The following is a 144,179-nucleotide window of genomic DNA, read 5'->3' as shown; positions in this document are numbered from 1 at the left end:
GTCCTTTTGGATACATTCCCCTTTTATTTTTTTAGAAGTCACTATTAATAAAAATTAATTTTAACCATGAAATTTTATATTTTAATATTTTATGATGTATTTAAATGAGTAGTTATTTTTGCAAACTCCATTAGAAATTTGAATTGAGATCATTTTTGGAATAAGGGAAAGGGGGAGATGCGAAAAAATTGGGGTTGTTCAATTTTTCAAATTTCAGAAATAAAAAGAAAATTTCTTCAAACTTTTTTTTTTTTGAGAGGATTAATATTCAACAGCGAAGTGAATTGCTCAACAGCAAAAAAAATATGTTTAAATTCATTAGACTTCATTCAATCTGTGTCAGAAACCTATGCAGTGTAAACAATTTAATCACAATTTAATCACAATTTATAAATTCAAAGCTGAATCCAGCTTGAATGTTGTGTCCATAATTGCCCAAAGCGTTCAGGGTTCAACCTCTGCGGTCCTATAAAGCTGCGTTCTGCGGAGCATCTGGTTATATTTTATACCCGACTTTTAATCTCATGTTTTCCTGAACATGCATGAAATACTTGCCACTTGGCGTTAAAAATTAGCATCAATTCAAACTTGTATTAAATAATAGAAAGCCATTTGATATTTATTAATTGGTTGGGTGGTTGACAGGATTCGTATATGAATGTGGTTGCTGGGTTAGAGTTGAGAAAAGGGATGATATGCGACAAATTAAAATGAATAATAATTAAAGGCCTCTTTCCTTCTTCATCAGTGTTTTAAACATTTTTATGGTAAGCCAGCCTTAGTAGGAAATCTCTGTAGGACAATAAGCTGGGTGAACTTAAGAACTACACGGACAATAAAAGTTAAGGGACAACTATTTGAAATTCTAGGGAAGGGGTTTTGGTTCATTGGAATTTAATAAAATTGAGAATTGAAATGGGGAATGTGTCAAAGAGACAACAACCCGACCAAATTAAAAACAACAGCAGAGGGTCACCAACAGGTCTTCAATGTAGCGAGAAATTCTCGCACCCGGAGGCGTCCTTCAGCTAGCCCCTAAACAAATATATACTAGTCCAGTGATAATGAACGCCATACTAATTTCCAAATTGTACACAAGAAACTAAAATTAAAATAATACAAGACTAACAAAGGCCAGAGGCTCCTGACTTGGGACAGGCGCAAAAATGCGGCGGGGTTTAACATGTTTGTGAGATCTCAACCCCCCCCCCCCCCTATACCTCTAACCAATGTAGAAAAGTAAACGCATAACAATACGCACATTAAAAGTCAGTTCAAGAGAAGTCCGAGTCTGATGTCAGAAGATGTAACCAAAGAAAATAAACAAAATGACAATAATACATAAATAACAACAGACTACTAGCAGTTAACTGACATGCCAGCCCCAGACTTCAATTAAACTGACTGAAAGATTATGATTTCATCATATGAACATCAGGCACAATCCTTCCCGTTAGGGGTTTAGTATCATACCATCATAACATATATAAGAAGAACATAACCCGTGTCATGCCAACAACTGTTTATAGAATACAAGTCTTTAGGTACGATGCAAAGATCTTATCAGTGACTCAATATTAACGCCAAAATATGCAATCTTTAATGACTTGACAACAGTATCGTAATTATATCCCTTCTTAATAAGTCTATTCAAAGGTTTTGTAAGTTTCTGAGGTGAATACTGACACCTTTGTGCTTTATAAAAAATATTTCCATAAAAAATTGGATGTGAAATACCTGAACGTATTAGAAGTCTGGATGTTTAGCTATATTTACGAATGATGTCTTTATACCGATGATAAAATTTAGTAAATGTTGTGATATCGAAAACCCTGGTGTAATAAATTTTCAGTAATACATAAATTTCTTTCGTTAAAATCTAAAACGAGCGAATCGTATAAGTTGAGATATATAAACACCGTAAGATGGTGACAAGGGAACGTCACCATCTAAAAACGGATAATTAACGATAGGAAATGAAAAATCATCCCTTTTATCATACATTTTAGTATTCAGCTTTCCATTAGTGATATAGATATCAAGATCGAGAAAAGGGCAGTGGTCATTGTTAGTATTAGCTTTATTTAAAGTAAGTTCAACAGGATAAGTTTCATTAATATACATACTGAAGTCGTCATTATTGAGAGCCAAAATATCATCCAAATATCTAAAAGTATTATGAAATTTGTTTATCAGATGTTGTTTCGATGGGTCTTTGCTTATTTTTGTCATAAATTGTAACTCATAACAATACAAAAACAGGTCCGCAATGAGTGGTGCACAGTTAGTCCCCATTGGAATTCCGATAATCTGACGATATACGGAATCCCCAAAGCGAACAAAAATGTTATCTAGTAAAATTTCAAGGGAATATATAGTATCAAAGCATGTCTAATTAACATAGTTTTTTTTGGTTATTGCTACTAAAACATGACCTAAAAGAGTTTGAACATATATATTCACATTCTGATTTTTTGAATGCCCATTTAATTAGGTGTGTGAATTTTTTTTAATGAGAATGTGAGGCAATGTGGTATACAGGGTAGAAAAATCAAAACTTTGAACAGATTCAAAATCACCAATATAAGCATGCAATTTATCAAGTACTTCCAACGAGTTCTTGACACTCCAAAAGTAATTTATTCCACAATTTTCGAAGGCCTTATTTGAACAATTTATTATCAGGTTTTTAATTGTACCAAGTGTGCTGGTAAGAAGAATAGACAATTTAGTAGTTGAACAATGGCTTGAAGACGAAATAAATCTATATTTGTAAGGGGTTTTGTGTAGCTTCGGAAGCCAATACATAGTTGGGACTTTCATTGTATTTGGCTCTGCTTGTAAAGCGGTGGCCAAAAGTTAATGTTTGTTACAGATTTCGTTTTCTGAAAATGGAGTCAGTTGGAATGTTGGTGAATTGGTGATTTCCTTTTTCAGAACCTCAATGTAAAATTTACGTCAGACAATAATAATATTATTAGCAGCTTTATCGGCCGGGACAAAAACAAATTCCTTGGTTAGTTCTTTTAGTTTATGTTTGATACGAGAAATAGGTTTATTGTGGTTATTGTTAATAGTACATGTAAAATGTTCTTTAAAATGTTGAATACGTATATCAACTATCTTCATTACTGAATTAAAAAAAGAGTCCAAAGATTTTTTGTCAGCTTTTTCCCGTTTTATCCATGTGTTGGTAAATGATACTTTTGAATTTATTGGGTCTTTTAAAACGATACAGATGTTCTTGAGTGCGTTTAAATAAATATCGTCCAGTTTCTCCTACGTACTGAATACCACACCCCGGTTTGTTTCATGTGAGTAAATAAATAATACTGTTTGTTTTTCAAGTTATATCAGTTTCAAAATTTAAAGAAAATGTGCGACCATTAAACGTGGACCTTACCGTATTGTTGGTGGAAAGACGGGGACATGTAAGTCAATTTTTGGCATGACACTTATCGATAGAAGGGTAACCGCGATTTTTATTGTTAATAATGATAGCGATGGTAGTATTTTTAGATAACCGATTTTGAAGATTGAGACGTGTAGATACCCTTTGAACAAGTTTAGTATTTAGTAATTTTCCATTTCTAAGCTTCATAATTGTTTTGTTAGTGAGTTATATAATAAAGGAGCAAAGATTGGCGTCCAGAATATGAACCAGCATACAATAAGTGATATAGATACAATGGATAAGCGTTGATTCTTGAAAAAGAAACCATGAGCCCGGAGGTAATGTCTTGTAAAAATTAACGCCTATTCTTAATTAGAAGGTATTGTAAGTGAGTTTAAATGACCATGTTATCGTGTCAAACAATTCATTACAGTAAATTGAATATCACAATTAAATGGTTAAAACAAAAACAAAAATATATTATAACACAACACGTCTGTCCTTAAAGATTTTCATACTATCAGGCATCTGAATATTGTCTGTTCTTTACAAAATAAGAGATATTAGAAGTTATTTCTATTAAAATTGAAAATGGAAATGGAGAATGTGTCAAAGGGAATACAACCCGACAACGAACATTCTAATTCTAGGAACATCACGATTTTCTAGCATAAGAATTTACGAACTAACAGTTGTAAAATTGTGTAGTAAAACAGATGAAATCATATTAAATAAATTTATAAAACAAAAGTTGACAAATCATGAGAATGTAATTAGTTTTGTTTTAAACATGTGGAATAGCCAACAACATGAACAATGATCCAAAAATAAACGACCAAACTCGCTTTATTTACACAAATTATTCACAATAACATACAAAACAAGAACAAAAACTTGAAAAGTAGAGAATAGGGACAACAAAGATAATACAGGGATTCGAACCTAAAAATACAAGTCCGTACCTTAAACTCATTTATCTTAACCATGAAACCTCGTGGCTACCAATTCATACTTTTCGTTTGCCTATTATGTAGAAGCCCTGTGTGTCTTTTGTACCGATGTATTTCGTAGTCATTTATATAAATAAAATAGACATTTAAATCGTAACCGATTGTTAGCACAGAGGTTTAGTCGATATATTGATGTCAGTAACACGTATCAGAATTTATGAACGGGTTCGAATCCCAGGGAAAGCATATAGAAATCACAAAAATGGAAGGTAAGTTTTTAAAACAATTCCATTAGTGAACAGAAATCAGTTAATTAGTCAATTCAAACTTAATGAAATTAGGCACACAAAGGAAACAAAAGAATCTAATATGTTGAGCCCATTTCAGCGACAGATTTAGGAAGCGTTGATTCTAGAAAAAGAATCCACGGTTAATGAATAGGCTGACGTCACCACAATGGTTTAATTTAAGTTATATAAAATGGATAAATTTGTTCGGCTAAAAATGTCAAACGCTATCAGTATTAATTACCCGATAAAGATAGGGTATATCAGGGTAGGACTGATGGCTGACTGAATAGTAGAATGGGGCTGAATATTGAAATACTACTTTTTGATAAATATTACTTTCAACACTTATGATTGGGCTAGTGATCAGTTTAAATCAATAGATGAGGTATAAGAAGAAGGAAAGAGGCCTTTATTATTTATTTAATTTGTCGCTTATCATGCCTATTTTTCAATTTTAACCAGGCAACCGCATTCATATACGAAACCCTCCTGTCCACCATCAAACCAATTAATAAATATCAATTGTTTTCTATTATATAAAAGTTTAAATTGATGCTAATTTTTAAAGCAAGTGTTTCATGCATGTTCAGGAAAACACGAGATTAAAAGTCGGGTATAAAATATAAAAACGAAGAGATGTGATATGCATGATTGCTACATCATACATGTAATGAGGCAACTATCAAAATAACAAAGTGAATGTAAAGAGTTATAAACAACCTTACGGCCTTCAATAATGACAAAATAATTCAAAGCCGTTTATAAAACATGAAAAGTATGAAACTATTCAAACGAAAAAAACTAACGGCCTTATTTTACAAAACAAAACGATTTACAAAATATCAAATATAAGTTGAGACATGAATAACGACAACCATGGAACTACAGGCTCCTTAATTGGGACAGGTTCATAAAGAATGTAGCAGGGATTGATATAAATACGAACATGCGGTATGATTGCCAATGTGACAACTCTTCGCAAGAGACCAAATAACACAGAAATTAACAGCCTTTATGATAGGTTAACATACGGTCTTCAACAATAAGCAAAGCCAATACCACATAGTCGGCTATAATAGGCCCCGAAATCACAAATGTTAAACAAATCAAACGAGAAAACTAACGGCCTTATTTAAAATATACAAAATAAAATGAACGAAAAAAAAAATGAGTAACACAGCAACAAACGACAATCACTGACTAACATACACCAGACCTTGGATAGGCACATACATACAGAATGTGGTGGGGTTAAATATGTTAGCGGGTTCCAAACTATCCCCTAACCCGGGACAGTAGTAAAATCAGTACAACAACTTGGTTGTTTGCGCTCAATGCTTCCCGAAACTGAAACAGCAGTGTATCAGTTCTGTACAATATAAGAACAACCTGCACAAAAGACTCAAAACATCCAACAAAGATTATTTGCAATTACTGGGAGTTTGTTCAAAGCTAGTTGTTACTAATAATGAAATAATTATTGTTATCCCAAACCATGCAAACTGAAGTATTAATCAGTACACCAAATGATTTATTAAAAAAAAAGTCTCAGAAACGTCTGGTATATGCTGTTTACTTACATATAGATCCTTATACAATGAACAGTTTTGAAAAGTGGTGGTCCGATGGTTTTGACCATCGAAATTTTGCATTCGAAAAAATAGTTAGGACCAGAAGATTTTCTCAAAGGATTTTGAGAACTTTCTGATACAATTTGCTTTACACAAAAGTAATTCACATGATTCAGTTCGGTTACTTAAAAAAAAAAATGGATAGACTAATATGTCCCTTTTCATCAGTCATATACATTGAAGAATTCTTTTGCAGTTTAAGATTATTCTTAAAAATCAAATAGTGGGGGATTAAGTCTGGTTTGTTTAGCAAAACTGAGTTAAAAGGAAAGAACAATTAAATAATCGTTTGTATGTAAATGTCAATTTGTGTATATTATATTTAACTTGAAATTGTAACTAATAAAATAAAGTATGTTTACGATATAAAGCATGTTGTATCAAGCGCGGAGGCGCTACATTCTAAAAATAAGCACACGGTCAACGCTTTTACAGCCCTATCAAGTTACAACTAATTAGAAATACAGATGTTTGATTTGATTTGATAATATATATAAACATTATATACCTATTGCAACTGTTTTTAGACACTGACATGACTGAGTAATAAACTTTTTTTTTGTAAATTTATAATAAAAAAGATATGCAGCATTTATTCCACAAAATTGAAGGTTTGAAAATGAGACTAAAAAAGTATAATATATAGTGTTGCGTTTTTGACCACCGTCCGTATAATTATATCCTTAGGCTGATTTATCATTTAAACACGTAAAATAGAAGTGTCCGTGACCGATTCAAATTTTACCGCAGTTCATTAATTAGAACAATGGAAAGGTGGGCAGGTCGAGTTGCTCTTGTAACCGGTGCCTCTGTTGGCATTGGTGCCGCTATTGTGCGACAGCTTGTACAAAATGGCATGAAGGTTGTAGGCTGTTCAAGAAATATCGATAAAATTGAGGTATCGTATGAACATCTTTTATTTACACACATAATGTAAAATATTGCACCTGTACACGAATTGTGTTACAGTAAGCTTATATATGTGGGTGTATTATCATACATGTAGATCTCGTGCTGGAAACTCCTACAAATAATCAATTATTTCGATAATGTATAGGCACGCACCAATGCTTTAAAAGCTACATGTGTACATGTATGTGATATTTATACATCTATAGTCCTGATAGTATACAGATGTAAGAAGATCTGGTATTATAATTACTGCTACTGTCCGCAAGTCATCATTTGTAAAAGTATGTATAGTCGTGTGAGTGAGGTGATTAAGATACATACCATTATAATGTTTGCCATTTTATCCCACTTTGATATATTAATAATATTATTATCTTATAGCCATCATTATGGTAAAAGAAAGTTTATGTAATTTGTAACCATGGAAACATCATGATAGACGGGTTTTAAAAATTACTGCAATTGTGTTAAATTTGATATTGACGACAGAGAACATATATATATGTAGGATACATTAAACTTCAATTGACATAGCTACAGAAATACAATAACTGAGAAAAGAAGGATAGTTGTCTATTCAGAACAACGTTATATTGTATAAGAAAAAAAAATCTTAAAAAAGGTGTCTATTTAAAGAAACAAATTGCTTTATACCAGTAACTATAAAAATATCTGTTATTTTAGGACGGACTAGTTTTTGTAGGATAACAAACATAGCTTGACCAAGTTACGCGATAACTAAATAAATTATCTCTTTAAACCCTACGTGACCTATATAAACGGGATGAAGTGCAAATAATTTTTATTTTTTTCTAATTTTTAAATCTTCAACAGTTACTGTTCTTTACATGTAAATTGTTTGCATCAATAATATAAAAAGGGATACCAGAATATGATTCTCAAACAGACACACCACTGCTCGTAAAATATGAGTTTTACCTCATAAATGTAGTAGTTTATTTAGCATACTTTTGTAGATCGTACTAAGTAAGGTCAGGCTTCGTCAATTTTATTTGTGATACTAGGCTCGTGTCTGTAGGTCAATTATGTACATACAATATTGCCTTATGGAGTTTTCCAATCGGCTGTCAAACCTACAATTAACAAATGATTACATATAAATGGCTGTGCTGGGTGTATAAATACATAGCCACGACCAGTCCCAATGTATTCGTATAAAATCTCGCAACAAATCTCTGAGGGGTCCGAAATGACCCTTTTGCGGGCCATTATTTCTGTACCTATCGAAAACACAGTTTTTTCTTTTTTCTTTCTTTTTATTGTTGATACATGTATGTACACGTCACAGAGTCTCCACCTCTTTTTCTCTGTCAATGGATAAATGAAAAATACAAAGCGCCATCATTAAAGAACATGAAATAAATATCGAAATAAAAATAAGATAAATGAATAATCAATGACATGATTGTGCCCTCATGGTATATACTCTATCCTTATAACGAAACCGCAAGTACAAACAACATTTTACAATAATTATATAAAACAGACAACTACTGAAAGCAAGCTCTGAAACCCCCAATCGGCCATAATTTGACAGTACAGGAATGATCGAATTTTTATAGCATATAATTTTAGAAGGAGATGTTTAATGATTGCCAATGAAACACCAGGGTTTAAATGAACTGGATATTAGCAATAATAGGCAACCGCACGACCTTCAACAAATGAGAAAAACCCATACTGTATAGGCGGCTAGAAAAGGCCCTGTGATGAAAAATGTTGAACAGTGCAATAACTAACATATATATATATATATATATAACGGCAGTGCAATATACATGCTATAACAGAAGGAGTGAGTCATTTAACTATAAATAACATGTTTGTTTTCTATTCAGGCTCTTAAAACGGAATTATCATCTGCCAAAGGCCAGGTAATACCTGTGAGATGTGACCTTAAAAATGAACAAGACATTATGGATATGTTCACCATGATCAAACGTGATCTAGGTGGCGTAGATGTTTGTGTTAACAATGCTGGATTAGCACATGCAGCTCCGTTACTGAGTGGGGAAACAAAAGATTGGAGAGAAATGGTTGATGTAAGTTCTCAAATAAACTAGTTTGAAATCGTTTAATGTGGGATAAAATAAATAATGGCATTATTGAAGATCTTTCTTATTCGAGTTTTGTCTCTCACTAATATATAAATTTTCTAATACTACTGTTGTTAAAAGAAGTTCCAGAGCTTATACTACAATAATATTAGGTTCACTGTCAAAAATAATGAAAGATTGTCATTGTCATTTTCAATTGTAGATATGTCTATACAACGGTAATCGAAAATACTAAAAGATCTTAGTGTTAGCTGTATCTTGCATAATAAATAATCCGTGTTTTAAAAAACTATGAATTCAATTGGCAATCCTTTTCTACTTTTATTCTTTTTGTATGTTTTTAGAAGTTAAAAATTAAATAACGAAAGTTCTGGCATTTAAGGCAAAATAAAAAGCTAAAACGAATGGAAAACAACTGTCATATCCGTGTCTTTGTACAGGCATTTTCTCCTGTTAAACATTGTGGATTAAACCTCTAACTTGTATAACAGTCATTATAACATATAAAATAGAATGAAATTCAAAACAGTGTGGCTGTGGCCATTGATTGACACATTAAATTCATCCATTGACTGGGACAATTTACGTGAACGTTTGTCTGTAACGACCACTGTTCACGACGTACCTACGATAGACATTTAAACTGTGGGGTCACCAAAGGTTTCTTAACGCCTTTAATTATAAAATAATTCAAAAAATTAATCAGGAATAACCTTTATGTTTTGATTTATATAATTGATATAAATCAAAACATCGTGTTATTTCTGATTAGTTTTTCGAATTACTTTATTAAGGTGTTGAGAACCTTTGGTGACCCCATAGTTTAGGTGTCTTTAAAAAGTACATAGTGAGCAGTAGTTGTTACATACAAACGTTCACTAAATTGTCCCAGTCAATGGATGAATTTAATATGTCAATCAATGGCCACAGCCACACTGTTTTGAATTTCATTCTACTTTCTTTTGGGATTCTTCTTTGATTCCTTTGTAACAATAAGTTTTATTGGTCGGTCAAGTTAATGCATGGCTATTATTTACATGTATTTTGAATTTATTGAACGAGAAAATAAATTTTTGACTCTTCATATGGAATAATCCGCGAAGCGAATGATGTAAAACGTGAAGAGTCAAAAATAATTTTATGGTTCAATAAATTCAAAATAAATTATTGACATTCATTATAAATTAATTTCTATCAAAAATAAGGCTCAAAAAACTTTTTATATTATTTATATTAACAATAACAACGGACACACATGTTGGCGTATGCAAAATAAAAAAAGTAGTTCCGGTAAAAGCGGGCGTGTCGCCATAAAAATTGACAACATTGAAAATAAAAGTAATACTTTTAACCAATCAGAAGACAGTAAATACACCAAATTTATTTATTATTACTTGATGTATAAAATCAAAGGAGTTCTTGCAATCATGAATGAAGCGTTGTTTGTCTACCAGAACAATGTAACGCTCCTCATTCAACGGGCACGTATTTATAACAGTTGTGATGAATGAAGGTACACTTTACATCGTAATATATTATGATACTGTCAATATGATATTTTACACTCTCAAATTATTTTTTACCAATTATCGAAATGACATTTATAACAGAATATTCTTAATTGAGATTTTATAAAATTTCAGGTAAATATCATAGGATTGACAATTTGTACAAGAGAAGCTGTCAAACAAATGAGGGAAAAAGGTGCAAATGATGGACATGTATTTCTGCTGAACAGGTTGGTCATAAAATATGTATATCTCACTATTTCGTTAGAAACATTCACACAGCAGCAATTTTAATACATGAACCTATAATAGCTAAATTGAAACGATCGTATTGTTGATAAATATTTATCAGAAATAATTATAATGTTATCTTTGAAACATCCGAAAAATAAAAGTAAAAATAATATGTTAGTAGATTCTCTTTCATATCTCTCGATCTTTCTCTTGAACACCGTTGTCAGACGTATTGGATTTTGCTAAAGTTTCAAAACGAAGTGTTATATGCATATGTCGCTATTACGTTCAGTGGCGGATCCAAGATTGTGGGGAGGGCGTTTTGAGAGTTGGAACCCCTGTTTTGACGATCAATGATTTTGAATGGAGGCATATAGTCGGAAACTTAAGCCCCCTTTTAATAATTAGATATAGGAAGATGTGGTATGAGTGCCAATGAGACAACTCTCCATCCAAATAACAATTTATAAAAGTAAACCATTATAGGTCAAGGTATGGCCTTCAACACGGAGCCTTGGCTCACACCGAACAGCAAGCTATAAAGGGCCTCAAATATTAGTAATGTAAAACCATTCAAATGGAAAAACCAACGGTCTAATCTATTTAAAAGTAATGTCTGGATCCGCACCTGACGTTGCAGTAAGCAGATACATTTTCTATAGAAAAGTGAATTATACTAATTAGAAAATGTACTATTCTCTTTTTTTAGTATTTCTGGTCATCGAGTTATCCCTTCCGCTAATGGACATTTTTATTCAGCTACCAAACATGCTGTGACTGCTCTCGGAGAAGGTATCAGACACGAACTTCGAGAAATGAAATCACAAATAAGAATCACGGTAATTAAAATAAATAAATGGTTTCTCTTACATAAATACATAAATGTTAAAATAAGAAGATGTGGTATGATTGCCAGTCTGGCATTTGGATTTGGGTATTTTATTCGTTTTTAATTTTAAGTATATAATATAATTATATAGTATTGTGCTACTGATTTCAGTATACTTGTAGGTACTTTTAACTTACTCTTCTTGTTTATATATATAAAAAAAATGTTTTAAGTTATGTTTGTCAATATGTTGTTGGTATTTTTTTCTACCTTTTTTCGAATGCAATATTAGTAATATAAGATCATGGTTTCATAAAAGTCGAGATTAGAAATGTTGTCATAGATTATAACTGCAACTATGAACACTTCAAAACACATACAATCAATTCCAGGCTGTGTACTTATTCTGGTAAATTGGGTAACTCCATTATAATCATTCAAGTATATACCTTGTCTACCCTTCGCTACAAGGACAGTCAGAAACATATTAAAGACTGGAAGTAGACGGGTCTTATTAAACACGTGCTCTGCACTATTCAACCTTTACTAAATTGGTTACATACACTGTTATACCAAGAAACATCTCACTTCCGGTTGTATTGTTTCTTTATGATGGGTATCCTGAAAGACGGGATATTTTGGCCCCTATACAGGTCAATAAGTCTTTATTCTTATTTTGTAAACTGCTAGACAGTTTGAAAGTCATGCAATCTGCTACAAGGGTGACCATGGTTCTGAACCTTGTGCTCTTCAACTTCCAAATCATGAACTTGGTATTTGTAATGAGATTGTACACACTCTTTTTTTCTTGTCCGAAACTCAGTGTATTCTTAGATATGAATTATCAAGTCTTGACACTGGAGTTGTGCATCCATGTGTATGATGTTTAAATAAATGGATGATTTAGGTACTATTTACTGAACTGGCATCAAAAGAAAATTTAACAATATGAATAATGATAACGTAAGGTTGTCCCTTTGCATTTTGCTTGTGCTTAAATTTAAATATTATTTATTACAGTCGATCAGTCCTGGTCTAGTTGAAACAGAGTTTGCACAAAGGATGCAGAAAAGTGAGGAAAAAGCTAAGGCGTTATATTCAAGTATAAAGGTATGATTATAACGTTATAAAGTATAACACTTAAAAGGATACGTGTTTCATACAATATGGATACATTTTGTGTTATTGCAAACCATACTACATCCCCCTCCCATTTTCATCTTTCGGCTACCTAAAGTACATAGGCTCTGTCATAATGACCGTATTTTGACCGACAATTAATAACTTTTGATACATTGTGACTTCGATGGAGAAATGTCTCATTGGCATAAAAGTTCAACATCTTCTTATTTTTATTAAACAAAGTTATTGTTTCATGTTTTCGAAACTTGGTCCATTGACTTTCGGATTGTCAATCTGTTGCATAGTGGAAACGCTTTCATCCTTCATCGGATACTGTGATCTGACACCATGGAATTAATTATTGCAACAACAGAAGACGTGCTTTACCGGAACAAACCTGAAATGACCGTAAATTCCTACTTGATTTATTTATGGAATCCTGTTAAAGAATAATCCATTTTATGACAGTAAACACAGTCATCAGTACTTATATCCTGTCTTTTTTATACATTGTTTGTCAGGTATATTATGTAAACTGTCAAATACCTTCATCATGTTCATTTACATGAAATACATTCTATTATTTAGACCATGAATTTCAGAGTATTTTATTTATTTACTGGCCATTAATCAACGAAAAACTAATTAAAAATATTTAAAAAAACCTAGTTTCATTTCACATCTAAAAATCTTTGCTTTTTCAATTTTACTGTTGTTTCAAAGATTTTTATTAAATACTTGTAACTGACTGAAATTAAATTTTGATGTTTTAACAGGAAAAAAGGTTTGAATTACAAGTACATATACTCATTATATATGCATACATAGTATATGTATACTTGGACCTCATACTCTTTTCAGTGTCTCCAAGCCGATGATATAGCAGATGCTTTAGTATATGCCCTAAGTGCTCCAGCACATGCTCAGGTTAGTAGACTATGCCTTAAGTGCTCCATCACATGCTCAGCTTTAGTGGTCTATGTCTGAAATGCTCCATCACATGCCCAGGATGGTAGTCTATGCCTTAAGTACTCCAGTACATGCTCAGCGTTAGTAGTCTATGCCTGAAGTGCTCCATCACATGCCCAGGTTAGTAGTCTATGTCTGAAATGCTCCATCACATGCCCAGGTTGGTAGTCTATGACTTAAGTGCTCCAGCAAATGCCCAGGTTGGAAGTCTATGCCTTAAGTGCTCCAGCAAATGCCAAGGTTAGTAGTCTATGTCTAAAGTGATTAATCACATGCCCAGGTTGTTAGTCTATGCCTTAAGTGCTCCAGCAAATGCCAAGGATGGTAGTATATGGCTTAAGTGCTCCAGCAAATTCCCAGGTTGGTAGTCTATGTCTTAAGTGCTCCATCACATGCCCAGGATGGTAGTCTATGCCTTAAGTACTCCAGCAAATGCCCAGGTTAGTAGTATATGCCTTAAGTGCTCAATCACATGCTTAGGTTAGTAGTCTATGCCTTAAGTGCTCCAACACGAACTCAGGTTAGTAGTCTTTGTCTTAAATGCTCCATCAAATGTTCAGCTTAGAAGTCTATGCCTTAAGTGCTCCAGCACATGCTCATTTTAGTAGTATATGCCTAAAATGCTCATCACATGCCCAGGCTAGTAGAATATGCCTTAAGTGCTCCATGACATCTTCAGATTATTAGACTATGCGATAAGTGCTCATCACTTGCTCAGGCTAGTTGTCTATGTCATAAGTGCTATATGACATGCTCAGCTTATAGTATACGCCTTAAGTGCTCCATCACATACTCAGGTTAGTAGTCTATGTCTTAAGTGCTCCATGACTTCCTCAGATTATTAGTCTATGCCTTAAGTGCTCCATCACATGCTCAGGTTAGTAGTCTTTGCCTTTAGTGCTCCAGCACATGCTCAGCTTAGTAGTCGATGCCTCAAGTGCTCTATCTCATGCTCAGGTTAGTAGAATAATTATGCCTGAAGTGCTCCAGCACAGGCTCAAGTTAGTAGTATATGTCTGAAGTGCTCCATAACTTCCTCAGATTATAAGTCTATGTATTTAGTGCTCATCACATGCTCAGGCTAGTTGTCTATGTCTTAGACATGCTCATGTTAGTAGTCTATGCTTTAAATGCTCCAGCACATGAAGGTTTCTATATATCCATTAAACCAGGTTCAACCCATCATTTTTTCTTAAAATTTCCTGTAAGTCAGAAATATGACAGTTGTTATGATATCGAAAAGTTCCTCTCTATGTCAGATGTCTTTTTTCTTCACTTCAGAGTTCCTGTTGTTCGTTAGTTTTCCTCTTATAGTTATGTGTTTTTATCGGGTTTTTTAATTTTGTAAACTGGATTTGTTTACTCGCGATTGATTTATGACCTTAGAACACTGAACAATATAATTGTATTATCTGGGCAAATCTAGTTAACTGATGTTTAAATATCATAAACTAATTCGGAAGATGCAAATGAGTACAAAGGAAAAAGGATGGAATCACATGAAATCAAAATTAAGTGAGACCAGGTGTGACATCAGCGTAAGCGTCTCATGCGCTTCAAGAATTATCAAATGGGGGATAGCGGTGGCGTGCGATCTATGACAAAGTGTTTTGTAAATTTAGACACCTGGGTTAAAGATCAACCAATTTGTGATGGCAGCCAAATAACGCGCGGATTTCAGTCGCTCGTTAAAAGAAAATGTTTTTGGATTTGCCTCAAAGTTCGGAGCTTTCGTTTGATATTCGATTTTGCAATTATTTTTCAGAGTTAAATTCTCATCTTAACATGAATAGTTGTTGTTATTTCAGAGTTAGTACTCCGTTTATATCCATAGTCTATATAAGATTTTTTATGTTTTCTTTTAATGCTTTTGTAATATCTTTCCTTTCATAATAACATTTTATAATTATTAACTTTTGCGTTTATAACAATGACAACAACGTGTTTATGGATATAACATTTTTATGGGTATGTTTTTTTTAATAACGCTCGCTCAAATGAATCAACAACAAATGGAAGCTTTTAACGACCTTGACTGGCTATACAACCCTAGCACGGTCGGTATGAATGATAAATTTTACAAAGCTGTTTAGTAATAAGCAACCTGAGCTAGTAAATTATAACGATTCGTTACTTTTTTTCAAGTTCATTGTTTATACTGGCGATAAAACTAATATTCATTATCTAATACACAAATGAATAAACTCTGTCAATGATTCCAGTCTCGCATCTTTTTGAGATCTTGATATCCCCTTGTTTTAGTTTGTGATATTGATGTGTATTCTCCGTAACTATTCATTATATTTGAGTGTTTGTAAACTAATGTTTCATTGAATATAGAAGTACCACTGAGCAGTTTGATACACATTAGTGTTTAAATTTACTATTTGTTTAAGTTTACCTGTTTGATGTTGATGTTGAATGAGGTAAAACACGAGGCACAATCAAAACTTAAAATCACGATACATTTGTTAATTTGTATATAATGTTATATTTTCTTGATTTTTTACAGATACACGACATTTTGTTACGTCCAACAGACCAAGTGAGCTAATCTGTGTCTACAACTTTTAAATTTATAATAATACAATTTCCACATTTATTGTTATTTTCATTATTTTACATGTGGAGCAGGATCTGCTTACCCTTCCGGAGCACCTGATATCACCCCTAGTTTTTGGTGGGGTTCGTGTTGTTTATTCTTTATTTTTCTATGTTGTGTCATGTGTACTATTGTTTGTCTGTTTGTCTTTTTCATTTTTAGCCATGGCGTTTTCAGTTTATTTTCGATTTATGAGTTTGACTGTCCCTTTGGTATCTCTCGTTTCTCTTTTCTTGCTATTGCTTTTTTATTTTATTTATATGCTAACATTTAAACAGCTTAGTACAATGAACAGAATTAATAACGAATAAACATTTATATTTAATATCAAAGCAGTTATTTTTACATTTTTAAAGAAACAGAATATTAGGGCGTTGCTAATATATTAACTATTAACAAGCACATTTCATAAATTAACTGTTCTTTATTAATTAAGGTCTTCCTCTCATTGAGGAAAAACCTTATTGTTTTTCTAATGTTTTTTCCTACGTGAGGAAAGACCTTTTTATTTTTATAATGTTTCCTTTTCTTCTTTTTTCTTTTTTATTTACTTCCAGCATTTTTTTGGCTTGCCCGCCTACCGCTTCTTTTGAAGTTATCAATGCCAAATTTGAACCATCGATAGACCTCATCATGAACTGTTACCTGATGAACGTTTGTAGGATTTCATAATCCCCTTTAGAAGTTATCTTCCTTTTATTGATTTTTTTCAACACGGCTCCCTCGTTTTTTAAGATATCATGTCCTTTTTTTGGACAAACGGTAAATATTATCATGATGTATTACCATATAAGGCTGAATAGGATTTCATCGTCCCCTAAGAGAGTTATATCCCCTTGAAACATTTTTTTTTCCTTCGCAGTTTTCTCAAAAAGTATACTAGATAGAATCGATTTGACAACAGCAACATGTACAGGAACAGATGGCAATGTTAATGAACATATACAATCATTTTGTTTTTATCCTTATAAGGAGTTAAACAGAAAAAAATATACACAATTTTAGAAAAATTGTATTTCGAGAACCGGAAGTCATAGAGACTTGGGACCTTCAACAATAATCTTTAATTCGTGTGACATTTAATATGCACCAATGTCAAAAGTTACCGAGTGCAAAAAAAAAAATAACGCTGCAATTTCAAGCTTACATATTAGGAAAACGACAAGACTTCGCTGCATACATACAGCATATAAAATGTTCCTCTCGACGAGCTCTACATTTTATATAATAAGCACAAAAATGTCCGACCGTCTGTTCAAAAGTTACAACAGGATGATTCTTAAAAGTATAGAATTTTGTGTATATCTTTTTAAAGGTAACAGATATCAACCTACTATAAATTGCAGAGATAATCAGTAATTCAAGACCTTCAATTGGAGGTCAATGTCAGGTCATGATGAAATTTCACCTTGACCTTCACAGTATACTATGACCTTGACCTTGTGATATATAAAAAGGTTAAGTGGTCCCGAGTTGAATGGTGATAGTGCCACGTCTCTACGACTTCCGGTTCTCAAGTTTGGTATAGCATCATATATTTGATGATTTATTGTGACCTTGGTGAACTTTGAAATTGTCCCAATTCTTTTTCTATAATATTGTCCTTCAACTGTAGATCATTTATCATTTAATAGATGTGAGATATCTATTGTCGTTTTAGAGATAATGCAGTTTAAAATTTTGCGAGTGGCGGCATGTATTTCTGAATCAACAACAGCTTATCACTTAAAATGTTTAAGAAATTGAAGAAGTTAACATAGTAATATGTTTGACCAAATACCAAAATCATTCCATGAAAAAAAACCACCAAAATATCAATTTGAAATTTTCATTTTTTGCATTGACGTTGTAAAACTTCTATTTATATAGTTGATATTGCATCATTTTTGGCACTTTGTTAAATGGGGTCATCTGATATATGAAATTGAAGGTCTTAAACTTTGTACTAGTTTGGGTTTATAAATATTTTTGATTTGAGCGTCACTGATGAGTCTTATGTAGACGAAACGCGCGTCTGGCGTACTAAATTTTAATCCTGGTACCTTTGATAACTAATTAGTAAACTCTGCTCAAAATGAAAATTTTCAACCTACTTTTCATCCCAGGGGGAAGGGTGGGGTCATTTAGTGCAAAACTTCAAATTTCTCCGATGGTAATGTTGTCGCATACCAAATGAAGGAACATAAAGCGTACATTTCAAATTTCAAATTGACGTCCTCCAAACATTGGTTGGATGGGGTCATTGAGTGCAAAAAACAAATCTTCTTTTACGATAGGGTTGTTGTATATCAAATGAAAGGTCAAGATGTGTATATTTGAATTTTCAAATTCCCGACCTCTAAAAATGAGTTTGATAGGGTTGTTTTTTAAAGTACAAAAATAAAACTTTCTAGAACATGGCGTTGTCGCATATCAAATGAAATCTCATCTACTCTATGTTACATATAGCATACTTCCGATCTAAAAAAATGTAGGCGGATGAGGTCATTAAGTGTAAAAATCGAAAAGTTTCAAAAGGTATGCTTGTCGTATATCAAACGAAAGGTCGTACAAAGTACATAACGAAAACATCACTTTATATAAGAAAAATACGGAACTCCAAGTAAAATTCAAATCGTAAAGCCACTTATCAAATGACAAAATCAAAAGCACAAATACAAATACATCAAAAATATTAAAAACACCTGTCATATTCCTGAAATGGTAAAGACATTTTTCTTATGTAGAAAATGGTGGTTTAAACCTGGTTTTATAGCTACCTAAATATCTCACGTGTATGGCAGTCACATACAACTATGTAAATATAAAAACAAGCCAAATATAACCGAGTAGTGGTTTCAAAGAAAATATTTTTTGTGGATTTTGTACAAAATTGATTTGATTAACCTGTATATGTGTTTTCATTAGACAACAATAACCTTAGCAACATAGTTCGGTCATTGTGGCCACAGATGTCTAGATCATGACGATGTGAAGGGAGATTTTAGCTGGTGATCTAGATATTGGATTAATGTATTTTTTTTTAGATATATTTGATTTGATAAATTTCTTGTTTACGCATAGATATAGACAATAACTGTTTAGTGTCTTTAAATATCAGCTGTATTTGTACGAGGCTAGGAAACAAGGTGTATGCGAGCTTTTAGCGAGCTACTACACCTGTTTCGAGCCGAGTACAAATACAGCTGATATTTAAAGACACTAAACAGTTATTGTCTTTATCCTGCACTTCATTCTGTATATTGTTTGTGTTTTGAAAGTCACAAAATTCAGCATTTATTTTCGATTTGTAATCCCTTGAGGCCCGCGAGGTAATATCAAAATCACACAATACTCGATAGACGGGTTCGCCAAAAAAGAATCTCGAATGGTCAACAATAATACATCGCTCAATAATACTTAGCCGTATTTGACACAACCTTTTTCAACTTCAGTGCTGTACAACTTTGTACTTTTTTTTTCGCTTTCGATCTTTTATATCTGGGCGTCACTGGTGAGTCTTGTGTGGACGAGGCGCGTTTTTGGCGTATTAAATTTTAAACCTGATGCTTTTTGTTATTCATTAATCATGTGTTTCTTTGTCTAATACGTTTTCCTATTTTTTTGTATTGTAGTCCTGTAATATTATGTTGTCATTTCTATGTTATATTTAACATTGCCATTAAAGTGCGAGGTTTGGCATGCCACAAAACCAGGTTCAACCCACCATTTTTTCCTTTAAAAATGTCCTGTACCAAGTCAGGAATATGGCCATTGTTATATAATTATAGTTCGTTTCTATGTGTGTTACAGTTTAACGTTGCGTCGTTTGTTTTCTCTTATTTTTGAGTGTAAATTGACATTGCGATAAGACGTGTCACGGTACTTGTCTATCCCAAATTCATGTATTTGGTTTTCATGTTATATTTGTTATTTTTGTGGGATTTTGTCTGATGCATGGTCCGTTTCTGTGTGTGTTAGTTACATTGTAGTGTTGTGTCGTTGTTCTCCTCTTATATTTATGCGTTTCCGTCAGTTTTAGTTTGTTACCCCGATTTTGTTTTTTGTCCATGGATTTATGAGTTTGAACAGCGGTATACTACTGTTGCCTTTATTATTCAAGGTGAATAATTATCTATTTTAACATACCAACTAATGTCAACAGTAAAAACAAATAACAAAACATTGTCAAATTTGAAACAGAAGTGTACGAGTTGTCCTACGCTTCAGACTTGACTTTCACTAAACATGCATGCTGAAATTGACATGGTTGATTTTGTAACAAATCATGCACATTCATGTTTTGAAATCGACAATTGTCATCGTCATTGGAATGCAAATTGAATACACATTCTGAAATTGACATGGTTGATTTTGTAACACAATCATACACATTTATGTTTTGAAATCGACAATTGTCATCGTCATTTGAAAGCAACTGGAATACATATTCTGAAGTCACACAGGTTTAAACAATACTCAGTCCGGCAGTGGGCGGAGCTTTAATGCGATATCTGTATAGTATACAGATACAGCATAACGGTATATGTAGGGCTGTATCTGTATAGTAGGACACCCAATTGCAGGATAAAAAACTGTAATGGTTCTATTTCAAAGATTGTTGATACAGAGGCAAATAATGATTTCTTTGATTAGTTTTGTTGACAAAGTTTAGTATTATGACATCAGCATAAACAGCATCAATTATATTCAATTGCTGGTCTTAAGTTTTTAATCATATCGTTTATTCCAACAATCCTTATTATAATGACTCCTTAGCTTACATCTTATATATCCCGTTGAACTTGTCAGATTAAGAATATACCGAAAGGTCGAATATATCGGGTTTAAAGTTAAAGTTTCGTCTGAACAAGACTCCACAGTAGCGCTCAAATGAACAGTTTAAAAGTCAAATTAGCTCAGACGTTTACCAGCGTTAGAATAGAAATGTCAAATAAGGATTACGCAGACTATACGTGTGTGTAGATACCCCTACACAAATTTCAAGAATTTAAAAGTTAATTTACCAAAAATAGACATGTCATTAATATTTCATGTCAACACAAAAGTGCTGACTACGCTATTTATACCATCAGGGACATCACGTATACTAGCAGTGGCATGATCCAGTGGTTGTTATAGTCAAACTCTTTGGGATGGCACGTATACCAGCAGTGGCACGATTCAATGGTTGTATAGTTTAACTCTTGGGGACAGAACTTGTACCAGCAGTGGCAATATCAAGTGGTTGTAAAAGTTATAACCTTAGGAACTGAACGTGTACCAACACTGGAGTAATAGAACTTGCTCTAATTTATTGAGGGTGGGGTATATTTTACACCTGAATAGATAACAATCTGATTTGCGAAATTGCTATAAGTTTGCGAAATTAGCAATCTGATTTAGACTAAAAACTATTAGTTAAAAAAAAATTAAACGACTAATTTTTTGAATTAAAATTTATTTATGAAAATATTTGACCAATCATAGTAATTTTGTATATCCTAGATCCCCCTTTTTTATTTCAAACTTAAATTTCAGTTTAAAAAACAACAGATTTCAAACAAATGTAAAATGTTTGAGAATAGTATAATTTCAAGTATACCATACAAATAAACTCATCATAGATACCAGGATTAAAAATTTATATTTACGCCAGACGCGCGCCTTGTCTCAAAAAGACACACCAGTGACGCTCGAATCAACAAATGTTTATAGGGCAAAATAGAGTACGAAGTTGAAGAGCACAGAGAACCAAAAATTCCAAAAAGGTTTGCCAAACACAGCCAAGGTAATTTTCCTATGTATTCTGCACTCGCATGTAATATATTGAAATACCTCTTTCCTCGACAGGAAACATACGTGTTAGATATTTCCTACAAGTTATGTTGTTCTATTTATTTTTTAGCCATGTCAGGTTATTTTTTAGCCATGTCGGGTTATTTTTCATTAGTTTGAATGTTCCTTTGATACATTTTGCTCTCTTTAACCAATTGATAAATATGAATAACCATACATTGTCTCGAAATATCAATGTTATTTGTACAAGGCTTTGAAACAGGTAGAAAGCGAGGCTGTGCCGAGCATTTCTTCCTTTTTCGAGCCGAGTACAAATAACAGATATATATTTCGAGACAATGTATGGTTATTCCTCAATACTGCAACTCTTATAACTGTTCAAAATGAAGTATTTAGGGTAAAAACCGTTATTCTTTAATTGTGAGCGGACAACGTAAAATTGCCGCAAACCTGTATGTTTTATTGACGTCATAAATAAAACTCTACGGAAACACATTGTCAACGTCATAAACAAGGTGATATACGGTCAGTGACTGTATATCACATATGAATATACGGTCAATGCAATTTGACTGCTCAAATAGCACAGCTGCAGTATATAACTAAATAAAGTGCAATGTCGAAGATTATAACTGACATATACTTTGGTACATCAGAAGCACGTGTCACAATAGACTCATTAGTGGTGAGTGATTCAAACAGATTGATAGCCATACCAAATACAAAGTTGAACAGAATGAATAACTAAAAATTACGAAAGGTTTTGTCGAATACTGCAACGACAATGTATACCTGAGGTAGTAGACAAACTTTGTTTTAGGTATTTCAAAATAATAATAAAGTAAATTTGCAGAAAAAGAATACATACTAAATGATAATTCATGTCGGCACAAAGTTCATCAACAGTGCTTACTGCAGAGATTACGATACCCTCGGGAAATTATAAATTTACGAATCACTTCATTTGTGTGTTTACTATTTCAGATGTTTTTTTTAAGTAGGTGATTTTTAGGCAGGTAAGCTGCCTTATGCGAGCATCCTAGATTTGTGTTCTACCCAATAAATGCTGTAATACTTCCAAGTGTTATTTTATAGCTGGATATTATGTTATTTATAACTAATTGAACAGTTTGTTTGTACTTTTAATGATGGATTACAAAAAATATGACCAGAAACCCTTAAATGATCGTCGAATCACCCAAAAATTTTGAAGTTGCACAAGGAAGTAGAGCACATTATGAATCCTTATGTAGTTTATTATCCCCTGAGCTTTTGGCTAAGATGTCAAAGAACAAATGTATGAAATAATTAAAAACCAATTGTTCAGAGAACAATTGAAGGCCTTTCCACCAGTAAATATCTATTTTGATATTAAAATATTAAAAATCAGTCTAAAATGTCAGTTCATAAAGCTTTATGGTGTATAGATATGAATTTAAAGCAAAGGTCAAAATCTAGAACGTCAAATTAACCCATGACCTTGACCTCAATTTCAAGGTCACACACTGAGGATCTCAAATCAAAAGACCCTAGGTCTCTAATATGTATGTTTAATAAGTTATATCCCTTTACACATAATTTTAGATATGATAGGGGTGAAAACTCCCATTCATTGTCTACGCATCCTTTTAGCTAAAATTATTAAGTTACGACATGTCGCAGCTAACAATTTAGTCAAAATAATTTGTCGATATCTTATATGGTTTCTGGAATTGAGTGGTAATAATCCTAATTCAAAAATTAGAATATGACCTTGACCTTTGATCTTGACCCCTAATTTTCATTTTTTGGACCAAGGACCTCAAATCAAAGGATCCTAGGTCTCTATCACTTATGTTGTTCCTGTTTAAAATACATTTCAAAATTTCAAATACAAAAGGGGAAATAACTCTCATATGCAGCGTTCATATTGCTTCGGTCGAAATTGGACAAAGCATGCGAAGGATATAACGAGCAATTTTATAAAATAAATTTGTCTTAATCTTTTACGGTTGCGAAGGAGTCGTGGACACAAGGAAAACAGTGTCTGGGGAGATAACTCCTACAAAGAAAAGTATTCGGTTACACAGGGTAAATTTCAAAAGCGCATAAACTGTTCGATATCATATACCAAATATCTAAGCGACATAATGAGAAACAAATATTTATCGCAAAAACAAAATTAGGCGGAAGAAACAAAAAAATAAGGCAGCAACCATTTGATTTTCTAGAGGGGCTATGGTTTTTTTTTCTGGACAATTTTTTCGCGACAAGTCAAAATATTTTTTTCTTTCAATTTAAGCATTACATATAGTGGCAGCTGAGGGTGAAACAAACAATTTTTTTTTCTTAGAATCAAAAACAAATTATTTTTTTCTCCAAAAACTGGAAAAAAAAACATAGCTGACTGACAAAAACAACTTTGAAAACAAAATGGATGCCGTTAGAATACAATTATTATATCGGATCCGATTCCTGAAGCGGATAAGGGTAATATCGGGTTTTGGCGATCAACTTAATAAAAATCCACACAGGTGACAAAATACATCTATGCATGGTAAATATATGGTAAATAAATATAAACACTAGAATTGAAAACCAAAAGATATATGTCATAGAAAGAAAAGCCGAAAATATTTTGTACAGAAACTAAAAATTTCTTTTTGACAAATTTTAATGTCAAAATCCAATACAATAGGACAGCTGGGAACAATTATCTAACAATATTTATGTTCTTGGTGACATTATATATGTTCTTTATCAGCTATAATGCATGTTAGATGCTTTTAAAGTGTAAACATATTTCTATAATTTCAATGGGTAATTTTTTCAGTTAAAAAAGCTGGAAGTTTCTGACTTTATTTTCAAAAATAGTGCAACTAGATTATATGATACCTGAATGTAATTAAATCATATGATATATATATAGGTGAAGTCCTTGGGCCGCTCTTCTCCCTCCTGTTTGATAACTTTGAAACGGATGAGATCCCCTACCTCAACCGTATGCATTCATGTATGGGACTATATAACTGGGTACAGATGCGCATTAGTTTTTCCATAGACCGTAATGGTAACGTTTTCTTCTATTGCTCAGTCCATATCGTTAACTTGGATATGTGTGATGGCTCGTTTCGAAGCTGAGACATTTTGACATATGTGGTTAAATTTTCGGGGTACGAAGTGAGATTACTTTTTCCGTAAATTAGCAAACCCCGAGTATCCTTTTGTGATGCGGCTCCTCATGGTAAATAATCCCATTTTTAACACAAAAAGTTCTTTGAAAATTTAATACTTTGAACACATTTAATAGCTCCATATATTTTACACATTTATTCTGTGTTCCCCTACTTTCTAAATTAAGTCAAATGGTTAAGCTCAGTCACTTGTTTATCATAGAAAAGTGTCAAATATCACTACACAGAGAATTTTTGTTTACACGTGACTTTTGAGTTCCTCATTTCAAGGCGCATTAGGGATCTTGTCCCATATTGAAATCCATACTTCTGATTTTTCCAAATATTTTTATGTGATCTTCATCGGTATAACATTCTGAATAAATCTGTGTATTTTTGTCCATTTCTGAAAAAAAATAAAGTTGTTTTAGCACTATAAGGCAATGACACTTTCGTCGCTATATTCATTTATTTTGAATACAATGAGTATGTATAAGTAATTTCTTCCAGAATACCTTCACTAGTCAAAACAAGGACAAAACTTCTGATTATAACCTCTTATTACAATACACAGACCCTGTTAAAGCATTCTACAAAATTTTCTTGTGCCTTAAAGTGCATTTTGACAGAGAAATTATGCAAAAATGAAGGTTGTATAAAAAAAACAACACCAAAATAATTATTCTTACTAGTGGAAATCTGGTATTTAATACTGTTAAAACCACTCTAAACTACTTGGAAATCATCCATATCATATAATTAGAGTACAATATAGTGCAAATTTTCAAAACTTGTCCTTTCACATAATTCTATTTGAGAAAAAAATGTTTTTTACATGTATTTCAGTGAAAACCTTTTATCAGTGAGAAATCCACAAGAGGTCTTAACGGAAACATTGTGACATCACATGTATAATGGCGTCATTAAATAACGACAGATCAAAGTAGTGCTAAATATAGTTTGCAGTGTTACATGAGAAACAGTTGCCGCAAGATTTAACTCGAAATATTGAGTCGTAACGATCTGTAACTAAGCCTTTTCATTTAATACAGAGACCATAGCAACAGTTTTCATATTAGCATATTTTTAACATACCGACTGTAATTTCAATTGCATAAATATCATAAAAAACAATTTAGAGCTTGCCTAATAAAACAAAATGCTTACCAGTTATTCAGGACTTTTTAAAACCTCTAGTTTGCCATCTCAGGTTGAAAATAATGATACGTCTGGAACTGAAATAAGACCAAAAAAATACTCAGGCTTTGTTATCATTTGATTTAAATACATAAGTATTATTGAGAGAAAAAAATCTTATTCTTGAAAGTTTAATCACAAAGAAAGACAAATGCTTCTCCCTTGTGGCTTAGCCACCTTCATTTAAACCTTTTGTATTAGAAGCAATGGGTAGTAGCTAACTAGCTAAATAATTGAATAGGTGCAGAAACATTGTTTTCAAAAAAGTTTGACCCTCCCCCTTTTTCAGTGCTGAGAAATGACAATATCTTTTGTTTTGCTCATGTGCATTAAAAATAATAATTCATGATTTTCTTAAAGCATGTAAATGTTTTTTTCTGTTTTTTATGCATATGATATCTACTGACCAGGGGTCAAATCATTGGTTAAAAGCACATGCGATGATGTATCTCACTTTACTCGTATGAAGTGTGTTATCTCCCTTGATTATCAGGTATTCCTGTAGACCAGAGTGATAATTACATAACAAAGACTATATTGTGTCATGTTTACTTACAATTTAATAATATTTAAAAGTTATTTCTTGCCTTTTCAATGTAGCAAACAAATTCCTTTCGGATCTCTCGGAAGTAAACAAAGTTATGATTGTGCCTAAAAAAAGTGTTCAGCCCCGTGCCAGTAATGTATTTTAAAAGCGAAAATTTCCTTGAGGTTTTGCTGATCTTTATCAATAATATTTATTTTAAACCATTTATGATAACTAGGTATAAATAAAAAAAAACTAACCATCATTTTCGGTGGTGTACAGGTGAAATTATCCATAAATCAACTTCTGGAATTGAGCTTCTAAATTGGGTACAGATGCGCATTAGTTTTTCCATAGGCCGTAATGGTAACATTTTCTTCTGTTGCTCAGTCCATATCGTTAACCTGGATATGTGTGATGGCTCGTTTCGAAGCTGAGACATTTTGACATATGTGGTTAAATTTTCGGGGTACGAAGTGAGATTACTTTTTCCGTAAATTAGCAAACCCCGAGTATCCTTTTGTGATGCGGCTCCTCATGGTAAATAATCCCATTTTTAACACAAAAAGTTCTTTGAAAATTTAATACTTTGAACACATTTAATAGCTCCACTACACAGAGAATTTTTGTTTACACGTGACTTTTGAGTTCCTCATTTCAAGGCGCATTAGGGATCTTGTCCCAACTAATCAAATGAAATATAGGGGAAGTCCCTTGGTTCACCCCACCCCCTCCTATTTTAGGACTTGGAAACAATCGAGATCCCCCCATAAACAATATTTATTCATGTATGGGACAATATAACCAATCAAATGAAATACGGGGGAATCCCTGTGGTCAACCCAGCCCTCCTGTTTGGGAACTTTGAAACAGTCGAAATTCCCACCCCTAAACCATATATATTCATGTATGGGACAATATAATAAATCAAATGAAATAAGGAGAGTCCCTGCAGTCACCCCAACCCTCCTGTTTTAGAACTTGGAAAAGGTCAAGATCCCCACCCATAAACCATATATATTAATGTATGTGACAATATAACAAATCAAATGAAATATATGGGGAGTCCCTGGGGGTCAGCTCACCCCTCCTGTTTGACAACTTAGAAACGGTCGAGATCCCTAACCCTAAACCATATATATTCATGTATGGGACAATACAAGAAATCATATGAAATATAGGTGGAGTTCGTGAGGCCACTCTAACCCTTTCTCTTTGAGAATTTGGAAACAGTCGAGATCCCCACCCTTTAACAATACATACACCTGGGAAAAAGTATTGCATCACCTTGATTTTTTAAAACTTGAAAAATCAATCTCTTATTTTGGTTGGAATATGATAAAATATTTGTAAATAATATTTAAACATAGTTGAGGATAACATTGGCATTAAAACGAAAAAAAAATGTATGAATTTTTGTTTTTATCTAATCACAATTTTGAGAACAAAATGAAGTGTTTTGTACCAAAACAATGCATTTTACACATTTTACTGTAGTCGAACTTTACAATGTCAGACATTTCAAAATTAATCTTAAGATGATTCTTCACATCATGGTTTAGCGTTATACGCCAAAGAATTAGTACTTTGTGCACAGACTCCATTTAATAGTTATCAAAGCTTTTAAGGTACCCGGATTATAATTTAGTACGCCAGACGCGCGTTCCATCTATATAACACTCATCAGTGACGCTCATATCAAAATATTTATAAAGCCAAACAAGTACAAAGTTGAAGAGCATTGAAGATCCATAATTCCAAAAAGTTGTGCCAAATACGGCGAAGGTATTTTATGCCTGGGATAAGAAAATCCGCAGTTTTACGAAAAATTCAAAGTTTTGTAAACAGGAAATTCATAAAAATGACCACATTTTATTGATATTCATGTCATCACCAAAGTGTTGACTACTGGGCTGGTGATACCCTCGGGAACGATACGTCCACCAACAGTAGCATCGACCCAGTGGTGTAAATAGTTATCAAAGGTACCAGGATTATAATTTAGTACGCCAGACGCGCGTTTCGTCTACATAAGACTCACCAGTGACGCTCATATCAAAATATTTATAAAGCCAAACAAGTACAAAGTTGAAGAGCATTGAGGATCCATAATTCCAAAAAGTTGTGCCAAATACGGCTAAGGTAATCTATGCCTGGGATAAGAAAATCCTTAGTTTTTCGAAAAATTCAAAGTTTTGTTAACAGGAAATTTATAAAAATGACCACATTATTGATAATTACGGATAAATAAAGGCAACAGTAGTATACCGCTGTTCAAAACTCATAAATCTATGGACAAAAAACGAAATCGGGGTAACAAACTAAAACTGAGGGAAACGCATTAAATATTAGAGGAGAACAACGACACAACATTAAAATGTAACACACACAGCAACGGACTAAGCATTAGGCAACATCCGATGAGAATAACCAATATAACATCAAAACCAAATACATGAATTTGGGATAGAAAAGTACCGTGACACGTCTAATAGTAATGTGAATTCACACTCACAAATAGGAGAAAACAAACGACACAACGGAAACACAACGTAAAAATGTTACACACACAGAAACGAACTATGATATAACAATGGCCATTTTCCTGACTTGGTACAGGACATTTTTAAAGAAAAAAATGGTTGGTTAAACCTGGTTTTGTGGCATGCCAAACCTCGCACTTTGATAACATAATAATACAGGACTACAATACAAATAAATAGCAGAACGTATTAGGCATAGAAACACATGAATAATAGATAACAAAAGGCATCAGGTTTAAAATTCATTATGTCAAAAACGCGCCTCGTCCAAACAAGACTTACCAGTGACGCCCAGATATAAAAGGTCAAAAAAGGGGGACAAAGTTGTACAGCTCTGAGGATCAAAAAGGTTGTGCAAAATACGGCTAAGATTTTTTGCTTGTGATAAGAACATCCTTATTATATAGAACAATTTATGCTATTGCAAACAGTAAATGTTATCAAATGAATATTAAAGATTTACATGATCAAACTGACGTTAACTAATTACAGAAAACAAAACCATAATACATAATGCATTGAAGACCAACACAGAAAATAGACACACCCGACTCAGTGACAAACCAGGCCTGAACGCAAAAAGTCATAACCATGACGTCACATATATACGAAGTGTTGAAAAGGTACAATATTACGTTATGCAGACATTTGAATTTCTGAAACAGCACAAATATGACGTCATATTTGAAAAATCATTTCTAAAAAATAAGATTGAATTAAGATTATAATAGAACTAAATACTGATATTACATTTGAACACAATGCACATTGCAATACTAATCAATAGCAATTAACTATATGATATATATGTCCGGTTTGTTTTGAATCTAACTTCAAACATAAAAATCGTACAGATTACGTTGAACAAAATCAAAACTAATAAATGAAGGCGGTGATTAATTTTCTTTACCATAACACATAAATTTAATAGAAAAGACGTCAACCAATTTTACAAAATCCGATGAAAATTACTAGTATAACATCAAACTAGATACATGAATTTGGGATAGATAAGTATCGTCACACGTCTAATAGTAATGCGAATTCCCACTTAGCAAAACAGTCACAATCGGGAATAAGTCACGTTCGGTATTAAAAGATTAGACGACGTAATGACAAACCACTATCTACCATGTGGTAAAAATGTCCTTAGCTAGTTTGGTCAAAGACACATCATATGGATCAACTAATTCGTGATGGTGTCCATAAAAGTTACGGAGTGTCAATTTTAATCTGTCCTCCTCATAATTTTGTTGAAGCAGTTTCTGTGTAAGGAGCACACTTCTGTATATGAAGTCCGTATAGTGTGAACATGCACGAGAATAACGTATCAATTGTGATATGTAAACACCATACGAAGGGGCAGAGGGTATGTTACTGCTGAGAAATGGGAAATTGATAATTGGGAAGTTGAAATCGTCCCGTTTATCATAGATTTTCGTGTGGAGTCGTCCATCTGCGTCAATATTGAGGAAAAGATCAAGGTATGAAGCAGTCCTTCTAGTATCAGTAGTATCCTTAATTTCAAGTTCGCTGGGATATATGAGATGTAAGTATTGGGTGAAATATGAGTTATTCAATAATAGAACATCATCAATATATCGGAAAGTAAAATTAAAGAATTTCGCAAGGTGTTTTTTTTTATAACCGCATCTTAACGTCTTCTGATTCCTGCCATAAGTCGACTAATGTGTTGCTAAGGTAGCAGCAACCATTCCTGACGGAGGGCATTGTTTAATTCATGACGTGTTTGAACTTGAGTGTACTTTTGCTCACTTTACGCCCAATAGTGTCCCATATATGCTCGATATGGTTCAAATCCGGGCTACGATAGGGCCAAGGAAGATAAACCAAATTCCATTGGAACAATGGATCTTCCTCCACGATTCTAATTTCCAACTTTGGCGAGCTCTGCACCTCATTGGATAGGGGCAATTGTGTGTCTGATCGTAAGCAAAGGTCCCTAAAATGATAACCAGTACCGATGCGTCGATCTCGAACAGTTATTGTTAAAAGGCTCATGTATGGCCACCCTCTCTTTTTAGGATTAATTTGTTTGCAATGGGTTTCCTTCTGACCAACCTTCATTATGCTTGATTTTCCCTAGCAGATGTTATAGGGGGTCTTCTTGATCTCGGAAGGTCTTTAACATCGTTTGTTGCCTGATTTTTAATCACAAAACGACTTATTGTGGAATGGTAATGACCAACTGACCAAAAATACGTGCATTTGTCACAGCGACATACCTGCTTCTCTCATGCTGATAATCTACCATCTTGCTGCAGTTCAGAGTTGTGGATGACCAATTACAAGGTGTCAATCACATAACTTTATAAACGTGATTATTTGAAGTGTTGAAAACAATGAGGATAACAACATATGTTTTATGTTTACAAGTACAGCTGCTGCATGTGCAGATAAGAACTTATCGGGTCGATATTTATTGATAAAACTCAGGTGAGATTTAAATAATGTGTAACTAGTTCTATTTCAACAAATTATATCACAAACAAATAAAGAGTTTTTTTAATTTAAATTTCAATTTGGTGTTGCAATACTTTTTTCCATGTATATATTCATGTATGGAACAATATAACAAATCGAATGAATTATAGGAGGAGTCCCTAGGGTCACTGAACACCCTCCTGTTTGTCCACAGATCCTCACCCCTTAACCATATATACTCATGGAACTCTTAACTGAACCATGTCAATCGCTTAACCAAGCCATACCAATTTGGATATCTTGGTTATCCTGCGTTAATTTCTTAAAAACAACAATTTCAATTTAGATAGTTTGACTTACAAAATAGATTCAAACATTTAATTTACTTTGTATCTGCTCATTTGAAAATAACTGAGGCAATCGTTTTGGGAAGTATCCTTGACCAACTTAACCAAATTATGACAAAATTACTGTACTCAACTTCTTCGATATGACGACCTTACTACCCGTGACATTCAATATTTTTAATTGAGTGCACCAGAACCAGATTTTTTTGTCTAATTAAGACTAATCAGTGATGCTCAAATCAAGTACGGATAAAGCAATCCTGACCCGGGTAAGAAAAACTTTGAAGAAAAAAATCCCACTTCAAATGGTTTTTCACGTCAACACAAAAGTGCTGATTGCTGTGCTGATGATACTTTCGTGGAGACTGTCCTCACTCAGTGATATTGGTACATTGTGCTGACTGCTGTGCTGGTGATACTTTTGATATTGTCCTTTCTCAGTGGTATTTGTACATTGTGCTGACTGCTGTGCTGGTGATACTTTCGATACTGTCCTCACTCAGTGATATTGGTACATTGTGCTGACTGCTGTGCTGGTGATACTTTTGATATTGTCCTTACTCAGTGGTATTTGTACATTGTGCTGACTGCTGTGCTGGTGATACTTTCGATACTGTCCTCACTCAGTGGTATTAGAACATTGTGCTGCCTGCTCTGTTGGTGATACTTTCGATACTGTCCTAACTCAGTGGAATTGGTACATTGTCCTGACTGCTGTGCTAGTGATACTTTCGATACTGTCCTCACTCAGTGATATTGGTACATTGTGCTGACTGCTGTGCTGGTGATACTTTTGATATTGTCCTTACTCAGTGGTATTTGTACATTGTGCTGACTGCTGTGCTGGTGATACTTTTGATAGTGTCCTCACTCAGTGGTATTGGAACATTGTGCTGACTGCTGTGCTGGTGATACTTTCGATACTGTCCTAACTCAGTGGAATTGGTACATTGTGCTGACTGCTGTGCTGGTGATACTTTCGATACTGTCCTTACTCAGTGGAATTGGTACATTGTGCTGAATGCTGTGCTGGTGATACTTTCGATACTGTCCTAACTCAGTGGAATTGGTACATTGTGCTGAATGCTGTGCTAGTGAAACTTTCGATACTGTCCTCACTCAGTGGTATTGGTACATTGTGCTGACTGCTGTGCTGGTGATACTTTCGATACTGTCCTAACTCAGTGGAATTAGTACATTGTGCTGAATGCTGTGCTAGTGATACTTTCGATACTGTCCTCACTCAGTGGTATTGGTACATTGTTCTGACTGCTGTGCTGGTGATACTTTCGATACTGTCCTCACTCAGTGGTATTGGAACATTGTGTTGACTGCTGTGCTGGTGATACTTTCGATACTGTCCTTACTCAGTGGAATTGGTACATCGTACTGACGGCTGTGCTAACGATACTTACGATACTGTTCTCACTCAGTGGTATTGGTACATTGATTGTTGTACGTAAGATTCATGTTTCGTCTGCATAAGATATTTCATGTAATTATAAGTGACATGTGAAGCCATTTGATCACACTTTCTTTAAACTGTCTAATAAATAAACTCTACTGAAAAGGTTATTGTCAATAGCTATCAAAATAATGATGTTTTTTTTCTCTTTTTTTCATAAGTTGATTATCGGTTTCTCTGTAAAAGTAAAAACGTGTAGGTAGTTAATGGAGTCAGAACCCGGTATATGATTAATGAAATAATATAGTTTCCACACAGTAGCTCATTTAATCAGAAGTACTGAAAGTTAATTTTTTTCGTCGATAAATACGATATTTTTTTTTGCTTTGACCTCTCTAAGTTTTTAATTTATAAACAGAAAAAAAAAGACAATTGTTACAGTATTGAAATCTTAATACGTTTTTTCTATTACATTTCTATATTAATAACAATAAAATTTTATTAGGTCAAGATTAAATTGACTCAAAGACCAACTACAAATAAATATGTCATTAAAAGTCATTAATTAACGACTGAATGATACATTTACATATTGGTCTTTGACTTTATTTCATACTGAGTGAATTGCATTGTTGTTTTGGGTTTTTGTTGCACTTCAGTGTTTCTGTTGTTTTGTTGTTTTCCTCTTATAGTCTAGTCAAAATAGCATTTGACCTCAAAAAAATTGCAACAGAATTTGTTTTGGTATTTTTCTATTCTAAAAGGCATTCTTTGTAACATACTGAAAGTCTACCAAGATATTTGAGTGGGAAAATGGATTTTTTGGGGTGAAAAATAGCCAAAAAAATCTAAAATAGTGGAAAACTGGGAAAAAAATTATTTTAAAAGATAATCATTTCAAACCAAAAGTTTTACAACAGTTTATACATTGTTTATGAAATGATATAAATAAAAAAAGGTTTTTATTCTATAAACATGAAATTTTAGGTGAAAACATCATTTTTTTGTTGGAATTTGAGAATCACAAAGCGTGAGTTGATTACAAAAACAGACAGAAAAAATACAAAAAATGTAAATAGAAGTTCATTTGATATTTTAAAAAAGACACAAAACTTTGTTTCAGTCATTTCAAAACTTAACAGCAATTTTAAATTGAGTAAAAGATGATTTTGAGTAAAATATAGCAAAATCATTCAAAAATCGCTAAAAACTGGAGAAACACCCATGTGGAGTTTAAACTGTTTTTTAATCAGTCCAAAATAGTAAAATGCAAATCTTGATATACTGATAATCAGATCAAACGAAATTCAATGTAAAACAAATCTAAAAATAGCTGATTTTGGGTGAAAAAAAAGCTGGATTTGTTAAAAAAAAATCGTCAAAACTGCAAAAAACTGATTAAATTCATATTTTGTCAGAAAATCATTCAAGATATCAGTGAAAATCAATTTATATTCTTTAAATGAAAAAGTGCAATGCTTGAATTCATACTATTTTAACCATTAAGATATTTTAAGCGAAAATCAAAGATGTGTTGACCATGCATTAGGTAAAAAGTCTAATTGACCAAACGGATGATGATAAAAAGTAAATGACAAAAAACATTGTAACATTTTTGTTAAATAATATTTTTAAATCGTTTTTTGTATACAACAAATATCTATTCATCCGTAAAGTCAGATTAAGCAATAAGATCAGAATTGAAACAATTCAAACCACGGCATTCATCGCCTCCTACCAAACCCTGAAGACCATTTTTTCTACAGACACATCGTTTGGTGTCGCAGTTTTGCTGAAAGTTGTACCTAATAATGTTAAGAAATTTATCAGGTACAGGAAGAAGTTCCATCAAATTTGAACAAAGATATATATCAACTTATTCTGACATCCGTTTTTTGGCACTGATATTAACTCTGAGACTATATGGTATTGCCCTGAATCTAATGTTGATGGTAAACTGTTCATCTGAAAAGATGTGATTCCAGTAATTACGCTGGATGTGAATTTTCTCTCGGAAGAATGTTGAATCCTTAGACCTTCAAGAGGATAGTAAAACAAATGTAGTTTTTTTTAAATGCAAGTCCTTTGCCTATTCCAAAAAGCCTTGATGTTGTGTCACAATCTGTTATAGAATGCAAAAAAGGCAACAATTCACGAAAATTCGTCCCAAGAAATCCTTTAGTTTTGTATTTTCAATATTTTCGGTTTTTTGTTTATTGCCATTTTATCTGGTTTAAAAAAAAACCTTTTGTACTGCTGATAAACATGATGAATAAGTATCACTAAAAAATCTGCATAGCTATTAGCGCAATTCAAAGATCTACATCATCAGTTGCATTCTTACATCTAATGTCATTATCCTAAGCTTATCACAAAGCATGTTAATAAGAGCTTGTTTGTTATGACTGGCAACATGAAAGTTCCTTTTTAGCTATGGATAATAGATTGTTTTTCTTCATCAATACTACATACTTAGGAGGACAGACTGATTTTGGAGTGGTCTTTCTACACATCTGACTGTAGAACAGATATTGATGAGAAGTGTCAAATCTTCTGGAGGTATAACCAAGGGCAGAGAAATGGGCGAATCCCATTGATCACAATGGATACTATCTTTGCAAGCTTTAGCAGACTATAACAGTGCCATGCAAGACCTCACTGATGTTGGATACTGTACTAGTGTTCAGCGCAAAGAAGCTACTGGTGCAAGAAAAGGAGGAGACACTCTTGCTATTCTTGACTACCTTAGGCTTTTTTTGAATAGACAAAGGACATTTAAAAAAAACAAACCAAGAATATATGAAAATGCAAGGTCAAGTTTTCATTAAAGCAGATATCATTAAAGCAGATGATAAAGCGCTCATATGTTTACATGGAGGATTTCCTCTTGAAGGACTTCAAATTCTTCTCTGGAGAAAATTCACATCCAGAGTTATTACTGGAATCACATCGGTTCAGTTGAAAAGTTTACCACTAACAACAGATTCAGGGCAATTTCATAGTCTCAACGAGTGTAATATCTGTGCCAAAAAAAGGATGTCAGAATAAGTTGATAAACTTCTTAACATTATTTGATACAACTGTCCGCAAAACTGCGACCCCAACATACATGTACAACTGTCAGAAAAACTGCGACACCAACATACAACTGTCAGCAAAAAAAATTGATAATTTTCCTGTATGCAATGTACCTCCCCAGAATCCACCACCTGTAAGATTGTTGTACATTTCAATAAATAAGCACCTGAAATATATTTAATACAGTTATAAACCAGAGTTAGAATAGGTGTGCCGGTAAAGTTAGATTTTGTGTTTACGTTTTATCCTGCTTTATGACTCTTCAGAAAACTATTTTTACTTAGTCTTAGGGAAACTGACAATTTGCGAACTTTTAAAATGAAAGGCCCCTCCTCTGAAGTTGAGCATTTTTTGTGTGGTTCATCCTGCTTTTTTAGCTGTCCAAATATCGAGCTATTTTAACTTCGTTTCACAGACACAATTTCAAAACCTTAAAATGAAAATGCATACTGAAACTTTTATCGGTTAAGCTTTATCAAATGCTAAGACGACCTTTCTGTGCACGGATGAATCCCACCTCTTAAGCACTTCTAAACATTCAACATTGCCAACATTGTCATTTCGATGTATGTGTAGCATAGTCAGACCACACAATCTGCTTTTTCGTCATTGTTGACCTGTTCCATGTTTTAAGGCGCCGTAGCGCAGAAAACGACCTCTCACAACTTCAAGACCCAACTGGCAAAGCTAACAAAAGCAATATTTGGGTATAACTGCGTGTGTTTGATTGCTTGCTCTATTGTACATTTTGACCTAATCTTCATAATAGACTTAAGGTAGATCACAAGTATATATTTTTTGAGACAGAATTTTTTTATAATTAGCCAAAATGAAGATTTTACTATGCTCTTTTTAAATATTTAATAAAAAGTATAGGTCACCGTACTATTTTACAAGCTATGAGGCGTTGAAAATTGCCAAAATTTGGTTAGTCTGTTCATGAAAAAACACATAAGTGTGACTAAAAACAATTCTATGAGATAGAATTTTGAAATAAATTGTGAGAAGAAAGGTTTTATAATATGTTTTAAGAAAATAGAAAGAAAACAAGGTGTCACCGCACTTGTTTTCTTGCTACAAATAAAAATAAAAAATTCCCCTATTAGCCCAGTATAAATTTTGTACTAAAAGAGTTATCTCCCCTTAAATGGCTCATTTGAAAATAATGATTTTAAAACCAAAAAAAATTATATTTGTTAAAATATTTTGAATAATACGATTAATTAACAAGTTTTCTCTAAATAGAGAAAACAGTCTTACCATTGAATTGCAAATCTGTCTCCAAATTTGCAGATTTAGGCAAATAACTAGACCGATTTTGTACTGTGATTGTACAATCCAAGATGTCGGTATACCATGAATCTACCTTAAAAGTTTTCTATCTCTGAACTTTTTGTGGCAAGTCACCAGGTTATGGGATATCATTTATATACTAGTACTCATTGGCAATATAGCCTATATATTCTTCCATCAAGTTACAAAAATACTGTGTAAGCAGGCAAAATCCATAAAGCATCAGCTTAAATTGTTTGTGTGCAATGGAGTTGGTCACTGTTCAAAGATATTAACATAATCTAAATATTATAATTACACTGCCATCATGATTTATCACCTTGTTGGTTAAAGTAACAACCAGTGCTATGAAAATAATGCATGATTTTAACCAATTTTTTTTATTTTCCTTTGTCAGCCCGCAATAGGAAGCAGCTATCTACATGCCTCCATGTAATTTACAGCCCTGCTGATAATAGATATTTGTTGTATACAGAAAACTATGGAATATACTTTAAAAAAAATGTTTCCATGTATTTTGTCATTTACCGGTACTTCGATCATTCAGTTTTTAACGATTTTTGGATGATTTTGCTATATTTTACTCAAAAACATCATTCACCCAATTAAGAATTGCTGAAAAGTTTTGGCATGATTAAAACAAAGGTTTGTGTCTTTTTTTAAATATCAAATGAACTTTCTATTACTTTTTTTGTATTTTTCCAGTCTGATTTATGTAATCAACTCACGCTTTGTGATTCTCAAATTCCAACAAAAATCTGATGTTTTCACCTAATATTTCATGTTTTGAAAATAAAAAACATTTTTTTAATTACGTCATTTCATAAACACTAAATGAACTGTTGTAAAACTTTTGGTTTGAAATGATTATCTTTAAAAATAAATTTTTAACAAGCTTTTCCCAGTTTTTCACTATTTTTGACAAATTTTGCTATTTTTCACCCCAAAAATCCATTTTCCCACTGAGATATCTTGGTAGACTTTTAGTATGTTACAAAGAAAGCCTTTTAGAATTGAAAAATACCAAAACAAATTCTGTTGCAATTTTTTTGAGGTTGGCCACATTTTTCATCTATTTTGACTAGACTATTATAGTTAAAGCGTTTACCTCAGCTTTAGTTTGTAACCTGGATCTGTTTTTTTCTAAATTACTGATATAGTTGAAAATCAGGTTTATAAGTATGGTATTTGATGTATAATACAACAATTACATTTAGTTGTTATTGAATTGTGTTAGTAATTAGATAATTAATTGTATTATCTAGCTACGTCGGTATTTCTACTAAATCAAACTATAAAACAAATAAATCGTATACGTTTAGTTGCCCCAAACTAAAATCTTATAAAGGAACTGGGTGATTAATTATAATTTCTTTAACATACAAATAGAATATCAAAAAATAGAATTACAACTACAAACGACAATATATCTAACAAATTGAATATCAAATCATAATTACAAATACAACATCATGACAAAATACATTAATTTTAAGTACCCTGACACGTCTTATAGTAATGCGAAATCACACTCAGCAAAGCAGTCAAATTCGGGAATAGGTCATGTTCGGTACTAAAAGACAAGACGACATAAACTGCAAACAACAATCTAAGACGTGGTAAAAATGTCCCTAGTTAGTTAAGACAGAGACACATCGCATTGATCAATCAATTCGTGATGGTGTCCTTAAAATTTACGTAGTGTCATTTCTCATCGTTCTTCCTCGTTACTTTGTGGAGGCAGTTTCTTCTCTGAACACTCTCCTGTATATGAATTCCGTATAGTGTGAATATGCACGAGCATAACGTATCAACTGAGATATATAAATACCATACAATGGGGCAGAGGGTATGTTGCTGCTGAGAAATGGAAAATTGATAATTGGGAAGTTGAAATTGTCCTGTTTGTCATATATTTTAGTGTGAATAGTGGAGTTACAAATAGGAAAAAGTCGCTTATTTAAAGAGTTTAATAGACCATAATACATCACGGCTGAAAATTCGCATAAAGATAGAGGAAACATTAGACTTTCATTTTAGCCTTGTCGAAGAGTTTTCCCACGTTTTTTTTTTTTTTTTTGTAAAATCGCGTTAAAGTGTGATTCTTGTTATTTTTTAATTTTAATTTTCAAACACTGGAACGCTTATTATAAATTCCCGAATGAAGATATCAGATAAAGATTGGTATCAGATAAAATAGTGGTGTATCAGCTTTTTTTTTTACATTAAACTTTAATATCATATCATCATATAAATTGAGTGAATTGGACGATTTTCAAATGTGTGTAACATTTTTCAATCTTACCGTCTGCCAAAATATATTATATTTCTTATATATATATCACAAACACTAAATTTTCACATAAAAAAGTGGAACAACCAATTGTTATGCGTTTACTTTTCTACATTGGCTAGAGGTATAGGGGGAGGGTTGAGATCTCACAAACATGTTTAATCCCGCCGCTTGTTTGCGCCTGTCCTTAGTCAGGAGGCTGTGGCCTTTGTTAGTCTTGTATTATTTTAACTTTTAGTTTCTTGTGTACAATTTGGAGTTTAGTATGGCGTTCATTATCACTGAACTAGTATATATTTGTTTAGGGCCAGCTGAAAGACGCCTCCGGGTGCGAGAATTTCTCGTTGCATTGAAGAACTGTTGGTGACATTCTGCTGTTGTCTGCTCTATGGTCGGGAATTGTTGTCTCTTTGGCACATTCCCCATTTCCATTCTCAATTGTACTTAAAAAGTTTTAATAGATAAAAGTTAGATAGAACTTACAAATAAACTTTTACAAGCATTTTTATAAACCTCATCTCATAGCAATATTACTAAGGTTTAATAACTTTTGAGATGATTTTATCTTGTTTTTCGAAAAGACTAATTTTAAACCACATTGGAACAACTCCGAAAAAATTCCGGAAAGTCATAGTCGGTGCTAATTCAATTTAATAGGAACGAGTAAAATGTTTGATCGTTCGAAATTTCAAATTATTTCTATCTTTAAAATAGATTCCAAACTCTCTGATGAATATTTTGCCTGGTTAGTAGACAACGGTATTTTCAAATGGATAAGGATTACAATGCAATCTCATTTGATACTGAATGGAAATATATACTTAAGCTGGGTGTGTGATATTCCCTTATCAAAAATCAGTACACTCCTGATCATATAGATGATATTGGTGATGTCCAAAGTATTTATGTAAAATGGTACAACAGTAACTGAGATTTGGCCATTGACTGCTTTAAACCCATAATAAAAAAGTATGTAGTATGATGAAACAAATCTTTACTAAAGACCAAATAGTATACATACATTTACAACTATAGGTAACCGTACGGCCTTTAACATTAAGCAAAGTCCTTATTGCATAGTCAGCTATTAAGGGCCCGAGTTGAATAACTGAATAACAGGCTCCAGACTTGTGGCAGCCACATGCAGAATGTGGCGAGGTTAAAGATGTCAGCGGGCGCCCAACCCTACCCGTACATCGGATATTAGTGTATATAAAAAGAAGATGTGATATGATTGCCAATGGAACAACTCTTCACAAGAGACCAAATAACACAGATATTTATAACTATAAGTTACCGCAAGACCTTCATAAATGAGCAAATCCCATACCACTTAGTCAGTTATTAAAGGCGTCAAAGGGACAATAAGGTTTATTTGAAATGGTGGTAGATCCAAATTGTTCTTCAAGTCATTGAATGTAGAGCAATTAGAGATAATAAGAAATGTCTTTGTGCACCTGAAAATAAACATGGACTGATAAAATTTGTAGGCACTTTATTTGTAACTATGCATTCTTGCACTACAGTGATTTTGATTTGCAAGAACATAACGAAATATTTCTAGCGGGATCTTTTCAAAATCTATAGACTGTGAAGTAATTTTGTGTAAGATCTGTAGGTGACTTAAGAGACAAATATACTATTTTTGCCGCCTCTTTTTGCCAATCAGCAGTTTTTGAAAAGTTATCCCAAGGGTTGCATCATGAAAATCATGACAGTTAAGTTATATTTCTAATAAGATCTTTTCCTCGGATCTAATAAGATCTTTTCCTCAGATGTCAACTATGATGAATTATGATTTAGGCTGGAGGCGTTTCTTCAACCAAAGCCACAAGACAGTTTTTACCGGTTCACGACATATGCAACTTTTTAGTTATTGGACCCCTGATGTCTGGCACACCAACAGCAGCTCGCGCTCTTACAGGATGCGACACGTCATCTCTAGTCGAAATTGGCCAAGGACAACAGTTAGAAGGGGTCGGGGGAAACATACATGTATCAAAATTTGTCATTCTAGCTGGTTCTTATATTCACACATATGTTACAGTGAAAATCAATTGACCGCGGATCAAAATTACCTCTGAAGCAATGGTCAATCAGTACATGGTGGTCTGGACAAACTTTTGAGTATTGTCGGCGCCAAACGATGACATCCAACTTTTTTTGCTAGTATTCCGATAACTTTTCAAATTACTAGTATTCGGTTAACTTTTCAAATTGATGTCCATATTGATGTTTGGTGTTAGTATATTATGATTATACATAGACCTTAGATGTGTATTATTCCTGTGAATCTCTGTTTGTAGTTCACATATATATCGGACTTTCAAGTTTGCTATTTATTCCATTGTTTATAGATATTCAATTAGAAGATGTGGTATGGGTTCCAATGAGCCAACTCTCCATCTAGGTAATAATTGTAAAATTTAAACATCATAGGTCAAAGTACAGTGTTTAAAGTGGAGTCTTGTTTCATATTGAGCAATAAGGGCTTCAAAACTTATTAGTTTAAAACCATTTCAACGGTATTTTCAATATAAAAAACCAGAAACGAAAAACTTTTATGAACCACATCACCAAACGACAACCATGTCTGTCGTGGTTTTATAAAAAAGGGGGACATATGTTCTCAAGGTGATATTGGTCTAGTACTGATTACTTTATCAATATAACTAGAGGCTCTAAAGAGCCTGTGTCGCTCACCTTGGTTTAATGAATATTAAACAAAAGAAGCAGATAGATTCATGACAAAATTGTGTTTTGGTGATGGTGATGTGTTTGTACATCTTACTTTACTGAACATTCTTGCTGCTTACAATTATCTCTATCTATAATGAACTTGGCCCAGTAGTTTCAGTGGAAAATGTTAGTAAAAATTTACAAATTTTATGAAAATTGTTAAAAATTGACTATAAAGGACAAAAATTCCTTAGGGGGTCAATTGACCATTTCAGTCATGTTGACTTATTTGTGAATCTTACTTTTCTGAACATTATTGCTGTTTACAGGTTATCTCTATCTATAATAGAATTCAAGATAATAACCAAAAACAGCAAAATTTCCTTAAACTTACCAATTTAGGGGTAGCAACTAAACAACGGGTTGTCCGATTCATCTGAAAAATTTAAGGTCAGATAGATCTTGACCTGATAAACAATTTTACCCCAGTCAGATTTGCTCTAAATGCTTTGGTTTTTGAGTTATAAGCCAAAAACTGCATTTTACCCCTATGTTCTATTTTAGCCATGGCGGCCATCTTGGTTAGTTGACCGGGTCAACCGACACAGTTTTTAAACTAAATACCCCAATAATGATTGTGGCCAAGTTTAGATTAATTTGGCCCAGTAGTTTCAGAGGAGAGATTTTTTGTAAAAGATTATTAAGATTTACGAAAAATGGTTAAAAATTGACTATAAAGGGCAATAACTCCTAAAGGGGTCAACTGACCATTTTGGTCATGTTGACTTATTTGTAAATCTTACTTTGCTGAACATTATTGCAGTTTACAGTTTATCTCTATCTATAATAATATTCAAGATAATAATCCAAAACAGTAAAATTTCCATAAAATTACCAATTCAGGGGCAGCAACCCAACAACGGGTTGTCCGATATATCTGAAAATTTAAGGGCAAATAGATCTTAACCTGATAAACAATTTTACCCATGTTAGATTTGCTCTAAATGCTTTGTTTTTGAGTTATAAGCCAAAAACTGCATTTTACCCCTTTGTTCTATTTTTAGCCATGGCGGCCATCTTGGTTGGTTGACCGGGTCACCGGACATATTTTTCAAATTAGATACCCCAATGATGATTGTGGCCAAGTTTGGATTAATTTGGCCCAGTAGTTGCAGAGGAGAAGATTTTTGTAAAAGATTACTAAGATTTACGAAAAATGGTTAAAAATTGACTATAAAGGGCAATAACTCCTAAAGGGGTCAACTGACCATTTTGGTCATGTTGACTTATTTGTAAATCTTACTTTGCTGAACATTGTTGCTGTTTACAGTTTATCTCTATCTATAATAATATTCAAGATAATAAACCAAAACAGTAAAATTTCCATAAAATTACCAATTCAGGGTCAGCAACCCAACAACGGTTTGTCCGATTCATCTGAAAATTGCAGGGCAGATAGATCTTGACCTGATAAACAATTTTACCCCCCATGTCAGATTTGCTTTAAATGCTTTGGTTTTTGAGTTATAAGCCAAAAACCGCATTTTACCCCTATGTTCTATTTTTAGCCATGGCGGTCATGTTTTGTGATGAAATGGGAATTAAAACACAAACTTTATTTTAGATACCCTAGGTATCAATCAGATGAAGTTTGGTTTGAATTGGTTCAGTAGTTTCAGAGGAGAAGATCTTTGAAATAGTTTACGACGACGACGACGACGGACGGACGACGACGACGGACGACGACGACGGACGGACGATGACGACGGACGACGACGGACGCCAAGTGATGGCAAAAGCTCACATTTCCTTTAAGAAAGGTGAGCTAAAAACGAACTTCATATACTATAGTGTCATGAACATGAAGACGATTTTTTATAGTTCTAGTATCATTTTAAGTTTAAATAATCAGCCAAGAATTTTCATCATTTTTTTCATTCCATCATGGACTGAGTGTTAACTTTACAGTTCTTATTTTTCCTCTGTTCTTTATTGCATTTTAACAAAACTTTCCCAAAAATATCTTTCTAGGTGGTGATATACTATTGCATAGTTTAATCTTAATTATGAATATTTTTGTCGATAATTTTGGTAGATAAGGATATTTGTTTCATTTTCTTACATGTTGCAAGTGAGGGTTTGTAATAAATATATCTGGTAATCAAACATAAATATGACTAGCTGTATTTGTGGAGCATGCTTCCATTGAAAACAAATCTTATTTAACATTAGAGACTATCTAGAAATCGTCCAAAATGTAAAAAAAAATCGATTATTTAGAATCCCCCTTTTTGACCTGTAACCGCAGTTTCCAAAAATCTGCACAACTTTGACACTCTACGACATGTCTTAATCATAAGATATTATATTTTTCTTCAAAATAAGACCAAAATCAGCTGTGAGGTATTTCGCTCCATTAAATTTTCAAATTTACCTGATTTGTCACCGTACCAGAAGTATGTGTCAAAATTAAGAAAAAGATCAAAGGTACGAAGCAGTCCTTCTAGTATCAGTTGTATCCTTAATGTCAAGTTTACTGGGATATATGAGATGTAAGTTTTGGCTGAAATATGGGTTATTCGGTGACTGGACATCATTAATATATCTGAAGTAAAAATAGGAATTTCGCAAAGTGATGTTTCTAAAATATTTTGACTCATTAGTTATTATTATTATTATATGCTTCAAATATATGTGGATTTGAAAATGAAGATAGCATTGAGCAAATACACCTTCAATTTTGCACAAACAAAAAATGAAATTAAGAAGCAATACACCAAATTACATATGGTGTATGAGGAACACGGCAGGTTCCATTTGGAGACTAATGTTCAACGTAAAAAGGTATTGTTTTTTTATAGTTAATTATTGGAGAGTAACAAGTCATCTGCCATTATGTATAAATTAAGGCTCAAATTAAATGTTCAATACCCCACAAAATTTAAATAGATAAAGTACGTTAAATCTCTAAACCTCTGCCAGTTACAGTAAAAGTTCCTTACGTCACTTTCTGTCGATTATATTTATAAAGATAATTGCTTCTGAAAATTTAATGATAATTTATCATCTCATAATTGCAAGAATTGTCCATTTCAATAGATGAAGCTCCTTGGCGTATTTTAATGATAAAACCTTTAGAAATTTTGTAATCTTCAGCGTCCGTGTACATTTACGCCAAACATTTTTCATTCTAAAATGAAAAATAAATTTTCAAATTGCTCTGAAAATTTTTAATGTAGTTGGTTAGAAAAATGTAACAAAAATCTATTCAAATCACTTTCGAAAAACCATTTTCTCTAAAAGATTTGAAATTTGTTATTCTCATGAAATTACATTTCTGATTTTACGAAGATATTAAATCAAATAACAATAAGTTTGTGTTAAAAATGATTTTATTCTGTCAAAAGTTTAAATATATTTAAACATTTGCAATTGCTTGCTTTAGAAAACAAAACATATTTCAATCTCATTCTTAAAAGCAAATATTGAAAATACTGACCTTTAGTATTTTTCAATTTAGTTTACAATATTGAAAAATGAAAAATACTCTAACGTGGAGCATTTTTCAATTTGACATACAATATTGAAAAATGAAAAAATGCTCTAGCGTGGAGCATTTTTCAATTTGACTTAAAATATTGAAAAATGAAAAATGCTCCAACGTGGAGCATTTTTCAATTTGACGTTTGAAAATGAAAAATGAAAAATTGTTGAATTTTTCATTTTTCATTTTACTGTGCAATATTCAAATTTTGAAAATGTTCATTAACTAAATGTTTAATAATGAGAACGAAATGTAATTTGTTTCAATGTAGGCGTTTCGAATGTTTCAATTGTTGACACTTTTTATTAAATATTTTACTATTTCCGTTCTCGTCTTTCTTGTTAAAGTGCATTATATCTTGCAGATCTTTTTAAGGTGTGTGTCACTGTGTGTGTGTTAACTATGCGTGGTATCAACAAATTCCGAACAAGAATGGTACACTGACAAGTACGATAATGACAATAAAAAATCATTCTTTCTTTTATATTTATATACCTAGTCGTCTTTGTAGCTACATGTTCATATATATCTTTCGATCTATCAATATGTCATTTATTGTATATATCTATCTATCTGAATTTTGTTTTTGTTTGTCTTTTTTTTTTTTTCTTTGAATTGTCGGGGTCGAAATCTTTAATTCAGTCCTCTCAAGTGAAAAAAGTGCCTTGCTCACATACATGTACATGTTGTAAGAATGGTATATAACTTTTAGACCATTAATGTTTGATTCAACAAATGATACTTGACGGAAGAACACACCAAGACATTTCTCAACACTTGACTTCTTTAGAAATCAAGCATGCATCAGCACGAACAATAAGTCATTTTTTGTTCAGAAAACGGAATTACTAGGCGATGCGGAGTAGACGAAGGAGCATTAAACCATAGTTAAAGATAGTCCGAAAGAAGGGGACGATAAATGGCTGACCCGTGTTAAGAGAGAGCCATATCTCTTGCACGTAAAAGACACCCTTGTAGATTTCGAAAAAGAGTAGGCTAATGCCGCTACAAGGCAGAACTCACACCCGCAAAGTGGAAAGGGATTTATATAACTTGCAAAACTTGTTTCCCAATCCACTATAAATAAATATGTTTAAACTTATTAAACCATATCGTGGCTGAATGTGTCAAACATGTTAGGAAAGAAGGGAAAATATAAGAATAGTTGAAAGTGTCCATGTCACTTTCTGTACATGCTAAAGGAACAGGGTTTGCGGGTGGAGTGGGTGGGGATGGATGGGTGTAGATGTTATATTATTCTGATCATTGCGCTAGTATTTGTCTTCAAATTTGTATTTTTTCTGCATTGTACAGCATTTTCTAATTTTGAATCTGTTTGATACAAACTTGTTTTTCCAAGCTTATCATCTTCACAATTCTCTGTCGCAGAGTATCAAATAAGCAGTATCTTATAAAAGAAAATATGAAATTAACTTGCATGCTTGAAGGTGTGGTAAATGTATATTTCGAAGGATGAATGACTTCTTATATTTGCTTTTCAGTCTATGGAAGGTGCGATACGATAAAATCTTTTCTTATATCAATGAGCGATATTGTCTTATATCAACGAGTTGCATTGTGGGAAATCTCAGACGAATGTTTACATTTTTATGAAGGAACGAAGATTTCTCGGTATAAAGTAATGATTCTTTTCTTAAAACAGGCTGACATTTAACAAGACATACGTCTGCTGTATAATTTCTATGAATTATTTTAAGTTATACCAAGCAAGGTGTATTTAAACGAGAAAATTGAATTGTTGAATAAATGAGACATAAATGCACGATTTATCATTTGTAGATGTACAAATTCAATGAATGTCATGTAGCAAATTATGTAGAATGCCAATGAGATGAATTCAATTGTTGGATAAGCCAAAATCGCCTATAAGTCAAAGATACTGCTATATTTTAAAATATCAATGCGATGTTTGTCTTAATATATCATAGCGATATTTTTTTAATATCAAAAATTTATGAATGCGATTCTTTTCTAATATAACTGCTATAGTTTTCTAATATAAAGTTAATACGATGACACATCACAATGCATGTCAAAAGAACCGCAAACATAATTCACAAACTTAGTTCATGACCGGCTTAATGTTTGAGGATCAATATCACTAAAATTTCGTATCTGTAACAAAATTAACGCTTACACGATCTTATCATTTTAAAAATGTTGCTTGACCCTATTGATATTTGAAAGTGTTAACAACCTGTTCAGTCTATTGTTTTCAATCACATGGTTTAACCGACTAATTCTGATTGAAGTGATGATGCAATGGTGGAATTTAAATGCGGTTGTAAATAGACTACCAACCTATTAGATTCTAATATAGGTCCAGTGGCCGATCAATGCTCTTTATAGCTTGTTGTTCGGTGTGAGCCAAGGCTCCGTGTTGAAGGCCGTACTTTAACCTATAATGGTTTACTTTTTAAATTGTTACTTGGATGGAGAGTTGTCTCATTGGCACTCACACCACATCTTCCTATATCTATTTGAATTGGGACATATGGTTGGACCCCACCCCCTTATCCTAGGTTTGGAACCCCTTTTGAAAACGGCTGGATCTGCCTCTGAGGTCACACTGCTATAGCCTATCCACATGGGTAATATCGAAACAGACAAAAACTAGATATGTCAAAACGACACGAATTGTCCCGTCTTAAAATGTTGAAAAATCTGCAATTTCAATAACAAATGTGGACACAAACATGATGGTAGTCTCACATGTCATAAATCAGCTCAAAATCTAGAGGTGTATAGAAAAAGAGTCAGTATAACTGTGCTTTTCAACAATTTTCGAAGTTGTTAACCCTTAATTTTGGTCAAAATTAGCGGAGCAAAACAATTTTAAATTTCATCTGCAAATCATCATAGTTAGCTCACATACAAAAAAAAATCAGTCCAATATCTGAAAGCATTTGGAAAAAAGTCTGTATAACTGAGATTTTCAACAATTTATCAAAGTCCATAGCCCGTAATTTCAGCAAAAATTAGCCAAGCAGAACAAAACTTAAACTTGATCTGTAACTCAACATGGTCAACTCACATAACAAAAGTCAGCCCAATATATGAAGGCGTTTAAAAAAAAAACTCCGTATAATGGTTTGTTACGGAATGACGGAATTTCGAAATTACGGAATTTCAGAATGACGGAATTTCAGAATGACGGAATTTCTAACAAGGATAAAGCTATATGGCACCGACAACTTCGTTGTGGACCATACATATCATTACTTAAAAAACATTCTTTCAAACAGTCCAATCCAATACAGCTCCAAATAACAATAAATATTCAAATAGTAAAATAAATATTCCAAACAAATTAAAATGTACAAATGCTGATGTTTCGAACTTTGAAGATACCAACTGAGTAGCCTCAGACTATAAATTGAACAACTTCAGATACAACGAAAATCAAAAATCTTGTCAAACAGAAAATGTATTTATTATTAACATAGAAAAAATATTGAGAAGGAAAACTTTTACATCGCGATGACCGTGAGGGCATTCCGTTGCTTTGTTACCACAGAGATCTGACTTGCGTTTTTGACTATTAATCGATCGTATAAATAACAATCCGTATCGCTTGTTATAAATTCATTTCTTCAATGAATACTAAAAAAAAATGTTTAGAAAACAAATGAATAAGATGTAAATGTCTGTTTACGTAAGAAATGTGTATATATTTTTTCTATATTCAACTCGTCTAAACATCAACCCAACAATGTTAGATCTGTAAATTTGCTTTCGCAAATTTTTGGTTCTTCCCTCGCCGGGATTCGAACCCATGCTACTGTGATATCGTGACACCAAATCGCCTGCACTGCAGCCGTCCCGCTAGACCACACGACCACCTGGGCTCTCAAAAAAAGAGCTTTCGCTGGCCGTGTGTTACCTTTCACGTATTTTTTCTATATTTATACATTTAGATCGTTCAGTGCTGTTTATTTGGTATTTTTATTGACGTAATTGTTCTTGTACCATCATAACTGTCGTTGCCTTTAAAGCTTTAGAAGTGTGCACTTAACAAAAGATTCAGCACCCAAATGACGTTTTGAAGGACAGGAAAGCAGTTATTTATAAGGGGTTTATTTGATATAAGATTTATAGATATATTAAGAAGATGGTGCATGAGTTCGAATAAGAGAACTTTCCATCAAAGTAATAGTTTGTTTTAAGTAAACCATTATAGATCAAAGTAGGGCCTTAAACACGGAGCCTTGACTCTCAGCGAACACCACGCTATATAGGAACCAAAAAATAACTAGTGTTAAACCACTCAAACAGGAAAACCAACAGTCTAATTTGTATACAAAAAGGAGATTCAAAAAAGCACAGGCCAAATTTTGTCGAATCAATCTGAACGAGTACAGTATGATTCATCTTTGTCAAAAGTTAGTTTCATTGTTTTCAATAAAGAAAGTCTTCCATGCATGCGTTACGAGCATATCTGATATATATTATTTGGGTGCGTTCATTAGAAATTTGCTAAATGTTATATATATGTGAACAATGATTTTGATACTTAGCTATTTGATTACGACATTGTTTATTAAACCCCATCGGTACTGGCGTTTTCAAATTTTGAAAATGGTGGATTGAACCTGGTTATATTGCGCTAAACCTGTCACGTGTATGACAGTATCATCAAATTCTGTCATATTTACAACGATGCATGAACAAAACAGACATAAGAGGTAAAATTGTCAAAATTTGGAGAAAGCAGTCAAATATTAATACTAATAATTACTATTATAGATATTACAAAAACACCGCTATGATATTTTAAAAGTATTGCATTGATATTTTAAAAGTATCGCATTGATATTTTAAAAGTACCGCATTGTTTATTTATGTATATAAGAAAAACACAGTACTTCAAATTTTTCACGGACATAAACTTTAGCTTCTAACTAACTTCTGAATGTATATTTAGACTCAATTGTTGTTTATATTTGAACAATAAGTTTTAAAGTTAGTATTTTCATAATTTTTCGTTGCCGAAAACAACATTTTCCGCTGGGAATGTCTGCATATTTACAATTGATATTAGACAATATCGCTCATTGATATAAGAAAAGTTTTTATCGATACGCTTCTTCCATAGACTGCTTTTACCGAAACAAAATTTAGCAAAGACTATATCATAATTATGTGAATAGTATTTCAGCAAACATAAAACAGTTCCTATGAGGTTCTGTTTTATGTACATTCTATTTTCTTTTATTCAATATGATTTTACATCTTTAATATGTGAAAGCAAAACAAGTACTAGTATTATAGGACAAATATGTCGACACAAAAAATGGGTCGCAGTCAGTAACAATATTCTTTTGAAATAAAAGAAAGTAAAAAAAAAAAAAAAACCAGATCGACACGTGCACTGATCGACACAAACGTATTCAAAGCCATATGCATTATGTACATGGAACATATACTAGTAAATTGTAGTTACATTTAAAACATGATGTGCGCACAGTGTGTGTTATTTTCAGGCTGGACCCACATACGGTCGGAAAATGATGACAGGCCATTTTTCAAGCAAAGGAATCAACGTGTCTGAGGTTAGAGTTGGTAAAGCATTAGCGAGAGCTAATAGCAGTGGCGGGTCAAGAACTTTTCAAAGGGGGGGGGGGGGCACTGACTGACCTACAGGGGGAGGGAGGACTCCAGTCATGCTTTAGTGATTCCCTATATAATCAACCAAATTTTCCCCACAAAAGGGGGGGGGGGCACCAACGGAAATACATAGTGTTTCAACTTCTGCAATGATGATAGCGTATAATGCACATGGTCGACGCTTCTACAAAGAAAAGAAGTAAGAGACGATATCAAAAGTTCAATGTAGGAAAAAAAACTTGATTCTCATAGTTTTTTAACTGACACCCCTATTTTTCTAAACTGAACTTGAGAAAAATTGATTGTAAAAAATGGACATATGTAACATCAATTTTGGATAAACAAAACTCGCAGTGATTTTACAACCCCTCCCCCTCTCCCACCCCAAACTATTTGATTGAAGTTTTTCATCCTACATTCCTTCTGGTCTCGTGACTGTTACCATGATCGGTCATGGATTTTGCGTTTTATTCGGAACATAAATCATCTCTTTTGAATAGCCTTAATTTTTGTTTGCTAGTCAAAAGAAAGGTAAATAAAAAGTTAATATTTAATAGATAAATCTTTTGTCAATGCAGGGGCGGATCCAGCCATTTTAAAAAGGGGGGTTCCTAACCCAGGACAAAGGGGGGGGTTCCAATTACATGTCCCCATTCAAATGCATTGATCGTCCAAAAAAAAGGGGGTTCCAACCCCCGGAACCCCCCCCCTCTGGATCCGCGCCTGCAATGTACAAGTTTTGTGTGTGTGTAAAAATCGTCCTCTATCGAGTCATGTCACTTTTTTCTTATATATCATTATCTTGGTAGCGTTTTGTACGACTCCCAAATGGCATGACAGAGACTTGAACCCGACTAATATTTTAAAACTGTAACTTTCTTTTTCTGTATCTGCCTACTACATCCCAAGCTATTAATTTGTATATTTGTATGAATGTATTACAGTTGTGGTCCTTTTTCAATTTGCAGTCGGCTATAACTTATTTTTTCATCGTTTTATTAAAATCTTGACCGTGTTTTTTTCCGTTTCTTTTATTGTTTCAATTTTTGGGTTTGTTCGTGCTAATATAATTTTCTATAATAATGATGATAATAAACTAAAAGTTATAATCAGTTTATTTCTCTTCGTCTATCTATTACTTGTTTAGCAACCAACAGTCAATCAATCCAGCGCTTAACTATTTGTTACAGACGTATATAATGGTCCTTTCATATTTTTTATAATTATCATTTCTCTGCAGGGAACGATGTTTTGAGAAATTGTTTCATATCATTTTGTGATACGCTTACGGAAACATGATTGTGCAGGGTTAAACTTAATGTAAATGACAGAGAGTGGATAAACTTGGTAGCATAGCTTTCATTTCTCTCCTTTTTATGTAACAATATATAAAAGTTATTGAACTTTAACCACTGAAGGGTAAAATCAACTGTTTCATACTTTTTACATTCCCCTGAATTATAAATTATAATAGGATCGAGAATTTGACAAAGAGACAGCAACTCGACCAAAAAGCAAAACCAGCCCAAACCCATTAGTGGGTCTTCAATAAAGCGAGAAAATCGGTAACACGGTTGGACCCTTTACACAAATGTGTACTATTTCATCGTCATTTACGTCACATTAAATTGCGAAACATATGAATAAACGTAAATAAATATATATTAACCTTGTTTATGAATAGTTTGTGCAAGCGAATGCACTTTCAGTGTGACTTTCAAAAATAACTTGATAGTTTTCCAGTGTGACTTTCAAAAATAACTTGATAGTTTTCCAGTGTGACTTTCAAAAATAACTTGATAGTTGCTTTAGGTATATCATACATTTTAAACGATTCGGAAGTTGACATATGATGGTTTATAGGTTGGTATTCGCTTTGAATTTGATTGTGCACATAAAACGATTTAATCCCTAAGAGTTCTATAAATGCACCGTAAAGTTATTTTTTCTCGAATCAATTAAATTGTTTTAAATTTTTCATTTTGGAATCTTTTGTAGCTTGCTGTGCGGTATTGGTTTTCCTCAATGTTGAAGACTGTACTATGAATTAAACTTGCTTACTTCATCATCATTTAATGTCTTGTGAAAAAACATGTTTCTGTTGCAATCATACCATATCTTTTATTTTTATGAAATTATGAATAAAACAAACCTAGTATTCACGAATAGAGTAAATGAATAAACGGAGAGCGCGCGGCAGCTTTATATATTTTCATATGCTATACGTATATGAATTTTTATAAATGTACATGTATCAATTGGTTATGCTTGTTGTACTTGCTATAGGGGGAAACTCAGAAAAAATAAGATTGCAACGTTTCTTCGGTATTGATTATTTTTATTGATCGATAACTCATATAAGAAGTCATTTGACCTTTTTGACGTGGATGGACATTAGGTAGAAATCAGCATTCTAATAAAATTGAGAATGAAAACGGGAAATATGTCAAAGAGACAACAACTCGAACAAAGAGCAAACAATATCCAAAGGCCACCAATGGGTCTTCAACGCACGAGAAAATCACACACCCGGAGGTGTATCAGCTGGCCCCTAAATATAATTGTGTACTAATTCAGGTAAAATGGGCGTCACACTTAACTCCAAAACATATAAATCAGATTAAATTAAAAATATATATATATACAAGACTAGCCAGAGGGTCCTGGCTTGAGACAGACGCAAAAATGGGGCGAGGTTAGATATGTTTTGTGAGACCAAACCCTCCCCTATACCTATAGTAAATGTAGAAACACATTTGAAGAAATACACATAGTAAAACTCAAGTTAAAAGAAGTCCGAGTCCGATGTCAGATTAGGCATGTTTTTTACATAAGGTTTTCGTTATTCCAAGCGTTTTTCAATAGACAGCACTATCATTTTATCCCTATGTTTAAATTTTAGCCATGTCGGCCTACTTGGATGGCAGGCAGGGTTATTCAACACAGTTTTTAAACTAGATACACCAATGATAAAAGTTTAACCAAAACTATCAGGGGACTCCCTAAAAGACATATTTTCAATAACATTTGGTCCAGTACAATGTAGTTTCAGAGACCGAGAAATTTTGTAAAAGTTAACAAAGGCGAAATCGGACGACGAACATAAAGTGATGGTGACCAATAGTTGTTAATTTCTGTGCCTTTTTTGGTCTGTTGTGGAGAGTTGTCTCATTGGCAATCATACCACATCTTCTTTTTTATATAGTCTCATCATCTCTTGGTATTATTTCAATACTTTATGCTGAAAAATCTTTTATTTTAAATTATTTCTCTGTTATCAAGTGTCTTTCTTATGAACATGTGTAAAACTATATAAAACATGCCTATGTAGATGAATAACCAAAAAGAAAAATGTTAATTCTTTCTGTTTCCGTTTTCAGTTTCCGTTCCGTATTCCTTTCCGTTTCCGCCGCTTAGCAACACCCCTCAACATCATATCAATGATTGGTAAAGAAGGCGAGAGATTTCAGCGTATGCACTCTTGTCGTAATTTGAAAATTTAAAAATTATTTAAACATTTATCGATATTGCCTCATTGTTGATACTATTATTTTTTGTGTAGCTCGTCCGCTCCCATTTTATTTTCGTTATGTAAACAGAAAGTCACAACTGTTTTGTTTTTTTACAGGGATCACGAAATTTTAATCGTGTTCCATATCAGGCTGATAATTTTGGGCATAAAATCCATCTTGATCAAAATGAATCTTGCAAGTAGCCCTCGAAGTGGAATATATAGAGGGATGATGTTGAGGTTACAAAAAGTGGGTGTTGGATAAAGGATTATAAAAATTGGGGTTGTGAAATCAAGGGGACAAGAAAGGTGGGATCTAGAGAACAAAAAAAAAGGAATTTAGGAAAAGGCGCACACCGAGTCACTCCGACCTCAATCATGTGAATGACATAAAATGCTCCTGGCTTGTGACAGGCGAAAAAAAAAATGTAGGGTTAAACATGTTTTTGAGATCTCAACCCTCCCCCTATACCTCTGGCCAATGTAGAAGAGTAAACGCATAACTATATGCACAGTAAAATTCAGTTCAAGAGAAGTCCGAGTCAGATCTCAGAAGAGGTAAAAAAAAAATTTAAAAAAATGACAACAATACATAAATAACAACAGACTACATTACTGGCATGCCAGCTCCAGACCTCAATTAAACTGATTGAACGATTATGTCTTCATTATAGGAATATCAGGCAACTACTTTAGGGGTTCAGTATTATACACATACAATATTTAAGAGAAGAACATAACCCGTGTCATGCCAACAAATGGTTTTTAAATAAATGTGTTTAATTCCGATGTAAAGACCCTATACGTGAATCAATATTAAAGCCAAAATATGCAAATTTTAATGACCTCATTCTGACAGTATTGTAACTATATCCTTTCTTAATAAGTCTGTTAGAAGGCTTTGTTATCTTCTAATGTTCCTTGTTGTCGTTTGTTGATGTCAGTCATAAGTGTTTCTCGTTCTGTATATAGATTAGACCGTTGGTTTTCCTGTTTGAATATTTTTACATTAGTCATTTTTGGGACACTTTATAGCTTACTGTTTGGTCTGAAGCAAGACTCTGTGTTAAAGACCGTACTTTGACCTATAATGGTTTTTATTTTAAAAATTGTGACTTAGAAGGCAAGCTGTCTCATTGGCACTCATACCACATCTTCTTATATCTAGAGAAACGTAAACAAGCTTCAGATTTGAAGTTCATTTTCAACTGAAATGCCACCTTACGTTCATTCCAATAATGGAAAGTCTGACTCAAAATGAACAAAGTGATCAGCAATATCAGTCTCAAATCTATTTTGACTATACATTTACCAAATAAACCATACAATAAAAATAAAAGACCACAGGAACAATTAAACACCGAAAGTTGTCTCATAGAGACAGTCGTATCTTATTCCACCAAGCACTGACTCAAATGTCTGCTTCATTCCTGATAAGTTTTTCCAAAATAATGTATTTCAGTTAAAACAGAAAAAATGTTGTAAAATTCAACATCAACCTCGCGGGACCGAAATTTAGCATGAGTAATTCTGATTGAGATTCAGAGATGTAGACCACAGCTTGTTATAGTTGTAAACAGAGACGATAGATGCCAAATGTTAAAGCACTATTGGTACATTGTATCTGGGAGAAGACTTTATAAGTTTGATTAACTTGTGTCTCATCCCTTTTGCACATTTACGCAAATAAAATATGTTTAAACTAAACTAAACTACATTGTATCTATTAGTAAATAGCTAAGTAAATAAAAAAACAAATAATGAAAAAAATATATAATTCATTTTATCTAGTTAAGGAATGGAGGGAGCATTCAATGACTTCCAAAATAAGCCGTATTTGAAGGATTATGGCATATTCATCAACCTTAATTATACAGGGAGATTGGAAAAGGAACAGCTTTCCCAAGTGTTGTTGTTATCTTTACTCCTTTTCTAGGTTGTCAAGGAGGGTATTACCAAACCCGTAGCCAGTGCATGCAAGTACGAAATTTTATGTTTATATAATTTCCTGTTGCAATATTTTTTTATTTACTTTACATTTGGGAATAACTTTCTCGGCTTCAGTAGAATTTCTCTCTCGTTGAGGGCTTTTTAAAGCTCATGGTTAACGCCTAAACACAAACGTAATTTTTAGCATGATGATGCTTTGATCAACATAGATGCTGTTCAGATCTTATATTAAAAGTACATTAACTTTTTAAAGAAGTTTATAAATGTTTAAGCAACGATGCAAATACTAAACTTGGGAGTAAAAATAAAAATCTTTATCAAAGAATTCAACATACCAATATCTATTTAAATTAATATATATAGAGAGGGAATATTTAGTAAACCTGAATGTTAATAACAAAATAGGGAAATATAAAATTCATGGTTTTAAACAAGGGAAATACCAATTCCATAATAATCCTGCGCCACGTCACAAACTTTTGCTGGTGCGTTGTTGTTCTCTTATCTTTTCGGGGTAAGGTAATAAATGTGTATATACGGGTTCTAACATCACATTATTATATTTAAAGCATAAAAACTAAATTTCTATAGTGTAAACAATGAATGAAAAAATAATTTGATAATCTTTTTTCCAATATCTTTGTTTGAAAAAAATTGAAAAATGTTCCACACAAAAACATTTTCATATTTGAGAAAACTTTCTAAAAATGAAAATTCAACTAATTTTCATTTTTCAATATTTCAAGGCAATTGAAAAATGCTCCGCGTTGGAGCATTTTTCATTTTTCAATTTTTATAGACAAATTGAAAAATGCTCCACGTTGGAGCATTTTTCATTTTTCAATTTTTTAAGGCAAATTGAAAAATGATTAAGGTAATCAATTTCAATATTTTATTCTTAAGAAGGAGATTGAAATTTGTTTTTGTTCTAAAACAATCAAACTCAAATGTTTTTATTTATTCAAAATGTTGATAAGATAAAGTGTTTTTAACACAAACTTATCATTTCTTTTTATATTATCCTCTTGGAATCAAATAATGTAATATCATGAAAATTACAAATTTCAAATCTCATAACGAATGTGAATTTTAAGAACGACTTCAACAAATTTGTGTTACATTTATCAAACAAATTAACTTAAAAAAATTGTAGAGTATTTTGCAAAATCTATATTTCAGTTTAAAATGAAAAATGTTTGGCGTAAATATACACGGTCTCTTCAGCAAGAAAAAGTTGTTTTTGTATATTTCATATTTATATACATAAATGTTAGGATATAGAAATGAGTTCTAACAATCTATTGTTTTAAAAAGATATAGTTCAATTTAACCATGCAAAAATTGATTTTAAAATTGTATGCTTACTTTTGTAACTTTCTTGTTGCAATGCCCTCAATTTCATTTCATGCGTTAACAGCATTTTTATGAAATCAATAACATACATTTCTTGTCAGAGGGAATGTTTAACTACGAACAAAACATTGACATATTCTTGGTAATTCAAACATTCATACTTACTAGCAATAGATTTGTCATATGATTACAATTGTCACATGATTATAAACATCTTGTTTAACAAATTTGGTAGATTTGATTTTGGATCAACGAAATTAACAATATATATTTGGTTTGCAGTTTGATCAGAAGAAAAACCCACAAAACTAGGTAATACAATTAATTATCTAATTACTACTACAATTAGATATTAATTAGTATTGTAATTTTCACTGTTATTCAAGTTAGATAAGTCATACAAATATAATCTTGCATTTCATTCAAATTCTTTCTTAATTTTCGGAAAACACGTGTTAGAAATTTAAATGTGACGTCACTTTGGACATTGCATTGACTATGGCTAACAGGGTTGTGATTTTGTAATGTATTCGTTTTTATTCTATAGCTAGTCATCACTTCAGTTTAATCATGTATATCTAGTATATAGTCATTTAAAAAAAATACTGTTTGCAAAACTATGTATTATTCTTGATAATAAGGATGTTTTTGTACTAGGCGAATAACCCTGGCCTCACAATTTTTTGGATCTTTTGGTCTTCGGCAATCTTCAACTTTGTAGTAGTTATGGCTTTCAAACTTTTTACATCTGAACATAGATTTGTGTGGACGTAACGCGCGTCTGGCGTATACAAGTATTTTGTAACATGTTACCTTTTGATGGCTATTATTCGTTTGTTTCTCTGTGCTATATGTTGTCCCATATATACTATGTATTGTAACCCTGTCGTGTAATAATGTCATTTTAATGTTATAAAAGCGGGAGGTTTGGCATGCCACAAAACCAGATGCAACCCAGCATTTTTGTCATAAAATGCCCTGTACCAAGTCAGGAAAATGGCCATTGTTACATTATAGTTCGTTTCTCTGTGTGTGACGTTTCAGTGTTGTGTCTAGGTTGTGTCGTAGTTCTCTTATATTTGATAAGTTTCCCTCAGTTTTAGTTTGTAACCCGAATTTGTTTTGTTTCTATCGATTTATGAATTTTGAACAGCGGTATACTACTGTAGTCTTTATTCATGATCTGGGCGTCCAGTCTTATGTAGATGAAACGCGCGTCTGGCGTATCAAATAATAAGCCTGGTAACTTAGATAACTAATATATGTATATCTATAATTCTGTCCGTTCAGAAACATGCACTTTATCATTGTATTCCCAATGTATCAAAAAAAAAAATCTCTTTCATTTGTTGTTTGTTTTCCATCTACATGATCTAATGTAACATTTTTTTTGTTAAATTCTACTCCTTGGGTATTACAATATAATATGTTCTTATTCGAATTAGGAGATGGATTAATATATTATGTTAATAGCTTGTTTCCAGATTCTGTTAATTAATCGCTGGTGTGTAAATGTCTATTTGAGTACTTTATTTAACCTAAATTTAATTAATAAAATATGTTTACACTAAAGGCGTTGACCGAAGTTCATTTTAAAATTATGCACACGGTCAACGCTTTAACAATCACTAGGTTATAAAATACAGTTACCTTTAATCAGGAATACAGATATTTGATTTAATTTGATTGTACCTATTGCAACTGTTAACTTTTTTAAACATTGAGCAATGATTGTTCTGTTTTTATGGTTTTTGTGAATTGATGATAAAACAATATGAAGCATTTTTTACACAAAAATTGCAGTTTTGAAATGAAAATTAAAAGTATAATGATCAAATGTTGCGTTTATATGAATATTATCTTTAAACGCGTTGAAATAGAAGTGTCCGTGACCGACTTACATTTTACCGCCGTTCAATAACTAGAACAATGGAACGGTGGGCAGGACGAGTTGCTCTTGTAACCGGTGCATCTGTTGGCATTGGTGCCGCTATTGTGCAACAGCTTGTTCAAAATGGCATGAAAGTTGTAGGCTGTTCAAGAAATATCGATAACATTCAGGTATCATATTTATATCTTTTATCATCTTTTATTTTATACACACAACATGTACACGCAGATGTAAGTACAACAGACTTATATGTGTGGACGTGCTATTTAACATGTCGATCTCGTGCTGAAAACATATTTCGGTAACGCACAGGCAACAACCAATGTTTTAAATAATACATTTATATGCGATTATTGTACATCTATAATATTCTAATATATAGTCGTGTGAGTGAGGTGTAAAAGTACACACAATTTTAATATTTGCCATTTTTAACCCCCCTTTAATATATTATAAATGAAATATTAAATTTATAGCCAACATCATAGTATGAGAAAGTTTATGTTAATTGTAACCATGGTAACATCATTATAGACGCATTTTAAAATTTATGCAATTGTATTAATAATTGATATTCGGACGATAGAGAACGGATATATAGTTATTAGAAGATATGGTCTAAGTACCAATGAGACATTTCTCCATCCAAGTCACAATTTGTAAAAAGTAAACCATTATAAGTAGAATACATTAAGCATCAATTGCCAATAGCTACAACAGTACAATAACAGAGACAAGAATGATAGGTTGTGCATTTAAAGCAACATTATTTTAGATAGCAAACAAAAACATCTTTAAAATAGATTTCTATATAAAGAAGTAACTTGCTTTATACCTGTTACTATTACAAATATATGTTATTTTAAGACGGACTAGCTTTTGTAAGATAACAAATAAAGCTTGATCTAGTTATATGGTACCTAATTATTATCTCATTAAACCCTATATTAAGTGCAAATGATGTTTATTTTTTTCTAATTTTTATTTCTTCAACTGTCCTTTATATATGTTTTTCCTTGTTTGCACTCATAAAATAAAAGCATATCAAAATATGATTCTCAAACAGACACCGCTACACTACAATATAATTTTATTATTGAAAATATTAAATGACATAAACATGCAGGTTTTTTTTTGCATTCTGTTGTCTAAGTAATGTTAGACTGCGTTAGTTTTATATGTGATACAAGGTTTGCGTCTGTCTGTCAATCATGTACACACACGTTGTTACATTGTATGTGTATCCATTCAAGTTTAATAGTCCTAAGATATTTTCATCTCGATTTTACAATCGGAGGTAAAAACCGACACTAAACAAATACATGTAATTGCATAAATTTTGCTGAGCCGAATGTATAAATACACAGCCAAGTACGGTGTCAATGTGTTCGTTAAATGCGATATTACATTGTATGCATATTCATTTAGCTGTAACAGTCACACGGGGTTCACTCGGTAAAAACACACTGTCATCTGAACTTTTCTAATCGGCTGTAAAACTTTAAACCTACTCCTGTACACTAAAAACTGACAATTCAAATCCACATGCAGCCAAGTCCGGTCCGAATGTGTTTGTTAAACATGTAAAATGCGATTATGTGAGTACCACCCTCAAGTCATTATTCCTGTATTGTAATCCTTTAAGGATGTTTGCTCCTATACTTTTCTAGTTTGTGTCAGATTTTCGGAATCCTCTGGTTTGATCCATGTATTGCCATTAACAAATTTTGCCCACTAACCCCTATTTTTTTCATAATCTTATTACATATTGTGTAAAAAGACAATTTTCAAAATCTTATCAAATACTTGTTATTTTTTCATAGTTTTTGAAACCAAAAAAGTTCAAATGTTAAATATATAAAAAATCTAGAGAGAATCATTTCTCGCCAAATTTTCAATGGCTTATATCTCGAAAACAAGCACACGGACGCACAATTTGCTTCTGCTCTTTTAGTTTTTTTATTTATATACTATCAATTCATAACAGTCCATTAAAACGCTTGTTATTTTTAAACAGAGTAGCGAACATCCTTAAATGAACATTAACTGTCCATCACCACGGGTCAGTGTAGTACTATGCAAACCCTTTCTATTCCACAGTGTCTACACTTTTTTCTCTCTGTCAAGTTACAAATAAAAGACACAAAACGGCATAAAAGAACATAAAATAAATATCAAAAAAGGAATTAAAAATAGAAAAATAAATCTATGACATAAATGAGTGCTCATGATATATCTATATTCCTTTAACGAATCCACAAATTAAAACAAAATTTTACAAGCAGACAACTACTGAAATCAAGATCTGAAAAGCCTACCCAGCTGATAATAGGAAATTGTATCTTCGAATGCTCTAATATTGGTGGTTTTACTTCGAATTCAAATTATATCAACAATAACGTCATAATCAGTACAGTAATTCATATTCTTGTACAGCAATAAAAACGGGATGTTTTATGATTGCCAATGAAACAACAATCACCACGTCAGAGTTCACATAATACGGATATTAATAGGAGTTATAGGCAACTGCAAGACCTCCAACAACTGAGAAATATCTGAAAAATGTTCCATTACTAACATATATAAATGACAATGCAATAGTACAGAAGGATCATTGAGTCTTCTAACTACATGTATAAATATAATAACATGTTTGTTTTCTATTCAGGCTCTTAAAACGGAATTATCATCTGCCAAAGGCCAGGTAATACCTGTGAGATGTGACCTTAAAAATGAACAAGACATTATGGATATGTTCACCATGATCAAACGAGATCTAGGAGGCGTAGATGTTTGTGTCAACAATGCTGGATTAGCACATGCAGCTCCATTACTCAGTGGCGAAACCAAAGATTGGAAAGAAATGGTGGATGTAAGTTGTAAAGGGAAAATAATTAAGAAACATTCAATGTTGGTTTAAAGACTTAATGGCGGTGTTGAAGAACTTTCATATTGAAAAAATTGAAAACAACACGTTTAATAATTTCTTGCGTTCGAAGCGCTTTCCTGGATTTACCCTTCATCAGTAACTCTCAAAGCCAAACATTTGAAATCCGAATATGTATAAGTACCGAAACCGTTTAAGAGTTATATGTCAAAAATACCAAAAATAAAAAGCCAAGTTCAGCTAAAGCCAACTTTGCCTGATGGAGTTGGAACCTTAGTTTCTTAATAATTTCAAAATTTATAAAGGGACAATTTAAGTAAAGTTTGTTAAATCATGCCAGTACCAAAGTACTGACTACTGAGCTGATGATACCCTCAGGGACTGATAAAATTTAAGGATTTTTTTGCAGTCAAAGATGACGTTTTATTTCTCTTCGTGTATCTTCATTATTAAATGAGCACGTGTTAGTAATTATCATACATGAAGGTACACTTCTAATTGTAATGCATTTTTAAACTTTCTGACGTCAATCTGATACTTTACACTCTCAATTTTTGATTACCAATTATTGAAATATCATTTATAACATAGAGTTGAGGGTTTATAAAATTTCAGGTAAATATCATTGGGTTGACAATTTGTACAAGAGAGGCTGTGAAACAAATGAGGGAAAAGGGCGCGAATGATGGACATGTATTTCTGCTAAACAGGTTTGTCTGAAAATATCAAACTTACTTAATAGAAACATTCACCTAGCCGACATTTGATAACATGAACATATATAGATAATTTGAAACGATTGTAGTTAAATATTCATCAGAAATAATAAAATAATCTTTGCAACATCCGAAAAATAAAAAATAAATTTTTTTAGTATTCACTAGATTCTTTTTCGTATCCCTCTCGATCTTTCTCTTGAACACCGTAGTCAGCTGTATTGGATTTTGCTGAAGTTTCATAACGAGGTTATATAAGAATAGGTTCGTATTACATTCAGTAGCGGATCCAAGAGCTTGGAAGGAGGGGTTTTGAGGGTTTAAACTCCATTTTTGATAATCAATGGTTTTGAATAGGGACAAACAGTTAAACAGCAAGCCCCCTTTAAATAAATAATATCTGGATCCTTCCTTGACGTTGCACAAAACAAATAAATTGTCTATAGAAAAGTTACTCATAATAACTAGAAAATGTATTTTATTTTTAGTATATCTGGTCATCAAGTAATTACTTACGCTATTGGACATTTTTATTCAGCTACCAAACATGCTGTGACTGCTCTCGGAGAAGGAATCAGACACGAACTGCGAGAAATGAAATCACAAATAAAAATCACGGTAATTCAACTGATAAGATAGAGTTTCTTTAACAAAAAAATATTAAAGTAAAAATAAGAACACGTGGTATGACTGCTTTCAGTTAATGAGACAACAAAATGACACAGAAATTAAGAACTATAGATCACCTTTAAGTTATAAACAAATTTTTCTGTAAACACTAATTTTAAAAGATGGTTATAAATCTATGAATACAGTATGAGTGTTAGTAACTAAACGTTGTTATGTATAAACACCGTTTAGTATTTGCCGGAAAGCGGTAAGTGAACATTGTTTTTGTGTGTTAGTATTTTTGTGTTTTGTAGACAGTCTCATTAAAAACGTGATCTGCACTATTCATCTTATATTAGATTGGTTACTTACACTTTTATACTATGAGACATTGCACTTCCGGTCGTCCCCCAAGTGTGACTAGGGTATAGAAATATGGTCACTTGGTCTTCTCCCGACCGGCAGTAAAACGCTTGCCGAAGTGAGGCGTCCGTTTGGCTGTGCGGGATGTATCAAGTTCGCAGTCACGTCCGGTCAGAAGGGGGACGTTAAATCCGATGCCTCGTATAAAGAGAGTGCCACGCTATTTGCACGTTAAGAAACCCTTGCAACAACTCTTTTGAGGGGTCCTTAGGTGGCCTGTTGCAAGGCAAAATGTCTGTCCCTATCCAAAATACCCCCATTTTCCAGTGGTAGTCCAAATTTCCCCGACCATCATCCCGGATGGCCTCTATCGTATCAACCTACCTAATGTATTTATTGTGAACTAGTTCTCGTCCTGAATATGCATGAAAAATTTGCCACTGGACGTTAAGCAACCAACAATCAATCAATCAATCACTTCCGGTCGTTCTATTTCTTTTTTATGTGGGTCTCATTGGGTCTAAGCGTGACGCGATATGGCCGATTTTTTGTAAGCGTGACACGTGAAAGTCAAATTATTCTGCAATGAAAACGGGAAAATTAAGTCTAGCGGGACACGGAAAATTACAAAAAAAATGAGAGTTGTTAACGTGTATTATTTCTATTTAAACAATACATCAAATGCAGCGGTTCAAGAAACAAAATACGTTAATAATTATATACAATAATTAATACGGCAAGGTGCATTCATTACACCAAGTTCAATAAAACAATTGCTCGGTGCAAGACAATCTACTTTGGTGCACGGTATTCAAATACTCAGCGTACTCGGTGCAGCAAATCTACTTGGTACACTGCATTCAACTTGAATACTCAGCGTACTCCGTGCCTGCAATTCTACTTGGTGCACTGCTTCTAAAAACACTCATACTTGGTGCATGAAAATCTACTTGGTGCACTGCATTACTTGGTGCAGGAATCTACTTGGTACTGCATTTAAATACTTTCACCAAGCAACTTTACTTGGTGCAGCAAATCTACTTGGTGCACTGCATTTAAGAGAGACTGCTATCTGCATTGAGGTTGTTGGACTGAATCTCAACGTAGGAACATGCGTTCCTTATTTTATACAACGTGTGACGTAATGCACAAGTTCTTCATAAACAAGAACACGTAACGTTTCATTTGGCGCGTTATACTGAAACTAAGTATAAACAAATACAAAAAGAAAAATTACACATATAAATAAAGCAGATATATAGATTTAAAGAAGTCAGTATATACATGTAAAACAATGTCAAAGTCAGCTATTTCTTCTGTAAAATACGAATCCGAACTCAACAACGGACATCTGCGTATATCAAGTGAGGAACGTAGAACACAGTAAAAATATCAGCTTTCAAATCACCGGGGCATAACAATATTATATATAGATCAATAAATCTTTATACTTATTTTTTTAATATTAAGAGAGTTTAAAAGTCAGGCAATCTGGTATAAGTGTTAATATGTTGGAAACGGAACGTGTATACGACTAATCTTTATCTATTGATGATGTTTCAAAAGTTATCAAAGGTACCAGGATAATAATTTAGAACGCCAGACGCGCGTTTCGTCTACATAAGACTCATTAGTGACGCTCATATCAAAATATTTATAAAGCCAAACAAGTACAAAGTTGAAGAGCATTGAGGATCCAAAATTCTAAAATGTTGTGCCAAATACGGTTAAGGTAATCTATGCCTGGGGTAAGAAACTCCTCAGTTTTCGAAAATTTCAAAGTTTTGTAAACAGGAAATTATAAAAATGACCACATAATTGATATTCATGTCAACACCGAAGTGTTGAATACTGGGCTGGTGATACCCTCGGAGACGAAACGTCCAACAGCAGTGGCATCGACCCAGTGGTGTAAAAAGCGAGAAACTACTGTTTATTTTCCAAATCATACATATTTTTTTTGTCTGAAACTCAGTGTATTCTTAGATATGATTTATCAAGTATTGACACTGGCGTAGTGCATCTATGTGAATGAAATTGAAATAAATAGATGAATTAGTATAGGTACTATTTACTGCACTGACATCGAAATAAAATTTAACAAATTGAATATGAATAAAGGCATTGTTAGGTTGTTGTCCCTTTGACTTTTGCTTGTGCTTCAATTTAATATTGTTTATTACAGTCAATCAGTCCAGGTCTAGTTGAAACAGAGTTTGCACAAAAGTTGCATAAAAGTGAGGGAAAAGCTAAGGCATTATACGCAAGTATAAAGGTATGATTATAACGTTATCAAGTAATAACACTTTAAAGGATACGTGTTTCATACAGTATGGATACATGTTGTCTTATTGCAAAGCATCCCTCTTAAACTACATTAGGCTCTGTGTTGAAGACAATTCTTTGACCGATAATTGTTAACTTTTAATACATTGTGACTTAGACGGTGAGTTGTCTTATTGACACTCATACAACATCTTCTTATTTATATTAATCAAAGGTAGTGTTGCATGTTTTTCAAACTCAGTCCATTAACTTTCGGATTATCAATCTGTTGCATAGCAACCATCCACCATCTAATACTGTACCTGATGCCATGGAATTAATTATTTCAACAACAGATGTAGAAGACGTGCTTTACCGAAACACAGCTGAAATCACCATAAACTTCTACTTAAGAATATAACATTTATTGTAAATAAAAGATTTTTTGGCTGGAATTTCCGATAATATTGATTTTATTAATGCCATGTGTGTAGAAGGCATTTCTTTGTTTCAGTATATCAACATGAGGTCAAGGACTACATCATGTTCAATGCATGATCATCTAATTACATTATCTGATTGGTCAGTTCTTAAAATCGGTAATTAATATCAAATTTCTACATGTGCTTGGACATGCGGTCATTCGCCTTTGTTTTGGGAGAAAGAAAAGATCGTTTTGAATTTATCTGAAAAACCGAATAAACTGTAGAAAGGCATTCATCGAAGAATCCACAGATTAGAAGGTAAAAGCGAACCTTAACTATTATTTTATATATTTTTAATAACTTAATTTTTAATTTATTATTATTTATTTTTGAATTGTTTGTTGCTTTTGAACCATGGTCCGGCGTGCCTTAATTTTTGGTAATTCTTATATTCGTCGTTTAGAAACTTTTACTCATGAAAACTGTGATCGAGGTTGGTTAAATTTAGGTTTAGACGGAACCGACATCCAGGTGGAATTTTTTGGTTTGGGGGGAGGGACTCTTCGCCCCGGTAATAAATGTGTTCAAAAGCAACAATATATGCATATAATTGAAGAATATATGCCACATTCGGTTTTTCTTCAGGTTGGAGGCAACGATTTGTCCTCTGAAAATGAGCCCGTGAAAATAGCAAGAGATATCAGTGTTTTTGCCGATTACATAATAAATTGCTATCATGTTAACCACGTGGTTATTGGTCAACTTCTCCCGAGGTATTCCGAAAGACCGGAAGCTTAATATAGCAACAAGGTTTACATTGTAAACAACGAACTTAGTCATTTAGTAAAAGAAAGAGACAATGCGACTTTCTGGCATCATAGGGGGTTGTGGAAGAACACCCCAGATTTATTATTAAAAGACAAAGTTCATCTTAATGATGAAGGTATGGAAATATACGCTAGAAGTGTCCGTGCTGCTGTCGGTAGCCTTTCACGAACATGTAATGTCGATCAAACATTCGTTGCAAATTACCGTTTATGATTGTTATAAACTTATTGTCCCTATTTGGACATATGAAGAAAAGAAGCATACACTACAATTATGTAGTTATCTATGAATTATTTGCATATTATTACTCCATCACCTTTTGTAACGATTTATAATCTAAATTATCTCTGAGTGGTTGTGCTTAGTATGCACGTGGTTGTGCTTATATGCACGTGGTTGTGCTTATATGCACATGGTTGTGCTTATACGCACATGGTTGTGACACTGGTGACATGAAAGATGTCTTATTTGTAAATAATTATGGTTGGTTACATCATTTATATCAGAGTTATATAATATAATATGTCTCTTTTTATATTTAAATATTGATTATCCATAATCATGGTTTATATACTTTTATTTTAGTATATTATTAGGTTAATTATTTAATCAGAGAATAAATCATGTCTTTCCCTATAATGGTTGTGTCACAATAGGGATCGATTTTGGTACTATTAAAGAATTTTATTCATATTGGTTGGTTTTATAAAATTGGTTTTGGAGTAATAATTAGCATACATGTATCATAGTCAAACTTAACTTTTAACATGAGTACATTTTGCTAGATATATCATCATATCAACTATGTTAATTTTATTGACAAGCATCTTGGTTTAAAAATTATACTTATTTACATTTGAAGTAACATTCTTAAAGTTCTGTGATATACAGGATTTCTATTTTTATTATTTTTTTTGTTTTTTTGTTTTATGTTTTTATAGCAAAATGCCAAAGCAGAAGAGCCGAACAAGAAGAAAGGCTGCTCCTCAAAGCATCGAAGAAGATGTTCCAAATTTAGTGGAGGAACAAAGTGAGATACCACCACTATACAGGCCACCAGTGCGGAGACGCAAGACCAGACAAGCTGTTCCTGAAACAATTACTGAACAGCCGTCTGTTCCAACAGCAAATGACATTGCTGATGCTTTATTCCGAAAGTTTGAAAGTTCCGACGTGCAACTGGTAAAAGACAATACAGCAGTTCCAATTAATGACTTAACTGGTATGTTGTCGTCATCATCCACACAACCAGAAAATTCATCAAATAATGACTCTCAGGGACAAATGTTAGCTGTCTTCCAACCGCCATTGTCTTCAGATCCTAATATTAACACGTCTTCTGATGGTGAGCTGTTAAACTCTAACTCGGTTGCCGAGAATCCTTATGCTTGTGACATGTTGAGACATTCTATACCTTTAGACTATCATGTCAGCAGTAAGGTTAAATCTGATGTTTGGTGTGATAATTATGTAAATTTTGCTTTATTATTACCTTCTAACATTGATGATACATGTAATGAATCAACATTATTTGAGAATTTGAATATAACAATTTCAAATAGGAAGTCTAAGCTTTTGACATATTTATGTCTATATATCTTGAAAAGAATTTGAGGTCGGCTAGAGCATTGATTAAATATGGTTTTAATGTACGGTCATTATGCAAGTCCTTGGGTTTCCAAGCCGCTAAAGTATATGATGAGAAATTTAGAAAGATAAGAAAAATTTTATGGTTACAATGGGATCAAATCAATGATGAACTTTGGCGATCTGCTGCTTTATATGAAAGACAATCTGATTTTTCAGGTCAAAATAAGAAGTCGTATGCTAAAACGTAATTTTCAATAAAACTGTACCATAACTTTAGATCTAATCTTGCATCAGAATTCAGATTGATTCTATAATGAGGAGATGTATGACCTATAGTCAGATCAAAAAGCCTACGTAAAAAGGCTCTCCCAGGTATGATAACTCCACATGCAAAATTTAAAAGACCCAATAAGGATTGCAATTCTCTGAGTGAGATACTGCGTTTACATTTGTATTTACTTAATAATTGCAAATTTTTTTTTCTTTCTATTTTCTCCATAGGTAATCGAGCTACCATCTGAGTAGAATCAATTTCAATACCGTAGATAGTAATGCAAGAAGTAGGGAGTTGTGTTTTTTCTGATTTGATGGGTACCCCCAATTTATCAGCAAGACAAAGAAAAGTTTGTAATGCACTATAACATTCATTTGAGCCAGCTTTTCCGACAAAGAAAAAATCATCTAACAGGTGTGATACCCCATATATTTGAAATTTAGCATTTAAATTGGTTAAGGCTTTACCAAAAGTAATAGTAGGCATTTATAATCAAGTTTTGTTAAAAGCTATGATGTCTACAGCTTATATTTGTTTCTTAAGGATTGGAGAAATTGCAGTTAAAACTGAGTCTGAAATCTATAGAGTAATTCAAAGGGAAGATATAAAGTTTGAAAGAGTAAATGGTCATGTGAGCAATATGACAATTACTATGAAGTTCTACAAACATAGTAATCTACAGAGTAAGACATTATCAATAGCTAGACGTCCTGAAAATTATTTATGTCCTGTTAAAGCTATTGAGGAATATCTAAGGTTACAAAATTGTCCACATGGTCCTTTATTTCGATTTAAATGTGGAAAACCTGTTTCGGGTTTTTATTTCAATTCTTCACTAAAAAGTTTGCTTAATTTCGTAGGATTAGACACTAATTTTTATAAAGGCCACAGTTTCCGAATTGGAGCTGCGACATCTGCAGCTGCCAGAGGTGTGCCGTTAGCCTTGATCCAAAGCATGGGTAGATGGAAGTCGAACGCTTTTCAACATTTTATTCGACTTGATAATTTTCACACTTAGATTTAATATAATCTCAGTCGCTTATTAAGTACTTTGGTAGAAGTCAACATGGCTTGCTTTACCTTATTGTGATTTTTTGTATTTACTTTTAGAGAGGTCAACATGGTTTGCTCTGCAAATTTAAGTTTTTTTTTATTTCAGTCATTTACTATATGTAATGGTATTTATTGGGTTGGTAGAGGTCAACATGGCTTGCTTTACCTTTCCTTACAAGTTTAATTATCAATGATTATTTTGTATACTTATATATCATTTCTTTTTTGTTTTGTTTTGTTTATAATATGTGTTATTATTTTTGTAGAGGTCAACATGGTTTGCTCTACACTTTTACTGAAATGCTAAAGTTAAAAAGAGTATATTTTATTCAATTTTGGGTGTTTTTTATTGAGGTCAACATGGCTTGCTCAATTTTCTAATTCTGGAGTTCCTAAGTTGAATACAGAGTCCTCGGTTGGGGATCCCTCTTGGGATTTGTGGCACTTTTTCAACCCCACCTTTGCTTATTAAAGTCATTGTCATTTATGCAGTACTATTATAATTGTTAAGATGTAAGTTGCATTTTAAATTAATTTCTGAATAAATGACATTTTACTCAACTTGTATTTTATTAACAGCAAACATAGCTCAGACTCTTTGATCTTGGTCATTTATACAAGGTTTTCTCGTTGTTATCTGTGTCAAGGAACATTAGCTGACAAAATAACATTTATTGTAAATAAAAGATTTTTTGGCTGGAATTTCCGATAATATTGATTTTATTAATGCCATGTGTGTAGAAGGCATTTCTTTGTTTCAGTATATCAACATGAGGTCAAGGACTACATCATGTTCAATGCATGATCATCTAATTACATTATCTGATTGGTCAGTTCTTAAAATCGGTAATTAATATCAAATTTCTACATGTGCTTGGACATGCGGTCATTCGCCTTTGTTTTGGGAGAAAGAAAAGATTGTTTTGAATTTATCTGAAAACCCTCCCATTTCCCTCCCTTTTTAGTGTTATTATATAATATAGGATATTTATTTTTTTCTTTAAACATGAATTAATTACAATATTCATGTATACTTGTTTATATAATTTGTATTTACATATGTTGGTGAGTTAATTTTTCAACTCACTTTTATTTTTGTCATTTTTATGATGTTTATTTTGTTACGGTGTGGCACTTTTTCAACCCCACCTTTGCTTATTAAAGTCATTGTCATTTATGCAGTACTATTATAATTGTTAAGATGTAAGTTGCATTTTAAATTAATTTCTGAATAAATGACATTTTACTCAACTTGTATTTTATTAACAGCAAACATAGCTCAGACTCTTTGATCTTGGTCATTTATACAAGGTTTTCTCGTTGTTATCTGTGTCAAGGAACATTAGCTGACAAAAATCCATTTTATGACACTAAACCCATCAGTACTTATATGGTATCCTTTTTCATACATTGTTTGTCATGTATATTATGTAAACTGTCAAATACCTTCATTTGCATGAAATACATACTATTATTAAGACCATGAATTTCGGAGTAACGTACTTTGTCATTAATCAACAAAAAACTAATGGAAATTTGAGAAAAAAGGCTTGACATCATTTGAAAAAATATTTTTATTTTAGAGTTACTGTTTTTAATATTTTTAATTTACTGTTTCAATTTGTTTTTAAATACAAGTAACTGATTCAAATTGGATATATACTCATTATAGACGCAAACATAGGATATGTATACTTGGACCTCATACTTTTTTTCAGTGTCTCCAAGCCGATGATATAGCAGATGCTTTAGTATACGCATTAAGTGCTCCACCACATGTCCAGGTTAGTATTCTATGCCTTTAAGTGCTCAAGCACTATTCAGGTTAGTAGTTTATGCCTTCAGTTCTCCAGCCCATGCTCATGTTAGTAGTCTATGCCTTAAGTGTTCATCACATGTTGAGGTTAGTAGTCTATGCCTTAAGTGTTCATCACAGTACCGGGTTAGAAGTCTATGCATTAAGTGCTCCAGCAAATGCCCAGGTTAGTAGTCTATGCCTTAAGTGCTCCATCACATGCCCGAGTTAGTAGTCTATGTCTTAAGTGCTCCAGCACATGCTCAGGTTAGTCGGCTATGTTTAAAATAGGGAGAAAGATACCAGATGGACAGTCAAACTCAGCTCCAGCACATGATCAGGTTAGAATGCTATGTTTTAAGTGCACTATCACATGCTCAGATTAGTAGTCTATGCCTTACGTGTTCCAGCACATGTTCAGGTTAGTAGTCTATGTCTTACGTTCTCCAGTCAATGCTCAGGTTGGTAGTTTATGTATTAGGTGCTCCAGCATATTCCCGGATTAGCAGTCTTTACCTAAAGTGATTTATCACATCCACAGATTAATAGTCTATGCCTTAAGTGCTCTCTTACATGCTCAGGTTAGCAGCCTTTCTGAATTGCTCCAGCACAAGCTCAGGTTAGTAGTCTATGCCTTATGTGCTCTAGCACATGTTCAGATTAGTTGGCTGCGCCGTAAGTACTCCAGCACATGCTCAGGTTAGTAGGCCATGTATAAAATGCTCACGCACATATTCCGTCTAGCAGTCTATGCATTAAGTGCTCTCGCACATACCGAGGTTAGTAGTCTATGTCTTAAGTACTTCATTAAATGCTCGTGCGATATTAGTCTATGCATTGAATGCTCTAGCACATGCTCAGGTTATCAGTCTATGCATAAAGTGCTCCAGCGCAGGCTCAAGTTAGTAGTCTATGTTGTTAGTGCTTAAACATATGCTCAGGTTAGTAGGCTATGCCGTATGTGCTCCAGCACATGTTCAGATAGGTAGTCTATGTCTTAAGTACTTCATTAAATGCTCGTGCGATATTAGTCTATGCATTGAATGCTCTAGCACATGCTCAGGTTATCAGTCTATGCATAAAGTGCTCCAGCGCAGGCTCAAGTTAGTAGTCTATGTTGTTAGTGCTTAAACACATGCCCAGGTTAGTAGTCTATGCCTTAAATGCTCCAGCACATGAAGGTTTGTAAAGCCATCAAACCAGGTTCAACCCATAATTTTTTCTAAAAATTTCATGTCAAAAATATGACAGCTGTTATCGAAAAGTGTCTTTCTAAGGGTCTTTTTTCTTTACTTCAGTTTTCCTGTTTTTCGTTTGTTTTTTCTCTTATAGTTGATGTATTTTACGGGTTTTTTTTTAAATTTTGTAACCCGGCTTGGTTTTCTCTCAATTGATTTATGACCTTCAAACAGTGAATGATGTAATTCTATTATCTATGCAACTCTAGTTAAATTATGTTCAAATGTCATAAACTAATTCACAATATGCTAATCGGGCCACGGAACAAAAGAATGGAATCGCATTAACTCCAAATTGAGCGATAATGGCTGCGTCGTTAGCGAAAGCTTATCATGCGCTTCAGGTTATATCGAATTGATGATAGTGGTGACATGCAATAAATGACAAAGTGTCTTGTAGGTTTCGACACATGGTTTAAGGATCAAGCAATTTCTGATGGCAACAAAAAACGTGAGGATTTCAGTCGTTCGTCAATGGAATTTGTATTTAGTATGCCTGCATGTTGGGAGATTTCGTTTGATATTCGGTTTTGCACTTTTTTTTCAAAGTTAAATTCTCATCTAAAAATGTATATGGGTTTATTTTAGATGTAGTACTCTGTGTACATCCATAGTCTATAAATGTTTGATGTGTTATCTATGTTTCCTTTCAATATTAACTTTTGTGCTCTAACGATGACAACAATGTTTTCATAGATATACCATTTGTTTTATGTGTAAATGTTTCTAAGAACACTCGGCCAAATGAATGATAAATCGTATAATGATGTTTTGTTATACACGAACACAGCTAGTAAATCATAACCATTCCTCACTCTTTTCTAGGTCATTGTTTATACCGGCGATAAAACAAATAATCATTATATACGAACACATTGTATTCTAATGTTTAGTTAGTAAATGCTACTGTTAGTTTACATTGTATATCGCTCATTTAAATAAACAAATCTAGAATAAACAGCTATATTTAACATTGCAGTTCTATTTAGTTTTTGTTATACATTTTAAGAAGCAGAATAAGGCGTAAGTCATCAAATGGCAAAATCTAAAGCACAGGGCCTGAAGTCCTTGCTCAGTGATTGGAGCACAAAAATCATGCTCGAAACATGAAATCCAACGTTTTGATTGGTAGGTTTTGGAGTACGAGTTAAAAAAAACCGACTCGATAGTGTTATGACTTCAAGGCCAGACATATCAAACGAATGGAAATCAACTGTCATTATCCTGATGTTTTTGCTAGCCAACCTCTCACTTGTATAACAGTCCCAATAAGTTATGTAAATATCGCTGTATTACATGATATGACTTTTTTAAAAACAGAAGTAGCAAATAGCAAATACTTTGCAAGTATAAAAAGGGCAAACAAGGAAAATATTAAACGAATTATTTAAGAAATGGTGTCGATGAAATCTTCTTTTGTTTACGTAACATGTACAAATTTGATTTGATTGACTTGGTTTTAACAATGACAGTGGACACAGATTAGTCTTAGAAATATTATTCAATCAATGAGGCAACATATTCCTAGATTTTTAATGGGGTTTCAACTGGAGATGATAAAAGAATGTATTTCAATAAACGCATGCGAGCTCACCCATGAGCATGATAGATCCGGTATTTATGCCGTGTTTGGGGAAAATCCATGAGTTCGGTTTCACCAGTGGTCGACTCAATAAGTTGTATATTGGCGTGTTATTTATGCTTATTTAATTTATTTCTTATGTTATATTGGACAATACACCGGTTGTCTTTGGATAAAATAGTAGTTGATTATATTTATTTTGCGAACTGAGTACTAGTATCATATTGTGTTTTGAAAAATCGAGAAGACTTTACCCGCTAATTCTTTGATAACAGTCCTTGTAAAATTTTAAGTATTTTATAAGCTATAATCAGGGTTTATTGAGATAAAAGAGGGACGAAAGTTACCAAAGGGACAGTCAAACTCATTAAATCTAAAACAAACTGACAACGTCATGGCTAAAAATGAAAAAGACAAACAGAAAAAACAATAGTACACATGACACAACATAGAAAACTAAAGAATAAACAACACGAACCCCACAAAAAACTAGGGGTGATCTCATAAGGTTTAATTATCATATTTTCTAGTTTCTATATAGATTGGTTGGGTTTTGTTAATGTAACTAACGGTTGCTCCCGTTTCGTTGGGCCTTGTTCAAGCAAGTTTTCCCTTTCTTTATTTTGTGTTTGTAAAACAAATTCGTTGATTTCAGATATTTTGTATCCTCGTTAAAGGGAACGTCTTTTAAAAGCTTCCAACTGTTTTTTAAGCTTAGTTCTACTGTTTCGGGTGTTAGCTGTAGCAGTGCAGATATTGAAATGTTTCAGTTGGTTTGATATGGATTTTAATGTCTAGTATGCCTTCGTTAAAGAACCTTTCTCCTTCGCATATGACAGTGTCTAGGAATATTTGTTCGATACGGAAAAATTCGAAAGTGAACTGGTGCGCAGTGTTAGATATTGTTGATAGTTCGTGTATTTCCTCTATAGGTCTGAAATATACATGTAGGACTTGGAGGTGCGATGGGGACACTGAAGTGCGATGTTCCTTTCGCTGAAGCGTGATGGTTTAGCAAGACGTTTGAATATTGTGACGTTTTAAAAAAAAGCGTCAATCAAATGCAAAATGAATTCCATGCCAGGAGGAGAGGTTTTGTAGATGAAGGTTTCATGCTAACAAAGGAACGGAAGGAAAAAAAAATAGCGAACGATAAAAGTCCCAACAGTTTTGAGCAGTGTATGTGGAGTTAATAAAAATATTTTAGACTATGTCATGTAGCACAAAGCAGATGAATGTTGAACTTGGTTTGTGGATGAGCTAACCATTGTTTTCAGAAAAAAAGCTTCAAACCAATTAACGACAAATAAAATAATTTGGTCTAAATACTAATTTTGATTTCTCTTCCAGTTTGCTTCACAGGATTTTGTGTGGACAATTAAAAACTGAAATTACTTACTCATGTTACTAGTATTGTCAATGTGTTTGCAATATCAAGTTGATATAATGTTCTCTTAGACCCAAGAAAAATCCCTGTTTTTAATAGGACCGTTACTCTAGCCTTATTTTATTGTGGTTACAGTGTTAATTGTCTACAAAATGCTAGGCTGAAAGTAACATGACTGTTCTCTAAGTGTATTTCCAAATTTATTTTATTTTCCTCAGCTGCTAATCGGCAGTTTCAAAGTTGTTGGTGGAAAACGTTACTTGTGTTATTATATATATTTTTCACTCTTGAACACCATATTTTCTGACTCAATACTAATGCATACTGAACGGAGAATGACAATTTAAAATAAGATCAAAACAAATCAAGATTTTATATTATTTGGTTTGAACGGAAAAGAAATTAGAAGCTGCTTTTGAAAAATTTTTAATGATGTTTTTTTTTTATTCTAACATATCATTTGCATTTTGTTTTTATTCAATGTCTATGACAGAACATCGCACTTCAGGGTAACCACCATCGCACTGCAGCGTAATTATCCACAAGTTATCATCACAATGTCACCATCGCACTTCAGCGTAGTTATCAACAAGTTAACGTCACAATGTCACCATCGCACTTCAGCGTAGTAATCAACAAGTTAACGCCACAGTGTCATCATCGCACTTCAGCGTAGTTATCAACAAGTAAACATCACAATGTCACTATCGCACTGTTGAGCAACGCACTTCAGCGTGGACTATCTTACTTCAGCGCGACCATCGCGGTTCAGAGTACCAACGCGGTTCCGAGTCCTACATATGATCCAGCCGTCATCCCTCAATCTGGAAATCATAATCATTTTGTGTCTATGTTTAAAGCGTTGTAAAATGTTTTCAAGAATAACAAACATTGTAAGGTCTGCTAGTTCAGCGGATGCTGATCCGCATGTTCCCGAGTGCGTATCACCAGCCCATTAGTCAGCACTTCGGTGTTGACATGAATATCTATCATATGGTCATTTTTATAAATTGCCTGTTTACAAAACTTGAATTTTTAGAAAAAATTATCCCAGGCATTTGTTTTACGTGTTCGTTTTCATTCGGTGGTTAGTCACCACTTCAGTGTTGACATGAACATCAAATATATATGTTAAGCCTTTTTCAACTGATTTTTATAATTCGTTCTTATGTTGTACTGTTATACCACTGTCCCAGGTTAGGGGGAGGGTTGGGATCCCGCTAACATGTTTAACCCCGCCACATTATTTATGTATGTGCCTGTCCCAAGTCAGGAGCCTGTAATTCAGTGGTTGTCGTTTGTTTATATGTTTATGTGTTACATATTTGTTTTTCGTTCATTTTTTTTACATAAATAAGGCCGTTAGTTTTCTCGTTTGAATTGTTTTACATTGTCTTATCGGGGCCTTTTATAACTGACTATGCGGTATGGGATTTGCTCATTGTTGAAGACCGTACGTTGACCTATAGTTGTTAATGTCTGTGTCATTTTGGTCTTTTGTGGATAGTTGTCTCATTGGCAATCATACCACATCTTCTTTTTTTTTTTTTTATATATGGTCATTTTTTTTTAAATGTACTGTTTGCAAAAGTAAGAATTATTCTAAATACTAAGGATGTTCTTATCCCAGGCAAAGAAAAACTTAAACGTATTTGACACAACTTTTTAGAATTTTGTGTCATCAATGCTCTTCAACTTCGTACTTGTTTGGCTTTCATTTATATTTTGTGAGTCTTGTGTAGACGAAACGCAAGTATGGTGTATTAAATTATAAGCCTCGTACCTTTGATGTCGAAATATCATAATGAAATGTTTATTTGTGTATTTCTCTGTCCTCAGTGGTCTTGCATTTATTTGTCCTATAATGTGGTCATTTTAGTTTCATATTAAATAGTGTCCTAAACGCGCGAGGTTTGATTGCAGCAAAACCAGGTTGAACCCACCATTTTTTCTTAAAGTGTCCTGTTCCACGTCAAGAAAATGGCTAATGGTATCTTATATTTCGTTTCTGTGTGTCTTACATAGTCGTTTTGGTTTTTTGCTGCACCTCAGTGTTTCTGTTATTTCATTGTTTTCTCTTATAGGTAATGGTTTTACATCAGTTTTAGTTTGTAACCTAGATTTGTTTCTCTTCGTCAATTGGTGACTTTCGATATACTACTGTAGCCTTTATTTACTTTAGCCGTATGTAACACAAGCTTTTGGAATTTTGGGTCCTCAATACACAGAATACTCCATACTAAAATTTGAAACAAAATATCGATTACTTATTTTCTTTTTGAGACGGTTATGTTTCATGGATCCATTCCAAATACATGAGTAGGCCACGACTTGCTTGTTTTGTACGTGTCTTTATGGAACAACGATATGTTTATACTTGGTGTATTATAACTTTGGTTTTCAACACCACTCTTTCTCTTAACATTTACTGAATTATATTTTGCATATAAAAGTTTTGGGTATGGAATATTGGTTCTGCATGGGCAATCACACTTATTGAATATCATATCGTAACGATAATAATGACTATAGAACCCGGAATATAGGGTTATTGCATGAATATTGGGGAATATTGTCCCGAGTAGAATTTTATATTGCACGAGCTTGCGAGTGCAATATATGTTCTACGAGGGACAATATTCCCCCATATTCATGCAATAACCCTTTTATTGTATAGTAATATAATATTTGAAAGTAAAAAATGGTTTAAACTAAGATTTTTCGTTGATGACGTCATGAATTTTGATGATTTATTGCACTAGTGCAATATTAGAATTTATTGCACGCTAACTTTTGGTTACTTTCTGTTGGAAATATTATATTGCTATACAATAATATTCGATACTATCCATCTAAATGTTTCATTGAAATAATTTTTAATTTATCAATGTGACAATTTAGAATTGGAGATTGTTTTATTTGGTATTACATGCAAACACAGTAAAAGAACATTCAGGTCTTAGACAGGGTATATCATGTATATACTGTGCAATGTCCGGCTTAGAGTTTATATCGCCGGAGCTCAAGACGAAGGGGATATAAGTCCTAACCCTGGAATGTCGCAGTATATACCCTGTCTAAAACCTAAATTACAAATACATTAAGAAGTACCCATGTCTACATATTTTTCCTAGGTTAGGTAGGCCGACTTGGTTAACATTTATGATGCAACATGTATAATAATTAATTACGTACTTATTGTTTATTGATATTTTGAGTAATCCAATTAAATGCACCTTTTTTATCTTGACATTTTTTTTTACGTTAAGAAAATTTTTCAATCTATTTGCATCATTTTTTTATTCATATATATATATAAACCGTCATAATGATTATAAAAAACTTGCTAAATTTAGATTTATAACGTCAGACATCACAACAAACTAGCATTGAGGATGCGCCGTAGTAAACAAAAAGAAATTTGCAGACAAAATGAAACGAAAATACAAAAATGCTAATGCAACACGCTATAACAGCAGTAACATATCCTCTGCCCCTTCGTATGGTGTTTACATATCACAATTGATACGTTATTCTCGTGCTTGTTCACACTATACGGACTTCATATACAGGAGTGTTCTCCTTACGCAGAAACTGCTCCAACAAAGTTATGAGGAGGACAGATTAAAATTGACACTCCGTAAATTTTATGGACACCATCACAAATTGGTGGATCCATACAATGTATCTTTGACCAAACTAGCTAAGGACATTTTTACAACATTACTATAAGACGTGTTATGGTACTTGTCTATCCCAAATTCATGTATTTAGTTTAAATGTTTAATGTTATATTTGTAATTCTCATCGGATAATGTCAAATGCGTTGACTTCTTTTCTATTATATTTATGTGTTATGGTAATTAATATTAATCACCGCATTCATTTATTACATTTCATTTTGTTCAACGTAATCAGTGCGATATTTTACGTTTGAAGTGAGATTCAAAACAAACCGGACATAGCTTTATAATATAGTTAATTGCTGCCTTAGTTTGCTATTAATAAATATTAAAATGTGCATTGTTATTAAGTACAATATCAGTATTTAGTTCAAATGTAATCTTGGGTCAGTCCTAGTTCTATCTTATTCATTCAAATGACGTCATTTTTCCTTTTTTGATGATCTGTTTTACAATTTCAAATGAAGTCATCATTTTTTTGTCATTTTTGACAATTTCAAATATGACGTCACTTTGCGTTGAGGTTTAAACATATTTGGATGTGTCTACATTTTGTGTTGCAAATGTCTGGTAATTAATGTATTTCAGTTGTTTCCTGTAATTAGTTAATATTTCAGTTCTATCATGTACAGCTTTTGTTTATTAATTTTATAAATTTACTGTTTGCAAAAGTATAAATTGTTCTAAATGATAAGGATGTTCTGGTAACTAACAGAAAACCCTGGCCGTTTTTGGCACAACTTTTTTGATCTTTTGGTCCTCGATGCTGTTCGACTTTGTGCTTGTTTCGGCTTTCAAACGTTTGTATCTTGGCATCACTTGTAGATCTTGTGTGGATAAAATGCACTTCTGACGTATTAAAATTTTCAACTTGTTGCCTTTGTTAACTGTTGTTCGTGTGTTTCTTTGTCAATTGTATTCTCCAATTTATTTATATTGTAGTCCTGTGGTGTTGAGTTGTCATCGTAATGTTATATTTCACATGGCTATAAAAGGGGAGGTTTGGCATGCCACAAAACCAGGTTCAACCCGCCATTTTTTTCTTTAAAAATGTCCTGTACCAAGGCAGGAATATGGCCATTGTTATATTATAGTTCGTTTCCGTTTGTGTTACATTTTAACGTTGCGTCGTTTGTTTTCTCTTAATTTTGAGTGTAAATTCACATTTCGATAAGACGTGTCACGGTACTTTTCTATCCCAGATTCATGTATTTGGTTTTGATGTTATATTTGTTATTCTCGTGGGATGTTGTCTGTTGCTTGGTCCGTTTCTGTGTGTGTTACATTGTAGTGTTGTTTCATTGTTCTCCTCTTACATTTAATGCGTTTCCCTCAGTTTTAGTTTGTTACCCAGATTTTGTTTTTTGTCCATGGATTTATGAGTTTGAACAGCGGTATACTACTGTTGCCTTTATTTATGAAGTTGTTCATAGAATATTGATATTTCCAAAAACACGTTCTTGCAAAATAATAATGAAAGCTAAACCACTGTAAAAATATTTCTTTGACATTTTTTAAAACTTCCTCAGAAAAATGCTCGAGCCACTTGACTTTCATAGCTCATAATTACCATTTTACACAAAATCTTAATAAAGCAGTTAAAGATTATTTGCTTCTCCAAGTGTAAGACGCAATAAAAATCGTATACTTGCCTCATCTTACCCAGGTACAGATTTAATTAATTCCGGAACATTTTTTCATTTGTTTATTTATTTTTATCAATACCGGTTTGTGAACAAATCACAAGTACATGTTTAGATCCGTTAAAATGCTACAAATGTAACAAAAAACCAGACACTGTACCATTTTTTTGGGCACCAGATGTGCACTTTGACAATCAAAGTCTTTTCAGTGTCCAACTATTTGAACATCTACAGTTTTATAAACCGAACGGGACAGACAAGTATAGCCAAAACAGAGCAAGGAATCATAGCTTTCTACGAGAGGGATACAATCCTTAATTTTAAATAATTTCAAAAAAAAATGTAACAGCAAATTTTAATAATACAAAATCCGTACTTTCATGCCATTACCAAAGAACTGGCTAGTGTGATGGTGATAATCTCGGGAACTATTTTTCCTTACCTGATACATACACAACAAGAATATTTAAGCTCATTTCCGTATTACACTATTTACTATTAAGATACGGCTATGAGTAATTAAATCCCTTTGGTATCTTCCGTCCCTCTTTTAAGTCCCATCCCAAACAGTTTTGTTCTTCAAGCATGTAAAACGCCGATAATGACGATACTTCTTGATCCGTAAGACATAGATAACTGGATCTATTACATGATTTATCTAAAGAAAAAGGTTCTTCAAGCTCAAACTATATTAAGTAAACAACACTTACACTTATAGTTATAAATAATTGAGCAACGTTCAACTATCCTTTGAGTTTTAGTCTATACGCACATGTTAAGATACGGCTGTCGAATTAGTTAAATCCGAAACAGCATTTTTTTTCAGACATTTACAACGGAGATATTGACGGTACTTCTTGATCCGTAAAACGTAGATAACTGGATCTAATACAGGATTTAACAAAATAAAAAAGTTGTTGATGATCATTATAAGAGTACCTGTTATAGCAGATGTATTCCCCATGTAAAAATAGAACGCCAGCATACTTCGTGGTAGAACTGCAACTAAAGTTACAGCAATTATCAAACCCAGTGTAACTGCATTTCTACGTGTTCTTATAGCATTAGCCTTTTTCTTGGCGACCTGGCTATCCGTCATACTACTTGCCTGAGCAAAGTTTTGCGAACGAATCATCCTGTATACTACAACACCGTAACAAGAAATTATAGCAACAACAATACATAAGCAAGGAATGTCATGCGAAAATAACAATATAGTAGTAGCAGTGTTTTTAGGGTCACATGGTACTGGTCCATCAACTGTTGCCATACCAAATCTCAACAAAGCAATGCAGTGACTAAGTATGAAATAAAGTAAAACACCTTTATTGCTGCATGCAAAGACCAGTATATCCTTCTGTATTGTGAATGTGGCATTTAGTCGTTCGATGCATATCAATAAGGTCTGTATAAGAGAAGACATTATTGTTCCACCAGCTAGATGTACAATCATCAAACACTGGTATTGGAATGTAACGCCTTGTGAGTTCATAAAAACTAAAATATTGTGATAAATGAATTCCAGACCCAATGCGCTGTCACTGAGACTAAGGTACATTGACAATACCAAGAAACGGTTCTTCTTTAATTCCTTTGAAGTAGTCGAAACGTATATGGAACAACCATGGAACAATAGCATTGCAGTGACAACTACGAAATTTGCTATCTTTATACTTTGCCACATGTTTAGTAATTCCATGTACAAATATTATAATCAATTGATCTAAGCTGAAGTATACGCAATTGATATATTAAGCGATTAAATTCCTCAACCTTAATGAAAAGCCATAACAATGTCTTCAATAGACAACGTGATTTATAATGAAATATTCATCTGTAGCTGGGCATTGGTAGAACTGGATCTTGATGTAATAATATTTTATTGTTACTAATAAAAATTGAAATGGTATAAACACCCTAATAAAAGTCATGTGAAATTTCAAGTTAAAAATAAGGCGCATGTTTCTTTATTTCTAAATGGCTAGTTTTAAATTTTATAATGAAACTTATATACATAAACTTTTTTCTGAAGACTGAAGACATTTTTTTATTTTTTCAAATGTAGAAGGAATTTAATCTTTTAACTGCTTCCTTCCAGTCAACAATTTCCGGCATGCTTTTCCCGTATGCAGTAACCTGAGTATTCGGATTGAATAAGCTGTTTTACGGAAACTATATTGCCTTGGTCTTTCAAATCTGGGGTTTTAACCAGTTACTATCCACACGTTTTTAATTTGACAGAGAAATCGATAATCAACTAATAAAGAATACAGAAAAAAATATTCATTTGATAGCTATTGTCAATAACATTTTCAGTAGAATTTGTTTATTTTACAGTTGAGTGCAAGCGTGATCAAATGACCTCACATATCACTTACAAGTAACATCGTATGTAGACGAAACGTTAATTTTTCGTGCAACAATCAAGGTGTCAATGTCACTGAGTGTGGACGTTCCCGAAAGTATCACCAGCACAGTAGTCAGCACTATTTTGACCGCTGTTTGTCTATTGTTTTTTTTTGTTTTTTGTGGCCTTGCATTTTGGGTGGAATTTCAACTAATGCGTTTGAATTCCACTTCGAATTTGTCTTTCGCGATTGGCATTATCGGTAGTAAATTGATGATAGTAGCGGTCAATATAAAGAAAAATCAAAAATTGATCATTGAAATTCAATTCTGTTGATCTTCGTGTGATCTTTAAATTTAAATTTTGGATTTTTTATATGTCTACATACATCTTGCTTAAGAATATATATCTTCAGGTATTTTGAGTTATGTGGAAAGTTGCCATATCCTAACATTGTGCATTTACTGAGCACAGCTGTTTTGTGCTGTATTGCCATTAAGCACAGCAGAGGTAGAAATGTGAAACTGGTAAAGTGTGTCGGACCGTAGAAACAGAATGAAGCAGGATACCTTTCAAAACATGCTGCATATAATGCTAAACTGTGCCAAGTAATGATTTAAAAACTTGTGTGACAAGCTGCTTGACGAGTCTTTCAGCCTAAAAAGTAGAACGATAGAATTCTATATGGACTAATGATGTAGTTCTTGTGTAACAAGTGATTTCAACGAATAAACACAATGTTTGATTAATATCTTTATTAAAACATGCCCTTTTCATATTATCCTATCATGCGTTAAATGCCCTTTTTCAGGATTGGAACCCTGCCCTTTTAAAACCCCAGCTGGAACACTGAATTTTGAAATATATGACTGAAGTACTTTTGGATTTAGTTGGTTCTGTCCTACCAAGGAATAACAGACAATTAATTAAACAAACATAAAAAGTGTATTTTTTTTTATTTTTAATTATCGGCAGCAACATATTGCAAAGATACCTGATCATACAGAACGATTTAAGAAATTTGATCAGATATAATTTTCAAAACATGTTTGAACAAATTAAATTACAAATTTTATAATCAGCACTTTCATTTTGACATAGTTGATACGACATTGTGAAACGTTTAACAAATGCTTCAGATGTAGTTATAATGCATACAAGATTTTGTGAGGCAGACTCAATTTAATTGAAAAGAATCGTATTGAATTTCAATGTCAAAAATTTGGGAGATCGGACATATTTTGACTTCATCAACAGACTTACTTTTAGTTGGGTTTTATTGAAGTTATTGTCGTATAATGAAACTGAAATATGTTTTTGTCATAATAAAAAACAATTTTACCTGGCAAAGTCGTGCGTAATGTATTTCGGCATTTTTCAAGTTTTTTCCCCTTTTTTTATTAGTTATAAATTTCATGGATTATTAACAAAGTACAATATTCTGAAATTCATGTACTTAGTAATAACATGGATTTTATGTAAATTAACTTATATGTTAACTGTCATTTAATGCATTATTTGTTTTTAATCAATAAATCAGAAGAAACTTACAGTCTCAGCTGTAACGCCGTGGTCACACAGATGACCTAGCTGGTTCCACTATGGATTAAAGGTTTCTCACTATCCAAAAGATTGACAATCCGAAATCTTGTCGTGCTTGAAAAGCATTAAAAAACATTGCTTGATATATACTTATATACTTAAGTAGACGCAATGTATTAATGTGGAAATGAAGTATGGTTTGCAATTAGAAACGTGTACTGTAAGGGTTGATATCGTTATATCAATACCTTGATACTTGCATATAATGCTTTAGCTTTGTCCTCACTTTTTCTCATCCTGACGGCAAACTCTGTTTCAACTAGACCACCTGGGCTGATTGAATATTAAATAAATAAAGCGCAAGTGAAAGTCAATGTGACATCAACCCCTAGATACTATTATTCATATATAATGTCTTCTGGACAATCTATACTACAAATCTGATAATAAAACTATGCATGATGACCTTAAACGAGATAGTGTACCTCTCATAGTATTTTTTTTAACTCGCTTTACCTATCAAGTTAGCACAAGAAGAATTTATTCAAATTTCTTAATATTTATTTACGACTGTTCCGTGATAGTTTTCTGTTGATATCATACCATCTTTTCTATAAGCTTTGGATTTTAAATATTTTGGCCACGAGCATCACTGAAGAGACATGTATTGTCGAAATGCGCATCTGGTGCTAGAAAATTGGTACCGTTGATTTCATTATCTCTGATTTATATACTTGTTACCAATGTAGATGATGAATTTGTGTCATTCATGCCATAAAACAGAATTCACATAATATATGCGACTATTCTTGGATTAAATAGAAATTACTTTAATATATCACTTTTTGATTTTTTTTTTTATCAATTTTAAATTTCCATTGCTTTAATTTGTGTTTCATTTATCATGTGTTGTTTCCGTATGAGTTAACCACTTATCTTGAGCATACCCATTTTTTCCGATAACACCCCATATATCAATCAAATTATATGTTTATTGCAATTCATAACTCTTAACAGACTAATTAACAGACCAGGTTTAACACATTGATAAAAATTTATGTCACAAACAGACAGATTTTTCGTGTAGATTTTTTACATAATAATAATAATATATGGTTTACAAACATAATGCCTGTCTTTTTTCGATGTTTGAAATATTGCATGCAAGTAAATTCAGCCAACTTGTCATTTTTGTGTACATTTTGTGTGTGTAAAATGTGTATAAATTTATTGATGAGTAACCCGCATTTTCATTTGATATATCGAAGCTAAACATAGTAAAAAAGTATTAGGTAATATAAAGGTTGTGAAACCCGAGATTTGATAGACCAAGGAATTATAATTTACGTAACACTGCTAATTTAATCAGACGTACTGAAAGCCAAATTGTTTTTGTCGACGATCAATTTTTACCTTTACCACTCTTTGTTTTTGAAATTGGAAACAGGAATAATGCACAATCATTCTGTTAACTGTTTAAAGGAATTAATTACATCGCCATTATTACAACATGTTTAGATAAATTTATTTTTAGGTGAAGATCCAGTTGAACCAACTACAAATAAATATTTCATTAAAAGTCAAGTTGTCTGTAGAAGACCTTTAATGACTTTTTTATAAGGGTAAAGATATAAAGGCGTTTATATCCATTTCGTCTTCTTCTGCTAAGATCAGTTGAATACAATAGTTGTACGTGAAATAACTGAACATGTGGCAAAGTATAAGGATAGCAAACTTTGTAATTGTTACTACAATGTTATTGGTCCATGGTTGTTCCATATACGTATCGACTACCACAAATGAATTAAAGAAGAACCGTTTCTTGGTATTGGCAATGTACCTTAGTCTAAGCGACAGCGCATTGGGTCTGGAATTCATTTATCATAATATTCTAGTTTTTATGAACTCACAAGTCGTTACATTCCAATACCAGTGTTTGCTAATTCAACATCTAGTTGGCGGAACAGTGATGTCATCTCTTATACAGATTTTATTGAAATGCATCGAACGACTGAATGCTACATATACTACACAGAAAGGTATATTGGTCTTTGTATGCAGCAATAAAGGCGTGTTACTTTATTTCATATTAAGTCACTGCATTGTTTTGTTGAGATTTGGTATGGCAACAATCGATGGACCAGTACCATGTGACCCTAAAAGCACTACTTCTACACGGTTGTTGTTTTCACATGACATTCCTTGCTTATGTATTGTTGTTGCAATCATTTCCTGTTACGGTGTTGTAGTATATAGAATGATTCGTTCGCGAAGTTTTGTTCACGGAAGTAGAATGACAGAGAGCCAGGTCGTCAAGAAGAAGGCTAAGGATATCAGAACACGTAAAAATGTAGTTACACTGGGTTTGATAATTTCTGTATCTTTAGTGGCAGTTCTACCTCGAAGTATTCTTGTGTTCTATTATAACATGGGGAACAAATCTGCTTTAACAGGTACTCTCACAATCATCTTCAACAACATTTTTCTGTTGTTAAATCCTGTAATAGATCCAGTTATCTATGTCTTACGGATCAAGAAGTACCGTCAATATCTTCGTTGTAAATGTCTGAAGAACAATACAGTTTTTGACATGACTAATTCAACAGCCGTTCAAGTTAGATATGTTGAACGTTTCTAAATTTTTCATCAACTATTAAAGTAATGTAAGTGTTGTTTTAAGAACAGTTATATCATTAATTATATAAGGCGAAACTAGCTATACAAATATTGAGATAAATGTTATAATCTTATAATAAGGAATACATTGACTACGGATTTTTTTTTATTTTGAATAAAGGAATTAGTTGTTCATAGTACGAGAACAGAAGTGAATATCAATCGTCATACTAAATACTTATCAAAGGCGGTTAACGTTGAAAGAGTGAGACGAGATATAACTCAAAACAGGGAAAGATTGAATAACACAAATGCATTACTAATTGTACCATTAGGTCATGTAGGTCAAATTAATACTAAAGTGCAAGAGATTTACAAGTTAAATTATTATTCACTATTCTCACCTAAGTTGCATTTCATCTAAACATGTGTGTAGTATTTCGGTGTAGTTTTCTTTTTTTTCTTCTTTGGTTGTATTTATTTTCATTATTTTAAAATGAGTTTTTTTTCTCCTTTCTTTTTTTTGTTATATAGTTACTTAGTTTATTTTTGTTCCATATCATAGTAACATTGCATGCTATATTTATGTAATAGTTAACTGGAGTTGGTATTTCAAGGAAACGGACTAATATAAGCTATATATAGCTTGTTTCCGAATCCTATTTTTATTGTGTATTTTGTATGATGATATATTTGTGTTGATGATGAATAAATATGTTTAAACTAAAACGAATTTACTATTTGAGAGTAATCGCTAGGTATGTGTCTTAAATAACGCTGTGATTGTGGTTCTGTCATTGGCTGATCAATTTAAGTTGAATTTCCGTTGATAGCTCTTATGCAAACGGCAGTGTTGCCATACACATTGTAAGTTCTGCCATTCGTCCAAAGAAAATTTGTTATAAAATAACTTATCACATCAACCACCAGCTTCTCATATCTTCAAAAGAACTCACGTACAGACAACAACGAGCAACAACGTACAACACGTGGTTAAAAAATGTAAATTGGAAAGCGACAGCAATTAACCATGATTGTTCAAATCTCATAAGCCGATTGGTTGAGAGGAATTAAGAAGAAAAATCTGAAGTAATTTCATGAATTGTAAGAGGATCCGGACCGATATATGATGCAAATCTAAAGGAATCGCATGCACGACAAGAGGATCCGGACCGAGACTTGGTGCTTCGATAGGGTAAATAAAGGCAACAGTCGTACATGTATACCGCTGTTTGAAATTCATATATCGCTTGAGAAAAAAAAATCCAGGTTACAAAACTAGAACTAAGGGAAACACAACACAACGACACAACACTAAAAAGTAACACACACAGAAACAAAATATAAATTATATATTATAACAATGGCAATGTTCCTGACTTGGTACCAGACATTTTAAGAAAAAAAAATGGTGGGTTGAACCTGGTTTTGTCATCTGATTCATTACGATAGACGTCACAATCGGTACAATTACAGATCAGACAACTTTAATGGTATCTTAAGAGTGAATATCAAGAAAACATGGAGCTAATGAGTTACGACATCGACACAGTGTGTCTGACAACCAGTTCATGACCTTGCAATTTCTGTACTATATTCAATTGTTCTTTTCACATAACTCCGTCAACGCAGATTTCGTGGTAGGAGCACACTCTTGTTTTAAAGACCGTACATTGTAAAAATGCATCAGCGTAACGAATAAGCTGAGATATGTAAACACCATACGATGGAACAGAGGGTATGTTACTGCTGAAAATTAAAAAAGAAATGGTACTTGAAATAATCTGTATATGTTAAATGAGTTTTTAAAACCAGTGGGTCAAAGTTTATATTAATTGTCCTGGTGGACGTTTCGCCCCTCAGCTCAATGATATCATATGTCATGTAGTAGGCACTTTTTTGTTTTCTGTAAACTCATTGTTTATACAAGGTTATTAATGGTTCGAAACATTAAGATTGTTATACCCCCGGACATAGATCACCAAAGTCATATATGCAACTACTTTTCAGAATGTTCGATTTTTATACTCTACAACTTCGTTTGTAGGAGTAATATCATCATTTTGTTTTTTCTGTTAGTCTTTGTTAATTTAGAACTTTCAAAATATTGTGCAGAGTGTATCTTTGTTTCAAATAAGGAAATAGTAGACATGAGTAATGTGTTATCATGTCTAGTTCGTTCTTCAGTGTCAATATCACGTACAACTTAACTGCATATTAGATAATATCCATAACCGGAAGTTAACCAATCAATTGTTCGCGCCTTTTTTGATTACCTTCTTTAGAAACTATGTCACTTCAATTTTCCAATACATTTAATCGAAACACGAAATAAAAAAGAATGATGCTCTGAGACTACCAAGCTATATGATTAAAATCGGATGTGACGAACTATTATTTTGTGGTATAATAATTCTAGCGTACCAAATTATAAACCCTATATTCGATGATTTTGTATTCCATAATTTCAGTTTGAAGGCATTTATTTTTGTCAATATCGAGGCAAAGTTCCAAATAGAATTTTAAAGAATAGACTGTCAATTTCGGTAGTTTTTTTAACCTCAAGTTCACTGTACATTGTAAGTACGTATTGAGCTTTGAATTTAGGACATCATATATGCTTCATACAGGTAAAACAAAGCATTCTGCCCGTTAAGGTGGAGCTATTCTCATCGTTCGTCCATCCTTCATCCGTCATCGTCGATTATCACTAATTCAATAAACATTCAAACAAATCCTGACATTTCTGTAAATAAATAAATTGATCCTGGTACAGATTAAACAAAATATATGTATTTGAAAAGACTGGTTAGACTTATGAGGCTGTTCAATGTAATGAACGGATTTGAAAAAAAACGAACAAAAATATTACAAATAAATAGCCAATGGAAAACAATCGATCTTATTAAATTTGAAGAAACTTTTTTAGCAGTTTTGTCACCGAGTCGTTGGTCGTCTGACTATGATATAAAATAAAATAGTAAGTGTCTGTAATTTTCTTTATTTCTTCATATAGTAAAGGATATATTAGCGTATCTGGCTCCTTGCCTTCTTCGTTTTGAAAGCAGGCGGAAATGGTTTTGTATTCAATTCGTCTTGAATCTATGACAACCCGTCCCACTGCCAATCCGCAACACTCAAACAGTCTCACTATGTATTACAACTTGCATCACTTAATCAAACCCGCACCACTAAACAAATTATAACAAACTCAAATGTGTTTGATCATTGTCTTGTTTTCTTCATCTATTCGTAAAGTCCTTCTTTCTCTGATTCTCGGAGCACCCGTGTCACACATAGGCAGAGCTCGCACAACTCAAAAAAATAAACTAAAACGTGTACCAATCGAGAAATGTTTTAAATCTTCAGAGAGTTCTAGATTGCCTTCTCTTAGTTGTTTCCTTCGGTCTTGGAGCACCCGTAACAGACAGTGACACAGACAGAACTCGACTTGCACCTTTGGTAAAAATAAAGAATTATTACAAACTAACACCATTGAGAAATGTTTAATCATCAGTGTGCGAGGTTGTCTTCGTCTTCTCTAAGTTATTCCGTCCGTCTATGAGCGCTAGCATCTGTGTTACACCAAGATAGAAGCTATTATTTGGACATTCAAACTCCTATGAAATAAGAACTAAAAAACAAATCAAAACTTTCAGCATAATGCATCAGTGCATAAAAACAGTCTGAGAGAAAACGAACCCAAGCTGTCTATCACATTAAATATTTCATGTAGTCTTCAAACCGCGCTAAAGTGTTTTTTCTAATTATTTCACAAATACTGATCTCCAATGCCTTTTTAGAAAGGGTAGTCCATAAAAACTAAACCTTATTAACCAAAGAAACAAGTCAAAAACAGTCGCCATATTCCTGTCTTGGTACAGGCATTTTCCGAGGAAAATAAGTGTTTAATCATGGTTTTATAGCTAATGAGATCCCCAACTTGTATAACAGTTGTTAATAGAAGTTATTGACAGAATATTTTCCCCGGTGAAAGATACAGTCTACTAGGTGTGTTTTGTACATTTTTTCAATACTGGACATCTGGCGATCAAAATACGTTATATATCGCCTTATTCATATTATATTGACCGAGGATGAAGTCCTAGGGTCATTATGATATAGCAGGTCCATATATATCGTTTAGAGTAAAATGCCTTACTTTTTATATTACATATGCAAATAGTGTATTTTGGAAATGGGTTTCAATGCCCTTAGTGTGTAGTTTCATTGCATTGTGAAAAATAATAAATATTGACCGTCAATATATATAGATAGAAACATAGCGTCAATGTACTTAAATCCCCTCTGAATCACGAGATCGTAAGCATCAATTAAAAAAAGAGAGCTACATCATATGTAATATTTGACTTTATTGAATGTCTAAATAATTTCTAGTCAATACTAAGTACCATACTATGACTTAGTGTTCATATCTGTATATGATAGCAATATATATTTAGATATATATAAAATCCTTTATATTTCTTTAATTGTTAAAACGGAGAAAAGAATCGTCAAACCTGACATACCTAAGGTGTTACATTGATAACATTTCAAAAAAACAATTTAATGATGAATACATGTAAATAAATCGTATTGAATATTTCGGGCTCTTTAAACAAAATTATTGTAAGGATGTGATATAAAATCCGATTTCCCATGCAGAACAAAGCTTTACTACAAAATATTTTTTTCTATAAAAAATAATGTAGTACATGTTAAGAGATATAGTACTAACGTAAATAAAACTTTTAAATTCATCGGGTATTGAATACACGTATTACGTATAATAGACACGGGCATAGCAAGCGAGTCGTTGAACTGCATACTTTTAAGAAGGGGACAAAGGAATATAACCGTCTTAAAAAGAAGGGGGAAAATATTTTGTATTTAAGTTGACTAATCCCTGTGAAATTGAAATATCTATATTTAGAAGAAAAATCTTGTGCTTTAAAACAATGCCTTATTTTACGGGTACGGTAGTGTATACGGGTTGAAACTCAAATCGCATTCGTCTTCTTATGTCGCAAATCAATTATAAGGTTCGCAAATCGACCAACATGAAATTTCGGGTCTGTGACTTTGTCAATATATTTTCAAATTTGTAGTATGCTCAAACAAATGATAACAATACTAAGTCACAGCAATAAATTTTATTATTTACAGGTTTCGAATGCAAAAAGCAGATAGTATTGAATCGTACTCTATGCCTATTTATCTTTAAAAGTTCACAATTTTGGCCTCAAATGGCAGTGAAGAATTTTTGTCACAAAAATATCATCTTTACTATATATCTGACATAATTTGGTTGATATATGACTAGAGATGCATAAAAGCCATATTTGCAAAAAAAATATGTGTGAAATATCAGTTTGATATTATAAGTTATCTACGTTCATATCCGTAGATATGGATATTTTAACACCCTGAAGTACCCCAGTACACCATGAGGCGAATTTATCCCCGGTCTTAGTCCGAATCAGGAAAGTTTTATGGAAACTCGGGTACAAAGTGTAACGTGAAAACAACGTTTTTTTCATTATCTAAAGTTTTTTTATTGAAATTTGGAAATTTTACATATTTTTTACGGGGTGTAGGGTACTACCTTTGGTAGAACCCTACAGGTAGTCAAATATAAGACGTTTTTAATACGGAGACAGAGAAACTGGATTGAGTCAAATTTGGCGCTCAATGTTGTGAGAGTTACGTCATAGATGGTGTGACGTCAATGTGGGTCATTTGCATAGCTAGGTCAGTAGTCCCATTCCTTGAAAATGTGGCAGTCAAGTGATGCATTTAATGAAATGAGTGTAAATGATCGGCATAATAGGACAAAAACGTTAATGAATTAAATATTTAATTACATACATCATGGATAATCTACAGAATTCAATATTTCACAAGGAGCAATCATGGAACTAAGGAAAACTTGCGTGAAGTTCCCCGGGATAATGGTTAGCAACGTCCGGGGATATGGGTTAGCAACACCCAGGGGCTATGGGTTTTGTAACGACGTGCGTTAACCAATCAAAATCCTAGATATGTACTAAGCCGGGGATAAATGATTTTATCAAAAGTTTTATAGAACTGACAGCCGGATTTGTTTGGGCATAAATTCAAAGCTCATGGTATTTTTATCTATACAGAAGACCTTTATCATAATAAATCATAGCGTTTACAGGCTAAATTATCTATCTGGTATCCCAGGGGTTAGTGTTTTCTCTTTGTTTTTTGCCGATGAGGCCTCACATTTGAAAAGTAATTCTGCTGTTTCTGTGAATATGGAATATTATCATGATGCCACTACTGGTGGACGTTTGTCCCAGAGGGTATCACCAGCCCAGTAGTCAACACTTCGGTGTTGAAATGAATATCAATAATGTGGTCATTTTTATAATATTCCTGTTTACAAAACTATGAATTTTTCGAAAAACTAAGCATTTTCTTATCCCGGGCATATATTACCTTAGCCGTATTTAGCACAACTTTTTGGAATTTATGATCTTCAATGCTCTTCAACTTTGTACTTTATAAATATTTTGATATGAGCGTCACTGATGAGTCTTATGTAGACGAAACGCGCGTCTAGTGTACTAAATTATAATCCTGGTACCTTTGATAACTAATATTATTTAGGATAGAACACACTTTTGTTAGCTTTAATGAGGTATTTTTGTATTCCAAGCTTATTTCGTATGGCGCAGTCACAGGAAACCATATTCAAGTGTTACGAGTTACTTTTGTGTGGACGAAAACATTACAACAACAATTTTCAACAAGAATCTATGAGTTTCAATGACTGTGGAGAGTAGATATAAGCACTGCTTGATATGGTCATATTTATAAATTAACTGTTTCCAAAACTTTAGAATTTTTGAAATACTAAGGGTTTTCTACCTCAGAAATAGATTACTTTAGCTGTATTTGGTAAAAAATTTAGGAATTTTGGTCCTCAATCCTCTTCAACTTCGTACTTTATTTGGCCTTTTTAACTTTTTTGAATTCGAGCGTCAGTGATGATTCTATTGTAGACGAAACGCGCGTCTGGCGTACATACACAATTTTATCCTGGTATCTATGATGCATTTATTACAACCACTGCGTCGATGCCACTGCTGGAGGAGTTTAAATTCCCCGAGGCTATCATCTGCCTAGTAGTCAGCACCTCTGTGCTAACATGAGTTATCATTTATATGGTCATATTTGTAAACTAACTTTTTACACAACTTTTGAATTAAGGTAAACTATACTAAACTGTACCTCTTTTACTATGAAGTTTCGCTAAAGATAATATCCTAGAATGGAAAGCTCATATAATTAACTTTTTTGTTCAAAGGTCAACATATAGGACTATGCGTCGATCATATTGTCAACCCCGAACTTGTAAGAGTTAACCTTATACATAAATTCTGTACTACCTCTTCCGTCACTTTGGATCTTCCTTAGACTTCAAGGCGGTCGCAATTTATGTTAATTTATCTTGGTACCATTCCTAAATTATGAGATCAAAATATTGAGATTCTATGTTGGAACCAGTTCATAAGCAAAACAGAATATCTATAAATAGATTATATCTCTCCAAGCGCTACCTTTTTGATTTTTTCTTTAGTTGGTTATTGATTTTCTGTAAACATCAAAACGTGTAGAGAATTAAAGGTTAAACCGATACTTGACTGTTTAATGAAAATAAATAGGAGAAGCTCCAGAAAAAAACCAAAAAGAACTAAGCCGAACCTTTACCATTTTTGCAGCATTTATTCACCAATAAGAATTTTCATTTGCCATAATGTAATTTCCCTGGTACAATTTAACAGTGTCTATGATCCATGTTTCAGCACAACAGCTTATTAAATCAGAAGTACTGAAAACCAATTTATTTTGTCGACGACATATTTCCGGTTTATCCCCGCTTTATGATATATTGTATCGATTTTTGTTAAAACGCATTTTCATTTAAGACAAACACCATATTAGACATATGTTAGACGGTTCATAATTTTGCATTGTTGTAAAACACGAAAATAACACGAAAATTAACTGTTTGCAACATTACTTGATTTACAGTGGACACCTGTTGTAAGAATATTTAAATTCCACTTGGACAAACAACAAATAAAATTGAGAAAGGAAATGGTGAATATGTCAAAGCGACAACCACCCGACCATAGAGCAAACAACAGCCGAAGGCAACCAATGGGTCTTCAATGTAGCGAGAATTCCCGCACCCGTAGGTGTCCTTCAGCTGGCCCCTAAAATATGCATAATAGTACAGTGATAATGGACGTCATACTAAACTCCGAATTATACACAAGAAACTAAAATTTAAAATCATACAAGACTAACAAAGGCCAGAGGCTCCTGACTTGGGACAGGCGCAAAATTGCGGCGGGGTTAAACATGTTTATGAGATCTCAAAAGCTATTTATTCAGCACGTTTAGTCCATAATTGATTCATCAGTGGTATTTAAGTCGAATCTTTTTAATACTACTAAGAAAACGAGCATTTATAGCTCAAAATCCGAAAAGGTATGCCTAATTCAGCTTAGTCAATCTACACATCAACAAGGAGTCGAACAATCTACATCTTTTGGGTATTTTTTAGTAGATCTATGAGATTTATAGTCCATCTGTTATTTTTTGCGCCTCTTTTGTGTTTATAACAGTTCATTTACCAATATTGAGACAATATTGGACTGTTTGCTTTCGTATTTGCGTGGTTATAACAGTTCGTTTACCTTAGCTTAATGTTTCTCATTAAATGTTAAAATAAGATGTGATTAGATTAAGGTCATCCAAAGACCCACTCAGAATAAAGAATACATTATAACTCATGTAGCTATATATGTAGTCTATAAAACAACTTGTTTAATTAATATTCATGAGGAGTTAAGGTATATAATAGCTGATATTAATTGCGTGAACCTTTTCATATATTTATTAGATACAATAGTTGTACATGAAAAAACTAAACATGTGGCAAAGTATAAAGATAGTAAATTTTTTAATTGTTACTGGAATGTTATTGTTGCATGGTTGTTCCATATACGTATCGACTACTTCAAAAGAATTAAAAAAAAGCCGTTTCTTAGTATTGTCAATGTACCTTAGTCTCAGTGACAGCGTATTGGGTCTGGAGTACATTTATCACAGTATTTTAGTTTTTGTGAACTCTCAAGGTGTTACATTCCAATACCAGTGTTTGATGATTCAACATCTGATTGGTGGAACAGTAATGTCATCTCTTATACATACTTTATTGATATGCATCGACCGACTAAATGCTACATTTACAACACAGAAAGGACTATTGGTCTTAGTATGCACCAATAAAGGAGTTTTACTATATTTCATACTTTGTCACTGTATTGCTTTCTTGAGATTTGGTATGGCAACAATCGATGGACCAGTACCATGTGACCCTAAAAACACTACTACTACACTGGGGTTTTTTTCACATGACATTCCTTGCTTATGTATTGTTGTAGCAATAATTTCTTGTTACGGTTTTGTAATATACAGGATGATTCGTTCGCAAAATGTTCTTCAATCAAGTAGTATGACTGAGAGCCAGGTCGCCAAGAAGAAGGCTAAGGATATCAGAACACGTAGAAATGCAGTCACACTGGGTTTGATAATTGCTGTATCTTTAGTGTCAGTTCTACCACGAACTATGCTTGTGTTCTCTGTGTACGTGGGGACCACATCTGCTATAACAGGTACTCTCGCATTGATATTCAACAACTTTTTTCTGTTGTTAAATCCTGTAGTAGATCCCGTAATCTACGTCTTACGGATTAAGAAGTACCGTCAATATCTTCTGTGTAAATGTCTGAAAAACAATTCTGTTACGGACGCGACTAATTCGACAGCCGTACATTAAAATGTCCAGATTTACTATATGTCAACCAATTGTAAAACGTTAATTATTGATCAACTATGTTGTTACAAGAAAATAGTTTTCATTACTCTCTCATTGACAACTTGTTTCTGTTGTTAAATCCTGTAGTAGATCCCATTATCTACGTCTTACGGATTAAGAAGTACCGTCAACATATTCTGTGTAAACGCCTGAAGAGTATTTCTATTTCGGATGCGACTAACTCGACAGCCCTATCGTAAAATGTCCAGGTTAACTTTATATCAGTGAAACAAATGTTGAACGTTTCACAATGTTTCATCAACTATGTAAAGATGTATACGTGTTGTCTTTCAATAATTCAAATATATTCAAACAGTATTTGCAGGTATACCTGGCTTAAAACTCTAGATAGACTCAGTATGTTTAGATTATTAGTAGGTTAGTATGATATTTATTGTTGTCTTTAATTTAGAATAAAGAAATCACACGTTCCATTTTTTTTAGAATTCAATGTCTTTGATGAAGCCATAACCATATTAATCCAAAGGTAAAAAAAGGTAATGAAAAAGACAAGTAGAAGAAACGGACATTAACGTATTTACAATAGCAAGGATATCGATCAGGCAGTGATGATAACACTTTTATAGTGTTTGATACGTAAAAACTATTACGTCGGCATAAAATTTTGAAATGCGTGTAAGCATTTAATTAGCGTATGGGTAGAAAATACAATGTACAATAAAACAAATACAAACAAAAATACGGGTAGTCATAAAAAATTGTGAAAAAAACCAAAGACAAAGTAAAATTTATAATTAAAGTTTACTTCTTAAACTAAAAAACATAAAGACATTCATAATCTAAGGTTCAGAACTTTCAGTTCGGTTTTTTTCTGGAAAATAACTGCAAGGTTTATTTATAAAAGTTACTCGAAATATCTTAATGAAAATGCATTAATTCTTATTAACATTTTGAGTGAGTGTAGCGTGAATTCAAACCTGTTCATGGAGGGGATGGTCGATAAGGCCACTTCTTGTCCGTTCACTTTACTTATTGACATCCTTAAGATACTTAGTATAAAAAGATGTTTATTGGATATCAGATATTAATTAGATACCAGATGGTTTTAGTTATTAAATGTATATCAGATATCAGATGAATATTAGATATTAGATATATTCTACAAACAAAAATTGCATTCTTGCAGTGTTGACAAAAAAAACCATGATGTATTTGATACCATTAGTTTTTTATCGGTCGTCCAACTGTCTATATCACTCAGCTCAGCTCTTGTAATAAAATTGCATATCACGGCTTTGCGACGTCAAATACATTGACCCGGCCTCATTAACTTTGAGCCGTACGTATCAGCGACGTCACAATGTTTAAACTGACGTTGATAAGATTGACTCGAATCAAGTCATCTTCTGGTTTGCTGACGAAACAATGAAAACACTTCAAAAAGACGCAAATACAGCCCGATAAAACGATTATCAGGTTATCTGCATAATGATATTAGCAGTCACATAGTGCGTTAGTTACCTAATACGACATATATACGGGGTCAGTGAATTCAATATAGGATGAGAGCAAAGCGTATATATATATATCGTATTTTGTCACTAGCACATACACTATGTAACGAATTTATCTTGCCGACTATTTTTATTTGTTAAATTTAGACAAGAGTTGTCTCATTTTCAATCATACAAATCTTCTTATCTTGATATTAAAGTGTTCAAGTGTTACATTGTAAGAACCTACTTCCATTGGTCTGCACAAAAACGTAATGTCAACAATTGAATATCAACAACTTAGATATAACAATAGTCAGCAGAACTTTCAATACATTTAAATAATCAAATTGGGCCAAAGTCGTAACCGGTATTGAAATAAGTCTCCCTCCACACCTAATATGGAACATACACGGTCTCCACGCGGACCCTTTTCACCTATCATATTCCTAGAAAAGTATAGGAAGTAAGATAATGTAAACTGTCAACTGCTCGACACATAATGAAGGATTTTTGAACTCGTTCGGTGCGCTCACTCGACAAAAAGCTTCATAATGCGACTCGAAACTGATATTTTACAATATCAATATGCAGACAACCTGATAATTTGTACATATACCAACTTTACCCGGCATTTCTAATTTGCCTCTGTATCAACATCTTTGAAATAGAACAATTACAGTTTTTATCTATGAGTAAACAAGAAATTTTTCAAAACAAATATATTTAAAAAATACATTAATCCAATATATAGATCTCCGGCTAAAATCTCTTTCAACATCGACATGATCTAGACATCTGAGGCCACAATGACCGAACTCTGTTGCTAAGGTTATTGTCGTCTAATGAAAATAGGTTAATCAAATCAATTTTGCACATATAACAAAATCCACAAAAAATATTTTCTTTGTAACCATAACTCGGTTATATTTGGCTTGTTTGCAAAATTTGAATTTCAGAATTTAAGCATTGTTATGTCATTAAGTTATATTTACATAGTTGTATGTGACTGCCATACACGTTAGATATTTAGCTAGCTATAAAACCAGGTTTAAACCACCATTTTCTACACAAGAAAATGTCTGTACCTGGTCAGGAATATGACAGGTGTTTTCAATATTTTTGATGTATTTGTGCTTTTGATTTTGTCACTTGATAAGTGGCTTTACGATTTGAATTTTATTTGGAGTTCGGTTATTTTGTTTTATAAAGTGATGTTTTCGTAATGTACTTTGTACGACCTTTCGTTTGATATACGACAAGCATACCTTCTGAAACTTTTCGCTTTTTACACTTAATGACCTCATCCGCCTACAGTTTTGGGATCGGAAGTATGATATATGTAACATAGAGTAGATGAACTTTCATTTGATATGCGACAACGCCATGTTCTAGAAAGTTTTATTTTTGCACTTTAAAAAAAATCCTATCAAACTCATATTTGGAGGTCGGGAATTTGAAATTTCAAATGTACACATCTTGACCTTTCATTTGATATACAACAACCCTATCGTAAAAAAATTCTTTTTTGCACTCAATTACCCCATCCAACTTATTTTTAGGGGACGTCAATTTGAAATTTGAAATGTATGCGTTATGTTCTTTCGTTTGATATGCGACAACCCTACCATCTGAGAAATTTGCATTTTTGTACTTAATGACCCCACCCTTCGCCCTGGGATGAAAAGGAGGTTTAAATTCTCATTAAGTAGAGTTTATTAAGACCTTCAATTCGATATATCAGATGACCTCATTTGACAAAGTGCCAAAAATAGAAGTTATGAAACTTACGAAGTCAATGCAAAACACGAAAATTTCAAATGGCTGTTTTGATGTTTTTTCCATTTAATGTTTTTGTATTTGGTCAAACATATAACTATGTTAACCTCTTCAATTTCATAAAATATCAGGTGGTAAGCTGTTGTTAATTCAGAAATACATGCCATCGGTTGAAAAATTTCAAACTGCATTATCTCTAAAACGGTAATAGATATCTCAAATCTGTTAAATGATAAATGGTGAAATTTCATCATGATCTGACATGGATCTCAAATCGAAGGTCTTGAAGTACTGATTATCTCTGCAGTTTATAGTAGGTTGATATCTGTTACCTTTAAAAAGATATACACAAAGTACTTTACTTTTAAGAATCATCCTGTTGTAACTTTTGAACAGACGGTCGGACATTTTTAGGTTTATTATATAAAATGTAGAAATTGTCGTTTTCCTAATATGTAAGCTTGAAATTGCAGCTTAATTTCTTTTTTGGCACTCGGTTACATGAATTAAAGATTATTGTTGAAGGTCCCAAGTCTCTATGACTTCCGGTTCTCGAAATACAATTTTTCTAAAATTTTGTACATTTTTTCAAAGGGAATCACTCCTTATAAGGGTTAATAACAAAATGATTGTATATGTTCATTAACACTGCCATCTGTTCCTGTACATGTTGCTGTTTTCAAATCGATTCTATTTTTATTGAGAAAACTGCGAAGGAAAAAAATTGTTTCAAGGGGATATATCTCTCATAGGGGACGATGAAATCCTATTCATTCTCATATGGTAATACATCATGATGAAATTTACCTATTGCCAAAAAAGGTCATGATATCTTTAAAAAAAACTACGGAAAGGGGGGGGGGGTATGTTAAAAAAAAATTAATGAAAGGGAGATAACTTCTAAAGGGGATGATGCAATCCTACAATAGTTCAACAATTCATGATAAGGTTTATCGATGGTTCAAGTTTGGCATTGATAACTCCAGAAGAAGCGGAAGGAGGGCGTGCCAAAAAAATGCTGGAAGTAAACAAAAAAGAAAAAAAAGAATACATTAGAAAAATAATAAGGTCTTTCCTCACGTAGGGGAAGACCTTTAAAAAACATTAGAAAAACAATAAGGTCTTTCCTCAATGAGAGGAAAGATCTTAATTAATAAAAACAGTTAATTTATGAAATGTGCTTGTTTACAGTTAAAATAATAGCAACGTTCTAACATTCTGTTTCTTTAAAAATGTAACAATAACTGCTTTGATTGTTAAATATAAATGTTAATACCTAATTAATTTTGTTCAATGTACTAAGCTGTTTAAATGTTAGCATATAAATAATATAAAAAAAAATGGCAAGAGCAAGAAAAGAGGAACAGAAGATACCAAAGGGACAGTCAAACTTATATATCGAAAATAAACTGACAACGCCATGGCTAAAAATGAAAAAGACAAACAAACAACAATAGTACACATGACACAACATAGAAAACTAAAGAATAAACAACACGAACCCCACCAAAAACTAGGGGTGATCTCAGGTGCCCCGGAATGGTAAGCAGATCCTACTCCACATGGTAAATAATGAAAATAACAATTAATGTGGAAATTGTATTATTATAAATTTAAAAGTTGAAGACACAAATTAGCTCACTTGGTCTGTTGGACGTAACAAAATGTCGTGTAAAAAATCAAGAACATATAACATTATATACAAATTACCAAATGTATAAACATCGTGATTTTAAGTTTCGATTGTGCATCGTGTTTTACCTCATTCAACATCAACATCAACATCAAACAGGTAAACGTAAACAAATGGTAAATTTAAACACCAATGTGTATCAAACTGCTCAGTTGTGCATCTATATTCAATAGAACATTAGTTTACAAACACTCAAATATAATGAATAGTTACGGAGAATACACATCAATATCACAAACTAAAACAAGGGGAATAGCAAGATCTTAAAAAGATGCGAGACTGGAATCATTTACAGAGTTAACAATGAACTTGAAAAAGTAACGAATCGTTATAATTTACTAGCTCTGTTTGCTTATTACTAAACAGCTTTGTAAAATTTATCATTCATACCGGCCGTGCTAGGGTTGTATAGCCAGTCAAGGTCATTAAAAGCTTCAATTTGTTGTTGATTCATTTGATCGAGCATTATTAACAAAATTTACCCATAAAACTGTTATATCCATGAACACGTTGTTATTATTGTTATAAACGCAAAAGTTAATAATTATAAAATGTTATTATGGAAGGAAACATATTACAAAAGCAAGAAAAAGAAACATAGAAAAACTTATGTGAACTATGGATATACACGGAGTACTAACTCTGAAATAACAATAAATATTCATGTTAAGATGAGAATTTGACTTTGAAAAATAATTGCAAAATCGAATGTCAAACGAAAGCGCCGAACTTTGAAGCAAATCCAGAAACATTTTTTATAGAAGAACGACTGAAATCCGCTCGTTATTTGGTTGCCATCACAAATTGGTTGATCTTTAACCCAGGTGTCTAAATTTACAAAACACTTTGTCATAGATCACACGCCACCGTTATCCCCCATTTGATATTACCTAAAGCGCATGAGACGCTTATGCTGATGGCGCACCCGGTCTCGCTCAATTTGGATTTCATGTGATTCCATCCGTTTTCCTATGTCCTGATTTACTTCTCCCGAATTTGTTTATGACATTTAAACATCAGTTAACTAGAGTTGCCCAGATAATACAATTATATCGTTCAGTGTTCTAAGGTCATAAATCAATCGCGAGTAAACAAATCCGGTTAACAAAATAAAAAACCCGATAAAAACACATAACTATAAAAGGAAAACAAACGAACAACAGGAACTCTGAAGTGAAGAAAAAAGACCTCTGACATAGAGAGGACCTTTTCGATAACAACTGTCATATGTCTGACTTGTTACAGGAAATTTTAAGAAAAAATGATGGGTTGAACCTGGTTTAATGGATAAATAAAAACCTTCATGTGCTGGAGCATTTTAAGCATAGAGTACTAACATGAGCATGTCTAAGACATAGACAACTAGCCTGAGCATGTGATGAGCACTTAATACATAGACTAATAATCTGAGGAAGTCATTGAGCATTTAAGGCATATACTACTAACTTGAGCCTGTGCAGGAGCACTTAAGGCATAGACTACTAACATGAGCATAAGGTAGAGCACTTGAGGCATAGACTACTAAGCTGATGAGGCACTTAAGGCATAGACTACTAAGCTGAGTATTTGCTGGAGCACTAAAGGCATAGACTACTAACCTGAGAATGTGATGGAGCACTTAAGGCATAGACCACTAAAGCTGAGCATGTGATGGATCACTTAAGGCATACACTACAAACCAGAGCATGTGATGGAGCACTTAAGGCATATACTACTAACCTGAGCATGTCATGGAGCACTTAAAACATAAACAACTAGCCTGAGCATGTGATGAGCACTTAAGGCATATACTACTAACATGAGCATGTCTAAGACATATACAACTAGCCTGAGCATGTGATAGGCTTTTAATGCATAGACTAATAATCTGAGGAAGTCATGGAGAACTTAAGGCATATACTACTAACCTGAGCATGTGATGGAGCACTTAAAGCGTAGACTTCTAATGTGAGCATTTGATGAAGCACGTAAGGCAAACACTACTAGCCTGAGCATTAGATGACATTTAAAGCATAGACTAATAATCTGAGGATGTCATGGACGTTTAAGGCATAGACTACTAAGCTGAGTATGTGATTAAGCACTTTATGCATAGTCTACTAAGCTGGGCATTTGATGAAGCAGTTAAGACATAAACAACTAGCCTGAGCTTTTGATGGAGCACTTAAGACATAGACAACTAGCCTGATCATGTAATGAACACTTAAGGCATAGACTTCTAACCTCAACATGTGATGAACACTTAAGGTATATACAACAAAACAAAGCATGTGATGGAGCACTTAAGACAAAGACTACTAAGCTGAGCATTCAATGGAGTACTTAATGCATAGACTAATAATCTGAGAATGTCATGGAGCACTTAAAGCATATACTACTAACTTGGGCCTATGTTGGAGCACTTAAGACATAATAATACTACTAACCTGAGAATGAGATAGAGCATTTGAGGCATAGACTACTAAGTTGAGCATGTGCTGGCGCACTAAAGGCATAGACTACTAAGCTGACCATGAACTGGAGCTCTAAAGGCATAGACTACTAACCTAAGCATGTGATGGAGCACTTAAGGTTTATACTACTAAGGTTGAGCATGTGATGGAGCATTAAGGCATATACTACAAACCAGAGCATGTGATGGAGCACTTAAGGCATATACTACAAACCAGAGCATGTGATGGAGCACTTAAGGCATATACAACTAGCCTGAGTATGTGATGGAGCACTTAAGGCATAGACTACTAACCTTAGCATTGGATGGAGCACTTAAGGGATAGACTACTAACCTTAGCATTGGATGGAGCACTTAAGACATAGACTACTAACCTGGGCATGTGCTGGAGCACTTAGTGCATATACTAAAGCATCTGCTATATCATCGGCCTTGAGACACTGAAAAAGAGTATGAGGTCCAAGTATACATATACTATGTATGCATCTATAATGAGTATATGTATTTGTAATATAAACCATTCTTCCTTTTAAAACATCAAAATTTAATTTCAGTTAGTTACAAGTATTTTTTTTTTAAATTTGAAACAACAGTAAATTTGAAATAAAAACAGCGAAGGTTTTTCAGATGTCAATTTTTTTTTAAATATTTTTAGTTAGTTTTTTGTTGATTAATGGCCGATAAATAGATAAAATACTCTGAAATTCATGGTCTAAATAATAGAATGTATTTCATGTAAATAAAGATATTTGACAGTTTACATAATATACCTGAAAAACATTGTATGAAGCAGACAAGATATAAGTACTGATGGCTGTGTTTACTGTCATAAAATGCATTATTCTTTAACAGGATTTCATAAATAAATCAAGAAGAAATTTACGGTCATTTTAGCTTTGTTCCGGTAAAGCACGTCTTCTGTTGTTGCAATAATTAATTCCTTGGTGTTAGATCACAGTATCCGATGAAGGGTGAAAGCGTTTTCACTATGCAACAGATAGACAATCCGAAAAACAATGGACCAAAAGTTTTTTTCAGATTAAATGTCTCCAGATTAAAAGATTTTTTTCACTTTAAAGTGTTTGGTCGAGGTTGCTTTTGATTTGAAGTCTAATCAACGTGAAACTAAGTTCACATGTACCCTTAACTATGATCTTTCAAATAACAATGCCAAATCAGAAATCTTACTCCAATTTCACGGTCCACTGAACATAGTAAATGATAGTGCGACTGGGGCATCCGGATACTATTGAGCATTTTTTTTTTAGAGGTGCTGTTTTATTGGGTTTTGCAAGTTATTTAATTGTATGAAATAAATAACCTCGGGAATGTGCTTAATATAATTTATCTTTCAATATATGATAACAGTTTTTAAAAAAGTGAAATTGTCGCAAAGTAGCATTCAAATGGGAAAAGCGAAAAACTTCGTTATCGAAAAGAAGTTGAATAGACATTTGAGCACATTAAGTTTACATAGAAAGATTAAGGAAAACAGTTATACCTTTCTTTATGGATATTATTTCAAATGTTGAAAGTTGAAATCAAATAGGAGAATGGCAAATGACGGTAAATATGTAACAAGGAAAGCTTCCTTTTTGATGACCTGTTTAATTTAATCAAAGAAACAGATGTTCAACATAACTACCTTAAAATTAGGTAAAGGTGGTCCAATTAATAGAATTTCGGCCTTCCAAAGCACATGAGATGTGGTTTTGGTGGGAGTGGTGTTGCTCAGTTTTAAGTTTTATATATTGTGCATTGTGTACTGTTGTTTGTTTATTGTTTTTTAAGTGGCAATGCGTTATCGGTTAATTTTCAACTAATGAGTTTGAATTCCACTTCGAATGTGTCTTTCGCGATTGGCATTATCGGAAGTAAATTGGTGATTGGTAGTTTTGAAGTTTTTGACGGTCAATATAAAAAACAAATCCAACATGTAATTTAATTTAACCATTGTGGTGACGTCAGCCTATCCATTTACCGTGGAATCTTTTTTTAGAATCTAAACTTTCTGAATCCGTCGCTGAAATGGACTCACCAAATTATATTCAATTGTTTTCTTTGTGTGCCTAATTTCATTTAGTTTGAATTTGCCAATTTACTGATTTCTGTTCACTAGTAGAATTATTTTAAAAACTTACCTTTAATTTTGGTAATTTCTAATATGCCTTCACTGGGAATCGAACCCGTCCATGAATTCTGTTACGTATTACTGACATCAAGATATCGACGAAAACTCTCGGCTACCAATGGGTTACGATTCAAATGTCAAATATATATATATATATAAATGAATGTATGATATACATCGGTACAACGGACACACAGAGATTGTACCTTTATATATACATAATAGACAATCGTGCAGTATGAGTTGGTAGCTGCGAGGTTTCATGGTTAAGATCAATGTGTAAGGACTTGTCGGTTTAGGTTCGAATCCCTGTATTTTTGTTGTTGTTCCTATTATCTAATCTTCCTGATTTTGTTTCTTGTTTTGTAAGTTATTGTGGATATTTCGTTTATAAAAAGCGAGTTGGATCGTTTATTATCGGATCATTGTTGCCTATTTCAAATGTTTGAAACGAAAATGTCTACATTCTATTTGTCAATTTTTGTTTTATAAACTAATGTAGTATGATTTCATCTGATTTACTCGTGACGTAATTTTACAAATGTTTATTCGCAAATTCATATGCTAGAAAATCTTGATGTGGCTAGAATAAGGCTTCTAGTTAAAAATTTCGGATACATGCTTTATACATATACTATATATATGTTCTTTGTCGGGTTGTTTTCCCCAGCTTTATCACATTCCCCATATTCATTCTCAATTTAATGAGAAATAAGGTCGAATATGTCTTATTTTGTCAAAACAGATAATACTCAGATGCCTGATAAATGAAGATCTTTAAGGGCAGACGTGTTGTGCTATATTTGTTTTGTTTTAACTTTTTAATTGTGATATCGAATTTATTGTATTTCATCGTTTGTCACAACCACATGGTTATTTAAACTCACTTACAATACCTTCTAATTAAGAATAGGCTTTAATTATGAAAAGACGTTATCACAATAGTTTAAGTTATAGATACAATGGATAAGCGCTGATTCATGAAAAACAAACCATTCGCCCTCCGGGCTCATGGTATCTTCTTTAAGAATCAACGCTTATCCATTGTATCTATATCACAGAACACACGAAGATCATTGAAGTTCATTTCCGTTATACACAGTATACATTTGAAATGTATGATTAAAGTACTTTTGGATTTAGTTGGTTCTGTCCTACCAAGAAATAACAGACATTTAATTCAACAAACATAAAAAGTGTAATTTTTTATTTTTAATTATCGGCAGCAACATATTGCAAACATACCTGATCACACAGAACGATCTAAGAAATTTGGCCAGATTTAATTTTCAAAACATGTTTGAACAAATGAAATTATCAATTTCATAATCAACACTTATATTTTTACATACTTCATACGAATTGTGAAACATGATTGAGATGTAGTGATAGTGCCGAACAAGATTTTGTGAGGTAGACTCAATTAAATTTAAAAGAATCCAACCTTTGTTGCTGGATACAATGACCAATATTCCTTTCTGGGTTGTGAATGTAGCATTCAGTCGTTCGATGCATATCAATAAAGTCTGGATAAGAGATTACATTATTGTTCCGCCAATTAGATGTTGAATCATCAAACACTGGTATTGGAATGTAACGCCTTGTGAGTTCACAAAAACAAGAATATTGTGATAAAAGAATTCCAGACCCAAGGCAATGTTGCTGAGACTAAGGTACAATGATAATACCAAGAAACGACTCTTCTTTAATTGGTTTGAACTAGTCGAAACGTATATGGAACAACCTTGGAATAATAACATTGCATTGACAATAATAAGGTTTTTGCTATCTTTTTAACTTGCCACATGTTTAATCGAGTAAAACTTTTGCTTTCTGTTGCTTGAAGCTAGAGTAGTCGACTATATATCATAACCCAATAAATATCAATAACAATTTCTTCCTTAAACCACGCGAAATAGAATAAATTAGTTATTTTTAGTTTGTCCTAGGTTGAATTTCATTTGAATTTTCCGAGATGTTCAATCACTCCCAAATAACTACCATTATTTTCTCGTTATGCTAAAATTTAAAACAAAATCACACTTTACCTACGGATTTTTAGTTACATTACGAAGTTTATCTCTGATTTATATACTGGTTACCAATGTAGATGATAAACTGGTGTCATTCATGCCATAAACAGAATTCACATGATATATGCGACTATTCTTGGATGAAATACATATTACTTTAATATATCTGTTTTTTAATTTTTTTATCAATTTTAAATTTCCATTGCCTTAATTTGTGTTTCATTCATCATGTGTTGTTTCCGTATGAGTTAACCACTCATCTTGAGCATATACCCATTTGTTCCGATAACACCCCATATATCAATCAAATTATAGTGGGAACTATGTGCTCAACTATCTGCATCATTAATATCTGCTCGCTTAACTCTAATATACAACATATTAAAGCCTGAATGTGTGTACAGCTAGACTTTTTGGAATCTGAGAGTTAATTTCTTTACATAAATAAGGCCGTTAGTTTTCTCGTTTAAATTGTTTTAAATTGTCTTATCGGGGCCTATTATAGCTGACTATGCGTTATGGGCTTTGCTCATTGTTGAAGGCCGTACGGTGACCTATAGTTGTTAATGTCTGTGTCATTTTGGCTTTTTGTGGATAGTTGTCTCATTGGCAATCATACCACATCTTCTTTTTTATAACTTTTGAAACACAAAAGTATATTATTGCTTTTTAACACAGAGGTCAACATTATTCAGAAGATAACCATCTTTAACACCTCCGGAATGCAGATTTTTAGACTTACTGTACTAGGCTTTTTATTTGAATGATGTCTTTTAACGCATAACCTCTATCCAGTTTCTTCACCAGTCAAAGTAGTGCCGACCGTTCAAAGATTTTATTAAGCTAGACATTGCTTTTATTGTCGAATCTACTTCTTGGCGAACTTATGAATTTTTTGTATCTGCATCTTTCCGGTGGAGGATTTTTTCAACATTCTCTATTTGGAATACGTTAACAGTTTTAACAAATAATCCGATAAGGGAACACAGCTTGCTGTGTGTGCTACAATGCTGGAAGGGATCTACATAAAGAAGAAGAATATTGCCGATAGCTATCAAATAATGCCTTGTTTTCTTTTTTCATTAGTTGATAATCGATTTCTCTATAAAAAAAATAAAAACTTGTAGTTATTTGAATGGATGTGAAACTCGAGATTTGATAGAGCAAGGAATTATAATTTCCGTAACACAGCTAATTTAATCAGACGTACTGAAAGCCAAACTATTTTCGTCGACGATAAATTTTTACCTTTACCTTTTAATGCACAATCATTCTGTAATCTTTTTGATGGAATTAATTACATTCCCATTATTATAACATGTTTAGATAAATTTATTTCTAGGTCAAGATCAAGTTGAACCAACTACAAATAAATATTTCATTAAAATTCACTATTTTATAAGGGTAAAGATATAAAAGCGTTTATATCCATTTCGTCTACCTTTGCTAAGATCAGTTGACTACAATAGTTGTACATAGAATAACTGAACATGTGGCAACGTATTAAGATAGCAAACTTTGTAATTGTCACTACATGGACAATCGTTCGTTAACGTAATGGTTGGTATTTATTACTGTTCATTATTTATAGCAATAAGATGTGATTAGATTAACTTCATCCAAAGACCAACTACATTAAAGAATACCTAATATCTAAAGTAGTCTCGTGGGATTTTGTCTATGTGTGTTACATTTTAGTGTTATGTCGTTGTTCTCCTCTTATATTTAATGCGTTTCCCTCGGTTTTAGTTTGTTATCCCGATTTTGTTTTTTGTCCATGGATTTATGAGTTTTGAACAGCGGTATACTACTGTTGCCTTTATCTATAAAAAAAACTTGTTTAATGAATATTCATGAGGGGTAAGGTATATAATAGCTGACATTAATTGTGTCTACCTTTGCTTATGCTAATTGAATACAGTAGTTGTACATGGAATGACTAAACATGTGGCAAAGTATAAAGATAGCACACTTTGTAATTGTCACTACAATGTTATTATTCCATGGTTGTTCCATATACGTATCGACTACGTCAAAGGAATTAAAGAAGAATCGTTTCTTGGTATTGGCAATGTACCTTAGTCTAAGCGACATCGCATTGGGTCTGGAATTAATTTATCATAGTATTCTAGTTTTTATGAACTCACAAGGCGTATCATCCCAATACCAGTGTTTGATAATTCAACATCTAGTTGGCGGAACAATAATGTCATCTCTTATACAGACTTTATTGATATGCATTGAACGACTGAATACTACATTTTCTACAAAGAAAGGAATATTGGTCATTGTATGCAGCAATAAAGGCGTTTTACTTTATTTCATACTAAGTCACTGTATTGCTTTGTTGAGATTTGGTATGGCAACAATCGACGGACCAGTACCATGTGATCCTAAAAACACTACTACTACATTGTTGTTATTTTCACATGACATACCTTGCTTATTTATTGTTGTTGCAATCATTTCCTGTTACGGTGTTGTAGTATATAGGATGATTCGTTCGCAAAGTTTGGTTCACGGAAGTAGAATGACAGAGAGCCAGGTCGTCAAGAAGAAGGCTAAGGATATCAGAACACGTAGTAATGCAGTTACACTGGGTTTGATAATTTCTGTATCTTTAGTGGCAGTTCTACCTCGAAGTATTCGTGTGTTCTATTATAACATGGGGAACAAATCTGCTTTAACAGGTACTCTCACAATCATCTTCAACAACATTTTTCTGTTGTTAAATCCTGTAATAGATCTAGTTATCTATGTCTTACGGATCAAGAAGTACCGTCAATATCTTCGTTGTAAATGTCTGAAGAACAATACAGTTTTGGATATGACTAATTCAACAGCCGTTCAAGTTAGATATGTTGAACGTTTCTAAATTTTTCATCAACTATTAAAGTAATGTAAGTGTTGTTTTAAGAACAGTTATATCATTAATTATATAAGGCGAAACTAGCTATACAAATATTGAGATAAATGTTATAATCTTATAATAAGGAATACATTGACTACGGATTTGTTTTATTTTGAATAAAGGAATTAGTTGTTCATAGTACGAGAACAGAAGTGAATATCATACTAAATACTTATCAAAGGCGGTGAACGTTGAAAGAGTGAGACGAGATATAACACAAAACAGGGAAAGATTGAATAACACAAATGCATTACTAATTGTACCAGTAGGTCATGTAGGTCAAATTAATACTAAAGTGCAAGAGATTTACAAGTTAAATTGTTATTCACTATTCTCACCTAAGTTGCATTTCATCTAAACATGTGTGTAGTATTTTGGTGTAGTTTTCTTTTTTTTCTTCTTTGGTTGTATTTATTTTCCTTATTTTAAAATGAGTTTTTTTCTCCTTTCTTTTTTTTGTTATATAGTTACTTAGTTTATTTTTGTTCCATATCATAGTAACATTGCATGCTATATTTATGTAATAGTTAACTGGAGTTGGTATTTCAAGGAAACGGACTAATATAAGCTAAATATAGCTTGTTTCCGAATCCTATTATTATTGTGTATTTTGTATGATGATATATTTGTGTTGATGATGAATAAATATGTTTAAACTAAAACGAATTTACTATTTGAGAGTAATCGCTAGGTATGTGTCTTAAATAACGCTGTGATTGTGGTTCTGTCATTGGCTGATCAATTTAAGTTGAATTTCCGTTGATAGCTCTTATGCAAACGGCAGTGTTGCCATACACATTGTAAGTTCTGCCATTCGTCCAAAGAAAATTTGTTATAAAATAACTTATCACATCAACCACCAGCTTCTCATATCTTCAAAAGAACTCACGTACAGACAACAACGAGCAACAACGTACAACACATGGTTAAAAAATGTAAATTGGAAAGCGACAGCAATTAACCATGATTGTTCAAATCTCATAAGCCGATTGGTTGAGAGGAATTAAGAAAAAAAATCTGAAGTAATTTCATGAATTGCAAGAGGATCCGGACCGATATATGATGCAAATCTAAAGGAATCGCATGAACGACAAGAGGATCCGGACCGAGACTTGGTGCTTCGATAGGGTAAATAAAGGCAACAGTCGTACATGTATACCGCTGTTTGAAATTCATATATCGCTTGAGAAAAAAAAGTCCAGGTTACAAAACTAAAACCAAGGGAAACACAACACAACGACACAACACTAAAAAGTAACACACACAGAAACAAAATAACCTGGTTTTGTCATCTGATTCATTACGATAGACGTCACAATCGGTACAATTACAGATCAGACGACTTTAATGGTATCTTAAGAGTGAATATCAAGAAAACATGGAGCTAATGAGTTACGACATCGACACAGTGTGTCTGACAACCAGTTCATGACCTTGCAATTTCTGTACTATATTCAATTGTTCTTTTCACATAACTCCGTCAACGCAGATTTCGTGGTAGGAGCACACTCTTGTTTTAAAGACCGTACATTGTAAAAATGCATCAGCGTAACGAATAAGCTGAGATATGTAAACACCATACGATGGAACAGAGGGTATGTTACTGCTGAAAATTAAAAAAGAAATGGTACTTGAAATAATCTGTATATGTTAAATGAGTTTTTAAAACCAGTGGGTCAAAGTTTATATTAATTGTCCTGGTGGACGTTTCGCCCCTCAGCTCAATGATATCATATGTCATGTAGTAGGCACTTTTTTGTTTTCTGTAAACTCATTGTTTATACAAGGTTATTAATGGTTCGAAACATTAAGATTGTTATACCCCCCGGACATAGATCACCAAAGTCATATATGCAACTACTTTTCAGAATGTTTGATTTTTATACTCTACAACTTCGTTTGTAGGAGTAATATCATCATTTTGTTTTCTGTTAGTCTTTGTTAATTTAGAACTTTCAAAATATTGTGCAGAATGTATCTTTGTTTCAAATAAGGAAATAGTAGACATGAGTAATGTGTTATCATGTCTAGTTCGTTCTTCAGTGTCAATATCACGTACAACTTAACTGCATATTAGATAATATCCATAACCGGAAGTTAACCAATCAATTGTTCGCGCCTTTTTTGATTACCTTCTTTAGAAACTATGTCACTTCAATTTTCCAATACATTTAATCGAAACACGAAATCAAAAAGAATGATGCTCTGAGACTACCAAGCTATATGATTAAAATCGGATGTGACGAACTATTATTTTGTGGTATAATAATTCTAGCGTACCAAATTATAAACCCTATATTCGATGATTTTGTATTCCATAATTTCAGTTTGAAGGCATTTATTTTTGTCAATATCGAGGCAAAGTTCCAAATAGAATTTTAAAGAATAGACTGTCAATTTCGGTAGTTTTTTTAACCTCAAGTTCACTGTACATTGTAAGTACGTATTGACCTTTGAATTTAGGACATCATATATGCTTCAAACAGGTAAAACAAAGCATTCTGCCCGTTAAGGTAGAGCTATTCTCATCGTTCGTCCATCCTTCATCCGTCATCGTCGATAATCACTAATTCAATAAACATTCAAACAAATCCTGACATTTCTGTACATAAATAAATTGATCCTGGTACAGATTAAACAAAATATATGTATTTGAAAAAACTGGTTAGACTTATGAGGCTGTTCAATGTAATGAACGGATTTGAAAAAAAACGAACAAAAATATTACAAATAAATAGCCAATGGAAAACAATCGATCTTATTAAATTTGAAGAAACTTTTTTAGCAGTTTTGTCACCGAGTCGTTGGTCGTCTGACGTATGATATAAAATAAAATAGTAAGTGTCTGTAATTTTCTTTATTTCTTCATATAGTAAAGGATATATTAGCGTATCTGGCTCCTTGCCTTCTTCGTTTTGAAAGCAGGCGGAAATGGTTTTGTATTCAATTCGTCTTGAATCTATGACAACCCGTCCCACTGCCAATCCGCAACACTCAAACAGTCTCACTATGTATTACAACTTGCATCACTTAATCAAACCCGCACCACTAAACAAATTATAACAAACTCAAATGTGTTTGATCATTGTCTTGTTTTCTTCATCTATTCGTAAAGTCCTTCTTTCTCTGATTCTCGGAGCACCCGTGTCACACATAGGCAGAGCTCGCACAACTCAAAAAAATAAACTAAAACGTGTACCAATCGAGAAATGTTTTAAATCTTCAGAGAGTTCTAGATTGCCTTCTCTTAGTTGTTTCCTTCGTTCTTGGAGCACCCGTAACAGACAGTGACACAGACAGAACTCGACTTGCACCTTTGGTAAAAATCAAGAATTATTACAAACTAACACCATTGAGAAATGTTTAATCATCAGTGTTCGAGGTTGTCTTCGTCTTCTCTAAGTTATTCCGTCCGTCTATGAGCGCTAGCATCTGTGTTACACCAAGATAGAAGCTATTATTTGGACATTCAAACTCCTATGAAATAAGAACTAAAAAACAAATCAAAACTTTTAGCATAATGCATCAGTGCATAAAAACAGTCTGAGAGAAAACGAACCCAAGCTGTCTATCACATTAAATATTTCATGTAGTCTTCAAACCGCGCTTAAGTGTTTTTTCTAGTTATTTCACAAATACTTATCTCCAATGCCTTTTTAGAAAGGGTAGTCCATAAAAACTAAACCTTATTAACCAAAGAAACAAGTCAAAAACAGTCGCCATATTCCTGACTTGGTACAGGCATTTTCCGAGGAAAATAAGTGTTTAAACATGGTTTTATAGCTAATGAGATCCCCAACTTGTATAACAGTTGTTAATAGAAGTTATTGACAGAATATTTTCCCCGGTGAAAGATACAGTCTACTAGGTGTGTTTTGTACATTTTTTCAATACTGGACATCTGGCGATCAAAATACGTTATATATCGCCTTATTCATATTATATTGACCGTGGATGAAGTCCTAGGGTCATTATGATATAGCAGGTCCAAATATAACGTTTAGAGTAAAATGCCTTACTTTTTATATTACATATGCAAATAGTGTATTTTGGAAATGGGTTTCAATGCCCTTAGTGTGTAGTTTCATTGCATTGTGAAAAATAATTAATATTGACCGTCAATACATATATATAGATAGAAACATAGCGTCAATGTACTTAAATCCCCTCTGAATCACGAGATCGTAAGCACCAATTAAAAAAAGAGAGCTACATCATATGTAATATTTGACTTTATTGAATGTCTAAATAATTTAAAGCCAATATTAAGTACCATTATAAGACTTAGTGTTCATATCTGTATATGATAGCAATTATTGGAATTCCAATGGGGACTAACTGTGCACCACTTATTGCGGACCTGTTTTTGTATTGTTATGAGTTACAATTTATGACTAAAATTAGCAAAGACCCATCAAAACAACATTTGATACAAAAATTTAACAATACTTTTAGATATTTGGATGATATATTGGCTCTAAATAATGACGACTTCAGTATGTATACTAAAGAAATTTATCCTGTAGAACTTACTTTAAATAAAGCTAATGAAAACAATGACCACTGCCCTTTCCTCGATCTTGATATCTATATCATAAACGGGAAGCTTAATACAAAAATATATGATAAAAGAGATGATTTTTCATTTCCTATTGTTAATTATCCATTTTTAGATGGTGACGTTCCCTTGTCACCATCTTATGGTGTTTATATATCTCAACTTGTACGATTCGCTCGTGTATGTAACAATGTATTAGATTTTAGCGAGAGAAATTTATGTATTACTGAAAAATTATTACACCAGGGTTTTCGATATCACAAACTGGTCAAAACATTTACTAAATTTTATCACCGGTATAAGGAAATAATTCGTAAATATAACTCAACATGCAGACATCTTATACGTTCAGGTATTTCACATCCAAAATTTTATGGAAATATTCTTTATAAAGCACAAAAATGTCAATATTCTCCTCAGAAACTAACAAAACCTTTAAATAGACTTATTAAAAGGGGATATAGTTACGATACTGTTGTCAGGTCATTAAAGATTGCATATTTTGGCTTTAACATTGATTCACTGATAGGGTCTTTGCATCGGAACTAAACACATTTATTTCTTAAAAAAAACAGTTGTTGGCATGACACGGGTTATGTTCTTCTCATATATTTTATGATAGTATGATACTAAACCCCTAACGGGAGGGATTGTACCTGATATTCATATGATGAAGACATAATCTTTCAATCAGTTTAATTGAGGTCTGGAGCTGGCATGTCAGTTAACTGCTAGTAGTCTGTTGTTATTTATGTATTATTGTCATTTTATTTATTTTCTTTTGTTACATCTTTTGACATCAGACTCGGACTTCTCTTTAACTGAATTTTAATGTGCGTATTGTTATTGTTTTACTTTTCTACATTGGCTAGAGGTATAGGGGGAGGGTTGAGATCTCATAAACATGTTTAACCCCGCCGCAATTTTGCGCCTGTCCCAAGTCAGGAGCCTCTGGCCTTTGTTAGTCTTGTATGATTTTAAATTTTAGTTTCTTGTGTATAATTCGGAGTTTAGTATGACGTCCATTATCACTGTACTATTATGCATATTTTAGGGGCCAGCTGAAGGACACCTACGGGTGCGGGAATTCTCGCTACATTGAAGACCCATTGGTTGCCTTCGGCTGTTGTTTGCTCTATGGTCGGGGGGTTGTCGCTTTGACATATTCACCATTTCCTTTCTCAATTTTATATTTAGATATATGAATTATGTTAATTCTTTATATTTCTTTTATTGTAAACACAAATGAAAACAATCTTCAAACTTAAAGTGTTACATTGATAATCTTTCCGAGAAAAATGCTGAGTGAATTTAAATGTATCGTATTGAATAATTCGTGCTCTTTAAACACAATTATCATAAGAATGTGATATATAGTCCGATTTCCCATTTAGAGAAAAAAAATTGCAATGTTCTGATTTACGGGGTACAGTTGTGGACTTCAAATGGCAGTGAAGAACTTTTGTCATAAAAATATTATCTCTTACTATATATATAACATAGGTTTGCTAATATACACAATGTATGACTAGAAGCGTGTAAACACAGCCATATTTACCCAAAAAATATGTATGAAGTTACCAGTCTGATATATGAGTTCACTAAAAGTTTTATAGAACTGACTGCTGGAATATCATTTTTTGCATTAATTCAAAGCTCAATTATTGTTTTCTTTACAAAAGACCTTTATCATATTAAAATGATAGCGTTTACAGCCTAAATTATCTGTTTGGTTTCCCACGGGTTAGTGTTTGCTCTTTGTTTTATGCAGCTGGGGCCTCAAATTTGCAAAGTAATTCAGCTGTTTCTGTGAATATGGAAAATTTTATACATTTTAAGGATAGAACACACTATTGATATCTTTATTAGAAAATGAAAATCACTTTCTCCTCTACTGTCAAATTAATAATGTTTTATGTATAAACTTTTTAATGACATGGCAATATATAATTCTATGTTTCCAAATCTATCTGATACTGAAAAACTAGTAGTCCTACTAAATTCTTCTAATATAAACCAAGTAAAAAACAGGTTCCTTTATAAAACAGTCTTTAGAGCTGAGGACAGGGAACTCTTGAATAGTTTTACTTGTATATATATAGATATGTGTGTGTTCAACTCAGTTATTTTATTGTTGTCGTTACTTTTGTTTATGTCACAAGTATAATGTTACTTATATGACAAAATAAAGATTTAATGACGTATTTTTATATTTCAAGCTTATTTTGTATGCCGCAGTCACAGGAAACCATATTCAGCTACTTAAGTGTTTTCGATTGGACGAAAACACCACAACAACAATATTCATCAAGAATCTATGAGTGTTAATGACTGTGAAGAGTAGATATAAGCACTGCTTTACAATTTTTAATTACAAATTATCATATGTTACGAATTTTCTTTGCATACAGGACTTAAGGTAAACTATACATATTGTAAACTGTGAATGTATGCTGAGTCATCGTGGTAAAGGCCCATCATTATGAAATATTTATATAACTTTATATTTGAGTTAATTTTGTTATGACTTTGGATATAAACCAGAAATAATGAAATTCTATTTGACTTTTTGTTATCTTTGTTTCGCCTGATATGGCATTTCTGAAAATATAGAAAATGAAGTTTCTCATAGGAACACCTTTTACGGCTAAAACTTTTTCACTATGAAGTTTCGATAATATCCTAGAATAGAAAGTTCATATGATTAAGTATTCTTTTCAAAGGTCAACATATAGGGTTATACGTCATATTTTCAACCCAGTATTTCTAAGAGTTAAACTTATACTTAAATTCTGTATTACGTCTTCCGTCACTTTTGGGTCTTCCTCAGAATTCAAAGCGACCGCTATTTATGCTAATTTATCCTGAAACAATTTCTAAATTATGAGAAAAAAATTATTGAGATCATATATTGGAACCAGTTCATAAGCCAAACAGAATACAATGTATCTATGAATAATATATATCTCTCCAAAAGAGATGTGGTATGTGAAACAGTTGTATCTGTATTGATAAGCTTATGGCCGAGAGCTGTCATTTTATTCTTTCTTTAGTTGATTATTGCTTTTTTGTCAAAATCAAACGTGTGAGAAATTCGAATTAATCGTTAAAAAAACGAGATTTGACTGATTAATGAAAAAATAGGAGAAACTTGAGGAAAAAAACCCAAGAAGGACTATGCCGAACCTTTACCATTTTTGCAGTATTTGTTCGTCAATAAGAAATTTTATGTTATTTCCGCGGCAGAAACTCCGGTACAATTTATCAGTGTCTATGATCCATGTTTCAGCAAGACATCTTATTAAATCAGAAGTACTGAAAACCAATTTATTTCGTCGACGATATTTATCCGGTTATCTCCGTTTTAGGATCTATTGTATCGATTATTTGATGTATATTCATTTAAGGCAAGAACCATATTAGACATATTTAAGACGGTTCATAATTTTAAATTGTTGTAACACACGTAAATAAACTGTTAGCAACATTATTTGGTTTACAGTGAACAATTTTTTTAAAGAATATTTAAATTCCACGTGGACAAACAACAAAAGCTATTTATGCAGCATTAATTATTGGTCTATATTGGCCGTATCAGTTGTATTTGAATCGAAACTTTTTGAAACTACAATGAAAACGAGAACTTATAGCTCAAAATTCGAAAAGGTATGCCTAATTCAGTTTAGTCAATCTAAATTCAGCAGGGGATCGAACAATCTACATGTTTTGAGTGTGTTTAAGTAGATCTATCTATGAGTTTGAATGTCCCTCTGTTATCTTTCGCGCCTATTTTGTGGTTATAACAGTTTATTTACCAATATCGAGACGATCTTAGAATGTTTGCGTTCCTATTTGCATGGTTATAACAGTTCGTTTACCTTAATGTTTCTCGTAAAATGTTAAAATCGAGGAGAAAAAAGAGCGAAACATATATCTGATAAAAAAATAGTAAACAAAGAAAAGGACAGATGTTCAGTTTCCGCTTCTTTCAAGATCTTTAGTAAAACTCATTTGGAGGTTGTTGACATTTTACACAGGAAATATGGACAATCGTTCGTTATCGTAAAGGTTGGTATTCGTTACTGTTCATTATTTATAACAATAAGATGTGATAAGATTGAGTTCATCCAAAGACCAACTAACAGTTCGTTTACCTTAATGTTTCTCATAAAATGTTAAAATCGGAAAAAAAACAAAAATAGTAAACAAAGAAAAGGACAGATGTTCGGTTTCCGCTTCTTTCAAGATCTTTTGTAAAACTCATTTGGAGGTTGTTGACATTTTACACAGGAAACATGGACAATCGTTCGTTATCGTAAACATGGTAAAGGTTGATATTCGTTACTGTTCATTATTTATAACAATAAGATGTGATAAGATTAAGTTCATCCAAAGACCAACTAACTTACCTTAATGTTCCATAAAATGTTAAAATCGGAAAAAAAAACAAAAATAGTAAACAAAGAAAAGGACAGATGTTCGGTTTTCAAGATCTTTAGTAAAACTCATTTAGAGGTTGTTGACATTTTACACAGGAAACATGGACAATCGTACGTTATCGTAATGGTTGGTATACCAATATTTCGGACTTAATTTCTATTTCAAAAAACAACGGCAGACATTATCTGTTAACAAAGCTTTGTTCATTTACGGTTAATAGGTTAAATAAAATTTTAGAGGATTGCAACACAATTTCATATAGCAGTCCTAAGTATGAAATAGTTCAAATTATTATGGAATATTGTTATTCTAAACTATTTCCTAAAATTGATCGCCCTGAAGATCATAAAAAACATTTTATTAAAGTAAAGTATGTCAATAAAGGTTTTGATTTTGTAAATATTGCCGGTATATTTAACGACCATTCTGTTAAAGAACAAATTCCTGGATATTTTGACAATACTGAGCTCCCTCTTATTTGCTATATTTACAAGAAATCTACCCGAAAATTTGTGTTTAATTATAACCAATTGTGTAAAGATGTTATAATTCCGAATACATTTATGGACCCATTTCCCATGTTATAACAGGAGATCTTAACATCGTTCAAGACCGGGAGTCAAAATCATTCCTCAGTAAAGGACTAAATATCGTCCACTGTCAATTATTAATTGGAATGAGTGTCGTAATATCATCCACGACTCTCTCCGTACTTACTGTATGAAATGGATAAAATGGGGAAAATCTGACTAAAAATCGTTGGACTCTTTTTTTTTTCTAAATTTTACATTCAGGTTCTGAAAAAAGAAATTACAAATTCACCAACATTCCAACTGACTCCATTTTCAGAAAACGACATAACATAACAAACATAAACTTTTAGCTACCGCTTTACAAGCAGAACCAAATACAATGAAAGTCCCAACTATGTACTGGCTTCCGAAGCTACACAAAACACCTTACAAATATAGATTTATTTCGTCTTCAAGCCATTGTTCCACTACTAAATTGTTTATTCTCCTTACCAGTACACTTGGTACAATCAAAAACCTGATATTGAGGCCTTCGAAAATAGTGGAATTAACTTCGTTTGGTGTGTCAAGAACTCGTTGGAAGTACTTGATAAATTGCATGCTTATATTGGTGATTTTGAATCTGTTCAAAGTTTTGATTTTTCTACCCTGTATACCACATTGCCTCACATTCTCATTCAGAAAAAAATCACACACCTAATTAAATGGGCATTTAAAAAGTCAGAATGTGAATAAATATGTTCAAACTCTTTTAGGTCATTTTTCAGTAGCAATAAACAAAAAAAACTATGTCAATTGGACATGCTTTGATACTATGTATACCCTTGAAATTTTACTAGATAGCATTTGTGTTCGCTTTTGAGTTTCCGTATATCGTCAGGTTATCGGAATTCCAATGAAGACTAACTGTGACCCACTTATTGCGGACCTGTTTTTGTATTGCTATGAGTTACAATTTATGACAAAAATCAGCAAAGACCCATCGAAACAACATCTGATAAACAAATTTAATAATACTTTTAGATATTTGGATGATATTTTGGCTCTCAATATTGACGACTTCAGTATGTTTACTAAAGAAATTTATCCTGTTGAACTTATAATGTTCTTCTCATATATGTTATGATGGAATGATACTAAAACCCTAACGGGAAGGATTGTGCCTGATATTGATGTGATGAAATCATAATCTTTCAATCAGTTTAATTGAAGTCTGGAGCTGGCATGTCAGTTAACTGCTAGTAGTCTGTTGTTATTTATGTATTATTGTCATTTTGTTTATTTTCTTTGGTTACATCTTCTGACATCAGACTCGGACTTCTCTTGAACTGAATTTTAAATGTGTGTATTGTTATGCGTTTACTTTTCTATATTGGCTAGAGGTATATTGGGAGGGTTGAGATTTCTTAAACATGTTTAACCCCGCTGCATGTTTGCGCCTGTCCCAAGTCAGGAGCCTCTGGCCTTTGTTAGTCTCGTATTATTTTAATTTTAGTTTTTTGTGTACAATTTGGAAATTAGAATGTCGTTCATTATCACTGTACTAGTATATATTTGTTTAGGGGCCAGCTGAGGGAGCCTCCGTGTGCGGGAATTTCTCGCCACATTGAAGACCTGTTGGTGACCTTCTGCTGTTGTTTTTTCTATGGTCGGGTTGTTGTATCTTTGACACATTCCCCGTTTCCATTCTCAATTTTATTACTGTTCATTATTTGTAACAATAAGATGTGATTAGATTAAGTTCATCCAAAGACCAACTAAGAATAAAGAATACATTATAACTCACGTAACTATATATATAGTCTATAAAAAACTTTTTTTAATGAATATTCATGAGGGGTAAGGTATATAATAGCTGATATTAATTACGTGTACCTTTGCTTATATTTATTAAATACAACAAGTACACACCTTTGACTGAATTAAAGTATATAACTATGCCTAAGCCTTATTTTAGTAATTGGTATTGTCATCTGATAAAGTCTTGTCGATTATAAGATACACAGTTTTCTTTGCTTTCAAATCTTTCTGTTTGAATCCGTCGACCTGGAACTTATCAATTATTGGTAATATTAATTATTTGGAAAACAAAAGGTCCTGGCTATCCAGGAATGGAGTATTTTTTAATCAACAGCATTGTCCTATCTTAGTTATCTTAGAAAGTCTTGATGATTGCTGAATAAAACTACAATAGGGAACAATTTGACAATGATTGAATTTAGTAGTGTCAGCCCTTTGATTATGACCCGTGTATGTAGCAAAATCCTAAATACACCATGCGGTGGTTCGCCTGTCAAATGCGGAACGTACAGATAAGGCAATATGTTACAGGTGAATATACTATTGGTATCGGATTCGACCCGGAACTTGGTAATTATTGGCAATATTAATTACGTGGAAAACAAAAGGGTCTGGAGTGATGTAATTTTTAATCTACACCATTGTCCTATATTAGCTATATATAGTGTTGAATGCTTTGATTTGTCGTTTTTACCCGATGACGGCTGACAAATTGGACCTCGTTATTTTAGTATTATTATAGATAGTTGTACATGAAATAACTAAACATGTGGCAAAGTATAAAGATAGCAAACTTTGTAATTGTTACTGGAATGTTATTGTTTCATGGTTGTTCCATATACGTATCGACTACTTCAAAGGAATTAAAAAAGAGCCGTTTCTTAGTATTGTCAATGTACTAGTCTCAGTGACAGCGCATTGGGTCTGGAATACATTTATCACACTATATTAGTTTTTATGAACTCTAAAGGTGTTACATTCCAATACCAGTGTTTGATGATTCAACATCTGATTGGTGGAACAATAATGTCATCTCTTGATGATCTCTCATGATATACATCGAACGACTAAATGCTACATTCACAACACAGAACGGAATTTTGGTCTTTGTATCCAGCAATAAAGGTGTTTTACTTTATTTCATGTAAGTCACTGCATTGCTTTGTTGAGATTTGGTATGGCAACTGTCGATGGACCAGTACCATGTGAACCTAAAAACATCACTACTGCACTGTTGTTATTTTCACATGACATTCCTTGTTTATGTATTGTTGTTGCTATAATTTCTTGTTACGGGATTATAGTATACAGGATGATTAGTTCGCATAATGTTCTTCAAGCCAGTAGTATGACTGAGAGCCAGGTCGCCAAGAAGAAGGCTAATACTATAAGAACACGTAAAAATGCAGTTACAGTGGGTTTGATAATTGCTGTTTCTTTAGTGGCAGTTCTACCACGAAGTGTGCTTGTGTTCTTTTTGTACATGGGGAATAAATCGGTTATAACAGGTGCTCTCACATTGATATTCAACAACTTTTTTTCTTTTGTTAAATTCTGTTGTAGATCCAGTTATCTACGTCTTACGGATTAAGAAGTATCGTCAATATCTTATTTGTAAACGCCTGAATAACAATTCTGTTACGGATGCGACTAATTCGACAGCCGTATCTTAAAATGACCAGATTGACTTCATGTCAACCAAGTGCAGAACGATTTTTGATTATTTATCAACTATGCTGTTACAAGAAAATAGTTTACATTACTCTCTCATTGACAACTTTTTTCTGTAGTTAAATCCTGTAGTAGGTCCCATTATCTACGTCTTGCAGTCACCAAGTATCGGCAATATCTTTGTTTACAATGACAGAAGAACAATTTTGTTACGAATTGGACGAACTCGGAAGCCTTATCTTGAAATGTGCCTATTGACTTTATCTCAAACATCTATTGACAGTTTCTCTATTAATCATCAACAATGAATATTTCTCTTGTTGTATTATACAGGATTATCCGTTCAAATGGTTTGTAAATGCAAGTAGTATGACTGAGAGTCATTTCGCCAAGAAGAAGACTTATGATATAAGAACACGTAAAAAACAGTTAAACGGGGCTTGATAATTGGTGTAGGTTAAGTGGCAGTTCTTCAACGAAGTTTCCATGTGTTCTCTGTGTACATGGATAATACATTTGCTATAGCATGTACTCTCACAATGATCATCAACGACTTTTTTTGTTAAATACTATAGTAGATCCAGTTATATACGTCTTACGAATCAAGAAGTACTGCCAACATCTTCATGTAAACGCCTGAATAACAATTCTGTAACAGATCGGACTAGCTCGACAGCCGTATCGCAAAATGTCCAGATTGACCATACTCACAAGGAAGCTATTAAACCAAGAGTTTCAAATGGTGAAGTTGAAATGATCCCTTCGTAAATTTTACGGACGCCATCACGAGTTGGTTTACCATTATAGAATAACCGTTTCACAGACGATGTCGGATATGTTCCTTACGTCGTAACTACAATACCCTTCCCTTCTCATGAATGTGACTACCGATTAGGACTATTTACCGGATTTGTAATAATAAAAGCAACACGATGGGTGCCACATGTGGACAAGGATCTGCTTACCCTTACGGAGCACCTGAAATCACCCCCAGTTTTTGGTGCGGTTCATGTTGCTTAGTCTTAAGTTTTCTATGTTGTATTTTCTGTACTATTGTTTGCCTGTTTGTCTTTTCATTTTTAGCCATGGCATTGTCAGTATATTTTCCATCTATGAGTGTGACTTTCCCTCTGGTATTTATCGACCTCTTTTATAAAAGTCACTACAAATATCTGAATACAAATGCGTTATATTTTCTTGACGTTTCGAGTGAGTGTAGCGTGAATTCAAACCTGTTCATGAAGCCCCCTTTTTGTCAATTCAAACTACCATTTCACATCCTTCCGATATTTATTATATAAACAGATGTTAATTTGATATCAAATGTCTATAAGATATAAGATGTTAATTAGATAACAGGTGTTAATTAGATATCAGATATTTATTAGATATCAGATTTTTATTAGATATAAGATGTTTTTTTTAGATACCAGATGTTTTTTTAGAGACCAGATGGTTTTTTTATTTTTTGTATTTTGTATTTATTTTTTCAATAGTCAGGATTTAACATCACCCTACCAGCACCACCTGACTAAGGTGTTACAGGGTTTCAAATATATAACAACAAAGGACTATTGTTTTATCAAGATTTACACAAACTAAAATATAAATTTTTTGAAAATCTCTCTCTCTCTCTCTCTCTCTCTCTCTCTCTCTCTCTCTCTCTCTCTCTCTCTCTTTCACAATCTCTTCATATAGAAATATCTATAGATTATTTAATAGAAGAAAAAAAAAGGTTTACATGTGTTATGCATATATTACATGTTGTTTGCTCTGTTCCATAAATAGGTCAAAAAGATATATATTGATATAAATTTGGTTGTTAGATTACCATTCAGGATAAATAATTAACATAGGGGCCCAAAGTTTTTCAAGTTCAAAAATTTTGTTGTTTTTTCTTGCTGTATAGAACTCTAAGTTATTAAAGTTTTTCAGTCTATTTTTTAATTCAATTGCATTTGGAAGCTTTTCTTCTAACTTGCATTTATATATGTATTTTTTGGCAAAAATTACAAGAAAATTTTAAAATAAGCTTTCTTTTACAAAACCAAGAAACAAGTTTTTTTTGTTTAAAACAATGTTAACATAGAATTTTTTCAGACAAGCACAAAACAAATATAAAAAATTTGATGTCACTTGACAATAATAAAATAACTGTCCAATAGTTTCATCTTCACATCTACAAAAAGAACACAACTTTGTATCTTTGATTTTAATCTTATATAAAAATGTATTTGTAGGAATAGTCCTATGTAAAAACTTATCTTGGATTTTATACAAATATGTATCTCTGCAACCGTTCTGCAGTATACAAAAGTATTTCTTCCAGTCTTCAATGTTAGAATGCAGCTCATCCTCCAATTTTGAAAATTTTACAACTGGAGAATATGCACATTTTACAATAAGATTATTATATATGAATTTGATATTTTTACTGCTAGTAATTTTATCCAAAAATGTTTCCTGTGGAGTAAAATTTTCTAAGTCAGTATCAGTGTTTTCCCTAATACACTGTTAGACCTCAATATGGGTATTTGATATTAAACTGTAATAGTGCATATAATTATTTGTCTGAACTTTTTGTTTAATCTGATCAAACGTGAAAAAAATCTCTTCTTTGATGGTCAAAAAGGTGACAGAGGTTTTGCAGACCAGCAACTCCCCATCTGTTATATAATGGGAAATCTTCTGTTTTCACAAAATTCAAGATAACCAGCGAGAGACACTCATTGACATCAGTTTTAACATGTGGTTTAGATGAGTGTAAAGCTTGAAAAACATCTTTCCAAAAACGATTGCTGAGTTGATTTCCAATCTCCAAAAAATTTTAAGTTTTGTAAAGAAAAAGATCTTGCTCCTCCAAATATTTTCAATATCAACTTAAGAATATTTTGCCAGTCCCCATTCAAATTTGAAAAAAATCGCCTCACCCAACCGACTTTAAGATAAAAGTTGAAAGATTGTAAATGAATCATTTTCAAACCTCCCTCCTTTTTATCTGCAATCAGTTTATCACGTTTGATTTTTTCTGTTTTTCCATTCCATATTAAAATTAAAGAATAATCTGTTGATTTCATTCAACATGGATTGACATATATTAGGTAAAGAAGTAAGCAAATGAATCAATTTCGGAACTGCAAGAGTCTTAATAAAAGTAACCTTGCCAAGTAGTGTTAGCTTCCAATGCTGCCTACTTTTCAACAATTTTGAAATATCTTTGATTTTTGCTCTGAAATTCAAACTGGGCATACACTCTAGATCTAAAGAGAAATTTAATTCTAAAACCTTAAAGTTTGAACAGGACCAGCTTAGATTTGTTTGAGGACATAAAACCAAGTCAGAATATATCTTAATTCCCATCCAAACAAATTTTGTTTTAGTTGTATTTATCTTTTATCCTGAGACTTTGTGAATCTTCACTTCCATCCAGATGTTTTATTTAGATACCAAATCTTTATTAGATACCAGATGTTTATCAGATATCAGATGTTTATTTGATACCAGATGTTTTTAAGATATCAGATGTTTATTAGATACCAGATGTTCATTCGATAGCAGATATTTATTATACAAATATATGTTAATTATATATCAAATGTTTATTAGATATCAGATGTCTTTTTTATAGGATAAGACCGTTGGTTTTCCCGTTTGAATGGTTTTACACTAGTAATATTTGGGACCCTTTGTAACTTGCTGTTCGGTGTGAGCCAAGGATTCGTGTTGAAGACCGTACCTTGAACTATAATGGTTTACTTTTAAATTGTTACTTGGGTGGATAGTTGTCTCATTAGAACTCATACCACATCTTCCTATATCTATCTTCAACATATTTGCATGCTTTGCTATACTTAAACAAAATTTATATACCTCTCCTAGAATTATGTTTTTTCGATCTCGTGAATTTTAATCAAAAATGCATTTGGGATGAATTCAGCAATATCCATGCACCAACCCAACAATATTTCATTGTTCAGGAGTAGTACATGTTCTGAGCTTGTTTCAGCCTTTTAGTATTTGTTAAATTAGCATTTTTCAAAACAGTGTGATTTCCCCGTTGAAATAAGGAAATAATAAAGTTTAATCTGTCTATTATTTATAATTTCTTTATGATCTATTAAGTAAAGCTATTTTGAAACTGATATTAGTGTCGTGTTCTGATGTTGTAATGTAGAACTGCTGTTCTAGATAAAAACGAGGGGAATGCCTGCCCCAAATTAGGGGCCTGTACGCATTTAGATTCGATGGTTGAAATTTGTTTATGTGTGTTATATATTCTGTTTTTCGTAAATTGTTTTGTATAATGTGGGCCGTTGTTGATTTTGCATGTCGGGGACTGTAATATCTGTTAATATACAGTTTGGTTTGTTTATCTCGTTGCTTAATTCCGTACTGTAAACTACAAGGAATTATATATCTTCTTTATTTTAACTTTTGTGCTTGGAAAGTTGTCTCATTGGCAATCATACCATACTGACTTATATTGTTCTGTTATTTGCCTTTATTATTATTACACATACTATTTAGTTTATTTTTGGTGATATCTATGTGACAGGGCTCTGTACTTATACATTCCGACATTGTGTTATTGTTCTGTGGTAAAATGTTGTATGCTTGTCTTTGAGTTTGCTAATGTATAATACTTTGTCTAAATGCCTTTTTTGTCTCTCTTTGCTACACATGACGTGGCCCTGTAATTATATGTCTCGTCAATCTGTTAGTGTGGCATTGTTAATTTTTGTATTCTTGTCTTTGAATTTGGCTAATGTACTTTGTCAATATGCCTTTTTTGTCTTTCTTTGTTTCATATGACGTGGCTCTGTACTTACAATGTATATGTCTCGTCAATGTGTAAGTGTGCTAGGGTAATAGTTTGTATTCTTGTCTTTCATTTTGGCTAATGTTTATTTTGTTCACACATCGTTGTCAATATAATGGAATTTTAAACAACTGTCATACAAGTGAGATAAGTAGCTAACTTTAAAACCAGGTTCAATCCAACATTATCTAAATAAGAAGATACCTCTACCAAGTCAGAAATATTGCAGTTGTTATACATTCTTTTGATGTGTTTGCGCTTTAGATTTTGTCATTTGATTACTGACTTTCCCTTTTAATTTTCCTCGACGTTCGGTATTTTGTAATTTTACTTCTTATTTTTACGAAAATGTGTTTTCCAGGCATCTGTCGGATCTTAAGAATTTGTACTAGCACAGTGGTCAGGCTTTTAAATTTATAGAATGTATTTAAGACAAACAGACAGATAACATAAACATGCTATGTATACACAGGCCTGAGTTGAGTCTGAGTTTTATTTTCTATATGATATGAAACTTAACTAAAGAGAAAAGGTCATTTATTCAAAATCAAAAAATGCAAAAAATATATTTTGCAAATAAAACATTTGACATAATAGTTCATATTTAATATGAAGTAATAATATATAATTAATACGAAATTACATCAACTAATATCATATCAATTTAATAAACATGATAAATAATAAATAAATGCAAAGGTGGGCAGAACAATCTGCCATAAATCTACTCTTAGGCTGAAAGAGTGGATACCCCATCTAAGGACTCTGGTGACTTGAATACAATTTATATATAACTTGAAAAAATTACAAGCATGACATTCACATACATGTACACAAAAAAACCACTTTATTTGGTAAAACGTTTATATTTTGATATGCGGAGACTTTTGGACTAAATAAGGATTCGTATTCTGGGGACTGCAGACATAGAACGGACACTTACCTTGTATATGCATGTGGTCTCGATCCTTACCAAGTTCATTTGATCCCCATTAATAACTTTGCTTGATTAGAATACTGAACGCGAAATTGAACAGATTTGAGTACCAAAAAAAAAATACTGTTGGTAATGTTCCAAGGATTTGTTAATATCAACGCCACACATTAAATATTTAAAACGATATCCACATTTCAATGCAAGTACAGACGCTCTGAGTATATAACTGATGATTCCCTTGGGAAAAGACCCAGAGTTATGATGATTAACAGGCATGAATTCTAGATCCGCAGATATGTCTTTCGACAATGGAAGAAAGTGATACCGGTGAGTCCATTATTTTTTTTTCAATTCAATTTGAAGAGCCCGACCCATCCCCCTAAATTAATAAAAAGTTATAAACCTTCAAAAAAATAAACTTGAAAAAGAAGAAAATAATATTTTATGTTACGTCAACTTACGTGTGACTATGTACATATACATATTACCATAGTATGATTAATTTTATATATTCTATAATAAAAACTATTTTATATTCACAACCGTCAAGTCTTTTTGCAAAAATATATTTTAACACAGAAAAGTACGTAGCAATCTACTTCACATATTGATCTCTGATTACGTTATACAACACATGAGCTCATATGTAGTATAACGTAATCAGAGATCTATATTTTAATTAGATTGAGTACGTAGTTATCTTGTGAACGTAAAAGTAAGACTACATTTTTATTCAAAGGTTTGTCGGTTTATATACCTAAGATCAAACATCCGGGTTATAAATAAACTTTTCACAATATATTAATAGTAAATCTATATTTATCCATTACAATGTTAACATATTTAAACAAACTTTTCGTTAGGTTATTTTATATAGATAATTATAATGCAAACTTTAAAGTGTGTCGTTGTAGGTGATGGGTGAGGTAGAATAATGATATGTTTGTATGTAAATTTATCTGTTGTGTATGTGTGCGGTTGGGGGTGTATTTTTATAAGTAAATTGTTTGGCTTAAAATTTCTTGAACATCATAATTTGTTCAATTGAAAATATAAAAACCAACACACTTGAGTAAAAAAGATGTTATAAACTTTTTTAAGTGCAAAACTGATGAGACCAAAAGAAAAAAAAATGAGGGTTTACAGAAATGAGCATTATGGCTTAAGTCCATAAAGAAAATTTAAAAAATAAAGAAAATATGGAAAAAACTAAAAGATAGAGAGTACTAGGGTGCTTTATTATAAAGAAAAGAGAATGACTGTTACAGTAAAAAATTAATAAAGAATAGAGAATGATGGTCACAATAGATGAAAAAATAAAACAATACCATCTGTACAAAAAAGGAAGGAGAATAAATACCCCTATCATGACCCTCACACACGGTTAGTTTTGATTTTCAAATAAAACATGGAGAGGAGCTCGGGTTTAAACAATTAATTTTCGTTTTGTTAACCATGTTAACCTTTATCTTTTTATAAAATTATTTCAGTGCCGTTGGGAAGACATGTTTGTTAATGAGCTATTCCAGCAATAATTTTCCTGGAGAGTATATTCCCACTATTTAAGTTATAAAAATTGAGTTAAAGTTCTACAAATGTCAAAATATAAGGCACTTCATAAACATTTAAACTTTGCCTGTATGTTTCAACCTATTACGATTAAAGTACTTAACTATGGGAATATATGTTCATTTAAACATACTTAACATAATATAAACACTGTGTAGATTGTGTCGATAAAATAATACATCATTTTAATACGTACAGTGCAAATGTTCCAAATTTAGGAGGATAATCCATCGAAGATTTTCAAGCCTAGTATATATGATGAGTTTAAATCCAATATTTAGGTTTTGCAAAGTCGGTCAAGCAAGATAAAATACGATGAATTTGAATGTGGCTAGAAAGCGAGGTTTCTTCAATAGGGACAGAAATGTTACCCTATAACAATCAACCTATGGACACTTCAAATTTCATCCTGTGAGAGGCAAAGGGTTCATTTTTCAAAATCTGATTGGACTTGAATTAGTATTGACATATTTTGCACAGCTTCAGGGACGTTTTACTGCCTCGCGTGCCTAACAAGCGAAATTAAGTTAGTTAATACCTCGAAGCAAAACATTTATTTGTGTAAGAGATGAACAAGAGACAAACACAACAGTCGTTGGACGTATAGAACCCACTACACTGTGTACTTTTATTCTCAAATAAGATGTAACAAGATGTGGTATGAGTGCAAATGAGACAACTCTCCATCCAAGGTATAATTTGTAAAAGTAAAACAACAGCTTTTTTCACTTTCCTTGATTTTGGTACTAGTCAATATTCAAATAACTAATTATTGTTGTTGTTTGCTTTGCGTCAAGTACGGATGCAAAGCAAACAGCAAGTAACAGATTATAGTAGCATTTATCACGTACATGTACCAAACAAAAACGAAACGGGGTCGACCGCGATAGCAGGCGGGTTTGGACGACAAATGAGGGTATACTGAAAACGGTCGAAAACGGTATTCCTGAAAATGTTGTTGCGAGTTTTTGTAATGTGCAAATCGACTAAATCTGTGTATTTGAACAGAACCTTACGAATGTTCCACTTTTACAAAAGTTATATTGTCGTCGGAAAAGAACACATTCGTGTGATCGCATTGTTATCTCTAGTGACATTGTTTTGGCATACAAACAATTATATTTATAGATTATTGTTGATCACTGAGACAGCATACACTGTACCAAGGACAATGCATCATCAATGTAATGAAGCGGTCTGGAAGATATTTATTTGTCTATAAAACAAAAATAGTTTAATTTAGATTTGATAATTACAAAGCTATTGTGAGAGTAAACGACACCTGCGTTCAGTTATGTTTGTGGGATGTAGCAAGTCAGGAGGACTATGGCAGATTACGGCCACTCTCTTATCCACAAACTGTAAATACTTTTCAATATTGAATAAGATACGTCCAATATCTTATCAACAAACTGTGAGTTCTTTTCAATATTGGATACATATAAAGTAATGAATATTTTACCATTTTGAATGAAAATTTTATGCTGATGGTTGTTTCTGTTAAGTTAATTCATATTTGTTTGTGGACACTTATGAGATTGGCATTTCAATATAGACATGTAACATCAATATAGACATTCGATAAACATTTAAAAGGTAATTATAATAATGAATTGTTTCTCTTTTTAGTAGTTTTATAAGGATGCTTACAAAAGCGTTGGTTGTTTAAAAAACTTTATTTATACACATCGTGCATAGAACATTGCATGTTCACTAAACAAATAAAACGACAAAATATATCTTTCCTCGATTGGACACTCACACAATATATTGTTCATGATTTAATATAGTTCCCCCTGTAACATTTAACGTTTTAACATTACTACTTAACAGGATGTGTTCCTGGTGTGTTTTTCCTTGCAAAATCAAGCTAGTTTTCAAATGCTGAACAAAAGTATGTGTTCTTTATATCATATAAACTATAACATTCTAGTTATAAAATAAATGAAAACAAACTTAAATAAATGCGACTTGTCTGTTTGGGTGGTAAATAATTAATCTGAAAAAAATTCTATAATTTATGTATAAATATTTTATACGAGCATTGATAACAAATGCTAAAATTAAAGATTTTATATCTTAATACTAGTATGACTACTAATGTCCTTTAATAGCTAAACACGGACAGAAATAATAACAATTCAAATTAGTTGCTTATTAGTAAAAATATCTTTAAATAGTTAAAGTAACAAACTTAATTGATATGATCCTTGTAGGAATTTAAAAAAAAAGTTAAAGAAAAGACCGAACGCCAATGTTGTTTTTTTTTTTTAATGGGAAGTTCATAATAACTGTAATTTTTTAAATTCACTACAGTGGTTTCCAGAAATGAAGCATCATTGTGAAGACGTCCCAACTATATTAGTGGGAACCAATTTGGACATTCGGGAAAACACCACCTAGTTAAATGCCGAAGGCAAACACGAAGACAAACGAAAGTCAGCCGTGCTATACAATCAAGGTCTAGCAATTGCAAATAAGATGGGAGGTGTCACATACTAGTATTTTACTAGTAAAAGTATATGTACATTTTAATCTAATAAAGTAAATCACTGAAGGATGTTTCGTGGGCAGTTAAAAGGTCAGGAAGCGGTCATAATTTCTGTTTTCTTATATTTGGGATACTTCTTTTTACTTTTGATTTTTCTGTCCATTGTCCTCAATTCTCATGTTTCCATTCTCTGATCTATTCTTCCTTATTTTTTCTATGTGTTTAATCTCTGTTCTGTAAACCATGCATAATTTGATCATCACTTTTTTCGTTTTGTTTTATTATTGTGTGTAATTTTCATTTAGACTTTAGTGGAGGAAAATTAATGTTGTAATTGATGATTTTTATGGATAGTTTCCAATTTAATAATAGTGCTAATGCGGCGTAAAGCAACCAACAATCAATCAATCAATCCTATTAAATATACACGTACAAACTGACAATAAAATATGTTTAATAGTTTATTGTGTTCACAATTTATATGACATCCGGGACGTTTTACATTTTACATGAGTACACATTATGTATGACTTTTAACATACTTATATTTATTGCAATTAACGATGCAGGCTTTGATACTAGTTGTTGTTGGAGATTGGTAAGTCTATTTCACTCAATTTAAAAACAGTAGGTCAAATATCTGCTAATGACCAATTGGCCGTTTCAGAATCTAAAGCATCATGGGTAATTTCATTGTTCGTACCCCAAAGTGGAAATAACGTTACGTCATTGGTTGAATTTCCATTGTTTATAACGTTTTAAACCAATCAAAACGCTTTGGTGTACGCTTTTGAAAATATTATCCAGGATGCATTAGATTCTGAAACGGCGAATTGACAAGTTTTGAACAACTGCATCTGATCGTACAACCTTCAACAATGATAACAGTACCTACATTACAATATATGAAACAATTTACGGAGAAAACGAGCAGCATAAACATGGTTACACTATTGGTCAAATAGTCGACAAGGTGAGGGTCGCTGCTAGGTTAAGACAACTTTCTGCATCCTTATATTGACAATTTAACGATGTTTTTTCTGCTAAAGTTTAATCGGAGAGGTACAGTTTCTTTCTAGCTATGATTCATACAGTTTTCGCCTAAAAAGCTTCATGTAATCATAAGTACCGTACACCAACGAATGTTCATGACGATCTTCCGAGATTACCTCTTTCAAAGCTATTGTGGCGATTCAAAGATAAATTAATATACGAATCAAATAAGACATATTAGAAACAATTTAATTTCACGGTATTTTATGACTCGCGAAAACCACGGAAAAAAACCCGCTGCAAAAGAAGTTCGTTTTCAGTGGACAAAACAAATAGATTTAGCCAAATATAAACTTCTAAGAATAGTACAATTTAAAGTGGTCTGTACAATATTTGCTATTTATTCTACACTCATCTGTAATATATCTTTCATCTACAGGACCGAATACGTGTTAAATATTTCATTCAAGTTATGTTAGTCTATTTGGTTTTTAGCCATGGCGTTGTCAGTTTATTTTCGATGAGTTTAAATGTCCCTTTGATATATTTCGCCACTCTTTAACAAATTGATTATACTAAAAATCACACCAACAATTACCAGGAACTCATCAAAGATACCAGGCGTATAATGTGTTACACCAGGCGCAAGTTTCGTCTACATTAGTGCTGCTCGATTCAAACAGATTGATAGATAAATCAAATAAGATAAAAAGTTGAACAGAATGAATAACTGAAAATTCCGAAAAGTTTTGCAAAATACGACAATACTGCTGTTTGGTCGGCTTGTTGTCTCTTTGACATATTTCTGATTTCCATTGTCAATTTTATTTTCGAAATGTCTTAAGAAAATGGAGTTAAAACACACAAAGGAAGAACACAAAAAAGAGAAAAGCACGAAGAATGCTAAAAATACAAAAACAAAAACAATGAGATATAATTTAAATCAAACAGTTCGATAAGATATTTTTTTATCTTTTAACTCGAGCTCACTATGGGGTTGTTTACATTTTGTTTCAGTTATCTTTTATCATGTTCATTACAATAATGATACAAAAATATAACGCCAATATAAAAGGAAAAAATAGACAGTCGTTCCATTATCTTCTTAATGGGTGGTATTCATTACTGTTTAAAAATAATTTATACATTAAGATGTCATACGATAAAGTGCAACCTACGACCAACGATAATTAAGGTAGCACAATACAAAGATTTTTATTCCCAATCAGACATCTTTAAACTGATGAAATAACACTCATCTTTCTTTAATTTTATAAATGAGGTACCAAAAGAAAGAAGAAGGATTAATCTTTCAAATAGTGATAATTTCATTTTGACATAATTATTACATAATTAATTGTTATGTAATTAGTTGCCATATTGTGATGTCCATACTTGAATGAATTTAGCTTCTATGTTATTCATAGCATCCAAAAATATTTTATAGATTCTTGCACAACACAGTTTGACCACCAAAACCTTCAATGAAGTTTGCAACATCAATTCATAAGAGACCACTAAATCCAATAGGGTATAAAATTTGTTCTATTGATGTTTTTATGTAATAGTTATGTCATAATGAAATTATCACAATTTGAAAGATTAATCTTTCTTTTTTATTTTGGTACCTCATTTATAAAATATAAAGAAGGATGAAATGAATTACATCAGTTTAAAGTTGTCTGATTGGGAGTGAAAAAATCTTTGTATTGTGCTACCTTAACTATTTTTTTTTATAAATCGCTTGGTTTATTGAAGACATAGTAATAAATAGTTATCGGATCGTCTACTCCAGCTTCAGATGATTGAAATCAATTGTTGTACATGATTAAACATGTGGCAAATTATAAAGATAGCAAACACCGTATTTGTCACTGCAATGTTATTGTTCCATGTTTGTTCTATATACGTATCGACTACTTCAAAGCAATTAAAGTAGAGCCGTTTCTTGGTATTGCCAATGTACCTTAGTCTCAGCGACAGCGCATTGGTTCTGGAATTCTTTTATCATAATATTCTAGTTTTTATGAACTCTCAAGGTGTTACATTCCAATACCAGTGTTTGATGATTCAGCATCTAGTTGGTGGAACAATAATGTCATCTCTTGTGCAGACCTTATTGATATGCATCGAACGACTGAATGCTACATACACAACACAGAAAAGAATATTGGAATTGGTATGCAGCAATAAATGTGTTTTACTTTTTTTCATACTTAGTCACTGCATTGCTTTGTTAAGATTTGGTATGGCAACAATCGATGGACCAGTACCATGTGACCCTAAAAATACTACTACTACCGTGTTGTTATTTTCCCACGACATTCCTTGCTTATGTATTGTGTTTGCAATAATGTCTTGTTACGGTTTTGTTATATACAGGATGATTCGTTCGCAAAATGTTCTTCAAGCAAGTTGTATGACGGAGAGCCAGGTCGCCCAGAAGAAGGTTAATGCTATAAGAACACGTAAAAATGCAGTTACACTTGGTTTGATAATTGCTGTATCCTTAGTGTCAGTTCTACCACGAAGTATGCTTGTGTTCATTTTTTACGTGGGGAATACATCTGCTATAACAGGTACTCTTACATTGATCTTCAACAACTTTTTTCTCTTGTTAAATCCGTTACTAGATCCCGTAATCTACGTCTTACGGATTAAGAAGTACCGTCAATTTTTTTGTAAATGCAAGTAGTATGACTGAGAGTCAGGTCGCCAAGAAGAAGGCTAATGATATAAGAACACGTAAAAAAACAGTTAAACGGGGTTTGATAAGTGGTGTAGTTTAAATGGCAGTTCTTCAACGAAGTTGCCATGTGTTCTCTGTGTACATTGGAATACATTTGCTATAGCATGTACTCTCACAATGATTATCAACAACTTTTTTCTATTGTTAAATCCTGTAGTAGATCCAATGATCTACGTTTTACGGATCAAAAAGTACCGTCAACATCTTATTGTAAACGCCTGAAGAACAATTCTTTTTCGGGTGGGACAAACTCGACATCTGTATCGTAAAATGTCCAGATTGACTATATATTAGTGAAACAAATGTTGAACGTTTTACAATGTTTCATCAACTATGTAAAGATGTATAAGTCTTGTCTTTATTAATTCAAATATATTCAAACAGTATCCCTGACTTAAAACTCAGTATGTTCAGATTAGCAGTAGGTTAGTATGATATTTATTGTTGTCTATGATTGAGAATAAAGAAATACCACGCTTCATGTTTGTAAAATTAAATGTCTTTGATGGGGCCAGAAACACATAAATCCAAAGGTAAAAAAAGGTAATGAAAAACACAAGTAGAAGAAACGGTTATTAACGTATTTACTATAGGGAAGACGGTAGTATTTAATTTTCCCAGCATTAGGTTCGCCTTTTGTGTACCCAAGGCAGGTGAAGGAAGTCAAATTAGGAGCGCTGTAATTGGATGTAAGGGTACAATATATTTTTTATTTATCTATGAATAACTGCAGTGTTTATATTTACAATATAAATTTTAAAACCTATTGAAATATTTTCTAGAGAATTATTCGAAAAGACTTGCAAAATTTCATAAATTTGGTGCAAAATGACGGTGGGCATGGATAACATAAACAAGCTCCGTTGGAAGTTGGTCATGCTACTATTTGGCTTTAATTTTTAAAACAGAGTAATAAAGTACTAACACAACATATAACTGTTTTATCCAGGTTTTTATCTTAAAAAGTGGTAAATTTAGAAAATGTTAACATTGTCGCCTATGGCAGAATAAATAGTACCGTTTTCCCAATAGCAAGCATATCGATTGTAAAATGACATAATTAGTGATAATAACACTTTTATAGTGTATGATACATAAAGATAGTACGTCGGCATAAAATTTTTAAATGCTTGTATATAAGAATTTAATTAGCGTATGAGACTAATTCTTTGCTTTGCATTTAGTGTTGAATAATTTTAAAAGCGCTAGCTAAATATCAATACCTGAAAAATACAAATACAAACAAAAATACGGGTAATCAACAAATAGTGTGAAAAGAAACTTAAAGACAAAGAAAAAGAGGTATGGCCATTTTCCCGTGAATTCTTTTCATTCGATAAGATAGGTAAATCATGTTTTAAATAGCCAGATAGATGCTAATTATAGTACATGAACATACGTCACATTACTTATGTTTATACCTTGAACTGGTATTCCTACAAAACATAAGGCCAAGTCTATTGATTTTATATATTGACTTTGTTTAATTGTTAACACCCTATATGCGCATAAGTTACCATACCACGTAACTTGTCAACAAGCCAAATAATATTGAACAAATTCAAATGGGATGCTGTTTTTCTTCTCATTTTGAATATATGTATATCTGTATTTTTCCTGGTCTTTTAATGTTTTATCGTCTATAAGATAAGATAAGATAATATATATTTTAACCAGAGAGCATCTAACATCAGTTTGTCATAGAACACATGTTATATGGCCTTTTCTGGAATTTTAATAAATCGGCCCTTCGTTGTGATTCAGATACAATAGCTTCTTGATGCTTTACCTACAATCACGATTTGTAGTGTAATTCATTTGTTCTGTGGTGTTGATTTATTTTCTAATGACTTAGGTACCGGTGCAGGGACGGTGGTAAAAATGACAGTACTAGTATTTACACTTTTAGTGAATTTTCGTGCGACAAAATTGCAGTTGACTGCATTTGTTACATATAATACCATGTTCAAAAAAAAGGTTTCGAAAAATTGTTTGTGTTGTTTTGAAACTTATATACAATGCCCTCATGTTAAGTTATGTTTAATTACACACTAAGCATTTGGGCTTCATTGCTATATAATAAATTCTCGTGTTATTGGTTATGTACAGGCACCTACATCAGTTTGACGGCAGTTGTTCCTTGCATATATGTAATAAATGTAACACATGAATGGAAAGTAAGTCAAGAGTATGGACAGTCATAGGAATGCACACAATAAGCGATACATTTTTTTTTGTCTTTAATAAAATTATATACTAGTATACTATATCGTCAAAATGAACCAGAATGACTCTATGAATTAAGCCAACATCCGACAAAATATGATAGAAACATTAAAATTTAATATAAGAACACAAAAAAATGCAAAAATTCTACGCGAGATTCGAACCTAATCTTCAAAACTATCTTTGATTAGTAGTTATATGCTCTACTGATGGAGCCACGGCGACACTTGACTTTAATACTTAATTAAGGAGCTATATCAGTACAATTTAGCGATGTAACAATTTTTTCATTCAAAAGTTGTTGTTTTTTATGTAATAAGGACACACCAAACCAATTTCATTTTTTGAGGGAAAAAGTAGTATAAATTACAACAGTGATAAAATACATAACTTTTTTTTGGTTTGAAATGTCCTTCTGGGGGGAGGATTCCCTTTTTTTCACACCTAAAAGCACCCTTAATTCCGCATATTGGACTTTCATCCTTTTTTAGGGTTAAATTAACTATTTATCACACATATCATATTATATGTAAATCGAGATATTGATCAAAAAGCATTTTTATCTTTTGTTTTTATAGTAGATTCTATTCTGTCGGCACTTTTTGAAATTGGCCCTTCTGTGAAAAGAAATCGCGACAAATTGTCCCTACCTCTTTATAATTTAAGTTTTCTTCCAAAACTAAAAAAACATGAAGACATATAGATACATTCAAAAGGTACACTATCAGTTCTTTTCTTTTCAGGAAAATAGCTACACGGCTTATTTATAAAATTTACTCGAAATATCATAATCAAGTGCTTCGTGAGGCTCGGTGAATGTGATGAATGTTTTCAACTCTACTTCTCGACGTAGACGCAGTCATGGTCATCGTCTTTATACATCACCTACTCTGCATGATGTTTCTATTAATGACTTGCTGCTATTTATACAAAAGCCATTAGGTATTCATCACATTCGCACGAAACTTTATTCATTACCCCTTTCTAAACTTCATTCTCTGTTCAATTTATATTTGGAAACCACTGTTACAAACCCTCAT

General features: G+C 32.7%; 2 protein-coding genes, 1 long non-coding RNA gene and 1 pseudogene across 5 annotated transcripts; 3 read left to right on the top strand and 1 right to left on the bottom strand.

Annotated features, from left to right (window-relative positions):
* Positions 1-7,004: 7,004 nt before the first annotated feature.
* LOC139489101 (dehydrogenase/reductase SDR family member 11-like) lies at positions 7,005-16,517 on the top strand. The gene is made up of 7 exons (XM_071275228.1): positions 7,005-7,163; positions 9,037-9,240; positions 10,899-10,993; positions 11,707-11,836; positions 12,847-12,936; positions 13,810-13,875; positions 16,430-16,517. The coding sequence occupies exons 1-7, from the start codon at positions 7,032-7,034 to the stop codon at positions 16,469-16,471; spliced, it is 759 nt and encodes a 252-aa protein (XP_071131329.1). The 5' UTR covers positions 7,005-7,031; the 3' UTR covers positions 16,472-16,517.
* A 9,032-nt stretch (positions 16,518-25,549) lies between these two features.
* On the bottom strand, positions 25,550-27,474 carry LOC139489100 (uncharacterized). Of its 3 annotated transcripts, none has more exons than XR_011656143.1 (3): positions 27,433-27,474; positions 26,617-26,684; positions 25,550-25,855 (listed from the first exon to the last, which is right to left on the bottom strand). It is a non-coding gene; the product is annotated as an uncharacterized lncRNA (long non-coding RNA). The 3 variants fall into 3 exon arrangements; XR_011656142.1 differs by lacking the exon at positions 27,433-27,474 and adding an exon at positions 27,203-27,365; XR_011656144.1 differs by lacking the exon at positions 27,433-27,474 and adding an exon at positions 27,234-27,360.
* A 33,694-nt stretch (positions 27,475-61,168) lies between these two features.
* LOC139490193 (dehydrogenase/reductase SDR family member 11-like) lies at positions 61,169-127,799 on the top strand. The gene is made up of 7 exons (XM_071277042.1): positions 61,169-61,302; positions 63,804-64,007; positions 64,638-64,732; positions 65,227-65,356; positions 67,896-67,985; positions 73,864-73,929; positions 127,689-127,799. The coding sequence occupies exons 1-7, from the start codon at positions 61,171-61,173 to the stop codon at positions 127,797-127,799; spliced, it is 828 nt and encodes a 275-aa protein (XP_071133143.1). The 5' UTR covers positions 61,169-61,170.
* Positions 127,800-133,997: 6,198 nt separating this feature from the next.
* LOC139490192 (ras-related protein Rac2-like) lies at positions 133,998-137,182 on the top strand (annotated as a pseudogene).
* Positions 137,183-144,179: the final 6,997 nt, after the last annotated feature.

Source organism: Mytilus edulis, chromosome 9 (assembly GCF_963676685.1).
Source record: "Mytilus edulis chromosome 9, xbMytEdul2.2, whole genome shotgun sequence".
Classification (NCBI taxonomy): domain Eukaryota; kingdom Metazoa; phylum Mollusca; class Bivalvia; order Mytilida; family Mytilidae; genus Mytilus; species Mytilus edulis.
This window is presented reverse-complemented; position numbering and strand designations above follow the sequence as displayed.

Bases quoted from the DNA above. Each gene is read 5' to 3' on its own strand.
- LOC139489101 (XM_071275228.1), top strand. From the start codon at position 7,032: ATGGAAAGGTGGGCAGGTCGAGTTGCTCTTGTAACCGGTGCCTCTGTT. The intron at 10,994-11,706 runs GTTGGTCATAAA...CTCTTTTTTTAG, and splicing joins CATGTATTTCTGCTGAACAG to TATTTCTGGTCATCGAGTTA. The intron at 13,876-16,429 runs GTTAGTAGACTA...GATTTTTTACAG, and splicing joins GTGCTCCAGCACATGCTCAG to ATACACGACATTTTGTTACG.
- LOC139490193 (XM_071277042.1), top strand. From the start codon at position 61,171: ATGGAACGGTGGGCAGGACGAGTTGCTCTTGTAACCGGTGCATCTGTT. The intron at 64,008-64,637 runs GTAAGTTGTAAA...ATAAAATTTCAG, and splicing joins ATTGGAAAGAAATGGTGGAT to GTAAATATCATTGGGTTGAC. The intron at 64,733-65,226 runs GTTTGTCTGAAA...TTTTATTTTTAG, and splicing joins CATGTATTTCTGCTAAACAG to TATATCTGGTCATCAAGTAA.